Source organism: Cornus florida, unplaced genomic scaffold, assembly GCF_030987335.1.
Source record: "Cornus florida cultivar Cherokee Brave unplaced genomic scaffold, ASM3098733v1 CherokeeBrave_3.0.0_Hap2_Chr04, whole genome shotgun sequence".
NCBI classification, from domain to species: domain Eukaryota; kingdom Viridiplantae; phylum Streptophyta; class Magnoliopsida; order Cornales; family Cornaceae; genus Cornus; species Cornus florida.
The window spans coordinates 85,287,316-85,431,494 of NW_026775574.1; the positions used below are offsets into that span (position 1 = coordinate 85,287,316).

The 144,179-nt window shown below is 33.4% G+C and overlaps 9 protein-coding genes across 20 annotated transcripts; 6 read left to right on the forward strand and 3 right to left on the reverse strand.

Annotated features, from left to right (window-relative positions):
• The first annotated feature begins 4,681 nt into the window (after positions 1 to 4,681).
• Positions 4,682 to 12,673, forward strand: LOC132303761 (protein SAWADEE HOMEODOMAIN HOMOLOG 1-like). 3 transcript variants are annotated; one of them, XM_059801166.1, is made up of 9 exons: positions 4,682 to 4,941; positions 5,305 to 7,168; positions 7,324 to 7,369; positions 7,471 to 7,624; positions 9,039 to 9,105; positions 10,338 to 10,389; positions 11,751 to 11,894; positions 11,979 to 12,098; positions 12,232 to 12,673. In XM_059801166.1, the coding sequence occupies exons 2-9, from the start codon at positions 7,092 to 7,094 to the stop codon at positions 12,286 to 12,288; spliced, it is 717 nt and encodes a 238-aa protein (XP_059657149.1). In that variant the 5' UTR covers positions 4,682 to 4,941; positions 5,305 to 7,091; the 3' UTR covers positions 12,289 to 12,673. The 3 variants fall into 3 exon arrangements, with proteins under 3 accessions (XP_059657149.1, XP_059657147.1, XP_059657148.1); XM_059801164.1 differs by having other exon boundaries at positions 7,083 to 7,168; positions 12,232 to 12,671; XM_059801165.1 differs by having other exon boundaries at positions 4,684 to 4,941; positions 7,083 to 7,168; positions 9,042 to 9,105; positions 12,232 to 12,665.
• Positions 12,674 to 16,241: 3,568 nt separating this feature from the next.
• LOC132303762 (casein kinase 1-like protein HD16) lies at positions 16,242 to 22,146 on the reverse strand. Its single transcript, XM_059801167.1, has 16 exons — positions 21,301 to 22,146; positions 20,373 to 20,504; positions 20,020 to 20,093; positions 19,827 to 19,896; positions 19,666 to 19,721; positions 19,481 to 19,552; positions 18,800 to 18,894; positions 18,621 to 18,687; positions 18,394 to 18,523; positions 18,098 to 18,316; positions 17,843 to 17,985; positions 17,584 to 17,758; positions 17,336 to 17,426; positions 17,095 to 17,252; positions 16,810 to 16,998; positions 16,242 to 16,715 (listed from the first exon to the last, which is right to left on the reverse strand). Exons 1-16 carry the CDS (start codon positions 21,733 to 21,735, stop codon positions 16,656 to 16,658), a joined length of 2,166 nt encoding a protein of 721 aa, XP_059657150.1. The 5' UTR covers positions 21,736 to 22,146; the 3' UTR covers positions 16,242 to 16,655.
• A 5,491-nt stretch (positions 22,147 to 27,637) lies between these two features.
• On the forward strand, positions 27,638 to 27,979 carry LOC132302291 (non-specific lipid-transfer protein 1-like). Its single transcript, XM_059799135.1, has one exon. The coding sequence runs from the start codon at positions 27,638 to 27,640 to the stop codon at positions 27,977 to 27,979; it is 342 nt and encodes a 113-aa protein (XP_059655118.1).
• A 7,420-nt stretch (positions 27,980 to 35,399) lies between these two features.
• Positions 35,400 to 52,260, forward strand: LOC132303764 (putative disease resistance protein RGA3). 10 transcript variants are annotated; one of them, XM_059801171.1, is made up of 6 exons: positions 35,400 to 38,914; positions 42,187 to 42,273; positions 44,081 to 44,186; positions 44,627 to 44,712; positions 51,562 to 51,610; positions 51,886 to 52,260. In XM_059801171.1, the coding sequence occupies exon 1, from the start codon at positions 35,524 to 35,526 to the stop codon at positions 38,827 to 38,829; it is 3,306 nt and encodes a 1,101-aa protein (XP_059657154.1). In that variant the 5' UTR covers positions 35,400 to 35,523; the 3' UTR covers positions 38,830 to 38,914; positions 42,187 to 42,273; positions 44,081 to 44,186; positions 44,627 to 44,712; positions 51,562 to 51,610; positions 51,886 to 52,260. The 10 variants fall into 10 exon arrangements, 7 of the variants coding, with proteins under 7 accessions (XP_059657154.1, XP_059657153.1, XP_059657152.1 ...); XM_059801170.1 differs by lacking the exons at positions 44,627 to 44,712; positions 51,562 to 51,610 and adding an exon at positions 42,700 to 42,862; XM_059801169.1 differs by lacking the exon at positions 51,562 to 51,610.
• A 199-nt stretch (positions 52,261 to 52,459) lies between these two features.
• On the reverse strand, positions 52,460 to 54,437 carry LOC132305257 (probable protein phosphatase 2C 72). Its single transcript, XM_059802928.1, has 5 exons — positions 54,270 to 54,437; positions 53,609 to 53,908; positions 53,379 to 53,493; positions 52,867 to 53,090; positions 52,460 to 52,636 (listed from the first exon to the last, which is right to left on the reverse strand). The coding sequence occupies exons 1-5, from the start codon at positions 54,435 to 54,437 to the stop codon at positions 52,460 to 52,462; spliced, it is 984 nt and encodes a 327-aa protein (XP_059658911.1).
• An 8,544-nt stretch (positions 54,438 to 62,981) lies between these two features.
• Positions 62,982 to 63,323, forward strand: LOC132305258 (non-specific lipid-transfer protein 1-like). The gene has a single exon (XM_059802929.1). It carries the CDS (start codon positions 62,982 to 62,984, stop codon positions 63,321 to 63,323), a length of 342 nt encoding a protein of 113 aa, XP_059658912.1.
• Positions 63,324 to 67,043: 3,720 nt separating this feature from the next.
• On the forward strand, positions 67,044 to 67,775 carry LOC132303766 (non-specific lipid-transfer protein 1-like). The gene is made up of 2 exons (XM_059801177.1): positions 67,044 to 67,415; positions 67,535 to 67,775. The coding sequence occupies exons 1-2, from the start codon at positions 67,078 to 67,080 to the stop codon at positions 67,542 to 67,544; spliced, it is 348 nt and encodes a 115-aa protein (XP_059657160.1). The 5' UTR covers positions 67,044 to 67,077; the 3' UTR covers positions 67,545 to 67,775.
• Positions 67,776 to 67,971: 196 nt separating this feature from the next.
• LOC132303765 (uncharacterized) lies at positions 67,972 to 74,612 on the reverse strand. The gene is made up of 7 exons (XM_059801176.1): positions 74,065 to 74,612; positions 70,792 to 70,830; positions 70,515 to 70,585; positions 70,226 to 70,290; positions 69,735 to 69,824; positions 69,554 to 69,646; positions 67,972 to 68,664 (listed from the first exon to the last, which is right to left on the reverse strand). Exons 1-7 carry the CDS (start codon positions 74,481 to 74,483, stop codon positions 68,227 to 68,229), a joined length of 1,215 nt encoding a protein of 404 aa, XP_059657159.1. The 5' UTR covers positions 74,484 to 74,612; the 3' UTR covers positions 67,972 to 68,226.
• A 19,374-nt stretch (positions 74,613 to 93,986) lies between these two features.
• On the forward strand, positions 93,987 to 95,680 carry LOC132302292 (uncharacterized). The gene has a single exon (XM_059799136.1). It carries the CDS (start codon positions 94,193 to 94,195, stop codon positions 94,760 to 94,762), a length of 570 nt encoding a protein of 189 aa, XP_059655119.1. The 5' UTR covers positions 93,987 to 94,192; the 3' UTR covers positions 94,763 to 95,680.
• The last annotated feature ends 48,499 nt before the right edge of the window (positions 95,681 to 144,179 follow it).

The window sequence follows — 144,179 nt, forward strand, 5'->3', positions numbered from 1 at the left end:
CAATTAATCTAAAAAATAATTTAATAATAATATTCAGAAGAAGACTTTGCTTCCTTAAAGTTTTGTGGCTCATTCTTCAATAAACATGCTAGAAAATTAGGATTAAAAGATTTAGACGTTCTAACCTTCTTGCTATATCTAAGCTCATCCTTATTTTCGTTGTGTGATTTATGCACAAGAAAACAATATGCACTACTGTTATGAGCATAACCTATCAAAGGTTTTATGTAATGGTCCATTCCACCATATAGTATGATATTGTCCGCTTTGGACTTGAGCCTGCATAGTTTTGTTCTTGAGTTTTATCCTAGAAAGCCTCATACCAATTGGAGATAACGTCACTAACACATAAAACACTTCACATTTCCCTTACCTAAGTGATGTGGGACTGTGCACTTGTAACTCGCCTAGTGTGGTAGTCTGTCAATGCCTTTTGCACTCGTCCACGACACATCTACCTACAAGGTCGTCACATTTTATGTTCCACTTTAACTTTCTTAGGAGTAGGAACTGTAACCTTAAATAGATACCCCCACACTTTTAAGAATTTATAGGAAGGTTTTTAACCTTTCCATAATTCATATGGTGTCACATTTGTTTTGTTTTGAGGTATTTTATTGAGAATATAATTTTCGGAAAGCAAAAATTCCCGCCCCCCCCACACAAATTCTGAATTAACCAGAACTTATCAACATAGCATTCATCATTTCTTTATGAATGATACCATGTTCTAAACAAATATAAAAGCATGGTGTTTTGTATTTACCATCTCTATCATTTCTTAACACCTTGATCTTTTTGCCAAGTTGATTCTCAACCTCATTTTCGTAATGTTTAAACATTTATAAGGCTGTATCTTTGCTTCATACCAAATAAACATAACATTATCTTATGCAATCATTGATAAAAATAACAAAGTACCTTTTTCCACCTCTAATTGTCACAAAATTAAGATGTTATAAAATAATTCAATAATTTACTTATATAATATGCTTCAATTTCACATAATATTGAGCACATCAATATTTAGTATTCTTATCATATAATAATAATATATATATATATATATATATATATATATATATATATATATATTTTTATTATATCTCAATTATTAGTATAATTTCTACTTGTTTATATCTTGAATAGAAATATATAATAAAATCTATACAAGACGTGAATCTGTCTTAAGATTGTTGGTAAATATGTGATTTATGTAACATTTAAGATATAACAAACCTTATACTAATATGTCATGAGATAATTAACAGTATGTAAAGAAATCATTAATTAAATATGCAACTCTATATTTAATTAAATATGCAAAATAAAGCAATAAAATAATAATAATAAATAAAGAACCTAGATCGAGGCTAGTATTGGATACTATGTCCTTAAGACAGATTTGCCCCACTATGGTGCTAACAGACTCAGTGGCGTCTATCTCCCATGATACAATGGTCTACATCTACTAGTAGCAGCATTACAAACTCGTCGATACGGCGAACTTCCTCCGTGTAATACTCTCTCTGACTCAAAAATGCATCTATACTATGTAAATGCTAAATTGGATGCAATCCGAACCAAATGGTTCGGATCAATCTTAATATGGCTCGATGAAATTGGATTTGGGTCTAAGTGATTCGGACCACTTAACCTATGGTTTGAACTCACTTGGGTTGGGTTCAAGTTAGAGAGGGAGATAGAAGAAAATGAAAATGAAAATGAAAATGAACAATTTGCAAATGATCCAAAGGGGGGTATTTATAGGTAACAAGGTGCCTTTTCAGGTGGGGGCAATCCTTTGGAAAAAACTAACAAGTGGTTTTTAAGTAAGGTGCCTTTTCGAATTGGGTGTGTCTCTTTATCATAGGACACAACCATTTATATGTGTCTCTTTACACTGGACAAATTCACTCCAATTGGTTGCAATGGTTCACATGGTGTCTGTTCACCAATAGACACATTCACTCCAATATGTTGCAATGGTTCACATGGTGTCTGCTCACCAATAGACACATCCACTCCAATAGGTTGCAATGGTTCACATGAATAGTTATGTCTGTTGGTTTTGAGTTGCATCTTTTCATCCCATAACCAACCGGTCCCATAACCAACCGGTAATCTCACCTGTTCATTCAAAGACTTTTATTGATGACTAATCAAAAAATTTTCTTTCACAATTTCTAACATTTTCTACACTTGACCCTTTAAAAATTTGGTTAAAAGCTCAAGTTAAAATTTCTTATGTGCTCCAAAATGACACAAGATAAATTTATTCTTAAATTCTCTAGTTTTGGGGCCAATGAATATATATGTGTTTTGAGTACAAGTGAAATTTTCAATAAAATTTTAAGAACAATACGTCACTTCCTAATATGCATAAAACCCTCCCAATCCGAATCCGACATGGGATGATCCTAATGGTATTAAATGGTACTAGCATTCAACCTTATATGCCTAAGATCCGTTCGATTAGGATTCGACGTGGGGATAAGAATCTATGACATTCTCCCCCACCCAAACCTGCAATGCCTTTATTGCTGTCCTAACGCCAGGGGACCCGATAACGACTCAAATACATCCGTGTAGGCGCGTGACACCGGATTAAAGTTTGAGCCTTCTATGATACTCTCTCCGTCCCATAAAAAATGTCACTTTTAGGAAACCGTGACTCTCACAAATTGAACTGACACGGTTTCCCATTAACAACATTTTTTCTGGGACGGAGGTAGTACCATTTATCACAGGTCGGGTGCTTCACAATTCGACCCAAAATATTAAGTTATTAGATAGTGCTAACACTCAATCTTATATTTCCAAGATCCTCCTCATCCGGATTTGATGTGGGACAAAAATTTATGACATATAGTTAGATTTATTTACAAAATAATTACTTTTGAGGGGCCATAATACAAAAAATTTTGGAGGACCAATTCCCCTCTGCCCTTTTGGTGATGCTGGAATGACATTTAAAAATACCTTCAAGTTGGGAATTTGACGTTAGGCGCTTGTCCGATGATCTAAAGGCTTAAATTATTGAATATGCTACATAACTCATATATACTCAATGCTCTCTCCATTAGATTTTGATGTGGGACAAAAACCTTCACATGTGGCCGCATCAATGTTCTTGGAAGAATAAGAATTGGGACTTATAAATTTAATATGAAATTCGAAGAATAACAACTGAGATTTATAAGTTTAACATGTAATGTATTCTTCTTCTTTGATTATTATAATCATATTGTTGCTTCCGTGAATATTATATATAACTATATATGCAGCCAATTAATAAACATATGATTTAGGCACATTCGCGTGTTTCACCGGTTAATAATATTGTGCATAGAAAGTATGCAATGCAATGAAGACAAAAAATAGAGAATCCCCGAATAATAATAATAATAATAATATATGGACTGAATATAATAACATTATAAAAAGGTTTATAATTGTTTCACATACTAAATTATAGTCCTGTATAGAAATTGCCAAGCTTTGCTTGATTTAATTAATATCAAGTTCAAGCTAAACTCCAATTTATTCATGCTTTTACAAGTTTGTGATTACAAAAGCTTTGATAGACAAAGATGCTTGAAAATGCTCAAATGCTCAAATGCTTTACTTCCAACTTGTATAAGCAGAATCCAACACCCTTTGACATCCAATACTATTCCCAATCCAAGCTTTCTACTACTTTTTTTTTTTTTTTTGATGGTCTCGGTTGCATGGTTTTTGTTTCTATTATTTTTGTTTTTGGACTCTTACAGTGTCGACTTTGGTGATAAAAATATATTTGGTGCGATCTTATTTTATTTTACATAATACCAAAACACTTCGTGAACATTGACCCAAAACCAAAATACAATTTTTTTTTTTTTTTTTTTTGACAACTGTTCATGGCCTAAAACCATATTTTGCATGTTTCTGTTTCCAACATTTCCATAGCAAAATATCGTTTCCAAACGTGCTCCTAATTTTTTTTCAAAACACTCATATAACAATAACATTGTTTCTACTTTAGCCAAAAACAAAACGACTAAAATAAAGCGTATGCCAAACAGGTTCTAAATGTAGAAGTAGATAATTTCAAGATAAATGAAATTTTTTTATTGCGAAGGGTAATGCGTGTGAAAATTGTGACGATCTCTTTGAATGGGTGCGAGATATTGGCTACGAGTGTCATAATCTCACTTTTATCTGAAAAAACGTGAAATGCTATATATAACTTCAACAATTTTTTTTTATGACACAACCCAATTTAAAACCATAATGGAAGGATATAAACTTATCACAATTTTACAGTTAAACCTCGTTGTACAAGAGTAGTACCAAAATGGGTGAGTGCCAAAAGTCACCATATTCTGTCGGGTAAGATAGTCGGAATTCAAAAGTCCGGATTCCATTAGAGACATGTGGGTTGTGTGTGTGTGTGTGTGTGTGAGAGAGAGAGAGAGAGTGAGAGAGAGAGTGAGTCCATAATACATGCAGATAAAAGGTGTGTCCCTTCAATGGGTTAAAAGTTTTTTCTTTTAAAAGGTCTTCATGGGTTAAAAAGTTTTTATTTTTATTTTTTGTTTTTCAAGCTCTATGGGTTAAAAAGAAAAAAACAAAAAATTGAGGTGCCATTAGCAAAATCGACTCTAGTCAAAATAGTGTACAATCATACAAATAGTACGTACAAGTATTTGCTTCACTATCTTCTTTGGCAGAAGCCAATATAGTAATGGCAATAGTCAATCGTGTCAACCAATTTGAAAAGGCGCTCAAAATATATTGAAATGACTTGATTTCTTTTTACTGACCGCTCTAAGCTAAGTTAGGGTTTGTGATTTCAATACAGATAAAAGTTAGGGTTTTTGGAGACTGATTGGGCTCCTCATGGATCGGCTTCGGCCTAGGGAGAGAAAGGTCGTCCCTGGCTTCACAGAAGCTGAGGTTATATTCGAAACCCTGTTTTCATTGTGTATGTTTTTTTGGGTTTTGATTGATTATATTATTGTAATCGCGAATTAAAGCTCGAAGATTAGATGTAAATATCAGCATTAGTTTCACGAGTGTGCGAAAGAAAAATGTGTGTGAAACGTTGGGTGTGTGTGTGTGTGAAATGTGGTGTGTTTTACTCGTTGTTTATGTTGTGTGTTCTGCAAAAGCTTAGTGGGTTTTGGTTGTAATCCCCCAAATTGCAGTCTGTAATGTGCTGGGAATAGGGATATGGCGAATCATTCGTGTTGTTTGCTAGTTTGAATTATTAGTTGTTAAATTCAACTTTGTATCAGTGAGACTGTGGAAATTTTGTAGGAGCGTTGGATTTTGGACTGTTACAGCGATGAGTTCCTGGTTTCATCTTGCATTGTGCATGGGTTTGTGGAATTGTGACAATGCACTAGGTTGTGGCCTCTGATTAGGAGTGAAATGCAAGTATTTTGATTAATCATTCTAAATATTATACAGCTTAGTATTCATAAATCTGCGAACAACCGTGGTCATGATGCCCTGTTAGATTTATTTAGTCTTATACTGATGATGATGATGATGATATATATATATATATATATATATATATATATATTACATTAGATGTATATTGAAATGATATGAAGATTAGATGCACTAAATATTACATTAGTTTCATGAGTATGCGAAAGAAAAATGTACGTGAAAGTTGATATCTATTTAATCCCCAAATTGCAGTCTTTAATTGGCAGGGAATGGGGGCATTGGTGAAGCATTCGTGTCATGTGCAAGTTCGAATTATTAGTTCAACTCTTGGAGAAATATTATATAACTTAGTATTCATAAACCTGTGAAAAACTGTGGGTCATGACATCATGTTAGACTTGTTGGTTCTATACTGGTGATATATATATATATATATATATGGGGTTTATAATTCATTGTGCAATTTTTTATTGGTTATTCATTGTAAACACCTGAATGATAGCTTATTGCCTTCTTGTTTGCAGGGAATGGAGATTTTTTATTAATCAGTTATATCATGCAAAATTTGAAAGCTTAGATGAAACTTTTAGTTAATTATACACGGATATATGAAAAAATGCATTTTAGAAAGAAAAAAAAATGCATTTTTAGGAAAAAAAAAAAATGCGTGAAAAAATTGTAATGGGTATATTAGATTAATGCTTGTTAATTTTATGTTTAAATATTATTTGGTTTTTGTCTTATTGTGAATTAATTTGTTGGGTTATGATTGTATTGTGATGACACTAATGGTTTCAAATTGGGAATGAAACATGGGATTGGTTAATCACTCTATTCTTGTACAGATTTGACAAATCATCTCCCAGTTCCCACTTTTGTATTCAAGGGTCTGTAGGAATTTGCATATGGGAATGTTAGACTCGTCTTATACTGATGCATTTTTTGTTTTATGATATAAGGTGCGGAAATGGAAATGCACTAATTGTAGCCTGACTAGCAGGGACTGTGAGTGTTGTTTAATCAGTCTCTCATACACAATTTGCAACGTACATTTATCTGATTTCAGCTTTTTTCTCTTTGGTCAGTGAAAAAGTGTGCAGGAACATTATGATGCATCCTTTGGTTTATGGCATAATGTACGCAAATTTATTTGGCTGTGGTTGTAATAACCTTATTTTACTGATGATTAACATTGAAGTTTGGGGGTATGAGTAATAAAAAGAGATCCTTTAAAAGTTTGAATGATTACCTAGACTATTTTGCTTAAAATTTCTTAAATTAGTTGAAAGTGCAATGCAATTAATTGTAGGAAGGGACTTTTGTTTCACTACTTATCTTTTTTGTCATTAACCTGTGTATGAATTTGATTTGACTTCCAATTTTATGAACTTCCTTCTTTGGGTGTTTATTAACTCTCGAAGAGGGGGAATTGCTTGAGCATGTTAACATATTAACTCTCCTGTTGATTTCAATTTTATTCTTTTAGCCATTAGCAAAATTGCATGCTTATTGGCTGTAATTTGTATAAAAACTTGGACATCACGTCGTAAAGTTGATCATCAATTTTGCTTTTGCTGACTACTGTTTTACTTTAAGAGGCATGATGCAACATTATTTGCTCCCTTCAACACAAACAGATTGAGAGAATGGATAAATTATACAAGGAATCAGGTAACCAGTCTCTGGATCGTGAATTCTATAGAAGAGTTGCACGCAATTTCAAGTGAGTAACATTCATGCATCTATATATACATGAATTAAAACCATGGTCTAGAAATTGCAACATGTATAATGTTATTTCTTTTTCCCTTTTTTTCCCCCTGGAAACAGCTTGTGTGGTTGTTGTGTCATTTTGTTTTGTAATGTTGTGTATTTCAGTTCTTCTAAAGGCCGTGCTGGGAAACCTCTAGTAAAATGGATTGAGGTTCTAACTCTCTTTAGTTATAATTTCCTGCTCTCTGGACTTGATTTTGTTGTTCATTCTTAACTGTCTATGACACTCCTATTGTTGAAACTATACTTCAGATAGAAAGTTGGTTCCAGAAGAGGCAGCGAGACTGCCTACCTAGGGATGCTTCTTCACCTAATCCTCCCAAGAAATTGTCTGTTTCCCCAGAAGTTTGCCCTGCGAAGAAAGCACACAGTGATTCTCAAATCGATAAAGATGCTTCAATTGATGGTATGATCTTCAATATTGACGAACAATAGACAAAACACTTGCAAATAATTTTTGTTTAATGAATTTTTAAATAAGTAAAACATGGACATTCCTTAGCCGCCGGAAAATGATTTTTTCATTTTCATTGTCAAATTATAAGTGGTCGTGTTTAAGCAATGAGATATGAGTTCTTACTTCCCTCACAAGCCCAAATCCTCTTTCGTGTTGTTCTTAATGTTATGTAATCTAAAATTTGCATTCAAGTTGCCCTTAATTTTATACAATTCCTTTCTCCTCCTCCCTTTTTTTCCCCCCCCTTTTTTTGTTTATGAATCATAACGGCTTTGTATGTGGGCTTTAAGAATATATTTATTTATTGTGTTTGCTTCCTACATTTTTTTTTTTATTTTTAAAATCACTTGTAAGTGGTTTAGAAATCTCTGATACTCAATGGTATTAAATTAGGGTTATGAGTACTGTTTGTGGTCATGGTATTGGTTGCCCAGGGTGTTAACATGTGGTACTTCTTCTTCACACATACATATATTGACCAATATTGTTAAAAGCACAATATCAGGCACACAAATAGGCATCTTTGTCTAAATTTCTTTTACCAAGTGCATCCCAGTGTGTTAAAAATATGGTCCTTTTCAAGACACAAGGGATGAATCCATACTCTAGGTGCTTTCCTTGATCATTGTTTCATGGCTATGGGCTTTGGGTTTTAATGCATTTTGAATAACCTGTGTGACAAAAAGGATATAACTGTGTGTTTGTTTGAGCTGAAGGTGACAAGAATACCATAGCATGTTACTGATGTAGAAGTACTTCCTTTTTCATTTAGCATGTCAAAAACATTACCCACCCCAACATCTCTTCGATGCACTTGGCTTGTTCCAAGGTGGAGTGCACAGAGATTAGCCCTACACCATGTAGCTTGACAATTATGATTCCAGGGTTTTGATGAAAATGTCATCTGTTCATGCAGAATTTAGTGGTTGCCATTAATTGGACAACTTGTGTTGGTACTTCTGAACTTCTCTGTTTTTCCATTAATTTATGATGCTATTTGGTTCCAACGTTTCTCCTTGACTCCTGGAAATTATCTTTGGGTTTTACTCTCTTTTCTAGCTTTTGGTGGTGTAGACAGTTTTTTTTTTTTCCTAGTTGGTACTCACATACACATATCTCTTCTGAGACTTGAACCCCTAACCTCCCTTTGAGAAGTAAGAGGCCAATACCGCTAGGCCACTGGCCTGTTGGCAATGTTTTTGTATTCTTAATGCTTACTCTGTTTCTATCTTTAGTACCCATCAGTTATCTTCAATTGACAAAAATTTTGCGGTCACATAAATTAAAACAGTAACTGCTAGATTTTCGAAAAGTGTAGGTGAATTTATTATATATAGGTTTTGATAAATGTTGTTTCAAAAAGCAGGACAAAATGTTCCAGATCTTTCAGAGTTGGAATTTGAGGCTAGGTCATCAGAAGATGGGGCATGGTAAGCTACATGTAATAAGAAATAACTTTCGCATTTTATACTTGTTAGAAAGTTTTAACCGGTTCAAACATTTATCGTCAAAAGAAGTTCTGCATTTCTTTTTATTCCTGTAGTGTCATGTGTAATAGATTGTATGATGCTAGAGCTACTATAATCTCTTGGCAACCAATTTAACTACAACAGTGTTTTGGAGGATGGTAAACTTTGTCGCAATATCAATTGCATGTTTTAAATTGTAGCTGTAATTAGCCTTAGCCCATGGTCACCTTAATTCACAGTTCACTTCAATTGAAAGCTTACTTCTTCTGTAATAGAATCATTGTCCAATATTGTCTTCTGACTTGCCCTCCCCAGCATTGGATTATGCTCCATGATATCTAAGTGATACTCAATCTTATATTAAATTTCCCTTTTTCGGTTTCTGGGTGTCCCCACGTCTCTTTCGAAAAGTCATGTACATTTTTTCTGCAGCACTCCATTGTAATTGTTTTTGAAAAGTTAGCATACATCAGTGAGAGTTAAATATCAGAGGGACAATTTTGGAAATTCATTTCTTTCTAAACACAGTGAATGTATTAAATGCAACTTTCTTAAAAAGTTGGAATCTCACAAGGGGACAGTGTGTATTAACGGCATAGAATTTAATATCTACTCTTATTTGCCGCGTTGTTTTTGATCTGACATGTCATAAAAAAAAATAAAAAAAAAAAAAAGGAAAAAAAAAAGAAGAAGAATGGGGGGAAGAGGGCAAATCTAAACATGGGAAATGCTTTCGCTGAAAGTCATTTGTATAATATTATAAGTTGATTGCTATGATAACTACAAATTCAGATTGTTCTATCGCATTTCAATTAGTATAAACATCCACAACTCAACTTAAGTGGTGACATGGGTTGATCCCAAGGAATCTAACACTATACTACAGCTGAGTTATCAATTTTTTAGTGAATGGCCAACAGTATTATCTGTTTCCCCCATTACTTCTCTTTTTGCTTGTAGCTTTATACCACTTAAAAATTAGTCCCCTTGCCCTCTTCACACTCAAATGATTGGGGAAAGAAGATGACACCTACACCCTTCTTTGTTGCCTGCCATCAAATATGTCCACGTTTGCTTAATCTTGTTCGTACTAAATAATAGGACTGTTTTTGGAGCGGTTGGTAATATATTCAGAAATCATTTTTTTTACATTTTGCATGACTTTGTAACCTTATATTTCTTGTGCTTTACAGGTATGATGTTGATACATTTATTGGCCACAGATGTCTTGGTTCAGGTGAAACTGTAAGTAGTTAAAGTATGATTTAAAGCATTCGTTCTCTTCAGTGTTAATTTTCTGTAAGGATCTGATTGTTGCTATCAGTAGTTATCTTGTATGATTGCATCACATATTTTATGACGGAAAACTGGCTTGATGCTGTTGTGGTATATTAGCTACCCTTCTGTTTCCTCTAAGTTGCTTTTTGAACCAAAACTGATGCATATGGAGGAATTTGCATGCTGCTGATGGTTCGCCTGATAGTATTCTTTTTTTTTTTAATTATTATTATCATGGACTGCCTAACACAGAATTATCGATCCTGAGTACAAGTTGCAATTGAATTGAGTTATTATTTCACCTAAATCAATTTTAAGCTTGATGTTGCAGGTAGGCTTACTAGTTGCTAAACTTATACCCTTTGCCGTTGTGTAAAACTTTCTGAGTTCCTCTCCCAAGCATAAATTAGGGGTGCACAAAAAACCGATAGAACCGTTAAACCGAACTGAACCCATTGGAACTGTACGGTTTGGTTCGGTTCTGTGATAGAATGGTTCAGTTCTAGTTTTAAAATTTAAAGAACTGTTACCTGTTCGGTTCCGGATCTTCCGGTTTGTGATAAAAAGGGACCGAACTGAACCGTTAGTGATAATTCAATATTAATATATATGTATATATATATATATATATATATATATATATATATATATATATTTAAAAAAATTACTTTTATTTGATTAATATGAATATATATTTCCATATATATATATATATATATGTGCATATGACAGTTTGGTTCCACTGGTTCTAACGGTTAGATTCAGTTCTAATATTTCCGGAACCGTTGGGAATGGTTTGGTTGTGGTTCTTCCTAGAATCCGACCAAACTGAACCATGTGCACCACTCTATGCAATTTTCCTAGAATGCTAGGAAGATTGAATATGAGTGTATCAGAGTGTAGAAATAAATAAAAAGAGAATTTGGCCAAAGCCATTGCAGCATGGTGGTAACATTATCACTGTTGATAAAATAAAATGAATTTGAACTCTGTTCTTCAAATATATAATTAGCAACCCGAGTTTAGGACACTTAGCCGTGAAATTCAGTTTTAAGTAGTGTTTACTTTTTGTTTAATGCAGTTTGAAGCCATTGTTTGAAGCTTAGATTTGGTAAAATTAAATCAGCCCTCTTGTTTACCAAGGAGGATTTTTTTTTTTTTTTTTTGTAGTAATATTTTTTATTGATTAGAATCTTTATCAATGTCGAGGAATTTATCATTATGGCATGATTATCAGAAAGGTTGTTAAGGCAGCACTATAAATTAGGCAGCTCATCGTATTCTCTGTGATATAAACTTAAAGTTTGACAATGTTTAATTTCTAACAGGAAGTTCATGTAAGATATATTGGGTTTGGGTCTGAGGAGGACGAGTGGGTAAACGTGAAAAAGAATGTGCGTGAACGCTCCATTGCATTGGAGCACTGGGAGTGCCAGAAAGTGAAAGTTGGAGATCTCGTACTCTGCTTCCAGGTAAATTAATTTTTTGGCGGTGACCTTAAATGATGCTAAATTCTCACGTCTTACCTCTGGCTGTCTGGGTATATATTATCATAGGAGAAGAGTGATCAAGCAAGATATTATGATGCTCACGTTCTTGAAATCCAACGTAGATTGCATGATATAAGGGGCTGCAGGTGCCTTTTCTTGATTCGATATGACCATGACAGTTCCGAGGCAAGTGCTATCTACATATTACTTTTTAAATTTATGGATTCAGCGTCTTTCAGTTTTACTTTCGTCCACATTTTGTGGATTGCTCATTTGCAAAATGTGGATGATAATATGCTCGTTTTGGTTATTGCTTCAGGAAAAAGTTCATTTGAGGAGATTATGTTGCCGGCCAAAATACGAGGGCACTTTTTAAGCAATCTTCAAAATTTTGGTCACCTTCGATCTGGTATCTCGTTTTTACCTATACACAGAACTGGTTGCATGGATGATGACCCGATAGTCAGGCACAACGCTTGGTGACATTATACAGATCGGATGAAATTTTTTGTTGATTTCTGCTGTAGAATCGGGTATTATTATTATCCATTGGGCAATCGTTTTTCGGTTTTTACTGAACTCATTACCATGCTGCTTCCTTATAAAATCATGTGACAGGAAAGTGTATTATATAATACTTGTCCTCAAATGCATTGCGTGGTGAGGAGCACACTCTTTCTCATTTATTCGTATGCAGTACTTACAGAAAAAGACTTTGCAACATTAGTAAGAAATGAACATAGAATCGAATTAATTCAGCATTGGCTTAATGTCTTAAATTTTCAAGAAAACAGAAAAGGTGGTTATCTAGGGTGCTTTGATAGCCACGTTGATTTTTGTTGTTACATTTAGTAAATAATAGTTAAATCTTTGCATTTTATTATTGACGTCGAAAATCAGTAACAGTGGAGTGTATTATTTATGCATTGAAAGTCTTGAGGAAGATGTTACCCCAAAAAAAGAAAAAACGAAAAAGTTGATGGTACCCAACAAGCCATTGAGTGTTGATGAATTGAAATTTGAGGAAGACATTGGAATTTAAATTAGTCACTGTATGCACTTTCTTGTGTTCAAGCAAAGCTGAGCCAATCAGAGGCTTAAAACAATGCAATTTTGGTTGCAAACTTCGGAAATAGCTATTAAGAGAGAGTGAATTTGAAGGCTGTGTAGTACATTAAAGGAACGTCAAGAACTGTCCCGTTTTGGGCAAAAGTTATGCCTTGCTTTACAAGTTATGCTTTGTTTCAAAAAGTGAGATTATTATCAAACAATTTTGTACCATTTACTTGTATGAAAGAAAAAAATGTACAACGAAAGTCGTCGTATTTTGAGATCTTGCAAGAAAAACTATAGCTTATATTTTTCCTTCAAGATTCTTGACAAGCCATTTGAATATTAAATGGTGACCAAATTGCCTTCTTTGATGAATAAGCTAGTCTCAATGGGCTTTATTCTGTAAAATATTTCTTTGTTAATCAACCATTGCATTTGCCTTCCTTACACATGAACAGAAGCAACGTTCTTTTATATTATTAAAAAATATATATATTTACCTTCAAATGGAAGGTGGGAGAGTATTTGGCTCCGCTTGTTTGGACAGTAAAATATTTTTTTATTTTCTGGTGTTTGATTGTCGTAAAATATTTACCAAGAAAAAAAATATTAAAATTTAACAAATATAATTTATCCATCAATTTTCAACAAATTATTTTACTACATGCTTCGCCCAATAAACTCGATCTCAACGTAGATCTTTGCTAAATACCGACAAAGTAAAAATAAAATAATATTTTTTCTGACAAATAAAAATATTTTTCAAAAAATATATTTTACCTCAGTTCGGCATACCACCGAAGTAAATGAGAACGGAGCCAGAATTGTGACAAGGGCACTTTCTGCATGTAAAATACAATCCCACCTTGCCATCCCTCGGCTAAATTGGCCGGTACATTGTATATGTAAAAAACAGTCCGTGAATGACGGCAAAATGATCCTACCTTTGCCAGCCATTAACAGATCTGAGTTATGCTTGGATCTGAAACTTGGGAGCATTCCAGTAAATATATTATCATTTGGCCAGCAGGATGGTAGGGGATGAAATTTCCATTTATTGACCTGCAAAAAGGGAAAGAGAGAGAGTCGGCACTGCACAATTGTTAGCATCATTCTATGCCATAGCAAATACATATCGAACAAATGCTTGCATTCAGGAACATAAACAACGAGACCAGAACAAATGCTTGCATTCGAACATAAACAATGAGACCATCATTCCAGCTCGTAAGAAACGTGCTGGTAAAGTCCTTGAACTTCTCCCATTTAAGAGATGGAAATAGCTAATCGATGATTTTTCATTTGATTTAATTAAAACTTATTAGGGCTAGCCCATACTCCATTGCATGAGGCTCCCGCAATGTGTCCCAACTCCCGAGTCCATTTGCTTTTTTCCTCACTTGATGTCAATCCAGACAAATTCATATCATTGGCAAGGCCTTTTGAAATGCCCCAATGAAACTGAATTTGTCTCCTACTGACATGAAGTAAGAAAAAATTTGCATTTGTGAACAAATAAAGCCAAAAACAGATGTCACCAAAAACGCGTCATTACCATAAAAACTACAAAAAGAAATGGCTTTTAAAACAAACATTTCTATGCTTGCTACATCCATGGTAGTGAGAGCTAGCTCCACGTGTTTCATAAACCATCCAATTGAGAAATGCACCTGCATGAAAAAGTCATCTCACATATTATGGTCGAATAACTTAAAACCTAAAAGTGATCCGAAACAGTCAGCTGTGGCAACCAACTCCAATTTCATTAACTGGGACAATTATAAATGATAGTAAACCGAAAAACAAATGAAAAGACTTCATAGGGCCATTCTACTTCCAAGGGTCGATAAAAAAAACATATAAACAGATGGAGCTTTCTTCACATTTAATTTTTCTGATTGTGTGTGAAAAACACACTGGATATTTATGTAAGAATAAGGAGCAGATTGCAGATAAAATACCGAGGGAAGAGGAAAAAAGTAGACACTCACCAGTTCATTGTACAAAAACAAGCTTGGTTGAGCATCCCCACACCAAATAAACAAAAGCTTATCCCTGAAAAGAATGATCAAAAAGAATAAAAAAAATCTGTTGCACAAACAACGGTTTACATGTTAAGTACTTAGCAAAGAAAAAAATGGTTACGTAGAAGCACAGAGCCAAAGATGTAATGACAGACTGCAATGTAATGAACCGTGAACATTCCAAATGACACTTTAAGTGACCACCACGATCAGAGTTGGTTTCTTCAAACCACACGTCCTTACACAAGGTAAAAATGAGCTTCAGAGATTTTCCACCATAATCTGAGAAGTCAAAACCACTCCTGTACCAGATCAGCAAGTAGGCTTTTGCTCTCGTGATCATCCTAAAAAAATATTTAGACATTCTCTATACACCTCAAGATTCAGTAATTTTCACAATATCCAACTACATAAATACCTTTAAAAAAGAAAAGAAAAGGCTAACCAACATATGAATCAATGACGGTGCCTAGAAACCAACTGAAACGACATATGTCAAGAAAAACCAATTGTTGTCATTTTTATTATGCTACAATTCCAACCACTACCCACTCAAAATACTCGCTGTTGACTCATGATCTGAATTTACAAGCAATTCTTCTACCAGCAATCTCCAAAATTTTCTTCACCGAAATGAAAAATAGGGAGAATCTGGATAGATGTTAAAACTTATATCAACACCTACATCTATCATTGAATATGAACAGCAAAAGACTACCCAACCTATCAGCAATACAATGGGCATGCTGGCCCAGGGGGAAATAGGAGAGCGCAGTAGCATTAAGATATTCAGATATATGAACTTTAAATAAGCAGATATTAAGTCACAAGAAGTTTTACAGTTGAGTAATATGCACCTGGTGTAAATCAAAGGTTTGAACAGCTCCCAGTACATATCAAAAGTTTGATCACCTCCCAGTACATATCAAAACTTTGATCGCCTCACTGTAACTATGTACTTCATAGGATAAAAGTTATAACGCAATAAATCAATCTTAGCAATAACTGCAACGCTATACTCCTCTGATCAAGTGCATGAAGCTGGTGAAAGTGACGAATATATATGTTTTAAAAAAAGAGAAGACGAAGGAATATATACAATAAGACATAACACAGATTCTTTCATATGCGAAAAATTGAAGTCATATCCCACTCCCAATCAAATTCAAACATCCCAGAACTAGAAGGGTGAAAATCACAAGGGATGTAATAGCCAAAATAAAAGAAGAGGAAAAAAAGGCAAGGTGACCAATTAAAAAAGTCCGGAGCCAACCGCAAAATTTTCGATTGCATGTTTCCCGGATTATCATAAATAATCAAAACATGACCTGTGCACATGCTTTCAAACAAGTAATATTGTTCAAGACTATACAAACTTTTAACAATAAGTAAAAATATCCATCTGGGACATCAGCTTTGAAGCTTTTGAACAGTAGTTGAAACACAGTGCACAAGTGCTGGTAATGAATTCTATGATAAATTGATGCTCAAGTAACGCTTTGCATACATCAACTCCCAAATGATACGATGAACCAGGTTGCCATTTATAAACAAGGTAATGCTTTCTTCCCAAACAGAGAATAGATCCTAACAACTGGCCCATGGCTCATATGACTGAGGAATCGAGAAGATCTCAGCGAGTATCCCCAAGCAAAACTTTGGTAGCTCATGAAACAGTACGACCATAGCAAACAGAAGCAATATAAAGATTTTTTGCCCATTTCTCCTGCGAGAAACCACCACAGAATATAAGTTCCAAAAAATAACCTCTTGGGAACAGAAAGCAAAAGGAGAAAAGTCAATAGATGTGGATAATCAACCTTGACATGTGTGCTAGGAAATGCAGAAGTCCTAAGTGTCTCTTGTGTTTCATCTGCAGGTTTTCTTCTCGGCACACTAAGAACTAAAGCTGTCTGGTCCACAGTTGCGGCAGTTGATGTGATCCGATAACCACCATCCCACCTCCGATGAACGCCTTCACTGGGATACAGAAAATCTAGTTCCACAACCTGAGATTAAACACCCAAAAAAAATAAACTATCAGAAATGTATTCTTGGCAGCACAATCATCCTGTTGAAAAAAGAACCACGAATCACAACAAAACCTGATCAGAAAATCCTGCCCCACGAGACATAACAATTGCCCATCTATTTCCTGCAGTGGCCATGGCAGTGACATAAAATCCCTCCCTCCATTTTTTATTTATCCACTTGAACGGAAATGACTCACTGACTTTATAGGACTGCTGCAAATACTGGGTACCTGGATTTTAGAGTAATGATAGTTAAGCCAGAATTATACTAAGCGTCAACAAAATTATTGTGCTCCATATTAGCTAGACTCACCCTTAGACATTACTACTAACGAGCTCCCATTATTGGCTCCTGCTATTGCACTAATGTAATAATTCTTCTCCCACTGTTCCATAATCCATTCCTTCAAAAAATTAAAATAAGAAGAATTAGGTTATCCACATAATCTTTATGCTTCAAACATATGCTTGTGAAGTGCAAGGTGAACGAACGTGCATGTATTCAACATATAAACAAGTAATAGCAAAGTGTCTAAAAGATCCAAAAGAAGTATAAGCAACCTTGTGAAGGAAATAGGGTGATAGTTCATAAACTTGAGAAGTGAAGCCAGTTCCAGCATCCATGATTAGGGCCCACAGGTTTGAACAGGATGCAACGCAGCTAATAAATAAACCATCTTCATTTCCTTTCTGAATGTGTTGAGGAAGCCTCAAGTCTGCCACATTATAGTGATATCTACAACACCAAATGTAAACATAAGTCCTTTATCCTTTTTCTCGGCATCAGAGAGGACCCAATATGTAAGTTCAAACTACAAACCTTTGCTTCATAGGCCGACGAGCATTGTAAACACTGATCCATTGTGTTGCAGGCATTCCCATTCGGACTTTCTTCTTTGGTTGTTCATCATCATCCTCTTCCATTATCAACCGTCCTCTCTTATGGCCAACCTGATATATAAGCTTCATAGCATGTAAACATGTGTCAGAAAAAATCTAAATAGAAAAAGAAAGAAGAGAGATTTCAAGTTCAACTGGACATCCATCTAATATACACAGATGACACGTAGCATACCTTCTGAGCACCATCAGTGTTAATTGGTCTGATATCTGGATTTGGACCAACTATTCCATCAAAGAGGGAGATGTATTTTGCATAGTTAGGTTCCTCGTCAAATTTCAAGTTTACCACATACTCTACAAACTGCCGAAAAGGTGCAGGACAAAAGCAACAAAGAGTTTCTGGAGAAGTTGCCATCTTCTTCTTGCAAACAAGGAATCCTTTATGCTCTCCCTAATTAATAAATTATTGTGTCAGAAAATATCCAGATGGCATATATATAAGCACATATTCCAATTTGAAAACCCAACCTGGTATCCTTGCCAAGGCAGCCGGCCACGAAGAAGAAAAATGAGTGTGTAAGCAAGAGATTCTAGATCATCCCTCCTGCTCCCAGTTCTTCCAAGATGGGCATGCGCACTTGCATAACGCACTGTTCCCCTGCAGCACCAAAATGATAGCGCTTCAGCAGAAATTAATCTCATATAAGAGGATATACAAGAACACAAGTAAAATGGATAATCCGTCATCACATTACCTAAAAACATCTGGTCTTTGGTCATAATCAACATGTAATCCAGTAGAAGTATCTCGCCACCGTGTAGCTGGCAGGTCAGAGCAGGCCATAAGATAGTGAGATATTGCATGTACTTCAGGATTGTATCATGTCTAAAAATTTGTACTGCAAATCATAAACAAAATTTAAATACATTATACCTAGTCCAAGGTCAACTAGAAACAATTTCTTCTCTTCAGGACTCCCTGGTGGTCCAAGCAAAAAGTTTTCTGGCTTGACATCGCCATGCACATATCTGCCAAAATTGCACGAGTCATATACAGCTCCATGTCTCACATAATAAGAGAATTTCACTATGGTTCTAGAATCAAGATGGATTTTAACCATGGCATAGGTAGAGCAGAGAGTCTATTCAGAGGAGCAGAATGGTGTAAGAATGCTACATAAAGAAGACAATTAAGATTGTGGAAACAAAATACCATGCTTTTCCACTGCAAAAAACAACTAGCCTACATACATCCAGGTTCGACACAAAGGTATGTCAGTCAAATGGCATAAAGGCATCATTATTTCGATTTTCTGATATAAAACAATATAGTACAAGATTGGCACAGATCACAAAACCAAATGGATGTTTGTCGGCCACATCAGTTCTAAACTGAACCCTTATTCCAGGAATATCCTACAAACAATGTATCTAACAAGACTAGGCCAGTGCATGAGGCTCCCACCATTGCGGGGTCTAGGGAGGGTCAAAATGCGCAGTCTTACCTTCTCATGTAGAGGAGTTGTTTCCTTGTTTCAAATAATGTACCTCCTTTTATAAATTCGACAACATTAAAATAAAATAAATAACAATAATAAAAAAGCAGAATAATCACCCGCGGGAGTGCATCTTCTCTAATATAGAGATTGCTTCAATGGCGATGCATGCAACCATTTCAATAGACATCCTGAAGTCGACAAAACAGAAGTACTCTTCAGATATGTTTAGATTTGCTCAAGTAACCCAATAACCATAATAAAATCTATAATCTTCAATAATCAAATTTGAATAGGAACTTACGTGTGGGAATTGTTATTCCAAACGTCCCATAAACTAGGTCCAAGCATATCCATTACCTATAAATATTTATGGGAAAATATTAACTAAGAACAGATGGACTGTGAGAGCTAGAACCACACTATCATGCAATAAAAAAATTGCACATGAAATGAAAAGCATACCATGATATAGTAGTCGCCCTGCCGGCCCTTGTAATGTACACGTGGTACACCATGACTGCCCCCTAGTGCACTATGCATTCAGCAAAGAAAGCAAACAATACAACCATAATTTTAGTACAAATCCAACATTGAAGATAGAAACAACAAAAGGGGAAAATGCGTGAGAAGAAAACCCAAGAAGAAAAATACTAACTTGTAAACTTGCCATTCATACGGTGGTCCATAATTACATCCTTTGCTGCTTCTATGCTCAAATTTCATCGCTACCTAAAAATTTCAAAAGTTAACAAGTTAGTCAGGAAAAATCCAACAGCAGCCACCATATTAATTTTTTATATCAATAAGCTAAGGTGTCCCTAATCCATTTATAGTAGGATTTTGATCACTAAGGATACACGCAATCACCCAAAATGGATGTGCATCAGGTACGACTACGGAAAAATGAACCTGAGACATCTAGTCCCGACCCATCTCTCGCCAAATTTGCCTTGACTACTCATGCAGTGACCACACTCAGTTGTCTCACCATATATACATGAATTTTACCTCTATAGCTCCTGAGCCAGTTCTTTCATGTGGAACAGGAGCATTAATGCGACGACCAACATAGACTTGTCCAAATCCTCCTTTTCCCAGTTTCTTTTCAATTCTGTATGCTGGGGAACCACCAACCTGGACCTGTTGTTAAGAAACCAGAGAATATAATAAATGTATCATCCATATACACACACACACACATGCACACATATATATACACCTGCACTCCTCTTTCACCAGAAAGACATATATATTAGCACACTCCTAGAAGCCCCCAATGCTTTCATAAGTACCTTATTTTTATTCTTATCATCAAACAGTCATATTTTCCTTCATTGAGTAATTACTACTTCTCATGGTAAAATGTACTTTCCAAATTTCCTATTATCAAAGTGCGAATAGAGTTTTTATATTATGTAGTGACAAGACCATCTTAAATGAGATTTTGTTATCAAGGATCTGTTTTTTTTTAAAAGCATGTAAAGTATTTCTAAAGGATAAACAAACAATGCCAACTAACTGTATCAAATTCCAACCAAGGAGTCCTACATTCAGCAAAATGAACATCATCAGACTCTCCTTCGATTTCCCAAACAAACTTTTAAGCCAAGTCCCACCACAAACCTTAACAGAAACATCTTAAAGGCATATGAACAATTTTCTAATTCCCAATTAATCATCTTTAACAAAGAACAAATAAAAGCCTGAAAATTGCAACATGCAATCAGTAGTGAAGCTCCATCCAATTACCCCAAAAAACATGGAAAGATTAAATCAAAGTGAACCTAATTCAATAGTCAGTTTGTTTTAAAAATTAAGACATGTAAAGCATTAATCCAGAATTTTTCCTCTCTCTCAGTTTTTTCTCCCACTTTTCTGAGCAAACCAACAATATATATATATAGATAAATACATAAACAGAGAGAGTGAGATTAACCCTTTCCGGAAGGGGAGCCGTGCTCCCTTCATCTTCAGCCGCCACTCCCTTATCGGCGCTCCGGCCACCACTATCATTGTCATCCATGTCCTTTTCCCCAACCTCTTCCTTCGCCGCCGCAACCTCAGCACCACCACCACCGACCACTCCCAAAACCCTAGCTTCTTCCTTCTCCTCCTTAACCTTACCTTTACCCTTACCCTTACCCTTCAGCGGCGTCGCTTTTTGACTCAAAACCTTCACAGCTCTATCATCGTCGCCGTCAGCGTCAACGACGACCACCGGTGGCTTCCCGTTATCCTTCTTACACACTGCTGTTCGTCTCTGGCGAGTCCGTGGTGCTCTCACCTCCTTGTTCTCAACGGCACCGTTTTCGATCGCAATCGGTGGCTTCGAAGGTCTGCCTCTGCGAACTCCGCTACGCAATTGAGGCATATCGCTCGTCCATAAATCTGTAACTCTGCGAAATCCCTATGACAACTCTCATCAAGCTTCAACAATTCGACATACGAACCGATCAGCAGAGAAAGGACTGAAAGGGACAAAAACTAATCGCAAACTATATAGAGAGAGAGAAAGAGAGAGATTTGGGGTTTCGATTCAGCAATTTCAGAGATCTGTAGAGGGAAACAAAAATGATCGCTTCAAAGTGTAGACGAGAGAGATGGGTGAAGAGATGAAAGAGGAACAGAGAGTTTTGTTGTGGTGATTTTTTTTATATAATTTATTTATTTTTGGAGGTGATTTATTTTTCATGAATTTCGTTTTTATTGAGTCGGTTGATCGATGAAAAATTTGATGTGAAAGTGAACAACTGTTTGGTTAGATGGAGAGCGAAAGGGAAAGTGAAATTGAATTTTAGTAATTTGAGAGGAGAAAATTCAATTCTTATAAATTAGCATGAAAAGCTTTCTAGATTTTTGTGCCAAAATATCATAAAATGGTTGGGATGGTAGGAAGATTACAAATTTATAATAAATATAATGGTTTATTATAATATATCTTGTTTTATTTAATAGGGTAAAAGGTATAAACAAATTTGTAGCGGGTAAACATTTTTGTTCTTTTTTTAAAGGTAAAAGTAATATAAGAATCTAAATAAATAATTTTATATAACATGTAGACTATTATACTATTTATTTATATTCATAAATTAAAACATTTATTCAGTACAAAATTATTTAGATCCATCTTGTTTAATATATACAATTACGATTTAAGTAAATAATTTTATTTTTATTATTTAATTATTTTTTATTTTTTTGTGATTTTTAAACTATCCAAATCATCATGTTTTTTTCATTGAATTTTCTTTCATTCACTTGACTTTTTTTTTTTTTTTTTTTTTTTTTCTCACTTTTCATTATTATTTTTTTTGTCTAATCAACCACCCAGAGTTTTACATATGCAGTGACATGGTGGAATTTAATTGGTAGAGCTCGAGTATAAATATTTGTCTATTCATTGCTAAGTAGATTATCATATATTAGTATATGTAATAGAGTAATAAATTATGATCAAGCCTTTTAAAGAATTTCATTGTTAATTATGAGACACATAAAATTTTTCATTCAACAAACACGGATTAAACAGGATTGAGAGCTTATTAAACCTATTATTAGAAGTGTCTCACATCGAATCCAAATAAAAAGTAAAATAGATATAAATGAGTGAGTATACAATATTATTTAATATTTTTTGATCAACCGACAAGCGTCCACCTGTTATAATTGATATAAGAGTCAGACATAATTCTTAATTCGGTCATGTCAAGTGGGTATCCCGATCACAACGAAAGCGTTTTAGTTCGAATGGAAAGAATATTAGACCTATGACATATAGGAAGTATTTATATATTTCATAGATCTCAAATCATGTAACCAGAATGTAAATTTTATTTAAATATTGGGTAAACTTGTTTGGAGAATTAATTTATAAAACTAAGGGATATATATTATGGAAATGGAAAATAATTCTTGCATCCAATAGTTGCAGTGAATTGTTAAACTTATTTTTTTAAAAATTGCTTTACTTGTTTTAAATTAAATTTTCAAATAAAAAACCTACCTTTGGAATATGCAATGAAAGAAAAAAAAGAATAAGTTTGAGACAATTAGAGTATTAAAAGTAAAATATATAAGAATATATGCAACTCCTCATCTAGTAATTAAGTTTCTAGTAGGGGTATTCCAAATTGTACAAATATTTGATGTAATTTTATGCAAAATAATTTTTTCACCATCCATAGACAGAATAATATAACAGTAGTGCAAATCTATGTGCTTGCTGGCTAGACAGGTGGGACCTAATTAATTGGGGCAGAACTTATTAATACTAATATTTTATATGTGTGATTATTATGTTTCATTAAAGGTTTTTGTTCAAGTTCAAATCCTATATTAATGGTATTGTATGACTTACATTATTTAAACCACATATAATGAAGCTGTTCATATGAAAAAGCTTTGCCAAAAAAATAAAATAAAAATTCCCTCGACTAAGTTACCTTCTCTCAAGATTAGACAACTAGTGTTACAAGAGAAATTTGTTTCACATTGAATTTAGATGGAAAGTGACATAGGTACAAATAAGTGGGTATGCAGTATTACCCAATAATTTGAATTTTTTAATAAATGGACAAGCGTCCATCCGTTATAATTGGTATCAGAGTCAGATTCAATTCTTAATTCGGCGCCACGCTAAATGCTCGGCCCGAGAGGCATCCGGCTGAGTCACCCCAAGTAGACCGAGTGACTTGACTTATGAGTTCGAGTAAAAGAGAATGTTACATGGGGAGGCTTGTCCCACATTTATTTTAGGAGCAAATAAGGATCTTTCCTCATTCAGCTGTTAATGAAGCGATAAAATGACTATTATGACCTTTTAAATGACCTGTTAGGAGATGATGAGATTTATATATATATATATATATATATAAGAAAGAAAAAACGTAAGAGCATTTTCAGAAACAAATAAGGATATTTTTTGGTACTTAATATAATTAATTATTCACGTGACTAATTTCATTTGTTAACAATAGATTTCTAACCGTTCATAATGGATGTGAATGATTAAATAGAGAATAAACAGAGGTCCAAACTATTCCTCGTCACTGATCAGACGGGTCAAAACTGTCAAGTTCAATAGACTTAGAAAATGCTTTTACATTGAAGTTCAGAGATAATATAACTTATTTTTCTGTTTTTTAAATCCTTAATTAACGTGATTGGATGAATAATATGTGGTGTTAGTTGCAGGTAAGAGCATGTGATGTGTTATATCTACTTGGGTTTGGTACTTGGAACATTGGGCCAGGTTAGGTCGGGCTTTTGCCGAGTCAGCCCAACTCAGTAAGAAGAGTTAAGAGTCCGCATCTAAAATGGCATTTTTGGGATCATAAAGTTCCTATCATGGAATCATGTAAAAAAACCTTCCCCATAGGATGAAGTGAACACGGGAAATTATTATATGGTGTCAACCAATCACATAAGCCCACATATATAAAAAGCTAACATGATTGTATACATTGTTGCATAGATTGGTTAAGACTATATGGTCCCCATCATGTAAAATTTAGAGTAAATTATACCGATCTTTTTTTAAGTCCAGACAAATCTCAGAAGTAGAGCGTTTCAGATTTATTGCTTTGACTTCTTAAGGTTTGGATGCATAGGTTGTATGCTCAACACCCCCCCCCCCCCCCAATCAAAACTTGTAAAAAAAATTCATAAAGTAACAAAATTGCCCTTACACTCATTTTTTTATTTTTATTTACAATATTTTTTTTAAGAGGGGGTAAGGTGGTGGAGAGGAGAGAGAAAGTAATAAGAGACGAGATAAGATAGAAAATTGATTTTTTAAAAAAAATTTATAATATATTTTGTATTAAGGAAGGTTTGAGTAATAAATCTCAAACGCTCTACCTTATTGCCTCTGAATCCACTAAATTTTTGTTTATTTTATGCATATAATTTGTAAATAATTATAAAATCCTCCCATAAAATTTATAAATTATCTCCCTTAAAATGTTCTATTTCTAAAAACGTTTTTAATTCTTTATTCCTTTTTCTTCAAACTTCTTTTTCTTATTTTCAAAAACTTTTGCATTCTCCTTCTACAATTAAAACCTATTCTCTCATATTTTTTTTTTCTTTTTATTTCATTTTCTTCTTAAAAATTTATTTATTTATTTTTTTTTTGCACTCATGCATAATTTATGTTCAATAACTTTTTTTTTTCCCTCTTCTTATTTATTTTTTTATTTACTTATTCTATTATATTTTTAACCTATTTAAAAAAAAATTATTTTATCAGTGTTAACATACCCCGAACCAACTTCCTAACTCTGTCCAGTTTCCATGTCATAGCAGAGAAAATGAAGAAAACTAGCTATTCATGTTAGTGGGTGACGAGTGACTCACTAATGTTTTTTTTTATACTCTCTCTCCTTAGAGAGTTATATATATATATATTTGTTGTCGTTGGTATTGATACGACACAAGAGTCGTAATATGTTTAATTTCGTGGTCTCGTGCTGGTAAGAACATGGACTATATATACTTGTTTATACAGGGACAGAGCCAGAATTTTTATTCAGGAGGGGTATATTGTACACTAAATAGATATAAATTAATATTTATGGAATATATGTACATAAAGAGAAATATGTGAATATATATAGATGGAGATTGATATTTTTGGAACGACATAAATTAATAAATTACATATATAGAATATAATGAAATAATTTAAGAATTTTTTTTTAAGAAAACATATAGATTATACAAGGGAAGGATAAATTTTAGGGGGGGGGGGGGGGGGGCATTTTTACACATTTTTAAAAAATGTATACCTATTATGGGAAAATATATATATAAAATAAGGAACCCGGTCCTATACTGGCTTCGTACCGGGGGTATTTGAGGGGGGGGCATTTTTACACATTTTTAAAAAATGTATACCTATTATGGGAAAATATATATATAAAATAAGGAACCCGGTCCTATACTGGCTTCGTACCGGGGGTATATATGCTTTTGATATATAGTGTGACAAAATATATGTACACATGTGTAAGCTTTCTTTGCACGAAGTGTTGAAAGAGAGAGAGAGACTAAAGAAAAATTCAACATTTGTTGTTATTTTATACAAAGAAATTGCTCTCTTAACTAAAAAATTTATGTTTGTTAAATTTATTTATTTATTTTAATATTGCATCAAGTGACAAAACTATTACTCTTTATTAGAAAAGAAAAAGAGAAGGTTAATCTTCCAATCTAATGATCTTTATTTCTCGGGAGGGGTTGGATGTGTGTGTGTGAAATATAATCTTAGTGACTATTTATATAAAAATTATCAATTAGTTCAATGTTTTTCAAGTTTTGTGCAGCATTTTTGCCACAAGTATAACAAGGGTGTGAGGATTATACCAAACAATAATACTTGTCTCTTTATGCGTGAGGATTAACTACTTTCTTATACCAAACAATAATACTTGTCCCTCCGTTCCATATTAGTAGTCCATTATCCTCTTTTTACGTGTCCCAAATTAGTTGTCCTCTTTGAAAAGTCAAAGCAAATAAATTCTATATTTCCATCATTGTCCTTTATCTTTTTAAAAAATTTCAAACTTTATAATCTTTAAATTAAAAGGGATAAGTTGGTAATTTTAAAAAGAGATAATGCATTAAATGCATGTTTCCTTAAAAACTCCTATTTCTAAAAATGAACCTCTAATGTGGGACGGAGGAAATACTTTTTAATATTATAAAAAGACACCTTGGAAGGAGGAAGTTCCCCTACACCAGGAAAATGCTTGACAAGTATTGTGGTGGGTCAGATTTGTTAAAGTGAATTCTTTGATCTACAATTTATTAGTCATATATATGCAAAAAAAAATAAATAAGTGTAACCTTCCACTTTGTTATATATATTTTGTGAACATGACCAATAAAAAATTGTAGTTCTAGAAATTTCCTTTAACAAAGAGGTCAAGGTACCACCATTGCCTTGGAAGAGAGAGAATTGAATTTACTACAACATGAAATCACCAACAGAAAAAAACACATTGCTTGTTAAGGATAACAGAAAGGTTCAAATCCTCATCCTCTCTGCAATATTGGACAAGTTACAAGTGACATTTGAAAGCAATGAAACAGCCAAAATAGTGTAACAAATCCTCTTAAATCCATGACCCACATATCCATTTGAAACTGTCAACAAAGTCCTATATATACCCCCTTGATCAACCTCCCTATTACAAATCAATATATATACATATATAGAGATATATACGACCTCAAACTTCAAGTCTAGTATCTTATACAAGCAATTGAAGATGAAGGGAGTGGTAATATCAGTGGTGGTGGTGCTAGTCATGATTCAGTTGATGGCGGAGCCAGGACAGGCCATCAGTTGTGGCCAAGTCGACGCATCTTTGGCCCCGTGTGTGCCCTACCTCACTACTGGTGGTAACCCTACACCAGAATGCTGCAATGGTGTGAAAAGCATCAAAGGGATGGCTGCAACTCCGACCGACAAACAAACAGCTTGCAAATGTGTTAAGGATGCTGCCAATCGCTATGCCAACTTAAAGGACGATGCAGCACAAGCCCTCCCTGCAAAGTGCAATGTTCAAATGGACATCCCCATCTCCCGAACCACCAACTGCAACAAGTAAGCTTTTTTGTATTTGCACATATATAACACACACACACAAAGCTTTTCTATCAGTATTGTTCATTATAATTAAGTACTTAGCTAACTTGTTGATGTCCATTCATTCTCGATCTTTTCTGTGCAGCATCAACTAAGGTGGAAGGCATCATGCAAGAAATAAAAAGAGGGAGGTTTTGGGTGCCAGATCTTTTGATATCAGATCAAGTTGCAGTATATTATATATGTTGTTGAAATAAAACTGATTTTGTTGATGGAGCTTAATTAGCTTTGTAATTCGATTAGTAATCTTTATTGAGCTTCTATATGGTGATTGAATGCAAGATCATTGAATTAAATAAATAAGGTATCTGATAATTCTGCTACTTTCCACCTTATTCTATTTCAAATTAATGTTAAACCATATCTATTGGGATACAAAAGGGATACTTTTCATATATATATATACTTTTCTTGTAAATACATAGTTAACGTGTAAATCCATGCAACTACATGATAGCTAGAAATTAGAGAATTCCCATTTGTAACTCCAACTGATGTCCTTTTGTGCTTCCAATTGATGTTGAGTAGGGAAAGGTATTTGGTGCGCCACATTGTGCGCGGCCTCATCCGAGCCGTATGTGCATAATACGTGCTTGCGTGTGCACAACACTTACAACTCGGATGAGCCCGGTGCACAGTGCGCTAGGCACACCAAATATCTATTGGTTGAGTACATTGTGATATAATAAATATGTTGTCCCGAGAGAGCAAGACTCACATGTAAAGTTTAAAGAGCTTTGAAAAATAAAGAGTGAAACTACTAATGTAGATTGGAAAATAAATTAGAGGCGGCAAAAAAAAAATTGAAAATTAATTTGACCAATAATTCTAGAATGGGTAAATTCAGAAACCTTAACAATAAGTCACATATCTACTAATCTTCAACTTAACAATTTTGAACAATGATATACATTGCGACAATTGGCTTGTTGGCCGGGTATCTCGCAAAGGTAATGCTCCGACCAGAACCGACTGCTACCTTTGTAAGATACCTGACAATAGAGTGTCGTAAAATCATTTATGATATGAAGTATGCTCCAAGATCTTGGCCATTTCTGTCGTAAAATCATTTAATGTATCACCTTATTTGCCCAGACAATTTAGGCATCACAAGCCTTATTCAGCAATTAGGTGTTGATGGAATTATAAATCATTTCCTAGGCCATGGAAATTCAATGAATTTCATGATCATTTTCATCACCCAAACTAAATACCATATATAGCACATTGATCTATTATAACCTGCCAATATGATGATGGGAGCTATAACATTTCTAACAAAACTCGATGGATATGATTAAACAGAGAATAAATGGAGGTCAACTATTCATCATAAGGGAGTCAAATCTGTTTAGGTTTGATATCTGAAAAATGAAAAATTATTATTACATGGTGTTGACACTCATTTTGGCAAAATCTTGTGTTAATAATGTGGCAGCCATTTTGGTGATGATGTGACACGTGGGCAAGGTGATAATTGACACGTGGAAACAGATGGTAGTTGACACATGGAATAAATTAGGGAAGCTACATGCAAAGGTGGTATGGATGGAGATATTCAAATTAAACAATAGATAAGGATGATAAAACTAATGGTTATCTTTGAGATAGTTTAATTTGAATATGCAGTCGGTTATGTTATAGAGTTGTGATGTAATTAAGGTGCTTAAGTGTAGGAGTTGTTTTTGGCTACGTTCTTTTATAAATAAGTGCGGATGCATTCATTATAAGAGGTCCACTACCCTTAGAATCACAGTTTAATATTATTTTTGCTTTCTCAAGCTTTCCCGCTCTAATTCTACTTTCTCTATTTAGCAATCTTGCTATTCTCAATCTTTCTCCTTCTTAATTAATCTTCTTATTCTCTGTCTATCTCTTCCAGTCTCTATCTATATCTACTTCTCTTCCCTTATTATATTCTTACATTCAGTATAATTAATTCGTTCACTATTAAAAGTCCTTTTCGTCAAGGCAATTTTGATTCTACATTAGAGGATACAATTGTCTAAAATATAATTTTGTTGCAAAAGAGACTCGGTTTGACCCGATCCTTTCACATTCGAACCACACATTGTTGGTTCTGGCACGCCCGCACACATCAAATTCTTTTTTGGCGCCATTTCACCTTCATAAACAGGATGAGGATATTGTTATTGTTAATTAAGTACCTTGACTCCATCCTCAGCTAGTGTTCCTAGCACTGCTCTTGAGTCACCGAGATTAGCAATAACAATATCCTCATCTTGTTTAGTTTCAGAATTAATCACAAGAAACACCATAAAGTAAATTTCCAAAATTCACATTATATATGGAAAATAAACAGTTACAATGATCATAGTAATTTGTTTGATATCTTACCTGTCTTATGACAACAACAGCCGTAGTACCACTGCAAGAGCAGTCCATATTTTCAAGAAGCTTGATCTCCTTGTCTATCACCTTGAAGGCATTAATACAGGCCTCTTTCCACCTGTAAAAATTCTTTTTCGGCGCCATTTCACCTTCAAAACTCTCTTCAGTAGCAAAGACAGAGCATTCTTTTGGTTCAGTAGCAAAGACAGCAACTGGTTTCTCACTAGCTTGGTCACTATGTGACCATTCATTCCACACCCATCAAACAGTCCACAAGAAGCTCCTCCTTTCAGTCCATAGCCCTTCCAGAGGAGTTAAAAAAAAAAAAAGTTTCATCTTAATAATATGACTTTCATAAGGTTTGGTATATTCCCAAAAACAAACTTAATAGGCAAAATCAGGAACGCTTTTGTAATTTTCTTAGGAAAGCTAATTCTGATCATTTTCTCAGAAAACCTCTATTGAAAAATTCTTATTTTTGTGACATTTAGTAGAAAAGAGTAAACTCAAATCTCAAAAAATTCAAATCCTTATTCTACAAATTCTCAAAGTTTTTAAAAAAAAAATATTTAGAAATATATATATAGAGAGAAAAAAGTTTTTTTCTTTAGGTCACTTCGGTTCAAATACCAAGGGCGGATCCAGAAATACATAATAAGATTGGCTAATCTATTATGGGGTTGGCTAGTACTACTAAATTTTTTTTTTGGTGCTAGGCTAAAATTGCCTCTAGTAAATTTTTTTTTTTTGGGGTGGGCTCACTCTTGGATCTGCCCTTGCCAAACACCACTGTCCAACAATTTTGGGGCCATCCTGTTGTCTCTGCATTACCTCTAATTTGAGCCATGATAAAAGTGCAATAGTAGGGCTGCAAGTTGGGCAAATCCAACCCAACTTGGTCCGGTCCCAACTCAACCTCAACCCGAAATTGGGTTGGGTTGGGCCAACCCAAAGTCTACCCAAAAATGGGTAATGTCCATAACCCGAACCCTGGGCAGGTTTTATGGGTCAACTTTTTTTTTTTTTTTTTTTTAACAAATATGCAAATTACATTTTTCTTTTTTTCCATGTTTGTAAACATAAAGTTTTTTAAGAAAATTTTATTTTTCAATTCATTATTAATACTTGCCATTTTTCTTTTAGTAAATATCTTACTATATAAGTTTATAAATGAAAAAAATATATTTATATTTTTACTGTTCTATTTTAACTTTATATGTATTACAGACTCCAAATGCTACAAGATCATATAAATCCAAAGTCCTTAGAATATATAAAAAGAACACTAAAATGACTCAATATACGAATTATACTTTTATTGCAAAATTTCGCAATCAGAATACCAAGAAGCATCAACTCTAACCCAAAATACAAAAACTAGAAAAAAAAAAAAAAAAGATCTCCCTTAAGTTGCTTACTTGCTCACATCAGTCCCATTGTCCTAATAGGGACGGGTTTTATGGGTTAATTTTTTTTTTTTTTTTTTAGTATATTAATAAAAATAATATTAATTAAGTCTAAGCAATAAATATATAATAACAATAAAAATGAATTATAAAATAAAATATATAATAACAAGTTGGAAGAATTTTAGAAAAACAAAATACAATGTGGGTGTCTATTGATTTGGGCTTAGATTGTTTAATTTGGAGTTTTGGGTTGGGTTTGGATTGAACCCAGTCCAATCCGAATAAGCTTGGGTTTTGATAAAACCCAACCCGATTTGTGAATTTAAACGCCCAAGTTCTAAAATTTTCGGACTGAGTTCGGGTTGGGCTGGACTAGCTCTAATGCTTTCTTCCTTAATTTTTAATTTCATTCTAACTGTTGTATATTATAACATAGGCCACCCTTGCTTCTCACTTCTTTGAACTAAGGTCTATTAAACCTTTCTCATGTTGTCCAATTGCAATATGTTTCATGACTCCCTGCATATTCTTTTATTTTGAAATAGTGTATGAAAATTGCAGCCTTTTTATTTTATTTATATGTTTACTAATTATTTTTTTAACACCATTTTGCAGAAACAATTCAAGCAACAGAACACCAGGCAAACAGTGGTGCAGAACAATGAAGTTTTTTTCTAAAAGAACAGTCCATGCATTCACGGATCAGCTTGAACAGTCCAATGCTGATGAGGTGAAACACATATCTGTTCATGATAGAATACGGATGCCCGTTACATACGATGACTTGCTTGGAGAGGACAATCAGTAAGACAAATCAACTTGAGCTTCCAAGAACTTATGGCTCTATATAACCAATTTCTGATTTTTGGAGTTGCTAAACCTCTCCTATTGTTTGATCGGACACAGATGCAGCTATTGAGGCAACAGAATAAATATTGCTTACACATCTTCGGGGAAAAGGAAGAGTTCCGCTTTTCCTGTGACAAAAGAAGAGAAGAATCCATTTTTGTTGGATTGTATGAATACTCGGTTCGTTTTTGAAACTTCACTTGAATTGAGGATTTTTGTTATTTAATTCTGAGCGAAGATTTTATACCATTTTTATTCTTTATATACTTTGACATGAATCAAGAGCCGTATTCAATTACAATGAAGGAACAATGAACAATATATTTCCCCTCAGACTTGCAGCATGTGAGTTAATCACATTGCTTCGATCATACAAGTGACAAGAGCCCAGAGTGAGAGTATCAAAGTAGTTGTATTTTATTTTTTATTTATCTTCCTGTGTTTGCGGGTCATGCTCTTGTTGCGTTAGGACATAAATATCGTTGTTTGGGTTGATGCGAAACACGAGTATGACAGAATTATTACAGAAGTAAGATGATATGTGTAATCTGTTTAATAAATGATGAAAGGAAATAATCTATTTAATAAATGAGTCAAAACTTGACATGACACAACATATGACAATATAATAACATGTTTATCTAAACAAGACATTTCTAATATGAATAAGACATGTTTGATTAAACAGATTAATCGAGTTATAAATGAGTTGGCTAGTAAAGAACATGACATGTTTCATTATCGATGTAAATACAATTTAGCCCAATCCAAACCCATTTATTTTGTATTGTGTTCAAGTCGTATAACTTTGCAAGTATTGTAACCTTAACTACTAATGCTACAAGGACCTAAAAAAAGGATCCGGCTCCTCCATATTTCTGCTTCTATCTGCCATTAAATCTAATGATGAGGAATCTGCTATGTCAATTTTAAAAATAGACCCACACCTTATCGTTCTCAGACACTAAAAAAAACTCACTCCGGACTTAAGTTCTTTTACGTTTCTCTTTTGTCAAACACACTCTCTCAAATAGATTCCTTATAATTTGAGGCATGATACAAATTAGGCCTATTTGTCAAAACAATATAATTAAGACAATTGATAACTTAAGTTGAGCCCTAAAAAAGGGTTTCAATTCAATACCATAATTATATTTCACAAATATATCCCAATATCATTTCCTGAAATTTTTATAAAAAATGGTGAAAGTATTGTGTGATGCTAACATGCCACTGTATACTCATCAATGAAAAATAATGGAAATTAGTAGGTAGGGCGGGCCTACAATCTTTCAATCATTCTACTGTCGTGACCCCTTTGCTTTCTAAAGTAAGAACGTCCATGGAAATTGAGTGGAGGAAGACTTCCAATAAAGTAAGTCTATCATATCCTATCAAATGATGATCTCCCTTGGCAACTTCTTTGCAACTGCATTAAGCAGTGATAGCATCACCCAGATGGACTAGTTAGCTAGGTCACTCGTATGCTGTGATTGGATCGATCAATACAATTGTGTGGGAATGACATGTCTAATATTGATTGGTGGGTGTTATAGCTAGGTCCTGTCTTTTTCTAGCTCATTTTATTCCAGAGGAAAAATTGAATACTAGTACTCCAAATGCTACGAGATCATATGAATCCAAAATCCTTAGAATATATAAAAAGAACACTAAAGTGACCCAATATACTAATTATATTTTTATTGCAAATTTCATATTCAGAAGACCAAAAAGCATCAACTCTAACCCAAAATACAAAAACTTAACAAAAAAAAAAAAAAAAAAAAACCTCTCTTAAGTTGCTACTTGCTCACTTCAGTCCCATTTACAGTGCCATAGTTACCGCGACTGCAAACTATAGTTATGACATTTTAATCGACAGAATGATTATATAAGTAATATGATATTGGTAACTTGCTTAATAAATGGGTCAAGATTTTTTTTTTTTAAAACTTAAAACAATTACGCACACATCATATCTTTAATGAAATTTGAACCCCTAACTTTTTCTTTGGACATAACATGAAATAATGACAACATGCCTTCTTATTAATGCCATTGATAGTATCTGAAGTACTGAAGGCAGGCCTAAAACGACTACCTAGTAAAGCTTGAATTTCATTTTTCTTATAATTTATATAAGAGAGATCTTGCAATAAAATGAAGAAATTTTATTGAAAAAGGCGAAAGTACTGTACACTCATATCTCATATGTTTTTTTAACTGACGGGGGCAAAATTCTCGTCGCTGGATTTACCATCACGGATGACGTTGGACGACTTTTCTAACCTCGGTCTTTGCTTTGAGCTTTCCACCGACGAACAGTGAAAATTCCAACTTCACATACAACTATAAAAGTAAATTTAAATTTCAAAAAAAGTAAGAGATGGAGGGGAGGACAAATTTTTTTTTTTTTTTTTGGTATACTGGGCCTACAATCTTTAATTTCCTTGGACTGTCGCGACCCCTTTGCTTTCTAAAGTAAGAACATCAATGGAAAAATGAGCCACAAATTCACATTGGACGAAGACTTTCACTAAAGCAAGTCTAATCCTATCCAATCAAATGATGATGTCCCTGGGCATCTTCTTTGCAACTGCATTGAGCAGTGGTAACGTCACCCAGATGGACTTGTTAGCTAGGTCACTCATATGCTGTGATTGGATTAATAACATTGCTCGAAAGTAACATGCCCAATATTGATTGGTGGGTGTTATAGCTAGGTCCTCTACAGGTGAGAGTCTTTTTGTAGCTCATTGTATTCGATACGAACAATAATACTAGTACTACTACTTTCTTCTTTCCAAGTTCCAAACTAATCATTTCTGCTATTTTGCATTATTGAGAGCATATACTACACACACTCTTTGATCTGATCAGCTATACTCGAGTGACAATGGCGGACGCACTTCTTCAAGTTGTTCTTGACAATCTGAACTCCATGATCCAACGGGAGATAGGATTGCTGTGGGGTGTTGATGAGGAGATGGAAAAGCTTTCCAGCACACTCTCTACAATCAGGGCAGTTCTTGAAGATGCTGAGCTCAGACAGCTGCAAGACAGAGCTATCAAGATTTGGTTGCGGAAGCTCAAACAAGCAACTTACCATATAGATGACGTCTTGGACGAGTGTGCAACTGAAGCTGTCCGATTGAAGGAGTCTAAGCGCCAAACTCTTGATAAGGTACGCGGCTGTTTCTTATCTTGTTATTCTCCTGTAGACAATGTTCTGTTTCGTCATAAGGTTGGGAATAAAATGAAGGAGATTAATGAGAAGTTGAATGCAATTGCTGAGGAGCGGAGCAAATTTCATTTGCATGAGGTGGTTGTGGCGAATCGAGTTGGAATTCCTGAATGGCGTGAAACCAGCTCTCTTGTAACTGAAACACAATTGTATGGAAGAGAAATTGATAAAGAATTTATTGTTTCTGTGCTGGTGAAGCTTGTAAGTGAGTGTCAGGATGTTTCTGTTCTTCCTATACTTGGTATTGGAGGGCTCGGAAAAACAACGCTTGCCCAACTAGTGTTCAATGATGAGAGGGTAATTGAGCATTTCGAGCTGAGAATTTGGGTTTGTGTTTCTGAAGATTTTGAAATTAAGAGGGTCATAAAATCAATTCTAGCGTCAGTGTCTGGGAAATCTTGCGAAGACTTAGAGCTAGATCATCTCCAAAGACAGCTTCACGATAAGTTGAATGGAAAAAGATATTTGCTTGTTTTAGATGATGTGTGGAATGATAATCAAGAAAAGTGGAATAAGTTAAAATGTGTACTAGCGTTTGGATCAAGGGGCGCTTCAGTTGTCATCACTACTCGGCTTGAAAATGTGGCATCAATTATGGGAACGCTCCCTCCATATTGTTTGCTGGGTTTGACAGAAGATGATTGTTGGTCATTGTTCAAGCAACGAGCATTTAGACACGAGGGGGAAAAACGTCCAGATCTTGAGGAGATTGGGAAGGAGATTGTGAAAAAGTGTGGGGGAGTGCCTTTAGCTGCAAATGCCTTAGGAAGCTTACTGCGCTTCAAAAATGAAAAAAGTGAGTGGCTTCATGTGAAAGATAGCGAAATTTGGAGTTTGCAACAAGATGAAAAATGCTCCATAATGCCCGCACTAAGATTAAGTTACCATAATCTTCCATTGGAGTGTAGACAGTGTTTTGCTTATTGTGCCACATATGAAAAGGATTCTAGAATCGAGAAGGATCGTATAATTCATTTATGGATGGCTACTGGTTGCATTTCATCTAATGGAACAATGGAGTTGGAAGATATTGGTAATAAGATATGGAATGAATTGCATTGGAGATCTTTTTTCCAAGAGGTGGAGAATGATAAATTTGGCAATATTGAAAGTTTCAAGATGCATGATCTTGTTCATGATCTTGCTCAATCTATTATGGAAGATGAATGCCACATGATGAAGGTTGAAAGGCCAAAGAATATGCCAAACAAGAGTACTCGTCACCTAATATCCGTTCATGACTCCAAAGTATTAGAAAATGTTGAATCTTTGAGAACATTATTTGTGAATATGTTTTCTCCTAATGTCATGAAATTTAGTACCTTACGAGTTTTGGATGCAAGCGGAACTTGTATAAGTGAGCTGCCGTCTTCAATTGGAAATTTAATCCATTTAAGGTACTTGAACCTTTCGAATAATGGCTTTATTGCCCTCCCCAACACAATATGTAACTTGCTGAATTTGCAGACCTTAAACCTCGAATGGTGTGAGAGTCTTGAGAGGTTACCCAAGTACATGAGACGCTTGACCAATCTCCGACATCTATTTTTGGAAGGCTGTTATAAGCTAACACAAGTAGCTCCGAAAATTGGGCAATTAACCAATCTCAAGACATTAAGTCGTTTCATTGTGGATGGGAGGACTGGTTTTCGTTTGGGTGAATTGCGAGGCTTAAACCTTGGAGGAAAATTACGGATTGACTGTCTGGAGAGGGTGGAGAATTGGATGGATGCTAGAGAAGCCAATTTAATCGAAAAACAGAACATCTACAGCTTGATTTTGTATTGGACCTTTGAAGTTGAATCAGAGTCGTCATTGGCAGAAAATGCTGAACGGGTACTTGACGCTCTGGAACCTCACCCAAATATTAAAGAGTTGAAGATAATAAGTTATCCAGGTACCTCTTTCCCACTTTGGATGAGGGAACCAGTGCTTGAAAATTTAGTGACTGTTCAACTCTTTGATTGTGATAATTGTCAAAATCTTCCGCCATTTGGTCGATTGCGTTTCCTAAAAGAACTGAGAATAGGGTGGATGAAAGATGTGAAGTACATAGACAATGATGATTCTGGCCACGGTGGAGCAGCTGGAATGAAATTCCCTTCTCTGGAGAGGCTTGGTATTATTGAATTGCCAAGTTTGGAAAGGTTGTCAAGAGAGGAAGAAAAAGATGTAGTAGTATTCCCTCGTCTTTCCTTTTTGGTCATTAAAGATTGCCCTCAACTGACATTGCCATGCCTTTCGTCACTCAATCTTTTACGTGCATGGGGATGCAGCGATGTCTTATTAAATTCAATCTCAAATCTTACTCGTCTTACCGATCTTGAGATTCAGAGGAATCATCAGCAACTCTCCTACCTGGAAGGGTCGCTACAGAACCTCACTGCTCTGAACTCACTGCAAATCTATGGATGTCGTGAGCAAGGACTACAACGTCTCCAATCTTTTGGTTTACGTGGAATTACTGAATCTGTTGGTCGAATGACGGAATCCCTGTCCGAGGCAAATCAGTCCTTGAATGCCCTTAATGTCCGAGGCAAATCAGTCCTTGAATCCCTGTCCGAGGGATGTCCAAAGCTCGTTTCTCCGCCGGAGGATTGTATTAATTGTAAACACCTCCATTCCCTCAGACGTCTGCAATTTTCTGACAATTTGGACTTGGTGGATTTGCCGGAGGCCTTACAGCATGTCCCTGCACTGCAATCTCTAGAAATCATAAATAATAAAGAGCTGACATCGTTACCTGAGTGGTTGGGAAATCTTGCATCTCTTCAACAACTGAGTATTTGGCGTTGCCCTAAGGTTGACTCACTTCCAGACACCATTCAAAGCCTAACCAATCTCACAACTTTGGTAATTTCGGGATGTTGTGAACAACTCAAAAGAAGATGCGAGAAGGGATGTGGGGAGGATTGGCATAAGATAGCACGCATTCCATATGTTCGTATAAATGAATAGCAGGCGATGGGAAGAATTACAACGAGGCAGGGATGCAAGTGTGTCTCATCATATTACATGTGGTGCCCATTTCATGTTACAAAAGGTACCTTCTCAATAAATATTTTATGTATGTATATATATTTGTGTGGGTCCTTTTTCCTTATGTTTGTAGATGACAGGATATCAGTAGCAAGTTAAAGGTTCTAATTATCATTATTCCGATTTCTCTCTGCAATATCTATTGATATGATTGAATTTAAGACACCTAAAACAAGAATTCATCCTACAAAGTATTGAGTCAAAGAAATCAGTGCTCTTGTCCAAAGAAGCATCACAAAAGACCAATTAAGTTTTATCCTAAGTTTAGAACTTCTTAATTAACAGATTTAATTATATGAGTTTGTTGTTTGGCATTGTGAGATACTCTGTCTTTACGTTTTACCTTTGCTTTTTGTGCATCACATTTAAGATTTGGGAATGTTATGAGTTAAATATCATCTTTGTTGTAATGTTATGACTCGTGTGTGTGTGTGTGTGTGTATATATATATGTATGTATGTATGTATTAAATGGAAAAAAAAAGGTGGGATTTCTTTTATTAAAAAAAAATGGTGGTACCCACCACTTTATTCATTTGTGGCTAAGAGATATTTTGGCCTCACCTTTCTCTCTCTAATTCTCTCTTTCCCCGGCAGTACTCTCATTTCCTCTCTTTATTTTCATTTTTATTTTTTTTTTTTCATTCAAAACTTCAACTCTTGATTAATCTTCAACCGGTGAGAATTTTTGAGTGCCGTTTGCGGTAAATCGAAAAGCTCGGCGAGATCTTCAAGTGGGTGTAAGCAATTTCAGTTTTTGTGCATCTTAGGATTTGCGAAATTAGGGCACAAAATTGGGGGTTTTCATCATTTTGGAGGAGGTAGGGGTGTTTAATCTACAATCTCTTGGTTCTTGGTGAATTAATCTCTCTTAATTTGTAGTATAACATGTTAAATTGTGATTAATTCATGTTAAGTTGTCTTAATGTTATGTGTATGAGTTATAATTCCATGTAAGTTTCATGTTTAGTGATGTGTATGTTGATTGTTGAGGAAAATATGATATAAACATGCTTAAATGATTATATTTTTAATTTAGACGTGTGATTGTTCAGATTGTGCTAAGTGTAAGCATGTTAGGTTTTGTATAAAATTCCTTATTAAGCATGTAAATTGTTAAGGTTGAATTGTATAAGTTATATGAATTTCATGCTTAAATGGTATGCATAATTGATTTGTTGAAGGAACATGACAAAGACATGCTTAAATGATTATGTTCTTAATTTAAATATATTGTTGTTCAAAATTGTACTAATTGTGAGTATGGGATGTGGTGTGTGAATTTCCTTATTAAGCATGCAAGGTTGTTAAAGTAGAATTATATAATTTTATGATACATTTCATGCATAAGCATTGGGAAAGAAATGAGAAGTTGATTTTAAAGGAAATGAAAATGGGTTTTGGGGAAAAGTTTTGAAAGGGTTTGTGAAAACCCAGCTGCCTAGGAATTGCCTAGGGACTACGGCGTTAGTGTGGCCTAGAGGGAATTGGGGAGATTTTCCTAGAGTGGTTGAGTTAACTGGCCCTAAATGACGCTCTGGAGTTGCCTTGTGGTCAGGGACAGTTGGTCAATCATTCTCTCATGCCGTTATGGAGTTGTCATGGGACGAGTTGCACTAACGGTTTGGAAATGATGGAAGAAATGTTTTTTTGGAAAATGGGGAGTGACATTGCATCCCATTGCACGGCATAGTTCGTTATGACTTGGATTGTTTGTTGTTGATATTATGGTTATATTTTCTCTCCGGAGTTGTATCATCTCGTTCTCTTTTGCTCTATTCATTGTTTGGATTCATGGGGTCATAAGAGGTATGCCTTAGGTACCTCCTACTGAGCTTTTGCTCACCCCTTTTTCTTAACATTTTTTCAAGACATGGCAAGGAGGTGGCGGATGACAATCCACCACAGCCATGAAAGGACTAGAAGTGTATTTTGAAATCATTTTGTAAACTTGGGCTCATTTTTGTATAGCACCATGACAGGAATGTATTAAGTTTGTTTAGTATGGGTTTGTATTATAACTTTGAGCTTGACTTTACTTTGTTGTAAATTGAACTAGTTATAAAGATTATGTAAAATCCTTATGTAAAAAAAGAAAATGGTGTTGTCTTATATCATATTATTGATATTCATAACCATAGAATGAAAAATGTATTATTTGTTTTGTGTGTTGGGACATGTTAGATAAATTTTGAAGGACTAAGAGAGGCCATTACACTTTTATGCATTAGAGCAGGTTGTCGTAGGACCCTTTTTAGTAGAGGTCATGCTGAATTTTTTTTTATAAAATTGGTATCATTTTAGGGTCGTTACATTTGTAGTTGAGAGTTATAATTTGGGACGGTACTCCATCCTTATTCATGCATTTTAGATACATGTAATTTCCAAAGTTTTCACTTTATTATTTTTGTATAATCAAAGCTGCCGTTCAGGAGCCTTTCAAAAAAAAAAAAAAAAAAAATTGCCGTTCAGCAACTTCCTCTAATATTAGCTGAAATTTCCAAAAACATTATGGAGTTTCGTTCAGCAAGGATATATGGGACCCAAAATTGGACAAAGTAGAATGGAACTCGAGTTGTAAAAATGTTTATTCTGAAATATATCATATCTTCATACTGAATTTAGATATTCAACCCAAATTAATTATTCAAAATTTCCAATTCACTCTAATATTAGCTGTTTTTCTAACAAGACAATTCTTTCATTATTATTTAATCGACTTGGTTGTAACTATTTTGATTCAATTTTTCAAATAATCTGATCGAAGTGTACTACAGATTGCCAGATTATTCTTTCCAATTCTAACTTTACATGATGTTCACATCAGTTGAGATGGATCAAACAAATCATTTGCTGGAGGTAGTAATTCCTCATTCTTTAACATAATTATCAAAATTCCGTGAATTTTATAAAAAAAATTACGTGATCATTTGCATACTAATATTTTGTTCTTCGGTTACTTTTATGTTCTTTAAAGAAAAAATGGCGAGAAATTAGAAAGAGAAAATCATGCAGCAACTTAGAATGTTGATACTAATTCAATATCGGATGTTTAAGAAGAACTGTGAATAGATTTAAACTATCTATGGAGTTCCTACTAGTTAAGAGAAACGTTTTTATTACCATGTGTCTGTTACTTAACTTTTCTTAAACAGTTAAACCTGAAATCTGTAGAATGGTGAAAGAGGGTTCTTGATTTTATTTTCCTCATTTAAATTTGTGGGAAACGGAGTTCATGATTGAGAACCGACTGTTGTTGCATTCTTGATATGTGCAGGTTTGTTTTGGATGTTTGTAAGCGTTCGAAAGAAGAAAATCATACCTGGTATGGTGCCAACAATGAACACATGCCTTACGTCTTTAGGTAAAAAGAGAATGGGGAAAAAGTTCTAGCTCAAGTCTTATGGGGAAAATGCATTTTTTTAATTAAGTTTGTTCAATATAGTAATTTCTGTGAGCATAATATTTGTTTGTTTTCTTATAAAGATTGTTTTTTATATGTTTTACAATAATTTCTGTACGGAGGATTCCAACTGTTGACTATTTGAAATTTCACTGAATATTTATTTTTCTGAAAACCATCCTTGCACCATTATTCCTCCATTCTGCTTAATTATGTGAGTTTGTTATTTGGAATTATGATCTACTCTGTTTTTAGGTATTACCGTTACTTTTTGTGCATCATATTTAAGATTTGGGAATGTTAATGAGTTAAATATCGTCATTGTTCTAATGGGTTGCAAGTATATTTATTTATTTTCCCATGATTTATGCCCTTGAACCATTGCAGTTTAGCGGGTTTCATAGATGGAATAGAGGGCATATTAGATGCCATATACGAAGAGGATAAATTGGAAGATTTTAAGATGTAGAAAAAAAACCGTGGCAGGGACAAAGCAATGGTGGATATTTTATTGTAGTAAATCAAGAATCTTGTAGCAAGAATCGCAAATGTAAGAATAATAACAGGTTTTTTTTTTGGTTCTGCCAAACATTCTCCATTTTTTGGTTTTGTAAAGAAGAAATGGTGTGCTTTGTATTGGTATTTTCTATTTGCCTGTTTATTACCAAATGCATATGATAAATAAATTCTAATTTTTAGGTTACAACTAGTTTATTATATTGCACCCTGGGCCTTTCAGTACAATAGACCTTAAGGTAAGATGAGTCATGATTTTAAGATTTTTGGCCTACTCAATATGTCATATGTTGACCTGCTTTCTAAATGACACAGTTTTGCTACTCTGCTATTCCTATTTCCTAATAATAATAACATATCAAGGTAAATTTTCTGATAATAATAATGTATAAAGGGTAGTTTCAGACAGAGTGAATAGATGTGTAGTTCAATTTTGAAATAAGTCAAAAAATCATGTACACAACTACTAGAGGTTGACTCCGCAATCTTTTACTGCGGATGGCAGATTTACCATGTCCTATTGAAGGATTTGGGTTATCTTAATCTTAATGAATTGAAAGGCGGGTTTAGGGAAGAGATTCCCTACTTACCCTGTTTTGGACGTACTTTTTTAGGATCATCTGAAATTTTCATACATAGTTAAGAAATTTATGCGTAGAATTGTTAAGTATTTGTTATAAAGTCTGTTGAATTTATTTAGGATTGGATTTTGTTTTCAAAATCACGCGCCCTGAGCAGTAGCAGGATAGTATGGGTTTTAGAGTATTATATCTTCATGGGTTTGGTTCACAATGTGAGTGCCCGTCGTAACCTGCCCTGTTGAGATCAGGTCATGAATTTTACTCATTTACTTTTGGTGTTCCTTGTTCTTGTATCCTCTTTAACTTGAGTCATGCTACTCTTATTTGGGCAATCCTTGGTCATAGTTCTCATTAATAAACCGTCTTGGCCAATCTTCTCTTATCATGACTTCAGTAGCTACCACTTCCATTTTAGAATAACATCCATTCTATTGATTTATTACTATGATGGTTTCTTTCGAAATATGCAGTTACTACACATCCCATTTTGTTTGCTTGAAAATGTAAATACAACTAAAGAAGCATTTTTTTCACCATTATGTGTTCTGTTACTTAACTTAAACAGTTAAACCCGAAAGTTGTAGAGGGTTCTTAATTTTATTTTCCTTCACTTTAAGTTTGAGGAAAAGGGAGTTGACAACTGATTGCTATTGTATTCGTGTTATGTGCAGGTTTGTTTTAGATGTTTGTAAGCACTTGAACGAAAGAAAATCATACCTGGTTTGGACTGCTGTGGTTTGTCTAGGTGTATCTGCTTTGAGCGATCTTGTCTCGGAGGTATTTTCTTTCTTTCATGCAATGTAGTGTTGGATGATTGTTGCTGCAAGGTCTTGGTAAATGTGACTAAGAAAATGAGTTCTACATGAAATAGAAGTAATTGGCATGATTTCAAATGAGTAAGATCTAAGATATGACATTTTTTTATATTGCCATATGTGTGGCGATAAATTGTTTTTTCTTCAGGACTTTATGATTTGTTATTGTTACATAAAACTTATTTAAAGTTGTCAGGTGTCAAGTCTTCTTTTCCACTGCAGAGACCATGTTGTGCTAATGATATTGATTTAAAATATGGTGCAAAAGTTATTCTTCCATGGGGACTAAATGTGCTTTTTCATTGTTGTCATTCTCTTTCTCAAAAAGGCATCGGAAGTCAACTAATTGCCTTTTCACAAGCATTTATGTTGTAAGTTTTAATACTATCTTAGAAATAACAGGTCACCTGGTCTTCTGGCTGTTTTTCTTTCCTTCAATGAGGATTTTATCAAGAATACTCATCCGATCTGCAAAATTGAAAACAAAGGTAGTAAGCAGACAAGTCAGTCAAATTGCTACTGATATGCATTGAAAAATTATAAATTCCACTGTTGAAAAGTATAAATCCAACCATTGTCTATATATTTTATTTTTTGAATCACAAATTACTTTTGCTTTTGGTGCTGGATAAGTAATGTTAGAGTTGGATTCTATGCAATATATATGTCTCGCATATGTGTGGTGCTGGGAGGGAAAGATTAGAGACAAACCTAACATTTGGCGTTAGTTTACACAAAGTGGCTGCTCTTAGACCGGAACCTTTAACATTGCACCAGGCATTGACCTCCTGGTGACACCCATTTTGGTAAATTATGTGGCAGTGAGGTAGCATGATGATGTGGCAGTTATATACGTATTTTGGGTTATGAAGGGATAATTAGAATTGTTAAAAGAGATAATTAAGGATTTATTATAAAAGTTTTGGATCAAGTAAAATTGTTATTATCCTTAATTATTCTTATCTTGTGGGAGATAAAGGAGGAGATATATCATCGTATATTTTCAACTACGATGAATTTACAGGGAAGTGATATTAAGAAGGATTTTATCAGAATATGTAATCTCTTCAAAAGAGTTGGCACCTTGGATATGATATGTCTTATCTAATAGAGTTTGTTTAGGAATTATATCTATCTTTTTATGTAGTTATTCATTTTAGGACTCTTTATGACTTCTATAAATAATTGTAGAAGTATTCATTATAAGAGGTCCAGAACCTCAGAATCATTATATTTATTTGTTTACTTTCTCAAGCACTTTTCCCAAATAGCATCCTTGCTATCTTTATCTCTCTCTATCTATTTCAGTCTCGTTCTATTTTTCTCCCTATATCTCTATCTCCCTATCACTTTCTATATCTATTTCTCTCCCCTTTCTATTTTCTCATTATTTACTATAAATTATTCACTATAAAGTCCTTTTAACTAAGGCAATTAGAACTCATTAAGGAGTATACTTGTTCTCTTCCTCCTGTAATCGCCTGAAAGTCAACCTTCCAAAAGAGATTGCAAGTTGACAAATCACACTTGAACCATATATTTGGTTTTGGCACGCCTGCACTACATTAATTTGAGATCGGTTTTAGCCAGCCAATTTTAGGGTCAACACCTCCTGCTAGAGTTTGGGATATATGCGACATCAATATGAGTGGTTGATAAACTCAATCACTGTCGGTGGAAATATATTGGCATGATAAATCTCCTTGACATTGCTTATAATGGTTGTACATTTAAATTTAATTATGTTTGTTGAGACTTCTTTTAGCGGCAAGATCATGTCTGCATGATCTCTTCAGGAAGGATGCGTGTTGGTTCTATGGTTGAGGTATCATAGATATTTCTTTGGAACTTTGAGCCAAAATATCTCCTGGCTGAACTACTTTGTTGGTTCCCATTGGTGTAGTTTTTTTTTTGGATAAATATCCTATCTAATCTTGTCTACGTCAGGCTGTACTATATTTGGTACAGCATGATAATATTAGTTTATCCAAATACTAAAACTAGAGTTTGCGCCGTATGTGATGAGATTAGAGGTTTTTCTATAAATGTATAGTTGCATCAAAAGTTTGTGCTTAGTTTATATTATTCACATTAATCCTAAATGAAATCACAAAAGAATTAAAAGAAAACGTAGTTTGATGGGTGAGAGTGTGTTAATCTATATTTATGATATTAAATATAATTATCAATAAAGATTTTTTATACAAAAATTAAAATTTTTTGCTCATCACATGATGTCATCATTACATCATATAGTGTAACATTAATTGAATTCACTAATCACTGAATTCGGTTCTTAAATCATTATTCTTTTTTTTTTAAAAAAAATTATTTATAATTATTAGAGGTGGATTTAAGATGAATTTACTTGCAATTCCTTCAAAGTTTGATGAAGGAATTCATGCTACAGCGTATGAAATATTCTATAGTCTATCATTCATATTTATACGTATATACATACATTATTTGTTATGATACATTATTTGTTATGAATTAGAGAGAGAAGGAAGAAAAAAAAAAAAAAAATGACACTTTGACATACTCATTACTCAATAGTTCTTCTCCCCCATTTACTCCTTATATGATTTATAAACATACTTTTAACAAAAAAAAAAAAAAAAAACCAAACTGAAATTGGTATGCAATTATTGACGCTAAAATCGGCTGGCTAGAGCCGATCTTAAATTGATGGAAAACGGGCGTGCCAGAACCAATTGTATGGTTCGAGGATAAAGAGAACAGTGATACTCCTCTTAGAGTTCAAGAATTGCCTTAGTTAAAATGACTTTCAATGAATAAATTATAGTAAAAGATTAAGAGAATAGAAAGGGGAGGAAAATAGATATAGCAAGAAAAGAGAGAGATAGAAGGAAAGAGAGAAATAGATAGAACGAGAGATTGAGAAATATAGAAGGAAGAAAGAAGAAATAGCAAGGATGCTATTTTTGGAAAAGCTTGAGAAAGCAAACAAATAATAATAAAGATTCTGAGGGTGCTGGACCTCTTACAATGAATACTTCTACAATTATTTATAGAAGTCATAAAGAGTCCGAAAATGAATAACTACATAAAAAGATAGAATTAATTCATAAACAAACTCTATTAGATAAGACATATCATATCCAAGGTGCCAACTCTTTTGAAGAGATTACATATTCTGATAAAATCCTTCGTGATATCAATAACCTATAAATTCATCGTAGTTGAAAATATACGATAATATATCTCCTCCTTTATCTCCCACAAGATAAGAATAATTAAGGATAATAACAATTCTACTTGATCCAAAACTCTTATAATAAATCTTTAATTATCTCTTTTAACAATTCTAATTATCCCTTCATAACCCAAAATACGTATATAGTTGCCACATCATCATACCACCTCACTGCCACGTAATTTACCAAAATGGGTGTCAACAATGCCCCCCAATTTTAAATATCTTATCAGCTATCAGCCGCTTAAGCCAATAAGATATTTGAAATTTAAAATATATTGGAAGGAAATTAAAGGCTAAGCTAATCACTTGGAATAAGATTGCAAATCAACGAGTTTCAAAGCTTTATTTGTTCTGAATCACCCCTAAGATGATATTTATTTCATATTAGTCAAATCTGCTGATTTAGGCTTTTTCTTAGATTCTCAGAAAGTTTGCCGATATCGCTTGCCCATAAACCCAGGAAGGACTTGCCCCCCATGCAATTTCTAACTCCATTAGCAAATCATGATCATGATCGACAGGAATTAAATTATTGTGAAGCGTCATTCTAGCCGATCTGCTTATTATCTCTATGACATTGTGCCAGGAAGGAGTTTTCCTAGCTAATTTCATTTTAGCTGATTTTCTTTCAGCCGATTTTGCCTCAGCCGATTTTGTTTTCAGCTTTATTGGCAGGACTGCATCAAAATTCCATTAATCGGCAAGCATGACCTCATTATAATCAACAGAAGTCGAGATATGTCGTAAAATAACTTTTGCCAATTTTACATTCGGCTTAATCAGCAGGACTGCATCATGCCCAAAAGTCCATTGATCGGCAAATATGACCTCATTAGAATCAGCAGGAGTCGAGATATGTCGTAAAATAACCTTTGCCCATTTTACATTCGGCTGAATCGGCAGGACTGCATCATGCCCAAAAGTCCACTGATCGACAATTATGACCTCACTACAATCAGTAGGAGTCAAGATATGTCGTAAAATAACCTTTACCAATTTTACATTCGGCTGAATCGGCAGGACTGCATCATGCCTAAAAGTCCAGGCAAATATGACCTTACTATAATCGGCAGGCTGAAATGGAGCGTATGGATCAACTAACTTTTGTTGGGGGTTTGCAATCACATGCCCCCCGGCAGCCGCCGGTTTTTCAGCCCTTTCAGCCAATTTTGTCTTAGTCGATTTTCTTTTAACTGATTTTCCCTCAGCCGATTTTCTCAACTGAGATCTAAGTAACCTTCTGAAATTAACATTGGCTAGTTTTTTCCTTCTTTTCTTGAAATTGGGCTGAGCACAGCGAGTTAAAACAATTCTTTTAGCTGATGATTGTTTTTGCCAATTATTAAATGTCACAATCGGCAAAGAATTTTGGTACATAGGCCGCTTTGCTTTCAGCCGATTTGTACGCTTCCATTTATCAGTAACATGCTGATAGTTTTTCCAACTTTGTTGTTGATAAGTTATCTGTTGTGACTGATTTACCGCCTGCCGATAATCGGCAGTTGGTAACTGACGATATTCTGGTAAACTTTGCTACCGATTTTTTGGTAAAATTTCCTGCCGAGATCGGCAAGACGGGCCAATTTCAGTACTGGTTATCGGCAGCCCCTCATGTAACAGAGGTTGTGATACAGGGTTGACATGATGATTTACCACTTAGTTAGGATGAGGTTTCCTGTACACAGGCTGAGCAGGTTTACGCCCTTGAGCTACCTTGGCCTAGATAAGCTGAGCTATCAATTCTTTAATCTCTTGATCAATCTCCCCCATTTCTTGTTGTTTTCTTTGAGGGGGAATCGACATAACTAGTGGGCGTTGTATTTGAGCCATTAGTGTTTTCATCCTCTGCTTAAATTCTGGCCAACTTTCTTGCTAATTGGCCATCGGTTGCCCCCCTTGGCCATCGGTTGCCCCCCGAGTACCGAAGATTGTGATACGGGGGTAACATGCTGATTTACCACTTGCCGATAATCGATTAATGGCGTCTATCGATAATCGGCTGCTGAAACTTATCGATATTCTGATGCTGAAACTTGCCGATAATCAGTGATTGTTGGCGTCTGCTGATAATCGAATGTTGGCGTTTGCTGATAATCGACTATCGGTACTTGCCGATAATCGATTGTTGGAACATGCCGATAATCGGCTGCTGAAACTTGTCGATAATTGGTGACTGTTGGAACATGCCGATAATCAGCGACTTCTGGAACATGCCGATAATCAGCGACTTCTGGAACATGCCGATAATCAGTTGCTGAAACATACTGATAATCGGCGACTGATTGCTAATAATTGTCTGACCAATCATATGGCTTATTAGAATATTGGTACATCGGCTGATTTGACTGATTAGAATATTTATATGTTGGTTGAGAAGCCGACTGCATATTTTTATTATAAATCACTCACCTAGTGGGGTCCCACTGGGCGTGCCAAAAATGTTGATGCTAAAATCGGCTGGCTAGAGCCGATCTTAAATTGATGGAAAACGGGCATGCCAGAACCAATTGTATGGTTCGATTGTAATTGGTCAACTGTAGTCTCTTTCAAGGGTTGACTTTCAGACGATGCGAGGATAAAGAGAACAGTGATACTCCTCTTAGAGTTCAAGAAGGACTTTTCAATGAATAAATTATAGTAAAAGATTAAGAGAATAGAAAGGGGAGAAAAATAGATATAACAAGAAAAGAGAGAGATAGAAGGAAAGAGAGAAATAGATAGAACGAGAGATTGAGAAATATAGAAAGAAGAAAGAAGAAATAGCAAGGATGCTATTTTTGGAAAAGCTTGAGAAAGCAAACAAATATTAATAAAGATTCTGAGGGTGCTAGACCTCTTACAATGAATACTTCTACAATTATTTATAGAAGTCATAAAGAGTCCGAAAATGAATAACTACATAAAAAGATAGAATTAATTCCTAAACAAACTCTATTAGATAAGACATATCATATCCAAGGTGCCAACTCTTTTGAAGAGATTACATATTCTGATAAAATCTTTCTTGATATCACTTGTAAATTCATCGTAGTTGAAAATATACGATGATATATCTTCTCCTTTATCTCCCACAAGATAAGAATAATTAAGGATAATAACAATTCTACTTGATCCAAAACTCTTATAATAAATCTTTAATTATCTCTTTTAACAATTCTAATTATCCCTTGATAATCCAAAATACGTATATAGCTGCCACATCATCATACCACCTCACTGCCACGTAATTTACCAAAATGGGTGTCAACAGCAATTTAGGCTTGTGGAGGCCAGAAGACAGCTGATGGCAAGTGCATTCTATCAGGTGGTTATGGAACATTCTCAAAACATGCGAGCCAAATGCCTACAAAGAGTTAATGACAAAAGGGAAGGAATTTGAGGTGTGTAACGATACCTTTTGTGTATGTATAATGTAAAAATCCTCACCCAACCATATGCACTTGACAATGGGACTGCTTCTGCTCTCCTTTTTTCAATTATATATAGATACATATGCATGCATTGGAGCATATGTGATATTATGATGCAGCATTTTGGGTGCATTTTGTACAAGGAGCATTGGATTCTCAAAACGATTGCATTTTAATCCCAGTATGGTGGCTCAAGAAGAGGATTTGATATTTTGTGGATATCTAATAAATTTTGAGGGTCTGTTGGGATTGGGAAAACCAAGAACCAATAGATGGTACCAGATCCAGACTGCTCTGTCTTGTTTATAACTTCATGGCTCCGGGTTAGAAAATTCATGGGCCAGACTAATCATGCAGTCTTGTTTATGGCGCTGGCCTAGAAAATTGATAACAAATTCTAGTCCCCTGTATGCATGAAATTGGCTTTTTTATTTTTATTTTTGAGGCGGCATTTTTTGGGAGAAATGTATAACTACGAATGGAAGACCAAAACAATAGGGAACTATGTTGTGAATTGACGGTTTCTATATAAAAGTTCGTCTTTATAAGTAAATGGTCTTATCACATGTTATTGTTGTTAGGCCATGCAGAAATATTGTAACATATACAATTTCTGCTGGTTTACAATTGTATGAATAATTTTTTTAGATAGTTACAACTATACTAATAATAGACTTTTTTTTTTTTATTTTTTTTTATTACCGCAGTTGGATTGGCTAATACGCACTAATTTGCTATTCTGCTTCATTGAGAAGTGTATGCTATCTAGTCACTCTGACTACCACTATCCAACAGTTTTGGGGCCATCTTGCTGTCCCTGCATTACCTCTAATTTGTGTATAATGTTTCCTTTTAAATTTTTTGTTTCATTCTAATTGTGGCTTATCACTTCTTTGAACTAAATCTATAGGACCTTTCTCGTGTTTGTCCAATTGCAATATGCTTCATGACTCCCCTCATATTCTTTTAGGCAACCGCTGGCTTTTTGTTTGTATGCTTATTATTATTTTCTGCTTTACACCATTTTGTAGAAACAATTCAAGTAGCGGAACATCAGGCAAAGCATCGGTGCAGAATAAAGAAGTTTCTTCTAAAACCAACTCGAACAGTCCAATGCTGAAGTGAAACACACATCTGTTCATGATAAAATACGGGTGCCATTTTACATACGATGACTTGCTTGGACAAATCATCTTGATCTTAAGGCAACAGATTAAAGGAAGAGTTACTGTGTTTCCTCTTGCAAAAGAAAAGAAGAATACTTTGACACACCAGTTGAATTGAGGCTTTTAGTTATTTAATTCTGAGCAAATATTATATACAGTTCAGATTCTTTATATATACTTTGGCATGAATCAATCACTGTATTCAATTACAATGAAGGAATAGTTCTGATTCTTTATATACTTTGACATGCATCAAACACTCTATTCACTTTCACTTGCAACATGTGAGTTAATGCCATTATTGCTTCAATAACTCAATACACAGCTGTTGCTTTCTTTGCTTAGTACAGATTGTACACCATGGTCTCTGCAAATAGGTGTAGTGTAGTGCCCAACTATGTGATGTGCTACACACTCAAGTCTCCACAAGCAACAGATATTATTCCTTCATTTGCAAGAAGAGGCAGACCGCAGTGCAATCATCCCTCTTTGTGGAGGTAAACTTCTCTTCCCACGCAGCGATAGCCGCATAAACCACTGCTCTTGCTGCTGCCTCCTCACTCTCTGCTGATGACACAATCATCACCACTTCATCGTTACCAAGCACATCCCACACCTGAATTAATCTGACGTATGGTTAGTCGACACAAGTTCGTTTTATTCTACTAATAAACATTTGAAAACAAACTTTTGAACTAGATTTAATCTTTGTCTTATATCAACACCATTTTAAAGAATTTAGTCCCCGGTACCATTTTCTTTAAGATGAAATGTCTCAAATTGCAATGTGCTCCATATGAAATATGTATGTGTTAAAAATCACTATTTCATTTTAATGGCCTTTACCCCATCAGTGGCAAGAACAAGAAACTGGTCTTTAGAAGTTAGACGGCGATAAGAGACATCGGGGATGGCTATTATGCCATGTTTTTTCAGCAGAAAGTCTCCGAAAGCACGAGACATGGCTAGGCCAGGGGAATCCTCATGGGGCAACCACACTCGCTGAATGTGTGATTCCTCTTTCAGTGCAATCACCCTGCCATTGTTCTTCCTTATTCGATCTGCTTCCGCTGCATGAAATTGATAATCCATCATTATAAACATGTTCATATTCACATTTTCCTGAAAAAGCTGTCAAAGACTTGATCCAACCCTCTATGAAGATATTGCACTGAACATGAGAATGACAAAGTACTCTACAAAAATATTGCAGGCACTCCTAATGATACTTCCCCCTTCTAAGGTTGAAAGTCAGGGTTCAAGTCCCCGTAGGGCAAAGTGAGTGTGTGTTTGTGTTCCTTGCAAAGAGGTAAAAAAAAAAAAAAAAAAAAAAAAAAAAAAAAAAAAAAAACTATTACCTGGTAAGTTAGGCTTTAAATCAATTGTTAATTGAACTGCCTTGACTCCATCCTCAGCGATTGTCCCTAGCACTGCTCTTGAGTCGCCGAGATTAGCAATAACAATATCTTCATCCTGTTTAGTTTCAGAATTAATCACAAGAAACACCATAAAGTAAAATTCCAAAATTCACATTATATATGGAAAATAAACAGTTACTATGATTATAGTAATTTGTTTGATACCTTACCTGTCTTATGACAACAACAGCAGTAGTACCACTACAAGAGCAGTCCAAATTTTCAAGAAGCTTGATCTCTTTGTCCATCACCCTAAAGGCATTAATACAGGCCTCTTTCCACTTGCAAAAATTCTTTTTTGGCGCTGTTTCACCTTCAACTCTCTCATTGTTATTAAGCCTTGAGAGAGCATTCTTTTGGTTCCGTAGCAAAGACGGCAAGCGGTTTCTGACTAGCTTGCTCACTATGTGTCCATTCATTCCATGCCCATCAAACACTCCACAAAAAGCTCCTCCTTCCATTCCATAGCCCTTCCAGAGGAGTTAAAAAAAATCAGGAATGCTTTGGTAATTTTCTCAGGAAAGTTAATTCTGATAATTTTCTCAGGAGTACCTCTATTGGAAAATCTGATCTTTGTGGCATTCAATATTGGGCCTGATTTGTAACTCCGAAAATACTTCTCAACCACTCAGAAAACAGAAAACAGAAAACATGTACTTTTATGATTGAGAATTTCAGAAAACTGAACCAAATGGAGTTTTTATACAGTTTTTTGTTTCCAGAAAACTATTCTCGGAGTTACAAACCAAGTAAGCCTATAGAGTTTAACGATCCGAGCACAACCCATAAACCGCAAAAAATTCTAGAAGCTAGAGAGGACCAGTAACATACCTGGTGGAGAGTTGCAGCATCCTGGTTTGACCCTTTGCTTCCTTGCTCCGAACAAAGAGAACCAAGTCTTTGAATTGCATTACTAGTAGTAATACTCTCTTCACAGTATACCACATTGTCATGGCTATCTTGAATCTCTGAAGATGCAGAGGATATACAGATACCCATATGATCAACTGATACACTTTTTTTCTTATTAATTATAACAATATGAGCCAACCAATTTCTTTATATAAGCATTAAGAACCCCAATAGGTACAAGTTGACATAATTATACATATTGTATGGAGGATTAGAATTGGCACCAAATGAGTTGAAAATGCTTGTCGCTCTAATAATTCACTGTTTATTTTATTTTTATTTTTTTTAATTTTTAAAATAATATTATATTTTTTTGGCTGTTTCTTGGACTACCTCAAGCTTCACTTAAAGGGCACACGAGGTGCGTAATACAATAAATTATGTTATGTTTTGGCTGGTTGACTCTACATCAGCAAAATGGAACCTGCATTAGTTTTAATCCTAAAAATAAAAAAGTGATAATGGTGTTGTTCTAAAAGATGATAAAATCTGTGTACTTATCTGGTGGTGCATTATTTGCACTATCTATATATCAGTCTGACTCTAAAAATTTCATATTTGTGTTGTTTAATGGTGGGTCCATCCCCACATTTGTGGATATTGTTATTTGTGCCATTAGAAAGTACATAATATCTGTATATATTATATCTGATTGTGTGTGTGAGAGAGATTCTGTGTGATTAATTGCAAAAAGGAATTGGAAGCAAGCAAAATTATGGAATTAGAACTTCCACAATTTAAGGGATAGTTTGGCTGCTTACTTACCACAATCCATCTAAATCAGTTTAAAGGTGGATATTAAGGCTTTGTTTGCAATCACTTTTGCTTTTATTTTTATTTCGACTTAAAGTAGAAACACTGGTACAACTAAAGTGTGTTTAACACTATTTGGAACCTTATTTGGTAACGTAAATTTATTACAAAAATTTTGATTATGCTTTTGATTTTGGTCTTTTTTTTTTTGGAGGCGTTTCGATACTATTCAAATGACAGCAAACATTACTAAATATACTTCGTAAACAAATAACATGAAATAAAAACGGTTATTTGTTAATTGAGTCTTAAACTTCGAAAATAAGAAATAAAAAAAATGAGTCCTAAAATTCTCACTTTGGGAGATCCCACCGTCCCAAGCACTTAACGTCGCTGGAAAATTTTTTAGTTCTGATCACAGGAGACTTTCTTTTTGCCCTTTCACTAATCGATGATACAGAATATGAATGTGCTTATTGAGGTTAAAAAATGGCAATTTAATATTAAAAGTATTCAATGAATTGATTAAACAAATTGAAAAACTTTAGCCTCACATGAAAAGGCAATGATGTAATATATAAATGTATTATATATGACACCACCTACACTAACCCCTGTAAAGGGTTTTTAATTTGCCTCAGATAAGAAGACTTTGACTATTGATATCCGAAAAAGGAAAAAAAATAATTTAAAAATTTAGATTTTTTCTTGGATTAATCATATGACATGGATATTTGCTATTATTTAATATTAAATTTTTTTTTTTTTCTTTCCAAAATTCAATTACAACGAACAAATAAATCAAATCAAGTCGAGTCAAGTTTGAAATTGTTCGGCTCAACTCAATCTCGAATTCTTAAAAATTTCAATAACAAAACTCAACTTGATTAGGTTGCTTGCAAGCATTTTGGGCTAAATTTGTGAGCATAAAATATATATTATAATATATTACTTTATAATATATTTTTTTTACATATTTGTCGTATTGATATAATTTTATTACTATAATTTGTTTGTTAAAATTAAATGCCGTAATAAGTCAAGCCTATAAGAATCTATGTGACTTGCAAGTGCAAAAACTACATCAGTACATTGAGTAGAATGAAGAATTGTTCCAAGTTCAACTTGTTCGTTAATATACAAATTAAGATAATAAATTCGAGTTTGGTTAGTTTGCTTAATGAATAAATAAGAGTCGAGCTTGAACAATTTACAACTTGATTTATTTTCGTTCCTAAATTCCAACTTCTTTTTGTTTTCTAATTGGTCATTCGTATTTTACACATATACGGAGTTTTATACTTGATTTGGTTTATATATATAATTTAATTGGATAAAATGCAAAGGTCATGATGACTTTGCAAAGTTGATTAAGAGCCTTATAGGTCATAAGCTTTATTAGAGAAGTAGTTATATATAGATAAACCATTAGAGTGGCAAATTAAAATTTGAATTATTTTGCACTACATCATATAAACAAGAAGTCGCAAAGATTTATTAAATTATTATATATGGACCTTGGGTTTCAATGAAATTTATTATGTTAATTATAATTCATATCAGAAGCCACAACATTTTCTATGATTTGTCTTGTCAACCTCAATTATTTACTATATCAAAATTTTGTCACAACAATTTATAGTTTTTTTATTTATTAAAAAAGCCGTAATCACATTATTGTAAAAGTTCAATGAACTCCAAGTATTGGCGCGTGTTTCCATTATATCACACACACACACACACACACACACATATATACATATTTGTACACTGAAATTATTTTTTTCACGCCAATAAACAAGAATTTTATTCACGCCAAACATAGTACGTAGTGGCATGGAAGAAAATCTCCTCATGTGAAGAGTACATTATGTTATGTCTAGTTCTCGGAATGCACATTACAAAAAGGTGGGATATTTGTTAATCATCCCAACTTTTTTGGAAGGTATATTCTGAACTGGACGAAACAGGTCCTACTATTTCATCGAAAAAGATTCGGGTCCGTGATAACACGAAGATAAAGAAAAATGTGATGTATATTGGTAATGTTTTGACTTTTAAAGTTTAACGAAAGAACCATGCTATATAAATCGAAATGTTGGAATGAAATGTCTAGTGGAAAGTAAAATCATATACAAACATTACCAAAGGCTATGTGTATAAGGCTATGAGCACTGAAACAATGATTTGAATTCATCAATTCCAAGTCCATACAGTCAAACATAACCTAAATTTATTTCAATTCCAAATCCAAAACGTTGATTCAGTGTTCTCAAACGCAACATAAAATTATTTTTCCATCTTTCCATCAAATCTTGGAATTGCCTTTATAATAGGGTAAAGTGCAAAAAAATAATCCTAAACTATTGTCTTTTTGCAAATAACTCCTTGAACTATTGATTTGTTTCTTTTAAAGACAAACCCATCACAAAAAACTATTTTATCCTTTCTCATTAAATTTGACATTTCTTATTAAATTATTTTTATTATCTTTTCTTTTATCTAAATATTAATTATACCATTTACCTTATTTTATTATCAATATCAATTTATCGTAAAAATGATTTTTTTTTTTTTTTTTTTGTAATTATATTTTCTAATATAATTAACTTATAATTAAACTATACTATTTATAATAAAACTTATTATACTCAATTTAAATTTTTTTTTTTTTTTTTTTTTTTACTATTAAAATACCTTCTTTTTCATACAAAATATTCATGAAAATTTAACAAATTTCTTAAATAAAAGTACCTTTCCATGCAATATATTAATGAAAAAAATAAGAAATTAGGGGGGCTTAGTAGTATTCTTTCCTCAAGTTCTTTGATTTTATTTGTTATTGGCAAAAAACTCACACACACTTCAAATACTCACACACCTACTTTACTCATTTGGAGACTCAAATTCTCACCATCCACTTTGGGAGGTAGAGGACTTTGCAAAGTTGATAAAGAGCCTTATAAGTCATAAGCTTTATTAGAGAAGTAGTTATATATAGATAAAACATTAGAGTGGCAAATTAAAATTTGAATTATTTTGCACTGCATCATATAAACAAGAAGTCGCAAAGATTTATTAAATTATTATATATGGACCTTGGGTCAATGAAATTTATTATGTTAATTATAAATCATATCAGAAGCCACAACATTTTCTATTATTTGTCTTGTCAACCTCAATTATTTACTATATCAAAATTTTATCACAACATTTTATAGTGCTTTTATTTATTAAAAAAGCCGTAATCACGTTATTGTAAAAGTTCAATGAACTCCAAGCATTGGTGCGTGTTTCCATTATATATATATATATATATATATATGTACACTAAAATTATTTATTTCACGCCAATAAACAAAATTTTATTCACACCAAACATAGTATGTAGTGGCATGGAAGAAAATCTTTTCATGTGAAGAGTACATTATGTTATGTCTAGTTCTCGGTATGCACTTTACAAAAAGGTTGGGATATTTGTTAATCATCCCAATCTTTTTGTAAGGTATATCCCGAACTGGACGAAATATATACTATTTCACCGAAAAAGATTCGGGTCTGTGATAACACGAAGATAAAGAAAAATATGATGTATATTGGTAATGTTTTGACTTTTGAAGTTTAATGAAAGGACCATGCTATATAAATCAAAATGTTGGAATGAAATGTCTAGTGGAAAGTAAGATCATATACAAACATTACCAAAGGCTATGTGTATAAGGCTATGAGCACTGAATCAATGATTTGAATCCACCAATTCCAATTTCATAGAGCCGAACATAACCTAAATTTATTTCAATTCCAATTCCAAAACATCGATTCAGTGTTCTCAAACGTAACATAAAATTATTCTTTCATCTTTCCATCAAATATTGGAATTGTCTTTATAATAGGGTAAAGTGCAAAAAAATAATCCTAAACTATTGCCTTTTTGCAAATAACTCCTTGAACTATTGATTTGTTTCAGTTAAAGACAAACCCATCACAAAAGGCTATTTTATCATTTCTTATTAAATTTGACATTTCTTATTAAATTATTTTTATTATCTTTTCTTTTATCTAAATATTAATTATACTATTTACCTTATTTTATTATCAATATCAATTTATCATAAAAATGATTTTTTTTTTTTTTTTTTTTTTTTTTTTTTTGTAATTATATAATTATAATTAAATTATACTATTTATAATAAAACTTATTATACTAAGTTTAAACTTTTTTTTATTACTATAAAAATACCTTCTTTTTCATACAAAATATTCATGAAAATTTAACAAATTTCTTAAATAAAAAGTACCTTATTTTCCATGCAATATATTAATGAAAAAAATAAGAAATTACAGGGACTTAGAAGTATTCTTTCCTCAAGTTCTTTGATTTTATTTATTATTGGCAAAAAACTAACACACACTTCAAGTACTCACCCACTTTGCTCATTTGAAACCCTCATCATCCATTTTGGGAGGTAGAGGACATACCATGAGTAACAAGACCCTTGTTGGTAATTAATTTAACTGATTTTTAATTAAAAATTCTAACAAATCTGTTTTGCTTAATTGATTTTTCTTTAAAACAAATTGGTGGCAGTTATATGAATTTTCAATGGGCCATAAACCGAAGTCCTGAAATCCATTGGTTATGGTTCATATTTTTATAAATCCATAACTTTGGGCCTTCATGACATGGTGGAAGAACTTTCAAGAGCCCAAGCCTCAAAGTCCTAGACCAATGAATTGTTTGATATCGAGATTTTAAGAGTTAATTAATACAAATTTTAGGTGAAAAAAAGTTTAAACTGGTTATATAAGTTTTATTATAAATAATAATATGTTAATTAATTTAAAAAAGAGTAGTTATAAATTTATTTATTTTTATTTTTATGATAAATTGATACTAATAATAAATTTAAGGTAATTAGTATAATTATTATTTAGATAAAAAAGATAATAAAAATAATTTAAGAAGAAATAAAAATTTTAATAAAAAATTTAGAGAATTATTTACAAAAGAATAATAAATAATCAATAATTATTCAAAAAAATTCAATAATTCAGAAAGGCACTTTTTTAATTGCAACAAATCAATAATTCTGAAAGACATTTTTTAATTCAGAAAATTATTTACAAAAAAATAATTCAGGGTGATTTACACTTTACCCAAAAAAAATAAAAAAATAAAAATTGTTTCATTCCCAGAATTATACTGATGATTTTCTAGTACTCAAATTCAAGTATCTGAAACCACAAGTCACGTGGCAATATCTACTATTTTTTAATTATTTTACTATTTTAGTGAGCGGCGCGCGCTTTTCAACAGCTAGGGTTTTGTTTTGTAACTCATTCTTTCGCTCCATGCCCTAAAGCAACCAAGAAGGCAAGAAGGGGGAGAAAGCGAACCAGTAAGTAAGAGAAAGTAGTTATAATTCACACGTAAGTTTCATTTTTTTTCCCCTTCAATATATTTTGTTTGTTTCGCTTTCGTTTGGTTTGTGAGAAAATGTAGAGAAAAATAAAATTAAGAAGGATAATAAGTATCTAGTGTTAAAATTGAAGAAAGAAATAAAAAATGAAACACACCCAAAGCTAAAAAGGTTACATTATCTTTATTTATTATATTCTTTCTTAATCTTTGTATAAAATGGATCACCTCTATTGATAAATGAAAGAGTAGAGGTGATAAATATGAAAAATACATTAATGAAACCAATACCATATGAGTTTAAGATTGATTATTGAATTGATTATTCTCTCTTATACACACTACTCACTACCGCCTGGGTGTACACATATATATTATATATATTTGTATATGTTTATATATGTTTACATAGCTTTTTTCTGAACCGAATTTCACTTGAGCGTAAACCCCTTGTTGATTTGATTTGATTCAAAGATGGGTCTTATTTTTCTTCTTTCAATTCATAATTAACGTGATTGGATGAATAATGGGCGGTGTTAGTCCGCAGGTAGAGCATGTTGTGATGTGTTATCTATTTGAAACATTGGGCCAGACTAGGTTGGGCTTTTGCTGAGTCAGCCCAAGCTCAATGAGTCAGGCATGACTAGGGGCACATTTATTTATTTATTTATTCTTTTCATCTTCATCACAAGAGAAAATGAAGAAAGCTATCCATGTCATTGAGTGATGACTGAGTCACTAATGTTGTTCATGATATATATATGTGTATATATCATGAAGGCTCTCATATCAATTATTTCAACTTACTTATGTTTTATGCAGCATTTTTGCCACGAATATATGCAAAGGGGTGATGATTTTATGAAAAAATAATACTTGTCCCCATATGCGTGAGGAATTTTTCATTACAATTGACCTATTTTTTTTTTATTTACTTTTTAATAATATAAAAAGACGTATTGTTCATTGATGTCATGATACATCACCTTGTAAGGAGGAAGTTCCCGGGCGAAAATGCATAACAAGTAATTTTTTTGGAAAATGATTTATAGGCCTGTTTGTTAAAGTGAATTTGTTGATTTGATTGGTCATGTATGCAAAATATAAATAAATGTGATCCTCTACTTGTTTATATTTTGTGAATGCGATCAATTAAAAGTTGTAGGTCTAGTAATTCCCTTTAACATGCAAATCGGGTTAAGTATCAGTACTTGAATTATTCTTTATAGAAAGTAACACCATTGCCCTAGAAGACACAGAAATGAACTTTACTACAACATGAAATCACCAACAGAAATGAACGCGTTGCTTGTTAAGTATAACAGAAAGTTTCAAATCCTCATCCTCTCTGCAATATTGGACAAGTTACAAGTGACATTTGAAAGCAATGAAGAAGCCAAAATAATGTAACAAATCCTCTTAAATCTATGACCCACATATCCATTTAAAATTGTCAACAAAGTCCATAAAACAAGAATAAATTCATAAAGAATTCTAAAATAATATTTAATAAAAGGTTGATTTCTGCAATTGCATTACATGTAAAATTATAATAATAAAAAAAAAATCATAATACTGAAAAGGGAACTAATTCTTAAGGAAATTAAAAATTATATAAAGAAAATAATTGTAGAAGGAAATTAAAAACATAAACTGACAGTGAACAAAATGAAATTCCAAAATTCCATTGAATGTGTCGGGAGATGCCGAGGTGGTGGAGTTTGGCTTGTAGAAAAGAAGGATGAATATTAAGAACGGCCAAACTGGTGGGCAACAATGGAGATTTGGTAGGGGAGAGAGAAGGTATCTCAGGCGCAGAGGAAAAAAAAAAACCTTTTTTTCTTTTTCTTTTTCTTTTTTTTAACTTACCTTTCCACTTGAATGACCCGTTAAAAGAGACCCAATGATCCATGTTTATTTATTTTTTAAAATTTTAAATAGGTATCAACTCCCTATTAATCCAAATTTCATATAAGACAGGCATTGTCCAAAAAAAAGGAAAATAAAAAATTAAAAAAATAGATTACCTTATAAGGAGGAAGTTCCTCCTCATGAGTAAGATGATAAGTATTGTTATTTATGGAAATCAACACCATTGCCTTCAGAAGAGATAGGATTGGATTCAGTTACTACAACATGAAATCATCAACAGAAATGAACACAGGCTTGGTCCATGCAGTTAATGAAGGACTAGTAATTACTAAAACTGAGAGTGTTCAAATCCTCATCCTCTCTGCAACATTGGACAAGTTACAACTTACAAGTGACATTTGAAAGCAATGAAGAAGCCAAAATATTGTAACAAATTCTATGCCCCACACATCCATTTGAACTGTCATCAAATTACTATATAAACCCCCCCTTAGCCTCCCTACGACAAATCACTCTAAAGAGACAGCTCTTAGAATATACAAATAACCTCAAATTTTAAGTCTATTATCTGAAACAATCAATTGAAGATGAAGGGGGTGGTAATATCAGTGATGGTGGTGCTAGTCATGATTCAGTTGATGGCGGAGCCAGGACAGGCCATCAGTTGTGGCCAAGTCGACGCATCTTTGGCCCCGTGTGTGCCCTACCTCACTAGTGGTGGTAACCCTACACCAGAATGCTGCAATGGTGTGAAAAGCATCAAAGGGATGGCTGCAACTCCGACCGACAAACAAACAGCATGCAAGTGTGTTAAGGATGCTGCCAATCGCTACGCCAACTTAAAGGACGATGCAGCTCAAGCCCTCCCTGCAAAGTGCAACGTTCAAATGGACATCCCTATCTCCCGAACCACCAACTGCAACAAGTAAACTATTTTGTATTTGCACACACACACACACACACAAAGCTTTTCTATCATGAGTATTGTTCATGTAATCAAGTACTTAGCTGGCTTGTTGATGTCCATTCATTCTCTTTTCTTTGCAGCATCAACTAAGGTGGAAGGCATGATGCAAGAAATAAAAAGGAGGAGGTTTTGGGTGCCAGATCTTTTGACATCAGATCAAGTTGCATTATATTATATATGTTGTTGAAATAATACTGGTTTTGTTGATGGAGCTTAATTAGATTTGTAATTCGATCAGTATTAATCTTTATTGAGCTTCTTGTTATAATATATGGTGAATGCAAGATCATTGAATTAAATAAATAAATCAAGGTATCTGATAATTGGGCTAGCTACTTCCCACCTTATTCTATTTCAAATTTATGTTAAACCATCTATCTCTTGCAAATACGTAGTTAACCTGTAAATCCATGCTACTAAATGATAGCTAGAAATTAAGAGAAGCCAATTTGTAACTCAAACTGATGTCCTTTTGTGCTTCCAATTGATATGTTTCCTTTTATTTATTTATTTTTGAAAGGTAAAAATAAAATTAGAGGGGGAAAATTAAGTAGATTGTAATATAATAAATATATTGTTGGGAGAAAGCAAGTCTCACATTTAAAGTTTAAAGAGCTTTTCTTTTAAGTTAATAAAAGTGAAATAAACACTTTCTAATGTAGATTTGGGAAATAAATTAGAGGGGGGAAATAAAATTTTGACAATTGTTTTGACCAATGGTAATTCTGGTTAGGTTGCTTTTCGTTATCTTCGAAAGTGGGCATTCGCACCTCCTTTCCCATTAACTCTGAACATTCTGGCCATAAAATAATTAAAAAAAAAAAAAAAAAAAGGTGTGTGTCAGTAAATTTCAAAATTGTTTTGACCAATGGTAATTCTGGTTAGGTTGCTTTTCGTTGTCTTTAAAAGTCCGAAAAGGTGTGTGTGTCAGTAAAATTTTGAATTTTTCAAGTCACATGTACAAGTCATTTATGATATAATGTATGTTCCAAGAGCTTGGCTATTTCTGGCACTTCAAAACTAAGTCACACAATTTTTCTTAACGGGTGTCAATCTCAGGCTCTGAGTGTCCCCTCTTACGCTCCGTACACTCTTTGCCTCAAATTTTCACTATTTATGACTTAATTCTGCAGCTTTCACGCTCCCGCTACTGTTCCCGCTTTATGTGACTTAGCTGCAAGAAGCACTAATCCACTGAACTATCGAGGCAACTGCGAGTTATATCACATTAATCTACATGGACGACATTTTAGTAACAGATAGAGATCGAGAATGTATATTGGAAGCATCACAAACCTTATTCAGCAATTAGGTATCGATAGAATTATAAATAATTTACTGCGCCATGGAAATTCAATGAATTTCATGATCATTTTCATCACCCAAACTAAATATCATATACAAGACATTGATCTATTATCTGCCAATATGATGGGAGCTAAAAAATTTCTAACTGAACTCAATGGGTACGATTAAATAGAGAATAAATGGAGGTCAACTATTCCTCATCACTGATCATACAGGAGTCAAATATGTTTGTTTGATACTTGGAAAATGAGAAATTATTAAATGGTCCCGGATCAGGACTAAGATGAATATTGTTAGTTCTAGGTCCAATTACTAGTCAATACGTAAGTAAATGTGTATGCTTTAAGTAATATGTGTCCGTTTTATTCAACATTTTACTTATGTATCAATTAATGATTGGTTGAGACCAATGGTCCGGGATTATGTATAATTTATTGAAAAATGCTTTTACATTGAAGTTCAAAGATGGAATTAATTCTGTTTTTTTCTTTTTCTCTTTTTTTTTTTTTTTTTTTCTTTTTTTCTATTCATAATTAACATGATTGGATGAATAATGGGCTGTGTTAGTTGAAGGTAGAGTGTACATTACCTAGTGGCCTAATTGATAGAGTGCCCAGATTTTTAGTGTACCCGTGTTCGAGTCCCCATCTTTTTTGTCAAAAAAAAAAAAAAAAAAGTTGCAGGTAGAGAATTTGATGATATTCCTCATCAATACGGATGACAATGGGGTTTTGCCATCCCCTCGCGACTCTCTTTTTTTTTTCACAAGACTTAAGACAGGAAACGAAATAAGGATTAGGGTTTCCTCTTATGTGTATATATATACTTAACCTATTTTAATAATATATCATAGTATGTATGGATAATTTAATAAATTTATAATATATTCAGAGCAGGGGTGGGGTAACCCTCCATCGAAAGTTTTCCAAAATCCGCCGGATTTGTCAAAGTAGCCTCCATCCCCGTCCTCATTTACTTGATCAGTTTCTCAAATTTTTCCCAAATGGAACAGAACGAGATGGGACGGCTTCCACCAGGGTGGAGATTTTTACCATCGATCCTTACTCATCGAGTACGAATAGCCCATTGAGTGCACGCTTCTTTTTTTTTCTTTTTTTAATCTTCATCACAAATTAAGAGAAGATGAAGAAAGCTATCCATGTCATTGTGTGATGGCCGCCTCACTAATGTTGTTTATGATCATCATGAAAAATTCAAATTTATGCTATTTCCCACCTTATTCTATTTCAAATTTATGTTAAACCATCTATCTCTTGCAAATACGTAGTTAACCTGCAAATCCATGCTACTAAATGATAGCTAGAAATTAAGAGAATGCCCATTTAACTCAAACTGATGTCCTTTTGTGCTTCCAATTGATATGTTTCACCTGCCAATATGATGGGAGCTAAAAAATTCCTAATTGCTATCCATGTCATTGCGCGGTAAATTATTTATATATATATAACATTTATGTTTTGCCAAATCAAAAAAATTTAATATGGCATCAAGCCACAAACTCTTACTCTTTTGTTTAAAAAGAAAAAAGATAAGGTTAGTCTACTATTGAATGATCTTTCTGTCCCTAGCAAACAAGGTAGGATGTGTGATTTGCACTCACAAACAACCCCCTCTCTCCCGGTTTGGAATAAAGACATGTAGATACAATATAGAAGGGTGTGATTCAATTATCCCTTAAGTATGCAAACTTGAACACCACCACCCCCAATCATGATACGAGTGTGTAATTGCTCTTTGACTTCTTAATTGACCCATTTAAATCATTAAAGTACAATATTAAACTTTATAAGCCTTTTTATTTAATCTTTAAAAGTCTTTTTATAAGACTTTTGATGTGTCATGATATTATTGGATCACATTACTAGGCTTGATATCAATGGAATCCACCTAAAAAAAATATAGATTATTTTTCATTCCAATTTTATTTACTTTTTAATGTTATAAAGGGATACGTCCATCAATGACATCATGACACATGGTATAAGGGATAAATTCATCCACATGAACGAGGATGACAAGTATTGTTATCCATGGAAAGCAACACCATTGCCTTAGAAGAGATAGAATTGAATTCAGCTACTATTACATGAAATCATCAACAGAAATCAACACATTGCTTGCAAATGATTGACTAGAAAAACTGAAAGAGCAACAGAAATCATCAAAACCTCATCCTCTGCAATATTGGACAAGTTACAAGTGACATTAGAAAGCAATGAAACAGCCAAAATAATGTAACAAATCCTCTTATATCTATGACCCACATATCCATTTCAAACTGTCCACAAAGTCCTACATATACCCCCCTTGATCAACCTCCCTATTACAAATCAATATATATATACACCTCAAACTTAAAGTCTAGTATCCAATACAAGCAATTGAAGATGAAGAGGCTGGCCATATCAGTGGTGGTGGTGCTAGTCATGATTCAGTACATGGCAAGGCCAGGACAAGCCATCAGTTGTGGCCAAGTCGACGCATCTTTGGCCCCGTGTGTGCCCTACCTCACTAGTGGTGGTAACCCTACACCAGAATGCTGCAATGGTGTGAAAAGCATCAAAGGGATGGCTGCAACTCCGACCGACAAACAAACAGCATGCAAGTGTGTAAAGGATGCTGCCAATCGCTACTCCAACTTAAAGGATGATGCAGCTCAAGCCCTCCCTGCAAAGTGCAACGTTCAAATGGACATCCCTATCTCCCGAACCACCAACTGCAACAAGTAAGCCATTTTGTATTTTCACATATGTGTGTGTGTGTGTGTGTAAAAAGCTTTGATATGTTATTGTTCACTGTAAGTATGTAGTTTGTTGATGTTTGTTCATGTTGTTTTCTTCACAGTATCAACTAAGGTGGAAGGCATCAAGCAAGAAATAAAGAGAGGGAGGGTGCCAGAATCTTCTTTTATCAAATATTGTTGTTGAAATAAATGAAGCCTAGCTTTGTAATTCAGTAATCTTTATCGAGCTTCTTGTTACAGTAATATATGGTGAATGCAAGATCATCGAATTAAATACATAAAGGTTTTAATTTTAACACTATATAAAAAGATATTGAGTTTGACATGTGTGTGTGTGTTATAAGTAAGGTGTAAATCCATTTTACATTTGATAATCCAACTGAATATTTAATTCTGAACATCTGGTAAATAACTTTTAAGTGACAGGGATTCATTTAATCCAAATACCGAACCCTTGCAGGTTTTTAAAAAATATCCGAAAAATCTCGACTCTTATTTAATTTACCACTTAAAATTAAGTTTTAATAAACACAAATACTAAACACAACCTGCAAAGAGGAGATTCTCTGAAGATTGAAGAACACAAATCATGACATCGATCCGCAGTAAACTATATGCAAGTTTCATTTATAACACGCCCATTACAGACATGTATCCAGTTCAACTGGTCAGATGAATTTCATTTCCAGAAATGAATCATCATCTACCCTGCATGAATTTCATTCCGAGAAATAAACCATTTACCCTGCTCAATCCCTCTCAAACCCTAGTACACTATTATTGCAACATAGCTTTACCAAGGACTGTAAACACCTTCAAGATTGCCTCCACATAGCCTCTTCTCCATCCAATCTATAATATCCTGAGCAATTTCTTCACGCTCGGGCTCGAAGAGAAGGTCGTGCAAGAAGCCGTCATAGAGCTTTATGTCCTTAAACGTGGAGGCCGCTTCAGTGAACAGATCCTGGGAAGCAAGTGGATCAGTGACTTTATCGGCAGTTCCATGAAGGACAAAGAATGGGACTGTGACGGACTTTAAATTCCGCATCAAGTGAGAGGATATGCGCAAGATCTCGTGACCTGTTCGGACCCTCATTGGCCCAGTGTAGACCAATGGGTCAGAATACTTGGCCAAGAGTGCTGCAGGATCCCTTGAAACTGGAATGCCCCTTTTGTTGGCACCTTTGAATTGGTACTTCGGAACAACCAGTGAAAATAAAGGAGCCACAGCCTGCATAAAGACGTCAAAAAGTTGTTACAACGTCTAGAAATAGATTCATATTGTATTTTTGTCATATTGATTTTAACCATTGGAAAATTTGCCAAAACGAAGAGGAGACCAACCGAGATATTTTCCAAATGGTCACCCTTTTTCTTGAGATTCAAATTGACCAGTGTTCATATTTTAAGCAACACTTTTACCTCCATCGACATAAAATCCTACAACCAACTTGTTACTAAACCTAATACGGAGCCAAACACGAGGAAAGTATCCACATAGTTTAAGCTCTAATTTTGAAGAGCTTGCCTTGTAAAATTGAACAAATTGTTTCTTTTTCTTCTGGAAAGTAAAAGTGAACATATTGTTGTTTGCTGGTTTCAACCACCCACTTAAAAGGTAGCATGTAGTTGGCTTTAAGGTCATAGTACTAAATTTGTTGTTTAGTGTTTGATATGACACTTAACAATCTGTCCAATTACTTGGGTCTTAAAAGTATTGGTTGCTCGAATTTTAACATTTACCATAGGACATGCAAGTGTGCAGCCAGCACGTGTGGGAAGACTGACCAACCTTAATGGAACAAATTGATGATACAAGGGCTCAATTACACTCTCTATAAGGTAGTAATCTTCTTAAGCAGATGGTTATTAGCAAGTTTAACAATCTTCCAATAAAAAGAGTGCAACTTTGGACTTTGGAGAATGCTTCAGCATCTCAAAACTACCATCTTTAATACTCTGTCTTGAACACGGGAATAACTAGGAAAAGGAAAGGAAAATGCTCAAAAAAAATGCTTTCTCAAGCATTTCCTTCTCCAGAATCCTTCAGGAATCCAAACAGAGCCTAACAGCCTTTAGAAAATGTTGTGAATGCAAATTATGAGTTAAGAAAGACTTACGCCAACTATTGGATGTGCTGGTTTAACACGCAAAGCTGGTGAAGTTAGTACTATTCCCTCCAACATTTCTTCAATGTGTGGAAATGAAGCTGCCTATAGAAAGGAGCAGTTATCAATTTAAAAGTGTAACCAGAATTCTATTGAACTCAGCTTAGTATCAATATGTAATAAACTGTTTTACCTTTAAAACAACAGCCCCTCCAGTTGAATGACCAAAGAGGAAACATGGTATCCCAGGGTTTTCCGCTTTGATCATTTCTAAGAAAGCCCCCTGTTGACATGGAAAAACACAGCATATCAAACTACAAGAAATCAACCATCTTTAATTGGCTTATTAATATATTCATAAAAAAATCCAAGTATTAGGCTATTGTCAGAACAAGGGATCAAGATAATAAAACAAAGTGACAGTACGCAGCCCAAGGAAAAGGGGTCGTTGTTAGGATGGAGTTGAAAAGAGAGATATAAGTTGAGGTTATGGCAGAAAAATATTGGCTTATTATTGAAAAAAGTATAGCCTAGATAGCGCGGGAAAGAAAGATCAAATTTTTTAACCAAAATATATAGTTAGGGACAAAATTTTCCTGTGTTTTATTGAGCCTGTGGCAGAAGGAGCAAGATATGAAAATGTCAACATAATCAAGAAAAAGAAAATGTCAACAATGAACTTACAGTGTCTGCCACAACATGATCAAGTGAAGGCACATATCCATGTAATCCGTCGCTTCCACCATGACCTATAAAAAGGACAACATACCTCAATAAACCCGTACCTACCTGGTATTATTAGATACCTTCAAATAATAATAATAAATATGAACAGGTCTGACTTATATGACAACTGAGAACTCCCTTAATGCATAGCTCTTAATTTTAGAATCTAATCTCAACTTAGCACACTTAAAAACATCAATACAATAATGAAAGAACAGAAACTGAAATAACCGTAGAATGTAGCTACCAATCCAGTCCATTGCATAGACCCCAAAGTTGCACGAGGTTAGTTGCTTTGCAAAATGAGAATATCGTCCACTGCAAAATGAACATCACAACAGAAAAGCAAGGCTGTTATTTAAAATTATAAGATAGTAAATTTAGCTTCACATATTAGTGGTCATAACTAGAATGCTGCAAATTTAAATTTTAATAGTTCAGCATTTACCCCATGTAAATGATAGAAACAAATTATAAGCTCAGAAAGACATTGAGAAATTCAAGTTTGTGCCATCCAATGTTACCTGTGCTCATTAAGCCCATGTATAATAATCATGATACCCCTGAAATTACAAAAACAAATGCACATTATGTCCTAGTAAGAAGAGTCAAAAAAAAGTACTGTATATGGTCTAGATACATGGAATGATAACCATAAAAAATAAGAACCAAGCTGCACCAAAGCCCTTAATCCTATCTTCCACTATAAATCATGATTTGCCAAAAATTTAGTAAAAGAAATAAGACTTTGTTACACAGGAAAACAATTTAAAACATGATGATTTGCAAATTATCTCCGGAATCCGGGTCACCAAAAGTACCCCAAATTGAACATGTCTTCATGTCAATGTCAAAACAGCAAGCACATATAACCCAAACATGGGAACTGATAATACATACAGAAACAAGTACAGAAGAAATGTTTAGGGTCAAGCATTTTGTATGCCCTCATATTTTTCCTAATATCCTAAACCGATATTTTTTGCAGCATCCTCTTTTCCATGTAATGCCTCAACTTATATATTATAACTCCTTATACGTGCAATAATTGGTATTGTAGCAAATGATCTAACAATCTTAATTAATTTATATATTATATTGTACTCAAATTGTCCCAAAACTCTAGTATTCCACACATCTAGCCGAATGACTCATTTGGGTCAAACTAAATAAATGGTAAGCAGCACAACTCCCTTTTCCTAACCAAAATGTCCTAATCAAGAAATCTCCAACAATTTTGAGACATCCAATTAAGTGAAACAAAAAAACCCAAGCCAACCTAGTATAGGCAATTGAGGGATATTAAGTTATAAATAATTTGAACAAACTTCACCACTTGAAAGGCCAAGTACTAATTTCTTTCCAGAACCTAAAAAAAAAAAAGGAACTAGATTACCACTCATACCAAACTCATATATACCATATATTGCAATTTTTATCTGCACATGGTAGAATACCGGTCCAATTCCACACGTGGGTGACCATGTTTTCTTGAAGTTGACTTCAAGACTGACAGTCTTACACACTGAATATTTTAAGCTATAATTCTAATATAGACCACATGCTTTGATCGGATTTATGAGAAAATGTGAAAGCTTGGGAAAGAGAAATTGAACAACTACCATGTAAAACTAAGTATTAAAGAAAAGATACTGGGTTTATTTTGAGTCAATAATTACTTAATAAGAAGATTGAAGGAAAGATATAAAGAAAGGTCTACATCTGGTATTTATAGATGCGGAGAAAGTATATGATAGGATCCTCGGAGTTTAATATGGTAGATTTTAGAAGAAAAAATAAATAAAGTAACAAATAGATATATTAGCATGATAAAGGACATGTATGATGGAACCATAAACATAGTTAGAACAGTTGTCAGAAAAACAAGTTAATTTCCAAAATAGAGTAGGTTTATCGAGGTCATTAGTTATTGATGTAATGATAAAACACATTAAACACGAGGATTCAGGGTGTATGCTAGATGTGGACTATATTACTTTAAAAAATGAAACTACGGTATCGATGAATGTTATATTGAAGGTCCAAAGAATTTCTAGAATCACAAGGGTTTACGTGGGGATACAGTGAAAATTATGGATTAAGAGTATACTTGGAATAATAAAAAATAAAAAGAAGAAGAAGGTGAATATTTTGTAAGCTAGACTTGATTATTCACAAAACAAGTGTTAGGTGGATTAAAAAACAAAGCATTCATAAAATAAGTGGTCGAAATAAAAATGTTTCAGGACAAGAAAGAATAATATTAGAAATGAATACTTTGGTTAGAAGATTGAAGTAATATTTATTGGAAATAAAATGAAAAAAAGAAAAATGTTAAGATGGTTTAACCATATGTAGCAGAGACCAAAAACGTTGCACCAATAAAGGACGAGTGACTGGTGCACATTGCGGGCATTTCTAGAGCGTGGAAATACCACAACTAACATGAGTTGAGATAATAAGAAATAATTATAGATAACAGCATGTGATTTGACAAGAGCCACACAACTAGAGAAGATGTAGAAGTGTAGAACCCTTGATTGAGCTAAGCAAATACTAACCAACAAGGACTACCTACAAGGACAGCAAAACAATCCAGCTTGGAAGTAAGGTTATATAACCTCAAATAGAGCAGAACTGCAAAACTGATTTCATGTAGTTCATCGCAAATGGTTTGAAAGAGGTAAGATGTAAAACTCTCAATTGAGATTAGCAAACACTATCCAACAAGGACAGTAAAACAAAATCCAGCTTGAAAGTGAGGTTGTAACCTCAAATAGAGCAGAAACTATGAAACTGATTTCATGTAGTTGATCGCAAATAGTTTGAAAGAGGTTTTGTTGAGTAAAGTTTAATTTATTCTCTGTCAAACGGAACACAACTTGAGTTAACTTCAATCATTCCACTTTCAAGGTAAGATTCAGATCAAAGCTCCATCATCATCTCAAAAACCTAAAACTATCTAGAAATTATCACAAACATACACAAGCCAGATCTAAGTTCCCTCGCTCCAATAATAGTATAATTAAGGAGCAACTTCCCCAACTAAATTGTAAAGAACACACTCAAATAATAACATTTGAAAAGAGAACAAAAATATTAGAAAGTTTTTCGGTTCCACAAACACCATCCTGTACTAAAGGCCTTTCTCAAGTGGGCTTGTTCATCAGGCAACTGTCGAAATCTATGTAGAATACCATTAAAATCTAGTAAAAAACAATAAATTATCAAGGAATAGAATATGGAACATTATGGAAACTACTTAGAATCAGATGCTAGGACATGGAGAAATTAAAAGTTAAGACAAGCAGACAGCACAAATTGCCCATAAATGAAGTTACCCCAAGGCAATAGGAACTTCAATATGAGCATTTTAACTCTACATTGGGTTAGAATCATATCATCATCATCACGTAGACCACTTGGAAGAAACCTTCAAACTCGATCACAAAATGATAATACAAAAATTATAGATGTGATATGCTTCTGATTAGTGAAAAGCGTGAAGTAATGAGAAAAATTATCGACCTTAAAGAGTTTCAATTATTAGTCTTCTATCAATTAAGCCTATTTCCATAATTCGGAGAAGTTATATCAATTTGGAAACTAAATACAACACAAACACAAAAATCCTCAATTTATTCAGGAACCAAACAAATAGCAAAAGAAACCGTAAAATGAACAAGCAAATGATAAATTTCAGTGACCAATTATCAATCATTCTCAGATTCACCCATTAAAACCCTAAAGGACCTAAAATGAACAGACAATTACATAAACTAATTCAAAGCCCTTACTTCATTTCACCGTTGACCGGGAACCACGACCGGCAGAACAAAGCGTTGCGCTTAACTCCAATGAACAGCGACGTGCTCCATTGGCACACGCTGGTCCCGTCATCGGTCTCCACCACCATTTCCAAACCCTCGGCCAGAGCTCTCCGCCGCAGAGTGTCCTCTTCATCTCTCCTGAAAGCGAATTTCCGCTTCGACGACGCCACAGACGCCGCGGAAGACGGCGACGGCGGCTGAGACGTCGACGAATTGAGGCGGTTACGAGGCAGGAGAAGAAGGAACCAGAGGAAAATCGATTGGATGAAGATGAGAGATCGACGGAACGACTCGTATGACAGTACGGACCGCCGTAGGTTCGTGAAGACCGGTATGATACGGCTGCTCGCACCGGATGTTAGCTCTTCCATCTGCACCGTCGCCATGGGCGGAGATGGAAGAGAGAGAAATAAATAGATATAGAGAGAGAAAGTGAGAGAGAAAAGAGGAAGAATATAATATTATCACATATAGATACAGAGAGAGAGAGGGGGGGTTTACTCGTTTAATGGGCATTAATATAAGGGTTGTTGATTTTTTAAATAGAGAGAGGGATGAGATGTGACGCAATAAATTGAATTGAAACAATACGTTATTACGTGGCGTGTTATGATTTGATGATGAGGTAACGAATTGGTCTTTGCTTGCTGTAGAGGATTGAATTTCAGATCACGACCGTGAAATAGACATGTGTGGTCATCGTGATTGACGTGAGAGATGAAGTGTGTGGAAATCGTTTTTGTATGTGAGTTACATATAGGGATTAGCCTAACAGCTCGGCTTGAGTTGTGGCTTCACAGCGGAAAAAATTTAAAATGCTCAGCTTAATTTCGTGATTGCATGCAATCCAAATTTATAAAAAAAATTAATCAGAAAAAATGGCAAAAGTTGAATCATAACTTACAATTAAATTTTGAATTCCTAGCTGTAGTAAGCAAAATATATATATTTTCATTTAAAATCGTTCATAGTTCATACTTCGATTTTAATAATTTTTTTTGATGAATATTTACATTTTAATTATTATCATGCTAATATATATATATTTTTAAAATCAAGTTAAAGTATATTTATAAAATTTCTAATTTGGAAAGAAAAGTAGAAAATGAAAGCTAACAAGCTCAATCTTAGATTTTTTTTAAATGTTAAACATCACAAATTATTGTATTACCAAAATAACTTGAAATGTTATTAAAAAATAAATAAATAACTTAATTTACATAGTAGATGATATGGCAACTTTTAAGTGGATGATATGGCAACTTAATTTTGTGCATTCTAAAAGAAACTTTGTCGAGAAAATATATGGTAAGATTAGGGATGACAATTTGTATGGCTTTGCCGGAGCCCCGTCTCATCCCGCCCCCTAATGGCACTAGTACGGGAGCCGTTTATGTGCAGTATGGCCAAGTATATATTTAGATAATTTAAACCCATCACGGGTTATAGTGAGGCTATGAGTTTCGAGAAACATCCACCCACACCACACTGCCCCCCTCTTTATACTTAATTTTTAAAAATATATATATATATATATATAAAAATTTGTATATATATGTGTCTTAGATGTACTTACATTATTGTGTTCATATATATATATTTATATAGATAAAAAAAAAAAAAAAATGAAAAAAGGGCATACATGGGTACACTCATCTCTTAATAGTGCGGGTATGGATTGTGAAATTAAAACCCGTCACGAGTATATATGGGGTAGGTATGAATTTGTCTATAATTAAACAGGGCATGTACGAATTCAGGCAAACTCACTCCATGCCCACCCCCTTGCCATTCCTAGGTAAGACAGAGAGAAAATATAGGGAAAAATTATTTATGATAAAATCAAAACCCCGAAATAACTCTTTAGAAACGTTTTAAGGGTTAACTCTTTCTCATCAATAAGAACCTAATTTTATGAACTAATTCTTTTGCGTAAAAAAAATAGATAAATATATAATTCACTTTAAGCTTTTAAAATTATATTTTGAACCATCTTTCTCTTAATTAAATAAGAATCCTAATTTTCTCAACGATCTACATGTGTAAATAATTTGATAAATAAATAATCAAATTTATGTTTATCATAATTATAAAATCAAGAATGCAGAAGAGAATATATATATATATATATATATATATATATATATATATAAGTAGAGAAAAGAAAATTAAAGTGAGACACCTAATTTAATGTTCGTTCTTCTTCAATGGGTAATTCACACAAATATGTATATACATATATGATCAAAATCATTTACTTATATTTGAATTTGCTTTTTTTTTTTTTTAATTTAACTATAACTTAAATATGTGAATACTTCAACAACAAGAAAAAAAAATATAATATCTATTAAAATTGAGGATATATTACCAACAGATTGGTGTCCTGAGGTATCAAATTCTTATATTTTCCAAAAATGATGTCAAAGTTTCAAGTTTCAGTGGAAGTATGTGTATGAATTTTATTGAAGACGTATAGCATTGATGCTAGATTATTGGGCTAAGATGTTAATTAATGACAATCTTAGAAAATTTGTCATCAACCTATATCCAAGAGGCCAATATATTGTGAAGTTTAAAGAGAGGAGGAGGGAATGTGTGTTGTGCCTTTTGGGACATGTACAAGGGTTTATGTTAAAAATTTAGTGGGGTGTTTATAGTAATTTGACAAAATTCAAAGAATGCCGTATAAATAAATAAATAAATAAGATTTCAGTGACACCATTTTAGAATTTTGACAAAAATTTAGTACGATATATAAATAAATAAATAAATATAAATTCATTGGGGGTGGCTGACTCCACTCCACCCTTAATGGTTCCGTGCTAAATATAAATTCATTAGTTTTGTTGACAAATATTTTTTGTACTAACCAACCTCTAACCTAATGGTATAACTCTCTTAACAAAACGAGGGAGGTAAAGTAAAAAATTTTATGCATCGAATTGTGACCAACTTACATTAGACTGTCCGTAAAGAAATGTAATGTCAAAGGAAAGAAAAGTTAATGATCAAGAATCAACTTGATGGTTGATATATATTTGAACAAAATTTAGGTATGAAATGAGATCAACACAAATTATGTCTGCGTCAACTACTTAGAACTTAATGTGAACATTATTACATTGAAAAAATTATTCAATATTCTCGGAGCATCGAGAGAGTCGTACCTAGGTCAATATTAATTTGCTATTTTCTACATTTAAAAAAGAAATAAAGTATTTTCAGTAATTGAAAGTACTACATGACACCAAAGATATTAAATATACATACATTTCGTACGTTGGTCTTAGTCATTATATGGGTGGCGAGACAAGGTCATAAAAGGTTGGCTGGCAAATAAGAGAAGCAAATTAAGTTGCTAATGGTTTTGACGAATTAATTATCATGATATAATTGACCTCAACTATACATATCTATATCTATATATATAATTTGGAGTACACATATAAACACAAACACAGTTCTAAGTATGAGAGGCTTCCATGAAACATGAAGTGGTTTCTGTGTAGTCGATTGGGAAACCCTCGGGAAGCTACATGCACGTGCTTAAAGTCAATAATGTAATGATCCATCAAAACATCAAATTAACAAGGATTTAATAAATATAAATTTTTTGGCGGTGGAATGGTAAACGTTTGAGTTATCAAAATGTTTGTTTAATTATGTAGACAATCACTTCATGTAAATTATATGAAACTATGTACCGTACCTACTACGTTCCAATTCCGTATTCCATAGATTTAGTTTCAATTCACCTAGAATTGAAGTCGATATAATATGAATACAATAAGTTAATTTTTTTCAAGAAAAATAATTATAAGATATTAATACAGTTTGAAGATTCTGAACAAGACCAAATATAAACATACATAAAATTTCTTTTATATGTATGTATGTATATATATATATATTGAATAAAATAGTTATAGAATTTTTATATTTATTAGTGTACTTCCTCGGTATCATATTAGTTATTTATTTTTGAAAGTATAATTTTTTAAAAGAACATGTAATTATTGCATTGTTTTTTTTTTAAATTATCAAGTTGTTCTTTAAATTTTAAATATATGTATTGTTAAGTTATAGAGTTTTTTTTTTTGAAAAAGATATAGAGTAATTAAGGAAAGATAGTTTTAATTTGTTTTGAAATTGGACAGGGTGATTGAGAAGATGGTATCAAAATATATTGCATGTGCTATTGTTCTCGTAGGCTCATACAATGTCATTATGATAATATTTTTGTCATTGTGAAAATGTGTCATCCTATGATGTGACATGTGTAAGTGTCACTACGTTTTTTTTGTTTTTGTTTTTTTTTTAAAAAAAAAAAAAAAAAAAAAAAGCCCTATCTAATAACACTTTTACTTTCTAATTTTTACTATCAATTTTTAAAATTATAAAGTAAAAATATAATATAATTTTACTTTTTATCTGTTAGAAAGTATTTTCAGATTTAATAAAGGAAAGAGAAAGTAAGAATTTGTTACTTTTCCTACTTTCTAAACTGTTTACAAGAAGCGTTTTCTCTGCTGTAGCGTTATTATAAAAAAAAAAAAAAAAAACCCTCCAAAATTATTATCGCCAATCGGTCCAACGCTGCGTCCCCGACCATGGCCGCCGGCCTATCGCCGCCATCACCTCCTCCCCACCATAGCCACTGTCACAACCATCTCTCTCCTCTCTCATAAGTTTTGTGAGGTCAGATCTTGAAATCCCAATAGATGGAATGAAGAAAGAGAGACTTTGGGATGAACTCCAGAGAATTCCAGCAAAAGGGGTGATCGGAGGGCTCGCCGGAAACTTGCTGAAAGTTGCAGAGATCCGGAAAAAATAAATAAATAAATAAAATAAAATGAGAGAGTGACTTTGGGATAAACTCCAGAGAATTCCAGCTAAACCGTGGCCGGAAGCGGTGATCGGAGGGCTCGCCGGAATCTGCAAAAACTCGCCGGAAGTTGCAGAGATCCGGAAAAAAAATAAAAAAAAAATAAAATAAAATGAGAGAGAGAGACTTTGGGATGAACTCCAGAGAATTACAGTTAAACCGTGGTCGGAATTGGTGATCGGAGGGCTCGCCGGAATCTGCAGAAACTCGCCGGAAGTTGCAGAGATCTGGGAAAAAATATAATAAAATGAGAGAGAGATAGCAGGGAAAGCAAAATTAAAATTAAGGGGAGGTGAGAGAGACAGAACCAAGTTTTGGTGTCTTGTGGGGTGGGGTGGGGTGAGGTGAGAGAGAGAGACGGAAGTGGAGAGCGATGAGAGAGACTGAGATGTGGTTGGGGTGAGGTGGCTCTGCGATGAGTGGGGCGATGACAGAGACTGATGATATATATATATATATATATATATATATAGTATATTTCATATAAAGCAAAATTATAATTATAATTATTAAACTTAGTTTCTAAATTTTTTATTTTGAAAAATATAAAAAGTTAGGAAACATAATTTTAGTTTATATTTCATTTTTAGAAATGAAAAATATGATTTTATTTTTGAAGAAAGTAAAAGTAAAAAAGTGAAAGCATCAGTAAACGAGCTCAAATAGAAATGAGATTAAACATTTTTACGAAACATTTTCATGAATATTCATAATATTGTTTTCATAATTATTATATATCCGTATTATACAAGACTTGTATTGAAGAGCATGAAATGTAATGTTGTTTGAGAGTATCAAAGTGTTAGATTTAGTATTTAAAATGTGTGGGCTAAGTATTTAAAATAATAAAAAATATTTTTGTAAAAGATATTTTATTATGATATAATTGAATTACTGATTTTTTACGTTCAAAATTATTTTTTATTGCCGTCCAATAGGAAGTCAAAAGGAATAATAAATGCGTATCCCAAACGACCTTTGTTAATAATTAATTATTTAATTAGTATTAAACAACACTTAACACAATCACAATCTCAAACTCATATCATAAATTCATAATATAACGAGCTTTGAAAGGCTTTACTGAGCCAAGTCGTGAGCGGCTAAGCCCAGCCAAGCTGCTTAGGACTTTTGTACAAGTAGGTAAGCTTCTTTGTACTCTTTTGCCGATATTGTAATACGTGTCAATATCTAGGTAATAAAGACAAAAATATTTAAAGACCAGCCAAAATTAACGGATTTTTTGACAAAGCTTTAAAAATTGACTTTAAAGCCGGTGGAAGTCCTTCTCTAGGCGTGACCACCACACACGCACATCATGCATGGCGTTATTGTAGAGAAAATTAAGTCTTGAGTCTTGACATTTATGTCCAATTTTTTTATACGTTTTTCTAACCCACCTTGCTCGTCAATAGAGACTTTCCTATTGTTGTTTAGTGTTCACCAGTCTTCCTTCTCATTAAATTATTATTCCTTGATCATTTTATATCAAGTATGTATATACACATAGGGTGGCCACCATTTGACGTGCAATATACATATAGTTCATATATCTTCTTATAAATTTTAAAAAATTTCTAATGCTTATTTTAGAGGTGAACAAAGACTTCTCCTCATTCGATCCTTAATGGAGTGAAAAAAAATATTAAAATGATATTCCTACAATTAAAATAAAAAATTTACTCAGGCTCCGTTTGTTTGGACGTAAAATATTTTTTTATTTTCTGATATTTGGTTGTCGTAAAATATTTACGAAGAAAAAAATACTAAAATTTAACAAAAATAACTTACGGAGTATTCATCAATTTTCGGTAAGTTTTTTTACATGCCCCATCCGATGGATTTGACCTCAATTTCGACGTAGACCTTTATCAAATACGGACAAAGTAAAAATAAAACAATATTTTACTTGAAAAAGAAAAATATTTTTCAAAAAGAATATTTTACGTCAAAATAAATGAAGCCTTAATGTAAAATGACTATTATTGCCTTTATTAAATAAATTCAGTTAAAGAAGGTATTTTTGATATTTAAATAGTAAACAAAATTCAGTTAATGTAAAAATTCAATCAAAGAAGGGCATTTTTAGTATTTAATACAATAAATTAGTCACATGCGATACACATCATGATTTGTTAACAGTACTATTTTATCAGTTGAGTGCCGAAAAGCCTTAGTTTATAGCATTTAAAATTTTTAATATGAAGTGTATATGATTTAATCATGGAAGTTTTGATATGAAGCCTATATGATTTAACCATGTAAGTTTTGATATGAAGCCCATATGATTTAATGGTTGTGCTCATATAGTGGCAACTATGGTTAGCATTTTATCTTTCATCATTGAATTAGAGAAAAATTTCATCTCTTTTAATTGCTCGAATGCTGATTAAATTATTATGTTCATTTTGTCATGAAAATTTCACAAATTTCATATAAATATACAAAGATAATACATCAATCAAAAGAATGAACAATAACACTAATGAATAATCAAAGAACAATTCTTCAGTAAATTGAATAATATATCATTTGAACAATACAGATATAATTCAGTAATATAATATAATATTAATATCAACTCAAGAAGTAAAATGATAATAGTAAAATAAGTAAGAAATTGTTGGCCTGATTGTAGAGGCATGTGTAAACATATTCACCTAAAGTTGATAACCTTTCTTTTCATGCGGGTATTGACGAAACTAGTCAGTTCCAATATACAACACAATCAACTCGCAGTAGCGTCTCTTCCATATGAACGCCCACAAGAATATTAGGTCCAAAACACATATCTAAAATACTCTTAAATACACTATACACACATACTTATATGATAAAGCATAATGGAAAGATGAAAAGCTTTTTGCAGGAGTCTCATTCATACTTGTATATTATATCAACACTTAGATCTATAGAATGATAAACATGTAATCTTTGTATAATATGAAAGAGTGTAATGGTTATAACAAAAGAAATTGAGAATTTAAATAATAATTATTTTATCAATACAAATATAATAATATTTAATATAATGTAACTTAATATATAATTTAATATATTTATTTAATTTTATTAAAATATTACTCAACACATTTCACTCAAAATTACTTTGCATATATATTGCATTAAAATCAATTTTCAAAAAGAAAAAAGAAAAAAAGAAGAGAGCTAGGTTAGGTGAGAATGTGACTTATATGGTCTTTGAAACAAAAAAGATCTTTAAATCCACTCCATATGCTTCGGAATGACCATCAATAAGTTCATGACCAAGTTACAGTCAATTCTCTATTTTTTTGATGGGGACAGGAAAGGGATATATAATTGACTTGCATGTTTTGTAAAAATATTTTTATTAAACCATTTTTATTTATTTATTTTTATTACTTATTATTTTTACGTTTGCAAAAAACTCCCACACTTACTTTTTGTACTTTTGAAACTAAAACTTTTGACCTCCTGTAGAAATAGGTGATATTGAAAAAAGGAAGTTTTAAAATAATTTCAGCTAAATTATCATTTGGCACGCAAGCAAAAAAAAATTGAATAAAATTTATACATCTCCGTTACCTACGTATCTTGAGATGAATTATCACGTTTTTATTAAAAAATTAAATAATAAAAATAAAACAGACCCTAAACATCACCATCCTGATTCCTGACAAGATGAATGATATGTGATATGGGAAAGAAAAGTCTACAAGTACAACAAAGAAATATGAGAAATTGAGGGCTAAAAAAGCAAAGCAAGAGGTGGAGAATTGAGATTGATGGGCTTGCCATTAAAATGACTGTAAGATTTGAACCCCCACAGCAATGACCTTTAATGGGCCTCACTCGCTATCACACTTACGTGTACCACTCATTTCTAGTGGTCAGTTGTCAACTGGTTAATCACTTGGTGGGGCTTGGTGTAGGAATATATAAAACTATTGGGCTTTTCCAGCACAATTAGCAGCCCATTTTGCTAATGGATCGAGCTTTACAATAATTTTCCGAAATATTTATTTTAGCTAAATTATCTGGAGGCAAGTGTCGTGTTGTCCGAGTGGTTGAAACTTGAAATACTCCTGTGTTTGAAAGTCTATGTTCGAGCTTTGCCCCCTCACCCTCCCTAGCTACCACTAATCCCCTAACATGAGCTAAAATATCTACAACATTTCTTAGTTTTCGAACAACACTATTTTTGAAATAATAAGTTTTTTTAATTAAAAATGGGATGCGATATTCACACTCCACTTACTGACAAGAAAATCTTTGAATTCATTAATGCATCATCCCTTATTTTATAATATCAAAATTATTTTTACATAACTTTAACTTTTTTCATCTTCTTTACTTTCTTTACAATTTTTTTTTCTTCTGTGCTATACATTAATTTTTTTTTTTCTTTCAAAGGTCCTCTCAAAGAAGATAATTTATTATATACTGATAATTTATTTTTGGCAGTCAAAAAGATGATTTATTCATAATGACCTTTTTTTTTTCAGTCCTGTTAAAAGAGGTAACTTATTTTTTGTTAATTTTTGATGAATTGTGTCTAAAGAAATAATTTATTCAATAGAAATAACTTTTTTTGGTTAATTTTTTGGCACAATCAAAACACATAATTATAGGGTGAATTGCAAAAATAAACCCTCGACTATTACCCAATTGTGATGAATATTTTTGACAATAAATCCCCCTCGACTATCCCAAGGAGATGTTTTAAACTGATGTCTATTTAAATGATTTTCTGAAGTAATTTTTAGGGCGAAATTACCGATTATTCTCCAGAAAATGTTTTAAAATAAATAAGGAAGATGTTTAATTTTTATAAAAATAAATAAGGAATAAGAAAATGTTTAATTTTTATGTCATTTTCTCATTTTCTTGATCTTTCACTTTTGAGGCTTTAAATTTATTTTATTCAAAATTTGTTTTTCCTTTTCTTTATTTATTTGTATTTTCTCTCACTATAATGACGAACCAAGGAGCGGCGAAACAATTTTAAGTAACCACCAAAAATCAAGATTTGAATTGATAAGCTATATAACAAAAGTCATACTTAAGTCTAGAAGAAAGTGACTGCATATACATTGACATAAGCAACCACCAAAATTCTAGCATTAGCATAATATCCATAACAATTACAGTCACCAAAAGAGAAGCTTGCACCTAGGGATGGCAAATTCCTCATCCTCGCCAGGTCCTCGCCCCTTTTATAATGGGGATGGGGACCTTTTTATGTAAACAGGGATGAGGATGGAGGTAAATTTTGAAAACCCACCGGGGGGCGGGGGCAGGGATGGGGATGGGGTAAACCCATCCCGCCCCACCCCGATTAAGTGTGAAATTACTAATATACCCTTATATATAATAATTTATTACTAAATTAGATTTAGTATATATATGAAAAAATGAAAGAATATGTTTTTTTTAAATATATATATATGTTAATCGGGGCCGAGGCCGGGAACGAGGCGGGGCCGGGGATAAGAGGTTGGGGGTGGGGGTGGGGGCGGGTATGGGGGTGGTGGTGATATTTTAAGCGGGGATGGGAATTGAAAAATTCAGTGGGGATGGGGATGGGGAATGAGAGCCCCGCCCCGCCCCATTGCCATCCCTACTTGCACCCCATTTGAATATACATGATCATTTGAATATTGAATTTGAAAGATGTCATATATGTCACACTCTATTTGAATATACATAATTATTTGAATATTGAATTTGAAAGATGTCATATATGTCACACTCTATGCAGCATCCGTTTACATTTATTGGATCCATATATGTAATGATAAATATTTGAATTAATAAGCCAATTTGAATATGATAATAATAACTTTTATTGGATCCACATATGTAATGATAAATATTTGAATTAATAAGCCAATTTGAATATGATAATAATAACTTTTATGGGATCCACATATGTAATGATAAATATTTGAATTAATAAGTCAGTTTGAATATGATAATAATAAATAGTCTGAAAGATAATCTATTAAGGGGTAATATTGTTCAAAAAAATTATTTCAAAAAATCAATTAAACGGACATTAGTTAAAAACACTCACTTGGGATAGTCAAGGGGGATTTTTTTGTCAAAAATATTCATAAATGGGGTTTTTCGCATCTGGGAAATAGTCGAGGAGGGTATTTTGCAATTCGCCCTAATTTATAATAAAGTAAACTTCTTCTTCTTTTATTATTATTATTTTTTCCAGTTATGTCAAAAGATGTAACTTTTTTTGGTTAATTTTTTATGAATTGTATCTAAAGAAATAATTTATTCAATAGAAATAACTCTTTTTTTTTTTTTTTTTTTTTTGGTCTTATCAAAAGAAATAATTTATTCAATAGAGATAAAATAAAATTTGAATCCTTTTTTTGGTACTCTTTTTTCATTTTCTTTGGATTTCAAATAAAAATATACTAATTTCTTCAATAAATATATTTTATTTGGGAGTTTTTTCCTTTCAAAAGTGATAAATTTTTTAATGGTTACATTTTTTTATACGTTTTTCTAACCCACCTTACTTGTCAATAGAAACTTTCCTATTGTTGTTTAGTGACCTCTATCCGGTCTAAAACATCATCTTCTTAGTCTACCTTTTCATTATAGTATTATTCCTTGAGAATTTGTAATCAAGTATGTATATATATATAATTCCATTATACATATACCTCATATGTCTTCCTATAAATTTTGAAAACCTCCTATCGTTTATTTTAGAGGTGAACAACGACTCCGATCCCCTCATTCGATCATTAATGGAGTCATAAAAATACTAAAATGATCTTCTTACAATTAAAATAAAAAATAGTAAAAAATTCAATTAATGTAAAATGACTATTATTGCCTTTATTAAACAAATTCAGTTAAAGAAGGGCATTTTTTATATTTAAATAGTAAACAAAATTCAGTTAATGTAAAAATTCGGTCAAAGAAAAGCATTTTTGGTATTTAATACAATTAATTAGTCATGTGCTATCCACATGGTTTGTTAACTTAAAGGTCAAGTGCCGAAAAGCCTCAATTTATAACATTTTAAAATTTTTAAGTGAGTTATATATCCAAAGTAAAAGAGAGGTTATTTGCTCAAAAAATTATACTTTCTAGGGTGTTTTATATACTTAGACGGTGTATGCATGTATATATATATATGTGTGTGTGTGTGTGTGGGTGGGTATAAAAAGTTGAGTTTAATATGATGCACTTGTTAGATAACATGAGTTTTAGGTATCATCCACCTACCTAATTAATAGAGTATTCAATTTTTCAAATACTTGTGTTCGTGTTGTGTCCCCGTCCCTGTTCCCGTCCCGTCCCCTTCTCCTTAAGTTTGTCAAGATAAAAAATAAAAATAAAATCACAAAAGGCTTGTTGTGGAGTTCACATAACAAAACGGTTATGTTTGTACAATCATGACGGTGATTAGCACAATACTTTGCGAATTCAATCGTTAAATGGTTAATCATTTAAGTTTCGATATGAAGCCTATACGATTTAACTGTTATGCTCATATAGTGGCAACTGTGGTTATCATTTCATCTTTTATCATTGAATTAGAGAAAAGTTTAACCTCTTTTAATGGCTTGAATGGTGATTAAATTATCATGTTCATTTTGTCGTGAAAATTTTACATATTTCATATAAATATATAAAGATAATATATTAATTAATTCATACACAATAATTCAAAAGAATGAACAATAACACCAATGAATAATAAAAGAATAATTCTTTATTAAATTGAATAATACATCATTTGAACAACATAAATATAACTACAAATAAAAATTTAACAAGATAAATAATTCAGTAATATAATATTAATATTAACTCAATAATATAAATTAAGAAGTAAAATGATAATAGTAAAATAAGTAAGAAATTGTTGGCCTGTAGGGGCATGTCTAAACACATTGATCTAAAGTTGATAGTCTTTCCCTTTGCGCAAGTATTGGCGAAACTAGTCAGCTCCAACATACAACCCAATAAGCTTGCAACCGTCTATTCCATGTGCACGACCACAGTAAGACTAGGTCTACGCAGTAAGCTTGCAACCGTCTATTCCATGTGCACGACCACAGTAAGACTAGGTCTACGCAGTGATGAACCTAGGAATTTTTTTGAGAGGGGCGCTGTTGAAGAATAAAAAAAAAATTGAAGATAATTTTTTTAAATAAAATGATAAATATAAGAATTTAATTTTTTGTGACTTGTCTGACTAGGATTCTTTAATCTTTTAACTGTGTCCGTGGTTTCTAAATTACCATGGATGTGGGACGTGAAGAAATAAGAAAGTTGATTTACTTTATTTTTTTTTGGATCTAAAACGCAAGAATATATATAATGAATAATTTTAAAAATTAAGTGAAAATATCAAAATGTACGAGAGAGAGAGAGAGAGAGAGAGAGAGAGAGAGAGAGAGAATGTGGCTGGCCTTAAACAGTGAAGAAAAGATGATTATCTTTTTGTATCCAAAAAATTAGTATTTTATTATATCTAAAATACACTCAATTACACAATACACATGTAATTATATGATAAAGCAAAATGGAAAGATGAAAAACTTTTTGCAGGAGTTTTATCCACACTTACATCTATAGAATGATATACATGTAATCTTTTTATAATGTGAAGAGCAGTGATAGGGGAACCGAAAGTTATCCCCCGAAAAAACGACCGAAAAGCCACGTCAGATTCTCACTCTCTCTCCATGTGCCAATGTAACTCCGGTGACCAGCATCTTCTTTGTTTATTGGCAGTCCTTAAATTTGATTCACCAGTTGGGGCAGAAAAGGAACCTGCTTTGTCACCAGAACTGGCTTTAGAACTTAAGCCACCAGAACCTAATTCTTCTTTTGGATTCTTAATTCCAGGAGTAAGAAAGGAAAGTCCAGCAACTGGTAGCTACCCCTCATCCACCTTCCTGGTGGCCGGCACCGTCACCAAAAAACAGAGTACCCCTTGAATGGCATAAATGCCCTTCTCCCAGTTCTGGTTTTACTAGACTGAAATGGATCATTAGTCGCCCTGTAATTATCTTCTTCCGCAATCTATTATCAAGATATACAAATAAATATATACTGACATATATGATTTGCATAAAGAAACATGAATAAAATTCAGTCAAAATTTCTTGAACAAATTTTTTTTTTTTTTTTTCGTCAAGTGGTATCAAATCTGTTATACCTGCTTAATTTCTGCTGCTGAATTTTCTTTCTGAGGATATTGATATTTGAAGAAGGATCACTGTTCCAGAGCTAAAATTACCTTTTGGAACAATTTTTGGAGAGAGAGCTCAGAACCCATGTAGCTAAAAAAGGATCACCACCCACGTGGAAGCTCAGAACCCATTTTATGATGAAGCTTTACATGATTAAATTCACGAAATGGATGATTCGCAGATCGTTGGAGCTCCGGCTATTATCGCCGGTGATGAGGATAGTCGGAGCTCCGCCACCTCGGTTAAACCAAACTCACTGACCTCATCACTGCCGGAGTCCATCACAGTCGCATCCTACCATCTTCTCTAGATCTCCGGTCTCCGCATCTGCACCCGCAGTCGCATCATCCTCGCTTTCCTTCGACGACCCCACCAACGCAGCCGACAAGGCGACGACTACATCTGGAAGGTTAGCCCCGACGGAGATCCCACCATCTTCTTCAGATCTCCAGTCTCCGGTCTTCTTTGCTTTTGACAGGGAAGTTCTTCAAGGTCAACGCCAGTGGCTGTAACCGGTGGCTGTTTTACACTGACGCGAAGATTCGGTCGTTTTTTCGGTTAGCCCATTTATCATTTTTCTAATGTGAAAGAGTGAAATGGTTATAACCATATAAATAGAGAATTTAAATATAATTATTTTATTAATATAAATATAATAGTATTTAATATAATGTAACTTAATATATAATTTAATATATTTATTTAATTTTATTAAAACATTACTCAGCACATTGCATTCAAAATTATTTTACATGTTGCATTAAAATCAATTTTCGAAAGAAAAAGAAAGAGAAAGAGAAAAAAAAAAAAAAAAAAAAATACTATAAAGGAGAGATTAGGTGAGAATGTGACTTCTATGGTCTTTGAAACAAAAAAGTATCTTTACATCCACTCCATATGCATGGGAATGAATATCAATGATTAAGTTCATGACCAAATTACAATCAATTCTATTTTTTTGATGGGGACAGGAAAGGGATATAATTGACTTACATGTTTTGTAAAAGTATTTTTATTAAACCATATTTATTTATTTATTTATTATTATTACTTTACCTTTACATAAAACTCCCACACTTACTTTTTGAACTTACTGAAACTAAAACTTTAACCTCATGTAAAATTCGGTGGTATTGAAAAATGAGAAATTTTTAAATACTTTTGGTCAAATATCATTTGACACGTAAGCAAAAAAATTGAATAAAATTTATACATTTGGACTACTATCTTGAGATGAATTGTCACGTTTTTATTAAAAAATAAATAATAAAAACAAAACAGACCCCAAACATCACCATCCTGACAAGATGAATGATATGTGATATGGAAATAAAAGTCTACAAGTACAACAAAGAAATATGAGAAATTGAGGGCTAAAAAAGCAAAGCAAGAGGTGGAGAATTGAGATTGATGGGCCCGCCATTAAAATGACTGTAAGTTTTGAACCCCACAACAATGACCTTTAATGGGCCTCACTAATGAACGTGTACCACTCATTTATAGTGGTCAGTTGTCAACTCATTTATTCAATTGGTGGGTCTTGGTGTAGGAATATATAAAACTATTGGGCTTTTCAAACACATTTGGCAGCCCATTTAGCTAATGGGTCGAGCTTTACAATAACTCTCCCAAATATTCATTTTAGCTGAATTAACCACAGACAAGTACTGTATTGCCCGATTGGTTGGATTACTCCTGTGTTTGAAAGTCTATATTCGAGCTTTTGCCCCCTCACCCTCCCTAACTCTACCCACTAATCCCCTAATATGAGCTAAATTATCTACAGCATTTCTTAGTTTTTGAACAATACTATTTTTGAGATAATGAGTTTTTTTAATTAAAAATGGGATGCGATATTCACACTCCACTTACCGAAAGTCTTTGAATTTATTAATGCACCATCTCTTATTTTATAATATCAAAATTATCCTTTATACAACTTTATTTTATTTTTCATCTTCTTTACTACTTCCTTTACTAGTATTTTTTTTTCTCTGCTATACATTTTTTTTTTTAAAATTTTTCTGGAGATCCTCTCAAAAAAGATAATTTATTACATACATATAATTTATTTTTGACAATCAAAAGAGATAATTTATTCATAATAACTTCTTCTTCTTCTTTTTTTTTTTTATTTTTATTTTTTATTTTTTACAATCAAAACACATAATTTATAATAAAGTTAACATTTTTTTATTTTTTATTTTTTCAATCCTTTGAAAAGAGGTAACTTTTTTTGGTTAATTTTTGATATATTGTGTCTAAAGAAATAATTTATTCAATAGAAATAACTTCTTCTTTCTGTGTTTTTTTTTTTTTTTTTTTTTTTTTTTTCTTATCAAAAGAAATAATTTATTCAATAGAGATTAAAAAAAAAAAAATTTGAATCCACTTTTTTCTGTACATTTTTTTTAATTTTTTTTTTGGATCTCAATGAAAGATATAATTTCTTCACTATATATATATATATATATATATATATATATATATATATATATATTAGAAGTTTTTTTCGTGCCAAAAGAGATAATTTTTTTAATGGTTACAAATTTTCATTATTTTTTTTGGTCCTGCCAAAATAGGCAATTTATCCAACAATTTTTTTTTTTTCCGTCCTGTAAAAAAATATTATTCAACTTTTTTTTTTTCTTGTGAAAAGTGACCTAAAATATTACTAACGATTAGAGAGCTAAGGGGAAGAAATCAGAAAGTACAGTTATTGCCATTTAACGAGTAATAATAAAGTTAAGATTATAATTACCATTTTCATTTAAAATTGTAATGCAAACCTAGATAACTAGACTACGAATATTGCCTCCCTTAAAAATTTTAATTTTGAAGGATTTACATTTATTTATTTTGTAGAATACTTGACCAAACACATATGATATATGTGATTTAAGCTTGGACATTTTGAAATTTATATCCAAAAATTGGGTCAATTTGATATGATTATATGAACCAGTGAAATAGTCTCATGCTATATTGGACATATAATGATAATGAATGCAAATGCCTCGATAGTGAAGTAGGATTAGTGTTTCTGTGAATTTTGAAGTGTTAAATTTCGACTCTTTCCATCTATTAATCTAACTTCTAATCTAACTTCTAATTAGTGTCTCTGTGAATTTTGAAGTGTTAAATCTCGACTCTCTCCATCTATTAATCTAACTTCTAATTATGTTTGACAAATAAAGCAATTTCGAAACAAAGTATCATTAATGTTTTTAAAAACTGTGACATCACAATGCTTCAAATGTAATTTTTAAAAATTGTGTTTTTGGTCAACATTTTTTATATTTTGACCTTTCAAAATTGAGTTCAGTCCATGTTTTTGAGTTTGACATGAGTCCATTTTGAGTTGAACTAGAACTAAATCTGTCCCAACATTTTTAAAATTGAATTAAACCGAATTGTAAATGATTGATTTTTTTTTTTTTTTTTTAAATAAATGGGTATGCTTCTATAAATAATTAAAAAAACAATTATACACAATCCATAAAAATGGACACAGACTTGGTTCAATTCTATAATTTTGGATTTCTGAAACACGGAACCACGTACACACATATTCATAGAATTTCATACTAATCAAATGTATTCAAATGAAAAATTAACATTTAGTAAGTTATATTATCTATTAATAAAAATCAAACATTTGTACCATTATATTTTATGTATATATTAAAACTATTGAATGGTCCCATTCTCTTTAACCCTAAATAAAAGACAAATAGTTATCAATAGTTATTTAATTTTTTGAATCACAACCGAAACATTTCATCATAGAACTAGACCAAAATATATAATACATTTAATGATTTTTTGTGCACCCTTCGTCGACCATGACAAGTGTAGGAAAATTGATTTTCTTTTGAAAATAAATCAGTGGATACATTGGATTTGGCTCTCGATTTGGTCCTCCATTTTTTGAGGATAAATTAGTATTCTTTTAACTTGATTATTAAACAAAAAAAAAAAATATATTCTAAAAGTCTTGTAGTTGTTTAGTTTTTTATTAAACAAAAGTTATTTTCTCGTTTAATATACTTAACTAAAAAAGGAAAAAGAAGATGAAGAGAGAACCACTTTGTCTTTGTTCTATCAGGATACCCGTGAATTTAATCTTTAAACTAGATTTTTATTTTTTTTCATTTAGTTAATGATGGGTGGTCTGGTTTGTTGTCTCGTGATATAGGTTTTCGTTTTTTTGATCTATCTTTTAAGTTGTCTGGGGACAATTGGACAAACTGGTCATCATCTTAAAAGTGGATTTTATATCATCATCATGCTTTCCTCTTCTTCCAACAAAAAGTGGACCATCTGATCTCTTCAATGCCCATGAAATTTCTACAGTGATTGATATCACTGAGCTAATCATCTCGTCATCAAATCCCCACTCACTCTCTCTCACAACAACAACTCTACTTATAACATTTAAGTTTGCGGTTAGCCAGAGGCATTAATTGAAAAAGTGAGGCAAAGTTTGGTTTACCATTTAAGTTTGCTCTTAGCTAGAGGCATTAATTGAAAAAGTGAGGCAAAGTTTGGTTTGGTTTCCCAATTTTTTTTTTTGTTAGTTAGACTGAGGCATTGATAAAGTGAAGCATGGTCCTAAAGAAATATTTTAGAACTTTTTTTGTCTTTTAATAAAAAAAACAAATGTAGGACTTAATGTCAATTTACCCTACCAATTAAATTGCTTTTAACACTTGAGAAACCCACCGAAAAGAGTAGCCCCAATCCAAAGGCACCCAGCCCTAATATATGTGCCTCGTCATCCCGTGCCTATACAATAATTCACATCACTTTTGCGACAATTATTTTACATTGCCAAACAACTTTCTTTTATTTAGATAAATTTTACTTACTTCTCTCGAGTTTGTCAATATCTCATATAGGCCTCTCTATGTTTTATAATCTCACTTATATTCTCTGTAAGTGACTTTTTACCGTTTTGCTCATCAAAAGTTTATTATTATTTCGGCATTAGAAAAGCAAAATGATCCGATAAGGAAAAATCTATTATATAAATCAAAATTTTAGGAGAGGTAAGTGAGATTATGAAACATAAAGAAAATTTATGGGATGACAAACCTCAAAAGAGGCAAGTAAAATTTATTTATTTATTTATTTTTATAAATATCTATTGTACCACGGTGTCCATCGACACATAACCAAAACACAGGATCCCTCCATGGGAGGAGATTTAAGTTCATGCAACAGGTGGGAGCTCCCACTTTATGCATCTAAAGCTAGCTGTTAACTCACCGAATATTTTTAGTACCATTTTGATAGGACTGTAAAAAGGTTTGGCAATAACCTCTCAGCATCACAATTAACAATTCAAAATGACAAGTATTGCATTTTAAAAAATCATTCCAACTATACAGATATTTTAATGAAGACAATAAACTCCATACTATACAGATATTTTAATGAAGACAATAAACTCCATACTATACAAATCTTTTAAATGAAGGCAATTTACTCCATTTAGGTTCAAAATTTATGATTTGAAAAAGGCAAAGAAAAAGAAAAAAACAAGACATTACTTAGCTAGGTGCATTGCATGAGCTGCATGCAATGACAAAATAACTCCTAAAGTTCCTACCGTTGTCAAAAGAGGCTTTTCATCCATATTTTCATGACAAATCCAGGTGATTCAGGATCTCTCTCTCTCTCTCTCTCACACACACACACACACACACACACACACACAAACAAACAATCAATGCCAGCATGAGAGTTTAACTGTCCACGGAAAATTAAACAGTAGTAACACAATATAAATTAGAAGGTAGGGGCATACCATCTCCTACTTGATATCAACTTCAGATTCAACAACTTGTCTAAAACTTCAATTTCTCTCAAATCCACTCTCACTCTTGCTGTCATCCAAACCTAGCTAGCTCTCTACTTTCTCCGATTAGGGTCTTTTTCATCTCCTTGAAAAAGGTTATTTTCTAGTTGTTTGAGTGGTTGTGTCATGGCACCATTTAGAGAGATTCTTGTTGGTTTTAACACTAAGAGCAACATTGTCCAGAAGCCCTCAAAACTGTCAATGGAAAATCTCCAAAGAACCATATCTGATATCTCATTAGAACTAAGCAAAGAAGCCAATGAAGCAAAAATACTACCACCAATTTCTGAGGTTGAGGATGCCAAGTGTGAGTGCTGTGGCATGTGTGAAGAGTGCACGCCGGAGTACATAAACCGTGTCCGCGACAAGTTTTCCGGAAAGTTGATATGTGGGCTGTGTGCTGAGGCAGTGAAGGAGGAGATGGAGAAGAATGGAGGGAAGAGAGAAGAAGCTTTGAGTGAGCACATGAGTGAATGTGTGAAGTTCAGTAGGTTTGGTAGGACATACCCTGTGTTGTACCAAGCCGAGGCCATGAGAGAACTACTGAAGAAAAGCACAAGGTTAAATGGAGGTAGGGCTAAGTCTGTTAGCCCTAGAGATAGGGGTGGACCAAATAAGGGTGGCATAGCAAGGAGCTCGAGTTGCATTCCGGCGATCACGAGGGAGATCAAGGACCTGAAAATGTTAACGGAATAATATTGAATACTGGGTACCTATTATGTAGTATTCTCGGCCAATAAATATTTACTATTTTCTTAATTATGGAAAATAAAAACTAACTATCGGGTCGATGTACTACATTGTTGATACCCATGGTACCGAATACTTTCTCGTTGTTAATATGGTCTTTCCATCTCAGGCATTTCAGCTGCTCTCTAGTTTATGCCTTTATGCTATAGCTTCTTGTAAATTATAGTATTGTTAGCATAAAACTAGGGATAATTTTGGCAATTTGATCTTCTCTCTCTGAGTTTTGACGACTGCTAAGATATATAACTGATTTACCAGTATTTTCTCGTTGAACATCAAGGGTTTTCATTTTGAAAAAGATACTCGATCTCTTGTCGCATGTATTACTCATAAAATTGTAACCTCTGTTTCTCAATTATTTTTTTTTGGTTAAAAGGTAAGCTTTTATAAAGAAAAAATTAATGTACAATGTAGTAGCCCACTATAGGGCAGCAAACAATTACAAGGCCAGTGCCAAGGCCGAACCCAGAAGACATAGCAGCCACCTAACGGAGGTCATGAGAATGCACTTGCACACCATGTATGATTTCCTGCAAGAATAATTGTAGCAAGTCTTCCTGCTCAGTCATAAGTCTCAGCTGAGCACCACTCCTTAACTTTAGTGATGAGAGCTTAGCTATGTTTCTCAATTATTGTTTGTAAATATCTTCATGTCTGGTTTCTCTAGTAGGATTTACAATTACTTGCTTCCAGTATTAGGATTGTTTCAAGTCTTGGTGTGTGAGTGTATTCTTGCCATTAAAAAAAAAATAAAAAAAATTATATACTAATTAAACAACTCTTGGAAATTTGTTAGTTGATAGATGTATAGTGCATCCCTCGTGTGGTCCTAAATTCATAATTCCCATTGTAACTATTGAGGTCTTTGTTTGTAACACGTGAAATATTGTTTGGAAAAAGTGCATGGATGCATGCATATTACAAGTTTGTTAGGTTGATATGTATTCATTATTGCGAATTGACAAAATAAAATGTCATTGTGGTTAATTTAATCTGGTCGATATATCTATGAAAAATATATGGATAAATTACTAAAATAACAAATATATCTTTAAAAAAAATTTGGCTTCAAAGAAAGAAGTTTCAAAAGTAACATTTTCTTATTACTCTATAATGAGATAGAAGTTTCAAAAGCAACATTTTCTTATTTCTCTATAATGAGATTTTCGAGAAAGTCTTTTACATATGTGTAACCAAATGTCACAATTTTCTTCAAATGCACTTTTCAAACTTGGAATGATTTTTTAAGGCTTCACGAAGCTCCCGTCTTTTACATATGTGTAACCAAATGTCACAATTTTCTTCAAATGCACTTTTCAAACTTGGAATGATTTTTTAAGGCTTCACGAAGCTCCCCAAATGGGCCCTGATAGACTAGACTTTTCACGAGCTTGGATAATCATTTTTACAATTATGATTGGACTTTGAGTTAAAAATTATCAACTCGAACTTAATTAGGTAAAGCTTGGGTTAATGTGCCCTTAACTAAGTTTAAACCCGAACTTAACTAGGGTGACGTTTAGGTAGAGGTGCCAATAACCTGAGTCCAACCTGAACCTGAATTTCAATACTATATAAATATTATTTTAATAATATACTCCATCCGTCCCAAATTAAACGTCTCCTTTTCGGGATTCTAAGGGTCTGCTTGGATTGTAACTTTGAGAACAGTTTTTTATTTTCAAAATATTAAAAGTAGAAAATTGTACAAAAAACTCAACTTGGTTCAATTTTCTAAAAATTCAGTTATAAAATTGTCTATTTTTAGATATCTGTCTTTTATAGTTTTCTTAAAATAATTTTTTATTCTTTGAATTCTTGAGAACTATTTTCAAAGTTACAAACCAAGCAGGCCCTAACTTTCTAAGATGATGGGTTTTAATATTTTTTTATTTATTATATTGGTAGTAAATGAATTACCAAATATGTTCATAGTTGGTCCACATAATGTGATGGTTCATTTTTTATAAGTTCAATGCAATAAGGTTAAATTGGTAATGTTACAAAAAAAATAGTACTTTGACTTTTCAAATGGGACATTTATTTTGGACATCCAAAAATAAAAAGGTGAACATTTAATTGGGGAAAGATAGAGTATATAAATATTATTTTAAATATACTCTTTGATAGAAATAAATCAAAAAAAAAAAAAAAATTATGTTGCTACCATTGTGAAAGGAATAAGGATTGCCGAAGTAATGTTTAAACCTAAATATCCAAAACAAAGATAAAAGATCCCAAAACAAGAAAATGTCATTTGAATTATCTCAATAATTGGATCAAAATAAAGAATTAAAATTATTTTTAAACGAGACAAACAAAAAAAAGGGGTTAGAGACCACTATATAAAAGAAATCAATGCCTAAAGATTTTTCTTTAAGCTATTGGAAAGTTATCCAACTTGGACCTTTGACATAGGATAAAGACCTCCTCTTCTGTTCCGTTTTCTTCTATCAAAACTGAATATCAAAACTTGGATTGAGGATCCACACCTTCCCTTCCGGAAAGGAGTCAACTCAGGAAGTTGAAGTTGGGGATAATTAACTCCCTCTAACTCACTCAACGGTCGGCTGTTGTTGAGAGTTAAATCTCTCATTCATTACACACAGCAGAAGCATGCACCATCACATCAAATCAACACAAGCATATATGGAGATAACAATCATACACATCAACGCACAACACAATATTTTACATGGTTCACCTAACTCTAGGGTTACGTCCATAGTAGAGAGAGATTTCACTATTATGAATCAAGGAAGAGAATATACAACCACATGTCAAAACCCCACTCACTCACTCATCATCTCTTTTGAGGTTACATGTATACACTCAGGAATTACATATCCTCTCCCCTCTCCTCACAATACTCACCCTTAAACCCCTTATATCTTTTTTCTCATCTCTCTCTCTAAACTTCTCACACCCATTTATATTTATAGAGTCTTCAAACCCAATTCCTTATTGAACAAGTATTCCTCAATTTGCCTACAAGGACTTACCATAATGATCGAAACTCTAAAATAGAAACATAATAGGATACAATTTCCTCTATAAATTTCAACCTAGCTTCCAAAACGAAAAAAGAAACTAATTTTCTGCACAAAAATTTTGAGCCACAAACCCAACAGTCTCCACCTTGGCTAAAAATTATATCTTCACGTGCTTCTCCATAGCTCCACCTAGAACAAGAATCTCTTCATAGCTCCACCTTAAGCTCTTCATAGCTCTACCTCAACTGAAAATTTCTCCACCTCAAATAAAGCACTATGATGAACTTGAGAAACACTCTCACAATCTCCACATTTTCTCAGATTCATTATTCTTTATTTTTCTTTTATCTTTGCTATCCATCCCATTGGTGTTCAATTGCTCACCCATGACAATCCACCATCTTCAACTCATTTTCATCAATTGCTTTTCTGGATCAAAGCAACAAACCTCTCATCTTCACTCTTCATATTCCCCTTTACTCTTTATCAGGTTTAGAGCAAACCCTTCATTCTTCACACCCCTTGCCCCATCTTGATAACTAGTACTTACTCTTGGCTTATCTCCAAAACTTGTTCCTTATGGGTTTCATTTCTATCACCTTTGCCCCATCTTAAAAACGAGCATCCTTTAACTTGTTCCAAGACTTGTTCCTCATGGGCTTCACACCATCAATATAACTCATGTCATATCACATCAACTCTGATTGAATCTCCATAGCACGTCATGATCATCTTCTACTCTGACAATTTTCGCACCAATTTTCTTTTACTAATCTTCAGGACCAATCATAGGCTCTGACCCACCATCGACTCTGATACCAGTTGTTGGGGATATGTAATACCCCTAATTTGAAAAGGATAGTCTCGGTATTTTAATTATTGTTTTATTACATTTTTTTTAATTTAATTTGATTGTTTGCTTATTTTGCCTAATTGTTGTTATTTAAATGGAGTTAATTCTGTTATTTGTTGTCTTTAATTGAATTAATTGTTAACTGGTTTAATTGATTGAATTAGCTAAATGATTTATTTGTTTTAATCTGTTTTATGTGGGTTAATTTTAATAATTACATAATGTGTTACTTGATTTAAATTGAGTAAAATATATTTAGGGTTTTATGTTATTTTATGAAATTGTGTGTGGCCGACTAGTTGTTTAGTTATACTTTTAGTTTTTTCCTTCTAGTATTAGGACTAGGTTTAGGGTAAACTTAACTACCTATATATATACGGGTATAAGTCTGCCAAGGATTTTAGAACCCTAAGCACGTACTGGAGGCAGAAGAAACAGTGGAGTTGAGAACGGTAGAAATCGCTGGAAACCTTAGGAAGAAGCGCTAAGATTTTGAACCAAAGTCTCATAGGCAAGTTCTAATCTTAACTCTTTCCGTTTTACTCGTGTTCTTTACATGCCTAAAGCAGTTCCGGAATCATTAAACATAAGAATTAATTGTTTATGCATGTTTAAATTTTATTAAAGCAGTATGTGTTGAAACGAATTGTAGTTGCTTGTCTTTGTGTTCGACTGTGTACCTACGTGTTTGAATTGTTGTTAATCAATGCATAAAGGAGTTGGATAAATCTTTTCTGGTTAAGTCTGAACCTAATTAAAACCATTAGAGACTATAACAGAGAAGGACGGAATCAATGGAATTCACCGGAGACGAAACAGGTGAGGAAACGGGTGAAAACCGGCTTTCAGTTGAAGAGAGCAGGTTCTCTTTCACAAAGAGGCGGCTCCATGAAAGCATGGAGCCGGCTCTAAGGGCCTTGGAGGCGGTTCCTTCTTTGAGGGAGCCGTCTCCTTCGTGGGTTTTTAATGTTTTATGGTTTTCGGCGAGACCTGGGCTACTGTGCTTGGATTTTTGAAGTTCCAGGTTGAAATAGGAGATGTTCTGGGGGTGTTCAGTAATGTCTAAACCCGTATTAAAATTTCAGAAGGCATGGTAATACATAATATACCATAGGAAGCTAATATAGGAAACAGTAGGAAACTCTTAAAAAAGTTTGTGTGTTGGCTTGGATGCGGATGATTCAAGTTCCTTATTTTAAAATTAGCAATTGATTTAGGGATTTGATGGTTTTAAATCATGTCGCAGTGGGATAAAAATAAGCATGCCAATAATTATAATCTCTGTTATACTTAATGGGAACTTAGTTGATAACTACAAATTATTGTATATTATCAACTTATTGGATATTGTGGAATGGTTTTGAGTGAGCATGTTAATTCTGATGTTATTATTATTATGCTTATAGTGGATTAAAGGATGGATTATACATATTCTCTGTATTTTAAAATTTTTGGAGAATCATGTATCGGTAGTACAAAACAAGCATGTTATATACATATTCTTGCTATACTTGTGATGGATTCTTGTTATATTTGTTATGGATTAGTTGATATTTACTGTCATTATTTGTATTATCAACTGCTAGATGTTTGGATTATATGCACCGGTATGGGACTGTAGCATACTAGGGACGGATTAGTTCAAAATACTAAATCCTACCTATTTTGGAATAAGGGAACGGATTATAAATATAAAATCCCACTTATATTTAGTCAGTGCAGCTGACGAAGTTGAATGGCTAACTGGATGTATTATGGATGGATAAGATAGGATTTTAAATATATATTTATGGTACTGCGATATGAGCTTGAGTCTCAGAGTCGATGGTTAGGGAGTGTATATGCGGTAGGATGCGTAGCTGGCTATGTTGGTTGAGGTATACCCTGTTAGGCTTAAGTACTCATGCCCACTTGGGTGCGTTTTGCATGTTGTCTTCTATTCAGGTTGAGACCCTCTCCATAGTCCAGTGAGAGTCCCGTAGTGTGGATATACTTATGTACGGACTATTAGCTATTGTTGAATTAGGATGTACATGCGCATCGAGTCTCTGTTTGGATTGTAATTAGATTAGAACTTGTTCGTGGGCCTGACCCACTCTTATATTTTTCAGGTATCGGACGATTTCAGTCTTAGGCTTGATCGTGCTGAGCAGAGACTATCATTTACTCTACTGACGACGTAGGATTCTATTCCATATTTTAGAGTTGGATTTTATCTTCAGGTATTTATTTTCAGTTGGTTTTTATTAGGGGTCCACTAGATGGATTCCCGAGTTGTAAAATAATAGAGGTTTTGGATTATTGGATTTTAACATTAATACTTTGAGGATGTTATTTAATTAGTATTTTTTTCAGCTTTAATTTTTATTTCTTAATTCAATTTTGTATTCCGTGTTCGTTTTAAATATTAATTGTTTGATATTCCCTCGGGTTTAGGCTTGGGCCTGTTCAACTCATGTCTCGGATTCTAGGGGTATCTCAGTTAGTATCATAGCATTCTAGGTTTAAGTGTCTCTAGGGTATTTCGTATTAAGACTTCCGCGTAGCGTTTTTTCTTGATTAGAGCTTAAGTTTAGGATTCATTGAATTCCTTTACGGTTCGTTTAGAAGGTACTGATGTCAAGTTTATTCTTTAATTTTAGAATATTTGGCACTAGGAAAAAGATGTGATCTGCGATGAAAGAAAAGAAGGACCCAAGGAAGAAGAAGGTTACTCCGACGATTCCCCTGCGAAGGCCGACCAAGAAGGCAGAATTGGAAACCAAGAAATTGGTTCTAATAGGAGTTGCTTTAGAGTATAAAGTAAGGAAGGTTTCGGGTGTGCGAGATTGGCCACCATACTATGGACCTAACACAACTTCGGTGGTGTTCGAAGCTGAGCCAAGTGGAGAGGAAGACCCTGAAGAAGATCCGGATGGAAAAGATACTGGAGCATCCAAGATGGAGAGTACCGAAGTTCAAGGATGAATGCTCTTTTAATAGTAATATGATTTTCATTACTAGTTGGAGTGGAAGTACTATTAAAAGAATAGTACTGTTTTAGATTACATACACTAGTGCTATGTAATGAATAAATGTGATACCCCCCCCCCCCCCCCCCCCGGATTTCCGAATGCGGGTTGGCCAGGCCCACGCCCGAATACCCGAGGATATCAAAACAAATTGATAATAAACGAACACAGAGTACAAAAGAATAAAGAAAAATAAATAAAATGTTGACAAGAAACTAAAATGATAATCTAATAATAAACCTCATAATATATTTCCATTAATTAATAAACTCTTCTGATACAACTGATCCTCCAAAATACAACTCGGGAATCCATACTGTGTGGACCCCTAGAAAATCCAAACTAAACAAATGACAGTAATCTAAAACAGGAAACTGAATCATAAAGGAACTCCTATGTAGCATCGGAAGAATGAAGTAGACTGATCCCCGCTCAGCACGAACAACCTCTACTCATGACGAACACTTGAAAAATAATGGTGGGTCAGGCCCACAAACAAGTTCTACTCTACTACAGTCCAAGAAGAGATCCGATACACGTATACATCCTAGTCAATCCAACAGTAACTAGTAATCCGTATATATATATATACACACTAAAGGAACCTCACTAGACTATAGGGTTGTCTCAACCTGAATAGTAGGCAACATGCAAAATGCACACATAGTGGGCATGAGTACCTAGACCTACCAGGGTACACAACTACACTATATCTAGCTACACATCCCTGGCGATATACGCGCCCTAACCATTGATCCTGAGACTCAAGCTCATATCATGGTACCATACTTATATATATATAATCTAGTAACCATCCTATCCAGTATAAATTAATCCTCCATAAGTCATTCAACTTGTTCAGCTGACCTGACTTGAATATAAGTAGGACTTAACATTTTAGTTAATCCATTCCCTTATATAATAAATTAATCATCCATAAGTCATTCAACTTGTTCAGCTGACCTGACTTAAATATAAGTAGGACTTAACATTTTTGTTAATCCATTCCCTTATATAAAATAGGTAGGACTTAACTGATAAGTTAATCCATCCCTAGAATGCCACCGTCCCATACCGGTGCATTAAACCACATAATTCAACAATTGATGTAACGATTAAGGAAATACATTAAACAATCCAGAAATAACTATGATAATATGATATCAAGTTATCATAAAATAGGAATGATTTATTATTTATTTAAGTTTCCTATATCATATGTCCTACATAAACTGAATCTTATACATATGATGATATTTTATTATACCGTCAAATAAGCATTCTCCATATCCAATTCATCCTACACATTTAATCTCAATTGTTAAAACATATTAAAAGATTAAATTCATTCGTTTGTTTAAAACATTCAAATAGCAAGCATTATTATGATTGAATCTATTTAAATTTATTTAAACCCAAACCTAGTTCCTATTTAATGTTCAGGAATCCTAGGCATGTTTCTACGTTCTATCATTCCACATATATGAAATATACATAATTTAAACATGTAAAAATTCACACCAGAAATCAAATCAAAATCATGCATTTATCAATTCATAACACAAGAACAGATATGAACCAAATTCATAAAACCTATGTTTTAATCCAATTAAACATGCATAATTATTTAATTTTATGTGTTTAATAAATCCTGAAATTTCCTAGGCATGTATAGAAACACGAATCAAAGGGAAAGAGATAGAAGAAGAACTTGTCTTAAACTTTCGGATCGAAAGTTAAACTTCTTCTTCCTTGATCTTCTCTCTACAGATTTTTTCTCCTCCTTCCTTTCTTCTCTAATTCTCTTTCTCTAGAATATATCACGTGAATATTTCTAACCCCCCTTTACAACCTGTAGCTATATATTTATAGGCTAAATAAAATAACCCTAACCCTTTTCCCAATCTAAGTCAACTTAAAAAAAAAATAAAAAAAATAAAATATTTAAAAGGTAAGTAAAATATGTTACGTATATAATTTATGTATATCTTTATTAAATAAATAAATTATACACATCCCATTATTTATTAATGGATTATCCAATAATACTTAAGTTACCATAATATTATAAAGTAACTTAAAATATAACACGTATCAAATCTATGTATATTTTTATTATTTAAATATAAAACATATACATCAGATTAAATATTACTACCCAAGTTACCATAAAAGTAATTAATAAATTACTTTCCCTTTTATATATATTAAAAAGGTAAGTAAAATATGTTACGTATATAATTTATATATATGTTTATTAAATAAATAAATTATAAACATTCCATGATTTATTAATAGATTATCCATTAATACTTAATTTACCATAATATTATAAAGTAACTTGAAACATAACATGCATCAAATCTATGTATATTTTTATTATTTAAATATAAAACATATATATCAGATTAAATATTACTACCTAAGTTATCATAAAAGTAAATAATAAATTACTTTCCTTTTTATATATGTATATAATATATATCTATATATATACATACACAACTATTCACTGGTAATAATCCATACACATCCAACCTCCTATCCAAGTAGTCCACGGGACCCAATTGGTTGGCCAATTACCACTAACCATAACCATAAAAGAAAAATAAAATAAAATAATAAAAGAAACGAAAATATTTAATTTACAATTAATCAAAATACCATTTAAGTATGTAATCTAATTAAACAATTAGCACATAGACAAATACAAATGATACATAGACACGTAATCAAATAATCAAGTAATACCTAATTCAATTAAACACATAAACAATTAGTCAAATAATCAATTAAATAATTAAAACAAATAAATAAATATCGAGACTATCATTTTAAAATTAGGGGTATTACATTCTTCTCCCCTAACAAAAGGAATTCCGTCCTCGGAATTCGCCTTTACTTTCTTCCATTATGCTTGGAAATTATGAGTGAAAAAACATCCTCCTAGTCCTAAGTAGATGCAACCTCACTATAAGGGCTCCAGTTAACTCCAATATACCAAATGGTATACAGGGTTCCTATATTTTAAGAAACACAATAATCATACAATGCATAGGTTGTATCAAACAACAACGTAATCCTCTCATGTCGACAAGGGAATGATCTGCATAACTCCAAGTGCCATAGAATATACGAACAAACTCCTATGCACCCAGCGCTAATAATTTGGTAACGCTAATTCATAGGCGACTGCCTTAATTGCGAAACACAATCCTCTAAAAGTCAATGTAATAAGTAAAATTAACCTTTCTCCAAAAATCGTCTTTCTTTCTACATGGAAAACAGAACGAGCAAACTACTCCTTGATAGAAAAACTCCAGTATACGAGTTCAACTATTTACAACAGCCCACTGTCGCCTTCTAACCACGCGCAGTTCAATACAAAGGAAAGTATCTCTTTCCGGCATATTTTTAAATGAAGTCAAGATCTGATTGTACAACCCTTGCTTCCATTTCAAACCAACAAATGAGAGGTATCTACGAGGTAATGTACAAAACCTCAAATGTTGTCATCCCAACCTCCTTGTGCCAACAATACCACAGACAAAAACTGAAAAGCGAAGTAAATGCTTCCAATTGCCATGAAAACATAGGATATATGCCTCAAGCATATCCTTTATGGTCTAATTTTATCTCTCGATTAATTCCTCTGTCTGTAGATATGAAGCAAAACTGCTGCTCCAAAATCGTTATAAAGTTTCTTCGAAATAGCACTTTGCATCCATTATAATGGACATCCACATGCTATAACACCACTATCACTGAACTATAGAATTACTATGAATTTCTAAAATAAGCATCACTCAAATTTATATCCTCAAGCGATCTTTCTCAATCCACCACTCAGATTCCATATGGAAAATTGAAATTCCAAATCAATGTCGATCCTTCCCATCGACCGTCACTCCTATTTAATTCAACTTCCATATTTGTTATAGGAAGTGGCTAAAGATTCCTACGATATCTGATGATCAACTTTCCACCTTTGTAGCAGGTTTTACACTTAGGGCAATTATATATGCATCCTTATCCGCATCTGTTCACCAAAACCGACATTTGATGTCATGATGTACCTTCTAACCGTCTGAGCACACCGAGAAAAATTATAAACTTTCCAGCTCAGTCGCCCGATCGTCATATCACTATTTACAGAAACTACTAAATCCTCCTCGAGTACCTTAAACTCCATCTGAGTAAGGTAATACCGTCTCTAAGGTCAGCTCCAATATTCAAAGTTGACATTCTCAACTACCGTAGTAATAACAAGTGTTATTATTACACTTGCTATAAATGCATCTGATTACTTAACAACTAATCGAAAGATTTAAATATTCTATCGTTTGTTGAGAGCATCCATTTACATCATTGCTTCCACCAGACGGAACTTGATATAAAGTGTGAATCACCACTATAATCCATCTAAACCGTCTCGTGATCCATTCTATTCGTATGAACTGAAGTCCTAGCAGTTCGAAATAGACAAGAATCAAGCTGACCTAATGTATTAGTCAACCAATTTCCCATCCAGAATCCTGACCCTTGTGTAAAATCAGAAATCCCGCAACTAAATCTGTAAAATGCTCTCTCATTTCCACTTTAGTATAGGAAATGGCTGCAAAGGATCTAGTGATCTTTGATGGTCCATCTCTACTATCTAATAAATATTAGACTTGGAGATAAATCACTATGCCCCTTCTCCTGCCTATCGTAAAGCATCATGTTTCCACCAGGATGAAGAACTAAAAGTTGTGAAACTCAGTCCGTGCATCCTCCATCCAATTTGTCTATAGAAAGTACCGTTAGTCTGGTACCACTAGCTTTCGTCTGTACCCAACGTTTAAATTGGAGCATCTTCAAAAGCGAATTCTGTAACTAAATCTATCCACCACTGATCCGTGATAAACTTGCTGATATTGAAAATCAATCGGTAATTCCATTTATCAATAGTCAACTATGACTTTAACTCAACAAAAGTCAACAAACTGTGACCTTTCCATATATACCATGCACCTCATCTTTATATAAGTGTTTGGTCTCACCATCTTATCTTTGATACAACCTGCTTCTTTAAGATAAGTTAATGACAATCCGACTTCTTTGTCTAACTTCAAAAGAATATAAAATATTTCCATCCTCTACATAAGTCATCAATTTCCTTGTAACAGCTAATTGTTGCAAATTGTGACTACAAAAAAAAAATAATTCCATATTATTTATGGAAATAAAGAGACTTAGTTTCCTCCTCTATGTGTAACACCGGCAAATTCCTCCTAATGACACACCATCTTGAATAAATTATTGATTAAGAATTTACTGATGAATATTTATTCAGTCTTTTATCCTCACTCGGTGTCATTCCAATAAGTACTTAATCCAATACTAAATCCTCCTTCCGACTTGGTAACAACTTCTGAAATTTTCAAGAAGATGTTCAGCAAATCCAGCACCACTGATATATCATCATGGCGTTATAGTGATCTTTATTTACCTCTACCTCAAGCATACCGAAACATTAACAATCACCAATATCATGGCGTTGTAATATGATACGAATCCATACCTAGCGTAAAGTATATCAAACTAATCGTTCTAGATTGTTTAACTCGTAGTGATGGTTTAATTATCCCATCCTAAAACACACCATAATGACACATGTCCAGGTCCAATAGATTGGCTAGATTTATGAGTATCTACCAATCCTACGACCGTATGCTCACAAATCTAGCATAAATAGCGCTATTACACCATGTTATTAAAACAATAATTGATTGATCACACACTTGTGTCCCCAACTAAACCATATACCATTAACCGAAATAATCAACGAAAATAAAACACGTATGACAAACACACTAGCACAAAATATACTCCTACTTAGGACATCGTTCTTTCTAGAAAAGAAAGTCTCATTTGAAATCAACACTACCAAATTGTTTCACAATTTCCTTTTATAGTTTCGTAGGTAATCATCCAACCTCGAAACATATCTTTTAAACAGAGCTTAAAAGCAACATATGTTTGCCTAAGCAAATACTAAGGGCTTAACCCTCATCCTCCCTACACGCTGAATGTAAACTATCTAACTTGGCTTTATAAAGTGAATTAGAACGTCACAACATAATTCCAATACCTTCCTGAATGTGATACAAAACCATACGTTTCGTTCTGATAAGAACTCCATCAAATCCCCAATCTTCTGAAGAGTACTTCTTATATATCTCTTTTAGAGATGATAAGACAGTTTAATTATAGTAGATTAATCAATACCAATTCTACAAATAACATTAGCTATATAACCAGCAAACAAGATCACCCTCGCGTGATCATCCATCTTCCGGATGTAGTACCTTCTCTCTTGGATACGCTGAAATCTCCTCCATTAGGATCCTCTTTGGACTCTTAATCCCCGCTTGTCTCCTTTTTGAGATCAACTAAAGTCATGTCGGCCCCGATATGCGGTGACCTATCATGCACATCTAAATCTTTCCTTGGCTTATACTTTAAAGTAGCTCCAAACGAACTTAAACCTTCGATCCCTAATTTTGCCTTCGAGCAATGAAATCAATAACATACTCCTTTACTCTTTTGGATCTTTATCGCTGTCGCCTTGGACCGCATCTTTTTCCTAGTGCCAACCATTCTGTAACTACAGAATACAATTGACATCAGTTTCTCCTAACGAACCGTAAATAGAGTACAATGAATCCTAATACGGGGCTCTAAGTTTTAAGAGACGCAACGCGGAAGTCACATAATGAAAGACACTCTTAAGGACATTTAAACCTGGAGTGCCCTGATACCAACTGTGATACCCCCCCCCCCCCCCCCCGGATTTCCGAATGCGGGTTGGCTAGGCCCACGCTCGAATACCCGAGGATATCAAAACAAATTGATAATAAACGAACACAGAGTACAAAAGAATAAAGAAGAATAAATAAAATGCTGACAAGAAACTAAAATGATAATCTAATAATAAACCTCATAATATATTTCCATTAATTAATAAACTCTTCTGATACAACCGATCCTCCAAAATACAACTCGGGAATCCATACTGTGTGGACCCCTAGAAAATCCAAACTAAACAAATGACAGTAATCTAAAACAGGAAACTGAATCATAAAGGAACTCCTATGTAGTATCGGAAGAATGAAGTAGACTGATCCCCGCTCAGCACGAACAACCTCTTCTCATGACGAACACTTGAAAAATAATGGTGGGTCAGGCTCACAAACAAGTTCCACTCTACTACAGTCCAAGCAGAGATCCGATACACGTATACATCCTAGTCAATCCAACAGTAACTAGTAATCCGTATATATATATATACACACTAAAGGAACCTCACTAGACTATAGGGTTGTCTCAACCTGAATAGTAGGCAACATGCAAAATGCACACATAGTGGGCATGAGTACCTAGACCTACCAGGGTACACAACTACACTATATCTAGCTACACATCCCTGGCGATATACGCGCCCTAACCATTGATCCTGAGACTCAAGCTCATATCATGGCACCATACTTATATATATATAATCTAGTAACCATCCTATCCAGTATAAATTAATCCTCCATAAGTCATTCAACTTGTTCAGCTGACCTGACTTGAATATAAGTAGGACTTAACATTTTAGTTAATCCATTCCCTTATATAATAAATTAATCATCCATAAGTCATTCAACTTGTTCAGCTGACCTGACTTAAATATAAGTAGGACTTAACATTTTTGTTAATCCATTCCCTTATATAAAATAGGTAGGACTTAACTGATAAGTTAATCCATCCCTAGAATGCCATCGTCCCATACCGGTGCATTAAACCACACAATTCAACAATTGATGTAACGATTAAGGAAATACATCAAATAATCCAGAAATAACTATGATAATATGATATCAAGTTATCACAAAATAGGAATGACTTATTATTTATTTAAGTTTCCTATATCATATGTCCTACATAAACTGAATCTTATACATATGATGATATTTTATTATACCGTCAAATAAGCATTCTCCATATCCAATTCATCCTACACATTTAATCTTAATTGTTAAAACATATTAAAAGATTAAATTCATTCGTTTGTTTAAAACATTCAAATAACAAGCATTATTATGATTGAGTCTATTTAAATTTATTTAAACCCAAACCTAGTTCCTATTTAATGTTCAAGAATCCTAGGCATGTTTCTACGTTACATCATTCCACAGATATGAAATATACATAATTTAAACATGTAAAAATTCACACCGGAAATCAAATCAAAATTATGCATTTATTAATTCATAACACAAGAACAGATATGAACCAAATTCATAAAACCTATGTTCTAATCCAATTAAACATGCATAATTATTTAATTTTATGTGTTTAATAAATCCTGAAATTTCCTAGGCATGTATAGAAACACGAATCAAAGGGAAAGAGATAGAAGAAAAACTTGCCTTAAACTTTCGGATCGAAAGTTAAACTTCTTCTTCCTTGATCTTCTCTCTACAGAGTTTTTCTCCTCCTTCCTTCCTTCTCTAACTCTCTTTCTCTAGAATATATTACGTGAATATTTTTAACCCCCCTTTACAACCTGTAGCTATATATTTATAGGCTAAATAAAATAACCCTAACCCTTTTCCCAATCTAAGTCAACTTAAAAAAAAATAAAATATATCAAAGGTAAGTAAAATATGTTACGTATATAATTTATGTATATCTTTATTAAATAAATAAATTATACACATCCCATTATTTATTAATGGATTATCCAATAATACTTAAGTTACCATAATATTATAAAGTAACTTAAAATATAACACGTATCAAATCTATGTATATTTTTATTATTTAAATGTAAAACATATACATCAGATTAAATATTACTACCCAAGTTACCATAAAAGTAATTAATAAATTACTTTCCCTTTTATATATATTAAAAAGGTAAGTAAAATATGTTACGTATATAATTTATATATATGTTTATTAAATAAATAAATTATAAATATTCCATTATTTATTAATAGATTATCCAATAATACTTAAGTTACCATAATATTATAAAGTAACTTGAAACATAACACGTATCAAATCTATGTATATTTTTATTATTTAAATATAAAACATATACATCAGATTAAATATTACTACCCAAGTTACCATAAAAGTAATTAATCAATTATTTTCCTTTTTATATATGTATATAATATATATCTATATATATACATACATAACTATTCACGGGTAATAATCCATACACATCCAACCTCCTATCCAAGTAGTCCACGGGACCCAATTGGTTAGCCAATTACCACTAACCATAACCATAAAAGAAAAATAAAATAAAATAATAAAAGAAACGAAAACATTTAATTTACAATTAATTAAAATACCATTTAAGTACGTAATCTAATTAAACAATTAGCACATAGACAAATACAAATGATACATAGACACATAATCAAATAATCAAGTAATACCTAATTCAATTAAACACATAAACAATTAGTCAAATAATCAATTAAATAATTAAAACAAATAAATAAATACCGAGACTATCCTTTTAAAATTAGGGGTATTACAATAAATGACAATTATTCTTTTGGAGGTTTACGATTTAAAGGAGTTCGTAATAAAATAAACTAGTGGTTTTGGCTATCTCTTTTATGTTTATGATAGTATTGTTGTGATATATACATGAATGGTTTTATTAAACTGTATTGGAATGTGTATGTTGCGATAATGAAGGAATGTCACAGTGGAGTGATTTGTATTTGAGCAAGTAAACAAAGCTTTGCTTATAGGTTAGTTGTGTTGAGATGGGACGATTACCAACGAGTTATAAAAGTAACTTGTGGGAATCAATTTGGTAAGGTGGATTGTAGAGGAGACAGTTTAGCACCTTATAGGTGGTTGCCATACTTGTGGAGAGTTTGGTCACTCTTTTAGATAGTGTCCTAAAGCAGGACAGGAACAAAACTGGCACCACAGTAGTTGCATTATGGCAGGGTGTACAACCCCATGCCATAGGATGTTCAGGCACCTTAGGCTGTTGAGGGTAAGTTTCCTATTCATGATTTACGTGGACGTGTTTTATTTGATACAGGTGCTACACACTCAGTTGTAGCTAGATCTTTTGTTACTTTATCTGGGATGACGACGAGGGTATGCGATAGACCTTAGGGTATTCTACACCTTTGGGTAATACTGTCATTCTACATGAGAGTGATGGGCCTGTGACACTAAATATTGGTAGACTCAGATTTCTAACCAATCTTTTGGTCCTGGACATGCACACTTATGACGTGATACTTGGGATGGATTAGTTATCTCGCTACCATGCCCAAATTAATTATTATGATAGGCCTGTTGTTTTTATTATGCCCGGACATGATATGTATGTAGTCGCTATGCCACATGCTAATGGAGGCAGTAGCACGTATTTGTTCCATATGGAGAAGGAAACGGATGAAGAGTTACTGTGACATTGGATTGCATACCGATTGTACAGGACTTTCTAGATGTTTTTCAAGAGATTCTAGGGTTGCCACCTAGTCGAGAGATCGATTTTGTGATTAACTTAGCTCCAGGCACTACGCCTATTGCTAGAGCACCATACAGGATGGCACCAGTGGAGGTGCGAGAGCTGAGGGATCAGATTCAGCAATTACTCAGCCAGGGTTTTATTCGTAGGAGTACTTCACCCTCGGGAGCACCGGTTTTGTTTGTGAAGAAGAAGGATGGTTCACTCCGCTTGTGTATTGATTACAGGGAGCTGAATAAGGTTACTATTCGTAACAAGTACCCGCTACCCAGGATTGATGATTTTTTTGATCAATTGAAGGGAGCTACGTACTTCTGTAAGATTGATCTGCGTTCTGGATATCATCAACTTCGGGTTAGGGAGCAAGATGTTCCTAAGATAGCGTTTCTCACTAGATATGGGTCTTATGAGTTTCGTGTTATGCCATTCGGACCGACTAATGCACCAGCGGTTTTCATGGATTTGATGAAAAAAGTCTTCAGGGCTTACTTAGATCAATTTGTCATTGTCTTCATAGATGACATTTTGATTTACTCAAAGTCAGAAGACGATCATGCTAGATATCTTCGCATAGTCTTGCAGATGCTTCGTGAGCACCAGTTATATGCCAAATTCGAGAAATGTGAATTTTGGTAGCGGGAGGTGAAGTTTCTAGGTCACGTGGTGTCAGAAAGGGGAATAGCGGTGGATCTAGCCAAGGTTTTAGTAGTGGTTGAGTAGGGACAGCCTACTTCACCTACCGAGATTCGGAGTTTTCTCGGATTGGCAGGATACTATCGTAGGTTTATCCAGGGGTTCTCAAAGATTATGGGACCACTCACTCATTTGACTAAAAAGGGTGTACAGTTCGTGTGGGATGAACACTGTCAGAAAGCTTTTGAGGAACTGAAGACTAAGTTGACTTCTGCACCGGTTTAGTCTATCCCACAAAGCGGGATAGAATATCTTATCTACATAGATGCTTTTTTACAGGGTCTTGGATATGTTTTAATGCAAGAGGAGCAACCGATTTTGTATGGATCTCGTAAGCTTAAGCCTCATGAGCTTAATTATCCAACACATGATTTGGAGTTGGCAGCGGTGGTCTTTGACTTGCGCATTTAGAGGCATTATCTGTTGGGTGAGTCATTCAGATTATTTAGTGATCACAAGAGTTTACAGTACTTGTTCACTCAGCGGGAGCTGAATATGAGACAGCGTTGATGGTTGGAGTTTGTAAAAGACTATCAGTTCTCTATACAGTACCATACAGGGAAAACGAATGTGGTGGCAGATGCACTCAGTCACTGACCAGTTGCTAGTCTTTATGCTCTATTCACTACTGAGTGGAATGTTTTGAAGACAGTGGATGAGTTGTCGGATGATATCATGGCTTGCATGGTAGTTACACCTGCTATTATTTATAAGGTTTTGTAGGCACAACTTACGAATCAGCAGTGCATTGACAAAGTTGCAGAGATAGCTTTCTGGGAGGTTCCATTTTACTATGTTGGGGTTGACAGAGGTTTGAGGTACAATGGCCGGTTAGTGGTACCTTTTGCTGACAATTTGAGGAAGGATGTGATGATTGAGACTCATCATTCTGAGTTTTCTGTTCATCTAGGAGGGGATAAGATGTATCATGATATGAAGCGGTAGTTTTCGTGGGCAGGTATGAAAAAGGACATTACTATTTTTGTCTCTCGATGTAGTACTTGTCAAATGGTCAAGATTGATCATCAGCAGCCGCCAGGAGCTCTACAGCCATTACCGATACCGGAGTGGAAATGGGAGAGCATTTTTATGGATTTTATGGAGGGATTGCCTAATTCTTTTAAGGATCACAATTATATTTGGGTCATTGTGGATAAGTTGACTAAATCAGCTCATTTCTTGCCTATTCGAACTGACTTCACCTCGGAGCAGTTAACGAGACTTTACATTACAGAGATTGTGAAGTTGCATGACATTCCGTTGTCTATTATATCGGATAGGGATTTGAGCTTTGTGTCCGGATTTTGGAAGAGCTTTCAGCAGGCTTTGGATACAAAATTGCATCTTAGCACTGCTTATCATCCTCAGACTGATGGACAGACTGAGAGAGTTAATCAGATCATGGAGGATATGCTTCGATCGTGTGTTCTTGATTTCAAGGGCCACTGGGAGGATTATTTGCCACTTGTGGAGTTTGCATATAACAATAATTTCCAGAAGACCATTGGGATGGCACCATTTTAGGCATTGTACGGCCGACCGTGTCGATCGCCTGTTTGTTGGATGGAGGTTGGTGAGAGCATATTCTTGGGTCCTGAGTTCATCAAGGATACTTCCGAGAAGATTGCTCTTATTAAGGATCGCATGCGCACTGCCCAGAGTAGGCAGAAGAGTTATGCGGATCGCCGTACTTGTGCTTTGGAGTTTCAGGTTGGGGATCAGGTTCTACTCAAAGTGTCTCCTATGAAGGGTGTAATACGCTTTGGGAAGAAAGGGAAGTTGTCTCCGCGATTTGTCGGTCCATTCATGATTACGGATCGAGTTGGAGCTGTCGCTTATCGGTTGGCACTTCTTGATAATTTGGATCGCGTACACAACGTGTTTCATGTTTCAATGTTACGAAAATTTCTGCGAGATGCGGACCGGTATCAACATATTGATGTTGGGGAGATTGAGTTGCAGTCGGATGTAACCTGTTTAGAGCCACCGTGTCGTATTGTCGACCGGCGAGATCAAATTCTTCGTAATAAAGTTATCCCTTTAGTGTGTATTCAATGGAGTCATCACAATGAGGCTGAGTCTACTTGGGAACGGGAGGATGTCATTCGCTCGCAGTTTCCTGAAATATTGGAAAAAGGTAAGAGCAAATTCCGATGATGGAATTCCTTTTTTTAGGGGGGAAGAATGTAATACCCCTAATTTGAAAAGGATAGTATCGGCATTTTAATTATTGTTTTATTGCATTTTTTTTTTATTTAAATTTGATTATTTGCTTATTTTACCTAATTGTTGTTATTTAAATTGAGTTAATTATGTTATTTGTTGTCTTTAATTGAATTAATTGTTAACTGGTTTAATTGATTGAATTAGCTAAATGATTTATTTGTTTTAATCTGTTTTATGCGGGTTAATTTTAATAATTATATAATTTGTTACTTGATTTAAATTGAGTAAAATATACTTAGGGTTTTATGTTATTTTATGAAATTGTGTGTGGTCGACTAGTTGTTTAGTTATAGTTTTAGTTTTTTCCTTCTAGTATTAGGACTAGGTTTAGGGTAAACTTAACTACCTACATATATACAGGTATAAGTCTGCCAAGGAGTTTAGAACTCTAAGCACGTATTGGAGGCAGAAGCAACAGAGGAGTAGAGAACAGTAGAAATTGCCGGAAACCTTAGGAAGATGGCGCTAAGATTTTGAACCAAAGTCTTACAGGTAAGTTTTAATCTTAACTCTTTCCCTTTTACTCGTGTTCTTTACATGCTTAAAGCAGTTCCAGGAATCATTAAACATAAGAATTAATTGTTTATGCATGTTTAAATTTTATTAAAGCAGTATGTGTTGAAATGAATTGTAATTGCTTGTCTTTGTGTTCAACTGTGTACCGACGTGTTTGAATTGTTGTTAATCAATGCATAAAGGAGTTGGATAAATCTTTTCTGGTTAAGTCTGAACCTAATTAAAACCGTTAGAGACTGTAACAGAGAAGGACGAAATCAATGGAATTCACCAGAGACGAAATAGGTGAGGAAACGGGTGAGAGCCGGCTCTTTGAGGGAGCCGGCTCCTTCGTGGGTTTTCAATGTTTTATGGTTTTCGGCGAGACCTGGGCTACTGTGCTTGGATTTTTGAAGTTCCAGGTTGAAATAGAAGCTGTTCTAGGGGTGTTCAGTAAAATTTCAGAAGGCATGGTAATACATAATATACCATAGGAAGCAAATATAGGAAACAATAGAAGACTCTTAAGAAAGTTTGTGTGTTGGCTTGGATGCGGATGATTTAAGTTCCTTATTTTAAAATTAGCAATTGATTTAGGGATTTGATGGTTTTAAATCATGTCACAGTGGGATAAAATTAAGTATGCCAATAATTATAATCTCTATTATGCTTAATGGGAACTTAGTTGATAACTACAAATTATTGTACATTATCAACTTACTGGATATTGTGGAATGGTTTTGAGTGAGCATGTTAAATCTGATGTTATTATTATTATGCTTATAGTGGATTAAAGGATGGATTATACCTATTCTCTGTATTTTAAAATTTTTGGAGAATCATGTATCGGTAGTACAGAATAAGTATGTTATATACATATTCTTGCTATACTTGTAATGGATTCTTGTTATATTTGTTATGGATTAATTGGTATTTACTGTCATTATTTGTATTATAAACTGCTAGATGTTTGGATTATATGTACCAATATGGGACGATGGCATACTAGGGACAGATTAGTTCAAAATACTAAATCCTACCTATTTTAGAATAAGGGAACGGATTATAAATATAAAATCCCACTTATATTTAGTCAGTGCAGCTGAACAAGCTGAACGGCTAACTGAATGTATTATGGATGGACATGATAGGATTTTAAATATATATTTATGGTACCGCGATATGAGCTTAAGTCTCAGAGTCGACGGTTAGGGAACGTATATGCAGTAGGATGCGTAACTAGTTATGTTGGTTGAGGTATACCCTGTTAGGCTTAGATACTCATGCCCACTTGGGTGCGTTTTGCATGTTGTCTTCTATTCAGGTTGAGACCCTCTCCATAGTCCAGTGAAAGTCCTGTAGTGTGGATATACTTATGTACGGACTATTAGCTATTATTGAATTGCTTATGATGTACATGCGTATCGAGTCTCTATTTGGATTGTAGTTAGATTAGAACTTGTTGGTGGGCCTAACCCACTCTTATATTTTTTAGGTATCGGACGGTTTCAGGCTTAGGCTTGATCGTGCTGAGCAGAGACTATCATTCATTCTACTGATGATGTAAGATTCTATTCCATGTTTTAGAGTTGGATTTTATCTTCAGTTATATATTTTCAGTTAGTTTTTATTAGGGATTCACTAGATGGATTCCTGAGTTGTAAAATAATGGATGTTTTGGATTATTGGATTTTAACATTAATACTTTGAGGATGTTATTTAATCAGTATTCTTTTCAGCCTTAATTTTTATTTGTTAATTCAATTTTGTATTCCGTATTCGTTTTAAATATTAATTGTTTGATATTCCCTCGAGTTTGGGTTTGGGCCTGATCAACCCATGTCCGGGATTCTAGGGGCATCATAGGATAATTAACTCCCTTCAACTCATTCAACGGTCGGCTGGTATTGAGAGTTAAATCCCCTTTCATCACATACAGCGGAAGCATCATCACATCACATCAACATAAGCATATACGGAGATAACAATCATACACATCAACGCACAACACAATATTTTACATGGTTCACCCAACTCTAGGGTTACGTCGATGGGAGAGAGAAATTTTACTATTATGAATCAAGGAAAAAAATATACAACCACATGTCCAAACTCCACTCACTCACTCATCATCTCTTTTTCACTATTATGAATCAATGAAGAGAATATACAACCACATGTCAAAACCCCACTCATTTACTCATCATCTCTTTTGAAGTTACCTGTATACACTCGGGAATTACATATACTCTCTCCTCTCCTCACAACACTTTTACTCTTAAACCCCTTACATCTTTTATCTTATCTCTCTCTCTCTAACCTCTCGCACCTATCTCTATTTATGGAGTCTTCAAACTCAATTTCTTGTTGAACAAGTATTCCTTAACTAGCCTACAAGGAGTTACCATAATAATCAAAACTCTAAAATAGGAACATAATGGGATACAATTTCCTCTACAAATTTCAACCTTCCAAAACGAAAAGGAAACTAATTTTCTGAACACAAATTTTGAGCAACAAACCCAACAATTGAAGTGGAGAACTCAAAAACTCTAAGAATGGGGTCAACACCCCTACATCTATAAGTGAACATGTGTATCAGGTAGGCCAACTTGAGATTTTGTTAGCTATTCTGTTCGGTTCCAGACTAAACCCTTTGATTATTGTTCTAGTACTCCTACTTTCCTATCTCCTTTGCGCTAAATCTCTCATCTTTTACAGCTGAAGCAACCCGGACGGGACTCCTCCACAATTCCAACACCCGAGCCGCAAAAAAAGATTAAGACTCTGGTGTACCCATTAGTGTACTCCCCCCCCCCCCCCCCCCCGGCGAAAGCCCTGCGGGTTCTCCCCATATTCTGTCATCTTCGTTTCCGCTCTTTATGTTGGATGGGTTTCATGATTAGCACTGATATTTTCCTCGACCATGGGAATTGTTTTCAATAGGTACTTGTGCAAATTCATTTCCACCTATAAAGACAATGAAATATAAATTATTAAGGTTTTGGATCCTACGGTCCATTTCAATCAAAGCTCTCCAATAAAGAAAAATTAATTCATAAAGTATATTAAGATATTATGGAAAACTAAACATAGGTTTTAATTGGACTGAACCATGGGGTGGCCTGTGATGAAAAACCATCTAATAATTTCATTAAAAAAAATACTAATACAACCTTGATAAATTTTTCACATTGACTTGGGCTTGTTTAGGGGAGAAAAATGTTTGGTGAATACATTTGCTAAATGTATTTTAACTTATGGGTTATTTTTCTCTTGAAAATATTATTCCTCATCCTTACCATTATTGCAAGCCTTAAATAGAAAGTGCAAATGAGACCGCGATAGCAATGACGACAATAAAGGGTGGTGGTGGTAGTGGTGGAAGGTGGCAGTGGCAACGATGACTGTGGCGGTAGAGGGTGTGGTGGTAGTAGTAGAAGGTAGCGGCAGAAGGCGCCGGTGGAAGGTGACGGCGGTGTACGATGGCAAAAGGCATAGGTGGAAGGTGGTATTGGTGGTGGAAGTTAACGATGGTGGTGGTGGAGAGTGGCAGTGGTGGGAGGCACCGGTGGAAGGTGGCGGTGGTGATTGTAGTAGGCGATGACGATTGCCAAAAGGTTATGCCTTGTAGGCACATAGACAGATGACATGGGAAATTTACATGGATTAAGAATTTTCTAGACTTTTTTACACAAGTGTTGAGTTGTCTAGAATTGGACATACTTATATAGATCATTCTAGACTATCAGTTGTCTAGAATTGGACATACTTATATAGATTATTCTAGACTATCTTCTTCTATATATTTATTCTTTAGAGTATTATAGAACCCTATTCTAATTTTTTTCTAATTGTTAGATTGCATATAGACATGTGGATAGATACTAACCAATCATTTAAATGCCAATAAAGTTTTCTAGATCAAACAATTTTGAGTTAAAATAATGACCAATTAATAGCTTAATGTATTTTCAATTAGTAACTCAAATGAGCCCATCCCAAAATGTTTAGGCTCGAGTTACAATCAAGACCGTGTACACATAATAGAATGTTTGGTGTGTAAGAAAGTAGTTTTGTTTCCAAATAATAATAAAAATTAAAATAAATATTCAAATTATGATTATTTTTTTCTTTTCAACTCCCTTTGTCGTTTAGATCTTATTGTTTATTGCATGTCAACAATTTTAAAAAATTTATTTTCTAAAAATTTGTTTGTAATTTAAAAAAAAAATTGTATTAAGACTTTAAAAAATTTGTGTAGAGTATTCTAATATAAAACTAATTCATGATTACATTAAATTTTCAGTGTGTAGATTAACCATATGGGTAACACGAATTAACCGGACTTTCTAATATGAAATATCTTTCCAAGTTGCAAACTCGAGTTTACAAATTCAAGACTTATTTAAGCTCAAGTTGAGCGGTTAGGATTTGGAGGTTGAGTTAGGATTTGGTTAAGGATTAAACATTTCATATGTTAGATCGGACCAGAGTTGTATTTCCAACCCACCCGTCCGAGTTGCAGTCCTAACTCAAACCTCACTCTACTGCGCTATAAACATTTTAAGGTTGGGCAGGGGCAGAGCTAGGGGTGGGCCAGCAGTGGCCATGGCCCCCCAAACTTTCTTAAAATATTTATTTATACCCCTAAATATTAATTACTTTGTAGGTTTTGTTCCTAAAATTCATTAAAAATTTCAATTGCCCCCCATTTTATTCAAAACATCACATATTGGCACAAAATAGATAATTTGAAAATAAATTTAGTTTGTCTTTTGAAATTTAGTAATTTTTCAACTTGGACTCTTTTAAATATATTTTTAAAAGCCTCAAATTTAAGAATTTTTATAATTAATGTATAATTTTTTTTAACATTAATTACATAGTACAAAACCCTCCAACCTTAAATTTCTAGCTCCGCCCCTGAGGTTGGGTTTACATTGTTGTCTGATCATTAATGGTTCTCATGCATCACTAATTAGTTTTGTTATTTCTCACATGATGGTAACCCGAATTCTCTCTACTATAATTTTTTGTGTATTTTTGTTGTGCATTAAAATCTATATTATTGTAAAACAAACTTGTGTTCATTCGTTGGATCTTTACCCCCAAAAAATAAAATGTGTAAAAGAGTTATATCAATAAAGTAAAGACAACACATTACATCTAAATATCTAAATAGGACAATATCAACAACTTTACATTGAGAATGCAACACTTTCGCACAAGTGTTTGCATTCTTGATGTAATGTTGTTGTATAGTCAATATAACAATATAATTTTATATTTATTTATTTATTTTGTATCAAAAGCGGTTCTTGATCTTTCCACCTATAGTTAATCTGCTTTAAAATTATACCAAATCGTGTAAATAATCTTAAGAAATTTTTACGTAATCCCTGCCTATCACATGCAGTCATATATGCGCTATTGTGTCAGCTTCATACAGTTTTTGTTTAGGTGGCCTCATGTAACTGGACCTGACATGGAATAATTTTTCAATGGACATCAAGTTCACTCTTGTAAACACTACTGAATAATGACCATATCTTTTTTCTCAACATATTAACCAAATTGGGTAGGGCATGGAAGTGTGAGAATGCTAACCCAGTTAGAACTTTATTGGGCCTAATAACTCAATCCCATCCTTTTGGGCGTATCCCAATTATTACAAGTTGGTCTTAATTAATTATGGCTTCTAGCTTCTATAAATCCATCATCAAGTTCATACCCTATTCCAGATGAGCATTATGGATCATCATTATCATGGTGTCATCCATCCTGAACCATGAATCCTAGATGTGGGCTTGGGTCGGCCCATTGGCCCAATTACAGTTATAGTTCATTTATGATTGGGCCATGGGGCGGGCTTATTCGAAATCTTCAAATTGGCCAAGCCTAAACATTCCCAAGTTTTTCATTGTATGGTCATGAACATCATTTTTCTTCTTCCACCACCATTAGTTGCTCATTTTACTTCCTCCTATTATAATCAATGAATATGATCTCTTCCTGTTCACGATTTGCTTAATGTATTGAGAGGCTATAGATGGGGACCATAGTTTTTTCCAAGTGTCACTTTTTATAACAATTACATGGTACTGAACTGCACCGAGCAGGCAAAGCGGCTGTGATCACTCACAAGTGTGAAGCGCTCACACATGTGAGCAATCATAATCGTTTGTCAATGCACCATGCGGATGTTGGCTCCTTTTCATGACGTACACACAGGGCCGGCCTTGAGATCCTCAACATTTTGAGAGGCCCTAGGCGAACTTTCAAATGCGAAACCTTTATATATAAGGTTCCACTGCGCAAAAAATTTAGGAGCGCAAATTTTTCATTAAAATGAACTATAAGCACAATAGGGCAGCTCGGATTTTTTTTATTTATTTATAAGAGTACAAATTTTTCATTAAAATGAACGATAAGCATTGGCTTGAATTAATTTGGGGAATAATATATTAATATTAAATAATATTTATTTAAAAATCATCCCTCTTACTTTTGTGAAATTAAAAATTACTAATTAGATTATTGTGTTTAAGTTTGGTTAAAATTTACGAATATATGAAATATATATATATATACACACACACACACACACACATACACACACCGAAATTTATAATAACAAAAGTTAATAAAACTAAAAAATAATTACTGAAAAAGAACAATAGAACGTGATTTAGAAAACCCCAATTCAATTGAAGATACCAAAAATAAATTGGGCTGGGTGTGACCCATCCCACTGAGAACTGGATCGGGAGAGAGCTATTGACCCGATTGGATGACAGCCCAGCAAGCCCAATCCTCATTAAGATGATCTCCAGGCCCAATCTCAAGGGAGAGGAAGTGGATCCATACCCAAAGAAAAGCCCAAGGGATCGCCCAGCATGGAGGATGAAAGAGGAAGTTTTTAGAATACCTGTAAAACTCTATAAATAGAAGGAAAAGAGAGAAAAATGGGGTCGAGATATTTTGAAGTGTAAGAACATAGTTTTCCAAATTGAGAGAACATTTTATTACAACTTCATCAATGCTACTACAATTTCTTTAATATAATAAAAATGAGTTCAAATTGAGAGTAATGAGTAATGAGTAATGAGTGGAGCAAAAAGAGAACTATAAATTTGTAACGAGAGATGAGGGAGATGACTTGTTGAGAGAGTTCAGAGAGGGGAGAAAGTATGTGAGGAATAAGAAAATAAATAAAAGATAAAAGCAAGAAAAAGAATAGGGTAAAAAGAAAAATTTAGTGATGTTATAAAAAATGCCGATTGAGGAAGAAGAAAAAAAATAATAATAATAAAAAAATAAAGTTATTTAAGAATATAATCTTCATATATAACTTTGTAATGGTAAAGAAAAAGTGATTCATTCAAATGAAGATTATTACTCCCCTGTTCCATAAAAAGTGTCACTTTTGGAGAATCATGATTCTTACAAATTGAACTGTCATAGTTCCTTAAAAGCGACATTTTATTAGAACGGAGGTAGTATAAAGTAACAATGAAAGTCTACATGCATGTTGCTTCCAATAAAAATTTAGTTAGAGAAGAAAGTACTTAAGATCATTAATGCATGTTGCTTCCTAGTACTTGGGGTATGTTTTGTGTTGTCTTCTCTTTTGCTTCCGTAGATGGCAGCTACTTACTTTTTTACTTCCTCATATTTTTATATTTTCAGTCAATTCTGTACACTGTACACACAAGCAACACTAAATGATAATGCTATTATATTACAACGATGCACGTGATACTCGCATAGATATCCAATATTCATGGACATATTTAGAAAAACTATGAATCTGTATCATAATATATATAATTTTCTCTCCATATCACGTGAATTAATCCGCTCGGTCATGATAATTCATAGAATTTTATAGCTAGCTAACTTTGACATACCACACAATCTCTATATATATATATATATATATATATACATATATGAATATGTATGTATTTATGTTGCCTATGCATTCACCATCTCATCAACAATATGCAACTAGCAAGCCCCCAGTGGTTCAATTTGCACATTAAATGGCAATGCATGAGGTGATATATCAAAAGATTCAAAACCCTCACCTGTAAAGGTCTCTATCTCTTAGCATGAGAAAATAGCTTTTAGAAAATAAGATGTGAGATATTAATTTATTTTTGACAATTATCGTAGACATAACAAGTCTAAGTTGAGTTATAATTCAAATTACTTGTTTTACAAGTTATCAAGTTCGACAGAGACTATAGAACTGGGAAGGAGCTCAAACTTACCATACTTAAAGATTTTTGAAGAAAAAGGTAAGAACATCACATAGGAAGGATTCTAAACAAGGTTGGACACATTCTACACTTTCCATTTTGTTCGAAACAAGTTTTTACATTCTATCCATCTTGAACTGGTTCAAGGATAATCGAACAAGTTTAACTTGAACTGGTTCAAGATTTATCGAACAGGTTCAAAAAGTCCTGTTCACTATACAGCTTCAGTTTCCTTATCCTGAATTGTTTCCCAGTTGGTCTAGAATTGTACCAAATTCTATACACGAATTTTACCTTATTTTCAGAGGGATTAAGTCATTCTAAATCTATATAAACCATGTCATATACATCAGTTTATTCACGGCTTTTATATTATTATTCAGATATTATTTAAAGCCTTAGGAAGATTATTTTTGCAGAAAATCAGAGTTGATTTTTCTGATATCTTTTTAGAACACATACACATAAACACATAGTTTAGAGTTGTGATGTTCGAATACTGATCGTGATCATACAGTCGTATTAACATCGATCAGACAAAGCAAATCTTCTTCTACATCATTCAGACGGTTGAAAAACAAAAAAAAAAACGCAGTCACACTTTGGAAAAGTTGGAGCATTCGCGGAGTGCTGTCTGATCTACCTGCTACTCTTTTACAAATATCAAGTGTAAGCCTGAGGTCAAGTTGCTGTTGGACGAGGAGTTGCAAAGCCAGAGGATCGTCAGCGGTTGGTGTTGGGTAGAACGATAGGGTGTGAGCCAGAGTCAAAGTTCAGTATACTTTGTTTCAAGCATAGTGGATTGGTTTACTTTGGACTGCACAAGTCCACGAGATTTTTCCCGTAACAGTTGACGTATTTTATCAACTGGGGTTTCCTCGCTAAAATCCTGGTGTCATCTCTAACTTTATACTTTGCTTTATTTTAATGCATACGATTAATTGTTTAACTGTTAAAATAAATAAAGTTGGTAACAACATAGATCTATTTTACAAAATCTAATACTTTCATAAAATACATTTCGCTGCGTACGACTCACAAATTGGTATCAGAGCCAATCTCTATACATTGACTTGATCCTTGTTGGAAAGTTTATTTTTTATTTTCAAAAATTGTTTTAATCATGTTTTATGCGTTGAAAGAATGTGGTTCTAATCAACGTGGTCCTTTATTTGAAGGAAATAATTACAATTTTTGAAAATAAAAAATGAGAGCCTATTTGCAAATTTTGGTGGTAAAACTTGGGTAATAGTTGAAACTAGCTATACACCTCCTACAATAGATACAACTGTGGATGGCAAAATAGTTAAAGAGTTAAAAGATACTTTTGCTTTTACTACTATTGAAACTGAGCGTAATGATGCTAATGGCAAAGCTTTATATTCAATTATTGTGATACCCCTCGATTCTAGAGCCACGGGTGATCAAGTCCGAGCACAAATCCGAGGGATATCAGACAATCAATATGTAAACAAGTAAGAATAAAAACTGAATTAAGAATAAAATAATAATCCGCTGATAGAAATCTAAAATAAAAACCTCAAACTTTAAATAATAAATAAATATCATTTAAAACCTTCCAATCCATACAATTCGGGAATCCATCTAGTGGACCCCTAATAATCCCAAATGATAAAACTTTATAGAATTAAAATCCAAAACTAAAATTAGAAAGAAAATCCTATTTAGTTGGAAGAATGAGTGATTGTATCTGCATCACCACAAACAAGCTTTAAGCCTGGTATTGTCGAACACCTAAAAAATAAGGGTAGGTCAGGCCCACATGCAAGTTCCATACTACTACAATCCATACATAAACCTGATACGCAGATACATCTTAGATAGCTCAACAATAGTTAAAGTAGTCCATATAGATATAAGTACACACTATAGGACGTTCACCAGCCCACATAATCCGTCTCAACCCGAGTAGAACAACCAGGGGAACATCATCAGGCCTGGTTATCAATCCTAGGCGATATACGCACCCTAACCGTGATCAGGAGATTCAAGCTTGTATCACGGTACCATAAGTATATATATAAATTCCTTCATAATGCAGAAAGATAAAGCAACCATCCGTTATATCGTTCAACTGTTTTAGTTGACAGGACATGCATCCATGTAGGAGTTAACTGTTTTAGTTAATCCATTCCGTATGTATGAAGGGATAGGACTTAGCTTTTTGATCTAATCCATCCCTGATATGTCACTGTCCCATATCGATACATATAATGCAAATGATTCATAAATGATGCACATTCATTAGAACATCAAATACATCCAGAGTCCGACATAATAGTAATCAGATATAAGCAAGATTCTATTATGCATACAGTACATGATTAAAATCACGAAACATTCGTTCAAATTGCTACAGTAATGTTAAACAATTTAAACTATCCATTCCCCATATAATTGACAGAACAGGAATTATATTAGTTCATCAATTAATATCCATAACATGATATAATGTTTTCAGAATTATAAACCGAGCATATTATACGAGAAATCCCAAACCATACTCTCATACTAGTTCATTTAAATCACTAAAATAAAGACTAGTAATGAAATCCTCCACAATCCTTAACGGCATGCAAATTAGTAGTTAATCCCATGACGTCCCTTTAATCCTTAATGTATAAATCCTGCTCCTGACATAAAGACACTCTGAAGTCTAGATAGAGTACACTGTATGAATTCCTAGTCGTGGTTTCATACTAGTCCATTAGGTTCGCTAACACAAAACTAGCACTAAAACTTTTACAACTTCCGACGGCATGCATCTTACTTGTTGAAACTACATGACGCCCATACCCACAGTATAACCAACATTCCTGGAACTGAATTATGTCACACATATCATTAATGTAAAATCCTATAAATCCCTTTTATATCAGTTCATTTAATTTGCTAAACCTATTAGCAATACAGTCCTCCTTCCTTCTCGACGGCATCCACATTAATAATTTATAATTTATGCCGATTTCCCCAATTAACAAACCAACTTATACTAACTGCTTTAAGGGTCTAACAGATTAACTTTAAGCATTTACAACCCCCCATAATTTCCAGAAATCCCATTGAAGCCCCTGGAAATCAGAAAAACATTCGGAAACATAAAAAAAACAATTACTGGGCAGTTACAAAAAGTAAAGCGGGCTCCAATTTTAAGTTGAGCCGGCTCCACCCACATTGGAGCCGCCTCAACACCTTGTGGAGCCGGCTCCACTTCCATGGAGCCGCCTCCATTGAAGGGTGGAGCCACCTCCACACACCCAGCTTCTGTTTTTCCTTTTCCGTTTCCTCTGTTTGCCTTCTACACTTCCGGTAAAGTTTCGGTCCTTTGTCCCACTTTTGTTAAAGATTTTTAAGGTTCAATTTAAGTCCTAACAATCCTAGAAACGTCTCCAATTCCAGTATGAATTACTTAACAAAAGCTTAAACCATGATCGCAACAGTTTATGCCTCCTCTGTCTGTCAACTTCGCTTCCGGCGAAGTTTATGTTTCTGTCCCAATTGTTTTTAAACTTCTTAGGGTCCAATTGACATCCAAATAGTTCTACAAAATCTTCCCATCCCAATATGAATTAATTTACAAAAGTTTAAAAACATACTTAACACATTTTATGTAAGAAACCGATTCCAGTTATTAATTGTAAAACAAATTACAGTCCGATAAAACATGCATCAACCATCAATTTTAAAAGTTGAATTTAATTCCTGGAGACTATAAAGGACGCACAGAACACAAGTTTACAGGAAGAAGATATAATAAAACTTGCCTTCGGTTTTAGCTTTGAAACCTAAACTACCGTCTTTGTATTTTTCGACAGATTCCCGACTGCTGTTAAACACCTCCATTGCTCTTGGTTCCATCCAGAAGCAACCCCTTTTCTTCCTCTTTGAGCCTCTCTATGTTTCTCTGAAAACCATCCCTGTTTTCCTCTCCGGACCCTCTCTGTTTTTCCTCTCAAGACACTATTATGTGAATAGGGTTTTCTAACCCTAGCAGACGTATACAAGAATAACTATATAGGCGTCCCAACCTTAAGTCAGATCATAACCGTATATTTATAAGCTTTAATTAAAACCTAATTTAAGTCAACGACTACATGAAAATAAAACCCTAAATCTAAACTATAAATACAACACACATAAATTATATAAGCTACCAAAATACACGTCAATTAAGTCACTACTAATCAGATAATTAAATTAACCAATAATTAAATTAAAAATAATTACAATTAATTTAAATAGACACAATTACCAATTAAGCAATAAAACCATTAAACACATAGCCAGATAATCATATTTAAATGCACACAAATCAAATAATCAATTAAAATGCATATAAAATAAATAAATAAATTCCAGTTATATACTTTTGAGAATTAGGGGTATTACAATTATTAATTCTGTTGTTCCATCTGAATATGTTAGAATTTCTGATTGTAAAACTGCTAAAGAAGTTTGGGATATTTTGCAGGTTACTCTGAAGGAACTTCAAAAGTGAAGTTATCCAAAATTTAGTTGCTTTCTCATAAATTTAGAACATCGTGATGAAAGAAGATGAAACATTTTCTGATTTTTATTCTAGTTTTCTTGAAATAATTTCTAAATTGCGTCACTTAGGGAAAAAAGTTAGTGATAAAAAAATCTGTGAGAAAATCTTGAGGTCCTTACCTAAAAAATTTCAGATTAGGCATGAAACCATTTCTGAACATTGGGATTTGACTACTTGCCAAGTTGATGAGATGGTAGGTTCATTAAAAACTTTTGAGATACAGAGTTTTGATTTAAGTCAGAAGGAGAAAATCTTACTTTAAAATCTACACAGGTTGAGAATTCTATGAATGATGACTCTGATGATGATATTGCATTCTTGTCAAAGTAATTCAGTCAGATTTTGCAAAGGCAATAGAGGAGAAAGAATAGTAACATAGCTAATCCTCAAAATTTTAACAAGACGTCAAAGTTTAGGTTTAATGAGAAGAAACTAAAAGAATCAAAATAAACAGAATTTACTTGCTGGAATTGTGGTGGCAAAGGTCACGCATCCAATGTTTGTCCTAGTCCTAGAAAAGAATAAAATGATAGGAATAAAGGAAAAGCAATGAAAGTTTATATGTCTGAAAATTCTACTTTAAGTGATAGTGATTCTCCTCTGAATGATACTAATGATTTTTCTTATGTCGCTTTTCTTGATAGGGGTCCTCATGTCATTAATTTATCTGACTCGACACTTCAGATAACGAAGACAATGAAGTTCGTGATGAACAGGTTGAAGAGGCTGAAAAGAATGAAGAAAGACTGAAGAAGATGGTCAGAGAAACCATTGAGACAAAACAGGTAATCAATAAGCTAACAAATGAGCTTATCTAAGCAAAAGGAGAGAATGAATCTTTAAAGAAACAGATAGATGAAGGCAAAAGGAAAGCTGTTGAAAGTAATTTTGTCATCACTGAGCTTGAGAAGCAGATCATCCTTCTTAAAGATAAGGTAAATGTTGCTAACTCATTGAAGGAATGTCTTGCTTTGAAAAATGATTATCTTGAAATTGAATTAAAATCTGAACAAGATAAACTGAAAGGATTCAATTTGAGTCACAACAGTTTTAATAAGATAATCAACATGGGTAAGGATGTGAATGATAAAACAGGGTTAGGGTTTGTTAAAGGTTCTTCTAGTAATTAAGGTAAAATAACTTTTGTTAAACCTGCTATTATGCCTAAACCATGTTTGCCTGATGCATCATATTCTGATATGACTTATGTACCTAAATTGATGTATTGCACTTTTTGTGGAAAGAATGGACATAAGTATAACTCATACCTTCACAGGAAAAAGAAAGACTTTTCTAAAATTGATTCTCAAAATTCTCATGTTAAGAATAAGGTGCGTTCTAAAGGGAAAAAGAAAGTGACACGTAAGGTTTCTAGAACTAAAATTTTGCCTAAGAAAGAGGTAAAGGATGAGAGAGAATTTTAGGAAATGAGAGTGAGAACTGTGTAGATCAAAAAGTCTGATTTGATCAATTATATGCCTGTTGAGTCATTGGAACAAGTTTCCAAGAGGACTTTACCTTCAAACTAACTCCTACAAAATTTAGTGATTATAGCCTGTGTTTAAAAGAAAATTTTGTTGCCATTGGATCACTTATTAGGGTTTGGTTAGGATTTGAGTTTCTAATCATAATCTTCTTGATATACATGTGAAAATTTGTTTTAAAGAATTTATGATTTATCGTTGAATGCAAATTGAGACACATGATAATTTTAATAAAAATAGATTCTTGGTTTGTAATTTATACAATGAAAGATGATTTGCAATGATTAGGGGATTTTTAAATTTGAATCTCTTAAGTTCATAGACTTTTGTGCACTAATCCATCTTTAACAAATTTGGTTGAAAATCTTTTGATCTGTTGACTAGGGTTTATTGTTCACAAAAGGTATAAATGTTATTGTCTAAAAAAAAAAAGATTGGAGCCTAAAAAAAAATGAAAAATATTCAACTTAAAAAAAAGAAAAAATTGCTGAATAAGTTGCTAAGGAAAATGTTACCTATTGAGATTTAATCTAAAGCTCCCATTAAATTGTGAATTGAATTTAAAAGTGGAGATAAGTTGAGTTGGGGAATTGCTGACTACTCTTAGAGTGAAAGCCGTCTTACTTAGAAAAATTGCTTAAAACAATTTTATCTCGATACTTTTTGATCAATAAGGTTTAGACAATGATCTGTTGAAATTCAACTGAAGATGGATTAGATTGGATTTCACACACATACATGAACTTTCTAGATTAATTTCTAAATTTTTTAGTAAAATTTGCAAGTTTAATTTCATGTTGTGATTACTTTTTGAGATTTGAAATTATTTGAAGAATCTGCGGATTCAAATATTTGTTCTCTAAGATATTCTTAAAATTCTCTGAAAGAGTTTTGAATCGTGTGTTGACTGGATGGTTTTAATGATTGGTGATTTAGTTTTTTTTATTTTTTTGTTTTAATGAAAAAAAGAAACATAAAAAAATTGAAAAATTTGGAAAATTCAAAAAGATTTTGATTTTTAAGTTTTTAGTTTGTTTTTGTTAATAGTTGTAATGACCGATGTATTAAAATATTCTGGAAATATTTTGGAAAAATGTTTTTTCAAATACACTGTAGTTTCAAGACTGGAGGTCTTGAACCAGTTCAAGATAGCTGAACCGGTTCAAGTTTTATGCACAATTGTGCACTGTCCTTCTTGAACCGGTTCAAGAAGGATGAACCGGTTCAAGAGCTCGGGTATTTGGGTTTAAATCATGTTTCAAGCCTCATTTTTTGCATACAATACTTCATCTCTCTTGCTCTCCTTCACTCCATGTCATTACCCAACTCAAACGTATATATCTATATGCATCATATCATATATTTTTGTCATTCATTCATGATATATATGATCATTACATGATATTCATAAGATTGAAGACAAGAATTGAAGAGTGTGAACATTGAAAATTTGTAAAATGGGTTTGAATGGAAGATATGGAGTTTGGGTTTAAAATCTTGGAGGATTGATTAAGTTTTTGCATTGGTTGAAGAGATTGAAGCTTTATTGTGTTTAGAGGATAGAATCTTGCAATTGTTGATTAATTTTTAGGAATATTGAAGAAGAAATTAAGCCATTCTATCAACACTTTCGGGGTTGCACACCAAGTGTTTGATAAAATTCCTGAAAAAGTTACAAGCTTCAAAGTGAGAAAATTCCTAAAGAACATGACTCCTAAATTGTCTAAGGAAGCAAAGGGGAAGGGAATTGCAAATCCAAGACCACCAAAAAAACCGGCGTCTTCATCCAAAAACCTCAAAGTGGTTCACAAGCTCCTAGTATGGCTCCAATGAGATATATATCAATTTCTAGCATTGGTAGGATTGAATTTGATGAGTCTCATTTTTTACAATGAGGAAACTTGGAAGGTGTATCTCTCTAATTACAAGGATGGACCAATAAAGACAGAGAGGAATGTTAATCTTCAGAAACACCAAGACACAGTAGGGTGCAAGCTCGTGAACTACATCAAATCAAATAATTGGCTTTATTTCACTAAGCTTGGCAAAGGCTATTATTGTCTGGATATGATTAGCTATTTCTATGCTAATATCCGTGAAATTCATGACACTTACTTCCTTGTCTCTCTGTTTGGAGTTGATTATACTGTTGAAAAGGAGGATATTGAGACTATCCTTGGTCTTCAGGAGAGTCAGCATTTATGTGGACATACTCTACCTTTGACAGTCATGGGTCCTGCTATTTCACGAATTGTTCCAAAGATATGTGTGCCAAACTCTTCACTGAACCAATATAGTATTCCGACTCGCTTTCTAACAGATGAAACGGCTTTCTTCAATTTGTTTGCTATGGCTAATCTGGACTATTTTGGGAAGAAGGATGAACTACCTCTTGAGTGAGCACAAGTGCTTTATTTTCTTGCAAATAATGAGACTATATTGCTTGCAGAATCTATTGTGCAGCTTATTATAGCTCATTACAAGAAAAATTCTTACAAGTATTCTTCTCCGTTTCCAATGATCATCATGGAAATTCTAAAAATAGAAAAATGTACAGATTCCTCTAAGGGCTTATCATAAGCCTATCATGATTGAATTGGATCTTCGCGCTTTGAACAAGTCAAAGACTGCTCGAGAGAATGCTCGAAAAACCAGGAGAACTATTGATGAAGGGTCATCATAGGTTTCAGAGGTTACTCAACTATTTCCTCCAAAGGGAACTTTTTTGAGAGCAGATGCAAATGTTATGTATTCTAATCTACTTCAGCATCAAACTTCGTTGTTTGATAGGATGATGGTTGAGATCTGAGATCTCAAACTACAGATGACTCAGCTATGAGGACAGCTATCAGGAGTTCCGGATAAGGATGTATACAGACCTGCATCTCCAGATCCATCTCTGAGAGCTGAAGATGAGGAAGAAAATGAGGAAGGGGATGAGTATACAAATGAGGATGAGAAGGATGAGGATGAAAAGGAAAGAGGTGGAGACTAAAGATGCTGTTTATTGCATCTGAGTGGTTGAGGGAACATGATGTTGCTTTTAATGTTATTTTCTCATGCATCATGACATCATGTTTTGTTTAATAATTGTACCACTTGTCTTTGTTTTTTTGGATATTCTTAGAATATGCTTTCAATGACTTCAATATGCTTTAATTGACTTCTTTGGATTGGAATTATCTGTTCTATTATTTGTCTCTATACTTTGTCAATTTGTTACAAAAAGGGGGGAGAACAAATGTGATGTTAAGGGGGAGATCAAATTTTGGATATTTACTTAAGGGGGAGTTTTATAATTTTTATTTATTAAACTTCACAGGTAGTTGTTTCTTGATAGTGTGCAGGAAACAAGTCAAGCTTTAAATCCAAGAAGAATAGTGTTCCTATTCCGTATTTTTGCCTTTAAACAAATAATATAATTTACTTTTCTGCTTTGGGTAGATTACAAAAATTGTTTTTAAGGTTTTATCATTAAATTGCCAAAGGGGGAGATTGTGAGATATTAATTTATTTTTGGCAATTATCGTAGACATAACAAGTCCAGGTTGAGTTATAATTCAAATTACTTATTTTACAAGTTATCAAGTTCGACAGGGACTATAGAACTGGGAAGGAGTTCAAACTTACCATACTTGAAGATTTTTGAAGAAAAAGGTAAGAACACCACATAGAAAGGATTCTAAACAAGGTTGGACACAATCTACACTTTCCATTTTGTTCGAAACGAGTCTTTACATTCTGTCCATCTTGAACTGGTTCAAGGATAATCGAACAGGTTCAACTTGAACTGGTTCAAGATTTATCGAACAGGTTCAAAAAGTCATGTTCACTATACAACTTCAATTTCCTTATCCTGAATTGTTTCCCAGTTGGTCTAGAATTGTACCAAATCCTATGCACAAATTTTACCTTAGTTTCAGAGGGATTAGGTCATTCTAAACTCTATATAAACCATGTCATATACATCGGTTTATTCACGGCTTTTACATTATTTTTCAGATATTATTCAAAGCCTTAGGAAGATTATTTTTGCAGAAAATCAGAGTTGATTTTTCTGATATCTTTCTAGAACACATACACATAAATACATAGTTTAGAGTTGTGGTGTTCGAATCCTGATCGTGATCATACAGTCGTATTAACATCAATCAGACGAAACAAATCTTCTTTTACATTATTCAGACGGTTGAAGAACAGAAGTAAACGCAGTCACACTTAGGAAGGGTTGGAGCATTCGTAGAGTGCTGTCTGATCTACCTGTTACTCTTCTACAAATATCAAGTGTAAGGACGGGGAGTGGCAAAGTCAGAGAATCGTCAGCGGTTGGTGTTGGGTAGAACGATAGGATGTGAGCCAGAATCAAAGTTCGGGATACTTTGTTTCAAGCATAATGGATTGGTTTACTTTGGACTGCACAAGTTCATGAGGTTTTTCCCATAACAATTGATGTATTTTATCAACTGGGGTTTCCTCGCTAAAATTCTGGTGTCATCTCTAACTTTATACTTTGCTTTATTTTACTGCATATGATTAATTGTTTAACTGCTAAAATAAGTAAAGTTGGTAACGACACAGATCTGTTTTACAAAATCTAATACTTTCCTAAAATACATTCCGCTGCGTACGACTCACATAAGACTTCCCTTTTCATCTCTCCTGTTGTTCTTATTTCATTTGCCTTTTGAAGTTCATAGATTCTGCAATTAAAGTACTTATTCATCCTACGGCTGTGCTGTGTGTTTGTGTGTGTACTAAAAAATAACAGAGTGTAGTTTCAATTAGGAAACTTTACCTTTCTCATATTTTGATACACAAATCACTTACAAAAGAAGAACTAGGGGCGTGAGACAACTCTCTCTAAGGAACTCTGCAAAATAACCCGATAACTTCGGGAAAAGAGGTACAGTGACTAGGCCCGGATGACTGCTTATCAAAACACAGGTCTTTGCAAAGTCGTAAGATCATACTTGATTTCCTTCACCTAATGGTATGTACATTTTGTTGGTAAAATATATGCTTCATGTGACATTTAAGATATAACAAACCTTATACTAATATGTCATGAGATAATTAACAATATACTAAGAAATCATTAATTAAATATGCAACTCTATATTTAATTAAATATGCAAAATAAATTAATGAAATAATAATTATAAATAAAGAACCTGGACCGAGGCTAGTATTGGATACTATGTCCTTAAGATAGATTCGCCCCGTTATGGTGCTAACGGACACAGTGGCGTCTATCTCCCAGGATACAACGGTCTACATCCACCAGTAACAGCACTACAAACTCGTGGATACGGCGAACCTTTTCCGTGTAATACTCTCTCTGACTCAAAAATGCATCTATGCTATATAAATGCTGAACTGGGTGCAATTCGAATCAAATGGTTCGAACCAATCTTAATATGGGTCGATGAAATTGGATTAGGGTCTAAGTGGTTCGGACCACTTAACCTATGGTTTGAACCCACTTGGGTTGGGTTCAAGTCTGGAGAGGGAGATAGAAGAAAATGAAAATGAATAACTTGCAAATGATCCAAATGGGGGTATTTATAGAAACAGAAATGCCTTTTCTGATTGGGTGCGTCTCTTCATCATTGGACACAACCATTACAATAGGTTGCAATGGTTCACATGGTATCTATTCACCATTAGACACATCCATTCTAATAGGTTGCAATGGTTCACATGGTGTCTGTTCACCAATAGACACATCCATTCCAATAGGTTGCAATGTGTCTTTTCGAATGGGTGCAACCATGGGTCATGATGGTTCGAAAAAAAGGTGTAACCTTTTGATAGCTAAAACTATGAACTACTAGAATTGATAGCTAAACAAACTTAACTTCAAGCTAGCGGTAATAGCTAAAAAGTGGGTGCTCATCATAACCTAGTAGTGAAATATGAGAATAGTGTACTTAATCTAAGCTAGTAATGATAGTTAAGAACTCACTTTTGACTAGTAATGATAGCTAAGAAGTGAGTGCTCACTCTGTGGTGATCCAAAGCTTAAATAATAAGATAATTATTTGCTTAAATGATTGAGTTATGTGATGTGTGACACATGAAAAGTTATAACATGTTAATATAACTGACTTAACATGAACCTAAACATGAATAACTCAATTTACAAATATAAAAAAAGTAAAAGCAAATATTAATTAGAACCCATTGTAATTAATATCTTTAGCATTAATTCACGGTAATGTCGGTGAATTATTATAAGAATATGCTGAAGATAAAGTGAGTACATATGCACTAGAGACTTTTATATATGCTTGTTGAGAAGCGAATATGGAACCTTGAAAAGGTAGATGAGGTGAAGTATTTAATATATGGTACTTTTATAGTTGAAAAATCATAATAAATACATTAGAGATAAAATTTCAGGATTATCCCAAAGTTGTGGGGAGATATTATCCATAAATGAAATTTGTTACGAGTCACTTATCTTAACAGAAATACTTATAAATGTGGGGGGTTCCAAGTCCTAAGAGTTTTAGGATAGAACCAAAAATCATTTATATTATTATAACAATAGTACGTGCATATTATTTTCTACGAGGAAAATATTATGGAACAACTAGAAAAGTTCTTTTTTCAGTTGAAGTGCTGAGTTATTTGTTCCAGTTGAAAAGTCAAGTGTGTAAGCTTATAAGTCCTTGAATGGATTAAAGCTACTACCGAGACAATGACATAAATGTGATGCGTAAGTCATTGTATGCCTTAAAATATAAATGATATACTGATTGGTATATTTGATATGAAAGATTTAACATCTGATAACATAGTATATTCTCAATAGAGTGAGATTGAGATAATACTAGTTATGATAACAAAAGCCTAGCTAACTTTTGTAGATATGAATCTCAAATATAAATACTAGCCGAAGTATATCATTGGTTGAGATTGTAAGGCATCTTAATAATTGTGTTTAATTGCACATTTTCAATCCAGGATCGGATCACTAAAAAACAATAAATTGGGTAGTTGAGATACACCCTAAATCCAATATTGCATAGATCGAGGTATCTAACTAAATTGGAGGTGTAACAGTGATGCAATCTGGATATGGGATATTAAAGACTTCAAATCCAATAGTGGATATGTCTTTTATATTAAAGGTGTAGTTCTATGTTCTTAATATAACTCAAAGTTAGAAACTTTGAATAAATCAAATAGGGAAGTCAATAGACTTCACTTAGAGGAAAATTCAAAGTAAGTCTACACCTGTGCCACTAAAGAAAATGATATTGCTAACAATAAGCAATTTTAGGGCACAAAGTATACAGTTGCTCTCACCTGGAGAAATCTCTGCAGAGTGTAATATTTCTAAACACAACCTTGTGGCCACATATAAAATTAAAGGTTGTACTAGAGAGCAATTGTACAGTTCATCGAGGGGAATGGGGTTTAAAGCCGAAAGCTAACGAGTCACCTTAATGGAAACCCAACCTAGCTGATTGGAGATCCCAAGATCTAGGTTCAAAGGGACAACAGAAATTCTGAGTGACTCACCAGAAGCACTGGGAAGATATAAATCTTCTACCCATTTCTATGATGAGACAGTGCTGCCTACAGCGATGATCAGGATAAGCTACGCTTTTAATGACTCTTATACCTTGAAAATTCAAGTAGGGTTTGGTAGGATACTCTTAATAAGAAGTCACCTATATGAGTGTGAAGTGGGGCCGTTTCTATGAGAATTATAAAGGCTAAGTTTTCTAGAGCACTCATTGAATACCAGGACTTGTTCAGGGCCAAAATGAACACAACAATGAGAACCAACTTTGTGAGGAAAGCTACTGTGTGTTTGTTATTGTCTTGGTTTACATAAACGGCTGAACAGTTCAAGACATCGCGTTCACTGGTTAGCCAGTAAATCCGATAGCAATACACTAGGGAAGGTTCAAAGCCAAAAGCCACCTATCCTGATGCAGTAACTTTTCGACTATACTCTCTCTAGTGTCTGCATGATCATCTTTTGCATTTTACGCAAATTTCCATTCATGTGGGGGATTGTTGGAAACGGGGGCATTAAAAACATAAACTTTGGATGAGATTTGAGATAGATTCCGTTAATTATTTTTTTACGGATCTCTAGACAAGCGCGTTTCTCTCCGTAAGGAGATGAATGTGGTATATTTACTTTCTGAAATCCGTTTCCGGATGAATGAGAAATTAGCTCCAAAGTATGGTGTTTTGATAAGCCTAAATGGGTATGCAAAATGTGGGAAGTGTTTGTCCCACATGGAAAAAAATGTTGAAACAAATTGAAATTTAAATAAGCTGAGTTTAGGATTTGGGCTTGGGCTTGGGCCTAATTGTAAAGTTCAGATTATTCTTTTTTGGAATTTTAGATTGGGCCTAATTTTGGGCTGGGCTTATTTAAATGGGTTTTACAAATGAGTAGGTTTTTTTTGGGTGGTTGGTTTTTTGAATTAAAAAAACTACTTTTTAGTTTTTCTAAAAGGTTACACCTTTTAAATTAAAAAAAAAACCATATTTTAGTTTTTCTAAAGGGTTACACCTTTTAAATTAAAAAACCACTTTTTAGTTTTTTCAAAAGGTTACACCTTTAGAAAAACTAAAATATGGTTTTTTTTTTAATTTAAAAGGTGTAACCTTTTAGAAAAACTAAAAAGTAGTTTTTTTAATTCAAAAAACCAACCACCCAAAAAAAACCTACTCATTTGTAAAACCCATTTAAATAAGCCCAGCCCAAAATTAGGCCCAATCTAAAATTCCAAAAAAGAATAATCTGAACTTTACAATTAGGCCCAAGCCCAAGCCCAAATCCTAAACTCAGCTTATTTAAATTTCAATTTGTTTCAACATTTTTTTCCATGTGGGACAAACACTTCCCACATTTTGCATACCCATTTAGGCTTATCAAAACACCATACTTTGGAGCTAATTTCTCATTCATCCGGAAACGGATTTCAGAAAGTACATATACCACATTCATCTCCTTACGGAGAGAAACGCGCTTGTCTAGAGATCCGTAAAAAAATAATTAACGGAATCTATCTCAAATCTCATCCAAAGTTTATGTTTTTAATGCCCCCGTTTCCAACACATTTGAAGTCGTCATGCTAATTAGTATTTCATACGAGTCATATGTATGAATGAGTGAAATAACCTAATCTCTCTCTCTTTCAATAGGATGAGCAAAAGCTTCGAAAGGCGGTCTCTGATGCTTCCTTTGAAATGAATAAAATAGGGAAAGACTTGGAAGTCATTGCTAAAATTGAAGAAGTTGATCAAGTCCAATGCGAATGCTGTGCCCTTAAAGAAGATTGCACTCTAGATTACGTCATGAAAGTGAAGAAAAATTATTCAGGTACATTGGTTTGTCGGCTTTGTTGAGAAGCTATAGAAGAAAGGCTAACGCGGGCGCCAAGAACCACCATGGAAGAGGTTGTGAGCCATTAAAAAAAAAATTGTGAAAAGTTCAACAGTACTACTGGGCTCAATCCAAAGCTCTCATTAACATGGGTAATGAGAGATATAGCAAGACGCCATGAGAATCGAAATTCTACCAAGATTGGTCGAAGCACCAGTTGTTTGCCAAGTATTGATTTTAACACAAAGTAACTAGCTAGATTGATTTTAGCATTTTGTTGTAATATATATGTATATATATAGCATCAAAATATATACAATGTTATAAAGTCAATGGTAATGATTGATTTAATTTGCTTGTACTGATTTTTGGTGAATTTAAGTGAATACAATTTAAGGTTCAACTTTTTAATGAATTAATTATTAAATGAGTAAGGAGTGTATGGTGACTAGATGCTATGCATACAGAACTTAAACTAGCAAATCATACAGATCCATTTTTTCCCTTTAATTATAAATAATCAGCTTCGAACTCCCATAGTTATAGCAGTATAGCAGTTCGTATCGGATTTCGATCATCTCTCCAGAATCCTAGAGATGTAACAAAATTCTTAATCTGTACTTTGACTGCATGTTAAAGTCATGGCTCGCCGTATCGACTAATACGCGACTTGTTCGTAACCTTTTTCAAATGTGTCCGATATCGTTACACATTTTCATAAATCGGCCAATTTACATACACCAATATTTGTTAGAGGACTGCGACGGTGAACCATGGATGACGTGGCAGGATATGGACCACATGAGATTGAAGTCTGTAGAGTTTAGCAATGAGACTTGGCCAGAGAGGATCGTTGTTTGTTTGTATCAACCAACATTACTTTAAATTCCTTAAAAAGTTTAGGCTAAATTTGGTTAAAAATTTGTTTTAAGAGAATTATAGTAAAAGATAGTTCTTTGAAAATAGACATATGTTTAATTAAATAAAAAAAAAAATAGTTTTCCAAAAACTACAACCAAAGAAAATTCTTAATTTTCAATTATCTGAAAAAAAAAAAAAAAAATTAATAACCAAACAGACCATTAGTTATTTAATTTGCTTTCATCAAATAGTTTTTCAAGTTAGTTTGACATTTTTGTTCTCTCTATTTCAGCTTAAAGACACATAGAAATTGCAAACTTAACCCAACAAGTTGGTTCAAGTGGATAGAAACTTAGTCCCGGTGCTTAGAAAGTATCAGGGTCTAAGCTTCGAATCCGGTAGAGTGCAAACAATTCATTGAGAAGGAATTTGTTGTGTGTGTGAGTACCAAATGAGTTGCAAACTATTACAACTCATGTGCTTGATGTTACACTAGCCAATTTTGAAGGAGACTCTCCATGACTGAGAGTGGAAAGAGTAACGAATTTTGGTAGGATTGTAGTTGTTTAAGAAAATGTGCCTATAAATAAGTAAATATCAGTTGTAACTAACAAGCTTTAATGGCGAAAGAAATATCTATGATATGCTGGGATAACTCCTCTTCATTAATGTATTATTGTTGAATAAAATGGTGTTCTAATTTTCAAATTTTGTCATTTTCTTATTAAGTTAGCTGTAATGCGGATGAACAAAATAATGTAAGAAAATGAATAATTAATAATAGTTTAAAATAAGTTTAAGAAAATAAACAATGTTTTCTCACTCTGTTCTCGTAATAACTGCAAGAACAACCAATATAACTAAATCAAGTTATTTTTAACGTGAAAATGTGTTTGCACCTAAAAATAAATTTTAATTCTAGCCAATTGGAAAAAAAAGGATTTTAATTCGGCCATATGGCGGAAGTTGATTGGAGGAAAAGAATGGTTTAATTTCTCCAAAAAGAAAAGTAATTGAGTAATATTATTTTATGTTTGCACCTTAAAATTAATGTTTAGTTCGGCCACAAGGTGTTAAGCCTATAGAAAAGATAAATGTATTATTTTGGTGGCAATAATAGAGGATTGTTACTTTTAAGACTTCTATTCAGAGACGTGAAAGAAGCTTTTAATCTGCATAAGTATTTGAAGGCATTTTTTATGAAGAGAGAAGTTCAGACAAGTTCAATTGTGTTTAAATTCAAATGGTGAGGATTTTGAATGTAAACTGAATGGAGGTTGTAACTGCTGAAGGAAACTACTTCCAACTAACTCGTGCCTCATCTATAAATAGCTTTGGAGAGCGTTTGTGCAAAAAGGTCTTCGACCAACAGATAACTGCATTTACTCGTATTACAATTAGGGGAGTATACGGTTTGGTTCTTTCTGTTCTTGACGGAACCAGAACCAATCCCAACGGCTCCTAAAAAATGGAATCGAAACTGTTGGGATATGGAACCGAACTGGTTCCATGGTTCGGGTTCGGTTTTTTTTATTTATTTTTATTTATTTTTTAATTTAATGATTCTAAACCAGGGACGGAGCCAATGAAGGCCTGAGGGGCACGTGCCCCCTCTGGGTTGGTCAGCAATTTTTAAATTTTTTTAAAAATTTCCATATATATAAAAAAATTTATATAGTGCCCCCCTCAAATTTTCCTAAAATTATATTGTTATTTTTTCTTTTATTCTTCACATTCTTTAAATTTCCTTAGTAGAAAAAGTCAAATTTTTCTTCCTCAATTGAAACTTTTCAACTATTTTTTTTTAAAGTTCTCTCATTTTTCTTTTCTTTTCTTTTATATTTTAATAATTTTTTTTCCTTTGTCTTTTGAATTTTATATATATATATATATATATATATATATATATATATATATATATATATATATATATACTCTGTATTATTTTTTCTTTTTTGGCAGCGTGCCCCCCCTCACTTGAAATCCTAGCTCCGTCACTACTCTAAACCCATTCGTAGTGCATGTAGTTTGATATTTAATATTGTACATGAAAACATACTTTTATTTTATATATATATCTATATATATCTATCTAATTGTATGCATCAATAGACATATATATTAGTAATTATATAATTAAAAACATAATATTTATAATTATTTAATGAACCGGAACCGTTCCCAACGATTCCTAAAAATTGAAATCGGAACCGGAATTGTTAGGAACCGAAACTGAAGTGCAGGCTTTGGTTTTGGCTCTACCTTTGTGCACCCCTAATATTTACAATGTAGTTTTTACTTATTGTATTTCTTTGTAATTCTTTCCATTGGAGTAATAGGTGTTAGTGTTATAATCAAATAATTGTCCTAGTCTTCTTGTATAAGAATTTTTACACATGGAATAAAATTGGACACCATGACTTAAGTGACTCCTCCAACATTATTAATTATTTGAAATTGATGAACACTTGTGTAGTTCTTTTTGCTCCCTTGATCTATTTCTCATGGTTGTTGAAAGTCCTTTTCACGGAGGCAATGAAGAACCTAAAGAAAGGGGGTGATTCTTGCCTTCCAACAATTCTCCTGATCCACTTAACAGACCGATTTCATTATTTGGTCACTTTCAAGGATAGTTTAGCAATCTACTAATTTGAGTCGAAAAACTATAACACGCCTTTGAAAAAATTAAGACCAAACACAATGAAAAAAACTCCAGGTCATTCTTTAATCTTTTTATGTGGAGCCAAAGTTATTTTGTTTAACAAAGTCTTTCAATTAATTTAGTTTGACATTTTTATTCTCGCTATTTCCCCTAAGGGTCTGTTTGGTTAGACGAAAAATTTTGATGGAAAGTGAAAGTGAAAGAAAGTGAAGTGAAAGAAAAGAAAATTAAATTTCCATCATGCATTTGGTTAGCATGAAATTTTTTGAAGAAAGTTGTGAGAAAATCTTATTTTGGTAGTTTGGATAGCAAGAAAAGGAAAATAAAATGATTTCACTTACCGAAAATACCCTTACAATTTTAAATAGTATAAAAATAAATAAATTTGTGTTAGAGTAATAGTATTTATTCTTAATTATTTATTTTAGCAAGAAATAGTGAAATATGGAATAGAATAGTATGTGTTATCATAATGCAATTTTTTGTATTCTCCTTTATATAATTGTGTGTGTGTATATATATATTCACTTGAATTCTCAATCTTTTATTTTTGAATCACCTTATACCTAATTCTTTATATCAATTTTTAACAATCAAAAATAATAATAATAATTTTAATAATAATATAATATAATTATTTCTATTAATATCTAAATTGTATCTTTAACCAACACAACAATTATAAAACTCAAATCTCGAGGTTGTAAGTTTCCAATCAAACTAAGAATCCTAATGGCCTACAACATCAATATTAATCCTAATTTTCCAATAAAACTAAAAAACAGTATATGTATACCACTTGATCTCAATCATTATCAATTATGGAACCCAAAATAATTGAAATAAAAAATAAATTTTATATACATATATAGAAATATAAATAATTAAATAAGGATTACACCAATTTACAGAAGAAAATTTAGCTCTGCGTGAAGTTTGTGGAGAAACTGAAGAGTGGAGAGAAATAAGGAGAAAGTGAAGAAGAGTGAGGGGAGAAACAACTGACAGTGGCACAAGAGGAAACAAAGATACAAAGTGGCTAAGTTTTGCGAGAAAGTAGATTTTCGCGTTTTTCTTTTTCTTTTCCTTTCTAACTAGTTCTTGCTAATCAAATGGAGCCTAAAAGAAAGAAAGAAAATGCTAGCATATGAAAGCTCAAAATTTTAAATTAGTGGTAGTTACACAAATGATGCACTTGTCACTCATCCTTATGAGTTATGGTCTAGGGTCACTTATGTGCCAACGGAGTTGGGTGTGGCCTCTAAATGTCAGTTAATAAATGTCTACTAATTAAATAACAATCTATTTTCAGAGTTTTTGAAACTAATCTGTTTTTAGAGAACT

Bases quoted from the DNA above. Each gene is read 5' to 3' on its own strand.
- LOC132303761 (XM_059801164.1), top strand. From the start codon at position 4,885: ATGGATCGGCTTCGGCCTAGGGAGAGAAAGGTCGTCCCTGGCTTCACA. The intron at 9,106-10,337 runs GTAAGCTACATG...TGTGCTTTACAG, and splicing joins TCATCAGAAGATGGGGCATG to GTATGATGTTGATACATTTA. The intron at 10,390-11,750 runs GTAAGTAGTTAA...AATTTCTAACAG, and splicing joins GTCTTGGTTCAGGTGAAACT to GAAGTTCATGTAAGATATAT.
- LOC132303762 (XM_059801167.1), bottom strand. From the start codon at position 21,735: ATGCCTCAATTGCGTAGCGGAGTTCGCAGAGGCAGACCTTCGAAGCCA. The intron at 19,722-19,826 runs GTATGCTTTTCA...AAATATTTATAG, and splicing joins AGGGCGACTACTATATCATG to GTAATGGATATGCTTGGACC. The intron at 18,895-19,480 runs GTGATTATTCTG...CAATTTTGGCAG, and splicing joins GAGAAGATGCACTCCCGCGG to ATATGTGCATGGCGATGTCA.
- LOC132302291 (XM_059799135.1), top strand. From the start codon at position 27,638: ATGAAGGGAGTGGTAATATCAGTGGTGGTGGTGCTAGTCATGATTCAG.
- LOC132303764 (XM_059801170.1), top strand. From the start codon at position 35,524: ATGGCGGACGCACTTCTTCAAGTTGTTCTTGACAATCTGAACTCCATG.
- LOC132305257 (XM_059802928.1), bottom strand. From the start codon at position 54,437: ATGGGTATCTGTATATCCTCTGCATCTTCAGAGATTCAAGATAGCCAT. The intron at 53,909-54,269 runs GTATGTTACTGG...CTCCTCTGGAAG, and splicing joins ATGCTGCAACTCTCCACCAG to GGCTATGGAATGGAAGGAGG. The intron at 53,091-53,378 runs GTAATAGTTTTT...AATTTCATGCAG, and splicing joins TTTAAAGCCTAACTTACCAG to CGGAAGCAGATCGAATAAGG.
- LOC132305258 (XM_059802929.1), top strand. From the start codon at position 62,982: ATGAAGGGGGTGGTAATATCAGTGATGGTGGTGCTAGTCATGATTCAG.
- LOC132303766 (XM_059801177.1), top strand. From the start codon at position 67,078: ATGAAGAGGCTGGCCATATCAGTGGTGGTGGTGCTAGTCATGATTCAG.
- LOC132303765 (XM_059801176.1), bottom strand. From the start codon at position 74,483: ATGGCGACGGTGCAGATGGAAGAGCTAACATCCGGTGCGAGCAGCCGT. The intron at 70,831-74,064 runs GTAAGGGCTTTG...TTGTAATTTCAG, and splicing joins CCGGTCAACGGTGAAATGAA to GGGTATCATGATTATTATAC. The intron at 70,291-70,514 runs GTAGCTACATTC...TCCTTTTTATAG, and splicing joins CTATGCAATGGACTGGATTG to GTCATGGTGGAAGCGACGGA.
- LOC132302292 (XM_059799136.1), top strand. From the start codon at position 94,193: ATGGCACCATTTAGAGAGATTCTTGTTGGTTTTAACACTAAGAGCAAC.